The 144,179-nt window shown below is 45.1% G+C and overlaps 2 protein-coding genes and 1 non-coding gene across 6 annotated transcripts; 2 read left to right on the top strand and 1 right to left on the bottom strand.

The window, feature by feature from the left end:
* Window positions 1–30,626: 30,626 nt before the first annotated feature.
* LOC134610973 (uncharacterized) lies at window positions 30,627–71,454 on the top strand. Of its 2 annotated transcripts, XM_063454411.1 has the most exons (7): window positions 30,627–30,780; window positions 52,475–53,457; window positions 54,943–54,997; window positions 58,898–59,000; window positions 60,715–60,845; window positions 66,748–66,990; window positions 68,638–71,454. In XM_063454411.1, the coding sequence occupies exons 1-7, from the start codon at window positions 30,706–30,708 to the stop codon at window positions 69,337–69,339; spliced, it is 2,292 nt and encodes a 763-aa protein (XP_063310481.1). In that variant the 5' UTR covers window positions 30,627–30,705; the 3' UTR covers window positions 69,340–71,454. The 2 variants fall into 2 exon arrangements, with proteins under 2 accessions (XP_063310481.1, XP_063310482.1); XM_063454412.1 differs by lacking the exon at window positions 66,748–66,990.
* A 2,058-nt stretch (window positions 71,455–73,512) lies between these two features.
* CHFR (checkpoint with forkhead and ring finger domains) lies at window positions 73,513–142,044 on the bottom strand. 3 transcript variants are annotated; one of them, XM_063454415.1, is made up of 18 exons: window positions 141,971–142,044; window positions 127,767–127,899; window positions 123,938–124,037; window positions 120,106–120,215; window positions 119,732–119,791; window positions 113,653–113,817; window positions 111,338–111,517; window positions 110,584–110,734; window positions 93,997–94,151; window positions 93,212–93,374; window positions 92,155–92,303; window positions 89,546–89,665; window positions 87,531–87,614; window positions 86,734–86,804; window positions 81,006–81,093; window positions 78,994–79,101; window positions 75,639–75,711; window positions 73,513–75,091 (listed from the first exon to the last, which is right to left on the bottom strand). In XM_063454415.1, the coding sequence occupies exons 2-18, from the start codon at window positions 127,885–127,887 to the stop codon at window positions 75,049–75,051; spliced, it is 1,941 nt and encodes a 646-aa protein (XP_063310485.1). In that variant the 5' UTR covers window positions 127,888–127,899; window positions 141,971–142,044; the 3' UTR covers window positions 73,513–75,048. The 3 variants fall into 3 exon arrangements, with proteins under 3 accessions (XP_063310485.1, XP_063310483.1, XP_063310486.1); XM_063454413.1 differs by having other exon boundaries at window positions 111,338–111,524; window positions 113,654–113,817; XM_063454416.1 differs by having other exon boundaries at window positions 111,338–111,524; window positions 113,654–113,769.
* On the top strand, window positions 103,229–103,382 carry LOC134613208 (5.8S ribosomal RNA). The gene has a single exon (XR_010091228.1). It is a non-coding gene; the product is annotated as a 5.8S ribosomal RNA (ribosomal RNA).
* Window positions 142,045–144,179: the final 2,135 nt, after the last annotated feature.

Here is a 144,179-nt window from a genome sequence, read left to right as displayed (position 1 = left end):
TTGGCCACTATTAATCATGGAATGTGTTCTCATGTAAATTTATCAATTTTTGAAGACATCTTAAAAAGAGTGATGAGTGGAAGATACTTTTTGTCATTAGAAGTAGTTATATAGTGGGCCATCCTTGTTTCACAATATATTCATCTACAGAAAGACAATGTTGATGTTTTTCAAAAGGAAGTGAAAGAGTATGTACATGAGGGCCAATGTGACCTTTATCTGTCCGTAAGCCTTGGTCATACTTCTTAATGAGCTTCAAAGTAGAATTACCACCATGAAGAGGTAACATGGTGATCTTGAAGAGTGTGGATTGGTTCTCAAAGATTCTCATTTTATTACCGCTTCCATAATTGCAATCTTTCATTGAATTTTTTTTTATTTTCTTTAAAAAAAAAATTATTTATTTTTGTTGTGCATTGTTAAAACAAAACAGTGCCCAGCATAACATCGCAGCATGACATTGTAAATTATTGAAGTAATGATATTGTGAATAACTGCACAATTTTTAAAGTAAGGAATAAAGCAGAGTTGTGGAACAAATCAAGACAAAAGCTATAAGACAAGAGTAGCGTGTAAAACATATCTTGTCTATGCTTGAAAACCCCTAGGAGGCCCCCATCAGGACAGGAATTTAAGCCAGAGGAAAATAGAAACAATGGATTTGTGATTAAATGACATCAGTATAGGGTGCTTCAGGGCATTATGCCAGCAGTACGTGTACTTGGACTTCATTATATGAGCAGTCCATGCCCTGCCTTGGCCATGCGTAGACCCTCCGCGGACGTCCCAGCAGTAGGCCCAGAAGCCCACTCGTGCAAGGTGTGTGAGCATCGTGCGTCAGATGGGTAAGTCTCTTGTGGTCAGCGAGAGTTGAATAGTCCAGCTTGGTTCGGAAGGCATCGACTGTATCTTTGGCCCCACGGTATTTCTTGGTTGATGTCTGTGCTCCAGTCGGATATGTGCTGGATAGATGCCGCACTCTGGATGTATGGCCACATGTCTGGGATGCTCTGCATTGGTCCCATCCTCCAGTATGGGGGGGGGGGGGAGGGGAAGGGGTCCCAGGCTCTTCCCCAGCTGTGCCCCAAAGGACCTGAAATGGCCATTCCGGAGAAGTAGAACATTGCTGGATTTGTGGGGGAGCATGCAGCACCTGCCATTTTGTGAGTGCTGGAAACAGTTGTGCATTCAGCAGGTATGCCAAGCACCCTCAGCAGGATAAGGGAACCTTCAGAGGGTAAACCAGGATGATGGTCCAAATGGTGGGGGGAGGTACAGTGCCAGCGCGACTCAGCACAAAGGGTCCAGATTGCTGCAGAGAGGCAGGATAACAGGGCGGCAGCAGTCCACCCCACTCACCATCTGTGTAGCTTTCTGATGTCAAGTGAGGGATTAATCTGCTTTTGTAAGTCAAAAAAGTCTGAAAGTCATGGGAGCTTGTCTTCCATGCGACTAGTCAGCATGGCGTTCCGTCCCCGTCCACCTCTTCCATTGATTTTTTTTGACATTGCTAAGATAGTAGAGATCATAAAGGCACACAATTCATATCTCGATTCTGGATGTGTTTAATGCAGAGCTGGGTATCCAACAATTCTTTTCATCTGCATATCACAATCAAACCAAAGCGGCTGCTGGATTTGGTCATCACACTTTGGAGCAATAGTTAAAGGAACATTTTGTCAATAAGAAGCCCCATAGTCCATAATCCTTTAACAACTCCATACACTAAACTAGTTCAACTCAACAAAGTATTGCGGAAAATCTGTGGTTTAAAAAAGGCCTGGGTGGAAACGGAAATGTTGTCATTCCACTCCATTAAAATCTGCAATGTGGGATATATACAATGTGTACCCGGACATCTTTTTCTTCACCTTAATGAAGTCTTAGTCCATTTCCAAACAATTTGCTCCTAAGCTAGTCCCCGAACTCACATCTGGACTGTCTTCTACCCCCACTGCTCAGCCATCATAAGAGAGTGAAAAGGGAAGCGGTGGGAACTGGTGATGATCACAGACCATCACTGGCCTTCCACTGCAAGTAGCAGTACCATGTGGCAGACCTTGACGAAGATTAAGACAGTTGTGACAAAAATAGTCAATGGTTTTCTCATTCCTTGGAAAGGTAGACTTGTACAGCTGCTATGCAGTATGTTGGAGGGATAGGAATTGCAACCTAAGGGCTCAAGTAATTTTATGATCCTTAAAATAAGTATTTTTAAATTGGAGTAAATAGCACTTAGAGATTTTACAGTGTAGTTGTCCAATATTTCAAATATATGTTTTTGTGATTTATGAAAAAAATTATATTTAGGAATCAACACATCTTTACCCTGCAGCTAAGAGCCTCCATCTTAGCGATCTGTCAGTCATTGTTATAAGCTCTTTGCATCTGGAAGTCTGCATAGAGAAAGCCAACAGATAAAAGAGAAATTAAACAGTATTTGTCCTTCTTGTTTGCAATATGTGTCCTGGCTCATTTAGGATGGTCATGTCACTTGCTAAATATCACTTTAATATATATTTAGATTAAAATGAAGCATCACATGGTAAAAAAAGATTAACACGAGTTATAGGTGAATTTCAATGTTTTATTCAATGGTGTAACTTCCAGAAAATAGACATTTCCCCTTTATATACATCATTACAGCTTGATTAATACAAAATATTTATCCCACAAGTTACAGCAGTATTTCGTCACAGCAGTAACAGCAGTAACACATCTAAGAAGATATATCCACCTAGTCTGTTTAGAGTCATCGTGAGTGTAGGGGACAGCAGTAATCTGAATCACCTAAAACTAGTAATATGCCTTCTGAAGTGAGTCATAGATGACAACTTAGGTAATTATGTTGGCAAGACTCAAGAAATGTCTGCCGGGAGGCCTCGTGGCCTCAATAGGTAGCCTAGAGATGCCAGGGCTAGTTAAGCTAAGGCCCTTGCAGAATACAAAAATAATCTGTAGAATAAAGCTCAGTAATTGAAAGCATACAATTATGTTAATAATAATAAAGCAAGACAAGTGCTCAATAGGTATTAGCATGTGAGATGATGGTGAAGTATGATACCAGAGGTTACGTCCTGGACCCCTCACTTCATGCAGCCAGTTCCCTGCAGGGATTGAGAAAAGTCCCTCCATGGTAAATTTCAGGGTCTGTTAGTTCAAGCAATGTTGTCATTTAATTATAAGCGTTTGTGTCCGTGTATGGTATGCTTGGGCTGTATGGAAAGTCCAGGTGATCCTATTTAGCCGATGCCCTTGCGTGAGGCCGGTTCCAGCGGGTCCGTCGATGGTGCCGATGGGAGCTGTTTTTTTGTTTTTTTTATTCTTTATTTTGGTTATGCAGAAGGTAACAGACACTATCGCTCAGCCACAACGGCTATTGTCATCAGAGTAATAAACAGTTATTGACATTGGTATGGCTCTATGTACATTGCATATTTTATATTTTTGGTTACGAGTGGTAGGTAGTTAAACCAGTAGCTGGAAGTACTCGCCCTGGTTGAGTTTAGTGAGGTGTTGTCTATGTTAAATGCCTAGTGAGGTTCGAGGTAGTCAAGGCATGGGTTAAGCTGTTGTGTGAATGTGGTCCAGCCTATTCGTTGGTACAGGATATATGTGTAATGCATCCCGGGCAGTACATTCAAGTGTATAAATTGCGAGTGGCTATTTCCTTAAATAGGAAATGTGCTTTCGTGCTATGTATAGTATTGACGCCTGGCTATGGCGAATTAGTTCGCGGGGGCTCTAGTGGAAGCAAGTCAGGCGGGGGGAGAGGTTATGGTGGTTGACGGACCATCCGGTCAGTACGATGCGTTCAGCATAACTATTGTAACGAACATTTAAACTTAATTAAGGCGAAAACAACATTGTAAATTAACAGAGTGTCTCTGTAGGGTTGTCCTACGGCTGCTCAGTTCAAGTCGGTGCTGTCTCCGTCTGGTCCTGTTTAGATCCTCGCGGGACAAATGGGGTCACCCTATCTGGGTTCCATTGGTGAGTTGTAGGAGCTGTTCCCTGAACCATGTTGGGGTGTAGAGATTCTTTCGGCAGTCCCAGGATAGGTAGCAAGGCTGTTGCTTCTGTGAGATCACTCACTGTGTGTTGGACTTCTCCATGTTGGATCCCCAGAGTGCGGTTCTTTTGCCACTTATATTGTATGTCCTTTTGTCTCAGCAGTGTGGTAAAGGGCTTGAGCGATCTCTTCCAGGCCAGTGAGCCCCCAGTTAGATCTGCATAAAACGAGAGTTTCATTGCTTCAAATTTGTAAGGTGAGTATTGCCTGGTCGCTGCTACTACCGCTGCTTTATCTTTGTGTAGCTGGAACCGCAGGATAAGGTCTCGGGGTGCCGTGGTGGGTGCTTTAGCCGGCTTCGGGGCCTGGAAGAAACCATCTAGTTGGACCGCCTAAGCCTGCCGTGGTGGAAGCAGGGCTACTATTAGGCGTCTAAGTAGGTGCGGTATTTCGGTTACTGGAGTGTCCTCCGGGATGCCCCTGACTTTTAGATTGTTGGCCCACCGTGCATCCTCGAGTATCGCAAACCGGCGCTTGTTTACCGCTTTATTTTGCTGGAGTTCCTGTACCGCTTTCTGCAGTGCAGCTATTTGGGTAGAGTGTCATTGGTCGCTGTCTCCAGGGCTCCGATTCGGCCCGTGAGGCCGTGAATGTCGGCTCGGAGGGAGGCAATGTCCGACTGGAGAGTCTTCTGGAGGTCCGCAAGAAGAGACTTCAGAATCTCTGTTGTTACCGGTGAGGCATCGGTTCTCTGGGCCACCGGCTTTGGTATTTGCACCGGAGGTAGGTCTGCCGTCTCTTCTCCCGAGGAGAAATCGTTCGACAGCTCGGAGTAGGCATCTGGGTGGGCGGCCATTTTGGGCCCAGTTGCCCCTTGTGTCTGCCTTAGGAGTTCGGCGATGTTTGGGCCCTGTCGTGGTTTGTCCGGTCTGGGCTTTTTTGTTTTGCGGCCCATTGTGCTGCCCTGTCACCAACAGCCTCCAAAAGTGGGTAAAAAAGTGTTTAGGTGATTCCAAACGGGTAGTTTTGGGCCTGAAATTGCAGGAGCTCATATGCCATGCGACTGTTCAGCTCAGTTGCTAAGCTCAGCCCCCCGATGGGAGCTGTTTTCATGTGTCCCGGGGATGTGGCCTGCGGGAGATATTTGTGGGTGATTGCCTGCATGTAGGGAGCGTTTTCAGTGCTGTCGCTAATGCAAGGAGCCTATATAACAAAATGGGGGAACTAGAGGCAATAGCATACACTAAACAATACGATATAATAGACATAACAGAAACATGGCGTGATGAGACACATGACTGGGCAGTTAACTTAAATGGGTACACGTTATTTAGGAAGGATAGGAAAATCAAGAAGGGTGGTGGGGTATGTTTGTATGTCAACCATGAGTTAAAGTCAAATCTTAGGCATGTGGAGTGTGACGAGGAAAATGTGGAAGCTTTATTGGTAGATATCTGCTTGGGGCAAACAAAGGGAAATACGTTATTGGTTGGGATATGTTATAAACCACCAAATGTAAATATTAATGAGGAAGAACTGCTGTTAGAGCAAATTGGTAAAGCTGCAAATCGGGGTAACACGTTAATTATTGGAGATTTTAATTACCCGGACATAAATTGGGATAGAGAGACTAGTACTTCAGCAAAGGGAATCCGGTTTTTGAATGTGTTAAAGCGGCACTGTCATGCCGAACTTACCTTTCCTCAATCTCTTCCTCTTCTCCCCCTCTCTCAGGATCTGTTATTCTTTTCTTCCTGTCTTCTTTAGTTTTCTTTAAAATAATAAGACAAAGTAGGGACTCTTTGCCTTATGGAGGATTCCTCCGCTTGACCAGCTCTGACCAGCGGAGGAGCAAAGTGTGCTTCATTTCCGCTGGTCAGAGCAATTTTCCCATGATCCCTAGCTTTCCTCCCTGTTCCCACAATGCTTCCTGTCAGTGTTGCCGAACGTCCTGTCACTTAGACAGAACGCCGGCAAAACTGCCGAATTGCATCCTAACAGAATGAGAAGAGTTTCTCCATTGGTGTTAGGATGCAATTCGGTACTTTGATCGTATCAGAATTTCATTCTAATGAATGAAACTCCGATCCTATTCATTGCCGCGGCTGCATCTTGCAGCCGCTTAGTAGATAACTCCCTAATTCCCACGGTATCAGGGAGCTATCTACTAAAATGCTGAAAGACCTAAACTGGTCTTTCAGCCAACTTTACTAATACTAAGTAAAGATGACTTAGTATTAGTAAATAATATGCCCCTACTCGCTATACCGCGAGTAGGGGCATGTCTAGTAAGCAGTGAGCAGCCTGTGGCTGCTCACTGTAAAAAAAAAACAAAAAAAAAAACTATTGCCCCCACCCCTAAACGACGGGTGGGGTCCGTAAAGTAAAATAAGGGAGGGAGACCTATTGTCGTCCCCCCCGGCCCCCACCCCTGAGCGGTGGGTGGGGGCCATAATGGTAATAAAGGGGGGGGGACACCTACTGTCCTACCCCCCCCGGCCCCCACCCCTGAGCGGCGGGTGGGGGCCATAATGGTAGTAGGGGGGGGACCTACTGTCCTCCCCCCCCCGGCCCCCACCCCTGGGCGGCGGGTGGGGGCCATAATAGTAGTAGGGGGGGACCTACTGTCCTCCCCCCCGGCTCCCACCCCTGGGCGGCGGGTGGGGGCCATAATGGTAATAAAGGGGGGGGGACCTACTGTCCTCCCCCCCCCGCCCCCACCCCTGGGCGGCGGGTGGGGGCAATAATAGTAGTAGGGGGGGGACCTACTGTCCTCCCCCCCGGCCCCCACCCCTGGCCGGCGGGTGGGCGCCATAATGGTAATAAGAGGGGGGGGACCTACTGTCCTCCCCCCCCGGCCCCCACCTCTGGGCGGCGGGTGGGGGCCATCATAGTAATAAGGGGGGAGGACCTACTGCCCCCCCCGGCCCCCACCCCTGGGCGGCGGGTGGGGGCCATAATAGTAGTAGGGGGGGGACCTACTGTCCTCCCCCCCCAGCCCCCACCCCTGGGCGGCGGGTGGGGGCCATCATGGTAATAAGGGGGGGGGGACCTACCGTCCTCCCCCCCGGCCCCCACCCCTGGGCGGCGGGTGGGGGCCATAATAGTAATAAGGGGGGGGACCTACTGTCCTCCCCTCCCCCGGCCCCCACCCCTGGGCGGCGGGTGGGGTCTATAACGATAATGGGGGGGGACCTACTGTCCTCCCCCCCCCGCCCCCACCCCTGGGCGGCGGGTGGGGGCAATAATAGTAGTAGGGGGGGACCTACTGTCCTCCCCCCCGGCCCCCACCCCTGGCCGGCGGGTGGGCGCCATAATGGTAATAAGAGGGGGGGGACCTACTGTCCTCCCCCCCCCCGGCCCCCACCTATGGGCGGCGGGTGGGGGCCATCATAGTAATAAGGGGGTAGGACCTACTGCCCCCCCTGGCCCCCACCCCTGGGCGGCGGGTGGGGGCCATAATAGTAGTAGGGGGGGGACCTACTGTCCTCCCCCCCCAGCCCCCACCCCTGGGCGGCGGGTGGGGGCCATCATGGTAATAAGGGGGGGGGGGACCTACCGTCCTCCCCCCCGGCCCCCACCCCTGGGCGGCGGGTGGGGGCCATAATAGTAATAAGGGGGGGGACCTACTGTCCTCCCCTCCCCCGGCCCCCACCCCTGGGCGGCGGGTGGGGTCTATAACGATAATGGGGGGGGACCTACTGTCCTCCCCCCGCCCCCACCCCTGGGCGGTGGGTGGGGGCACTAAGTAAATTCCCCCCCCCCATCAAGGTGACTAGGGGTCCCCAAGCCCCTAGTCACCCACCCCCCACCCAAATAAAAAATGCCCCTACCTACCCCCCTCACCCTAAAAAATAGTGAGGGGGGAATAAAATTGCTAACTTGTAAAGTAAAATTAAACTTACCATTCGACGTCTTCTTTTTTCTAAAATCTTCATTTTTCAGCCCCAAAAAAGGCCAAATAAAAAACCATCATAGCCGTCGAACTAAAAATAAAATAAAAAACCCGAGCGCAAAAAAAAAAACCCCCGAAAAAGAAAAAACCTGAGCGCACAAAAAAAAATCCATCTTCACCCATGGAGGGCTCCGCGCAGACTGAGCTCCGCAGGGCGGGGAAGGCTTATAAAGCCTTGCCCCGCCCTGCAATTAGGCTAAGAACACTCTGATTGGTGGGTTTAAGCCAATCAGAGTGCTCTTTGTCATTTTACAAGCGTGGGAAAGTTCTTTGGAATTTTCCCACACTTGTAAAATGACACAGAGCACTGTGATTGGATGGCTTGAAATCCATCCAATCACAGTGCTCTGTGTCATTTTACAAGCGTGGGAAAGTTCTTTGGAATTTTCCCACGCTTGTAAAATGACACAGAGCACTGTGATTGGATGGATTTCAAACCATCCAATCACAGTGCTCTGTGTCATTTTACAAGCGTGGGAAAATTCCAAATAACTTTCCCACGCTTGTAAAATGACAAAGAGCACTCTGATTGGCTTAAACCCACCAATCAGAGTGTTCTTAGCCTAATTGCAGGGCGGGGCAAGGCTTTATAAGCCTTCCCCCGCCCTGCGGAGCTCAGTCTGCGCGGAGCCCTACATGGGTGAAGATGGATTATTTTTTTTGCGCTCGGGTTTTTTCTTTTTCGTTGGGTTTTTTTTTGCGCTCGGGTTTTTTATTTTATTTTTAGTTCGACGGCTATGATGGTTTTTTATTTGGCCTTTTTTGGGGCTGAAAAATGAAGATTTTAGAAAAAAGAAGACGTCGAATGGTAAGTTTAATTTTACTTTACAAGTTAGCAATTTTATTCCCCCCTCACTATTTTTTAGGGTGAGGGGGGTAGGTAGGGGCATTTTTATTTGGGTGGGGGGTGGGTGACTAGGGGCTTGGGCACCCCTAGTCACCTTGATGGGGGGGGGGTTTACTTAGTGCCCCCACCCGCCGCCCAGGGGTGGAAGCGGGGGGGAGGACAGTAGGTCCCCCCCCCATTACTATTATGGCCCCCACCCGCCGCCCAGGGGTGGGGGCCGGGGGGAGGACAGTAGGTCCCCCCCCCTATTACTATTATGGCCCCCACCCGCCGCCCAGGGGTGGGGGCCGGGGGGTGGAGGACAGTAGGTCCCCCCCCCCTTATTACTATTATGGCCCCCACCCGCCGGCCAGGGGTGGGGGCGGGGGGGGGGAGGACAGTAGGTCCCCCCCCTATTACTATTATGGCCCCCACCCGCTGTCCAGGGGTGGGGGCCGGGGGGTGGAGGACAGTAGGTCCCCCCCCCTCATTCCCATTATGGCCCCCACCCGCCGCCCAGGGGTGGGGGCCGGGGGGTGGAGGACAGTAGGTCCCCCCCCCCCTCATTCCCATTATGGCCCCCACCCGCCGCCCAGGGGTGGGGGCCTGGGGGGAGGACAGTAGGTCCCCCCCTATTACTATTATGGCCCCCACCCGCCGCCCAGGGGTGGGGGCCGGGGGGTGGAGGACAGTAGGTCCCCCCCCCTCATTCCCATTATGGCCCCTACCCGCCGCCCAGGGGTGGGGGCCTGGGGGGAGGACAGTAGGTCCCCCCCTATTACTATTATGGCCCCCACCCGCCGCCCAGGGGTGGGGGCCGGGGGGTGGAGGACAGTAGGTCCCCCCCCCCTTATTACTATTATGGCCCCCACCCGCCGGCCAGGGGTGGGGGCCGGGGGGGGGAGGACAGTAGGTCCCCCCCCTATTACTATTATGGCCCCCACCCGCCGTCCATGGGTGGGGGCCTGCGGGTGGAGGACAGTAGGTCCCCCCCCGCTCATTCCCATTATGGCCCCCACCCGCCGTCCAGGGGTGGGGGCCGGCGGGGGAGGACAGTAGGTCCCTCCCACCCCCCTTATTACCCTTTTTTTTTTACAGTGAGCAGCCACAGGCTGCTCACTGTTTAGTGGACATGCCCCTACTCGCGGTATAGCGAGTAGGGGCATTGGGGAGATTTAAATCTCCCTTATGCTATTATGGGGGTCATATTGACCCCCATAGAGTGAGGGGAGGACCTGGGGGGCTAATGAAGTGGTGGGGAGCACAGCTCCCTGCCGCTTCTGTCTTTACATATTGCAAGGAGGGAGCTGCACGCCGGTAGCTCCCTCCTTGTAATAAACCGATCGAACAAACGAACACTGATACACAGTGTTTGTTTGTTCGTTTGATTTTTTCTATTCATTCATTCGTCTGTCTGATGAATGAATGAATAGGTGAAATTCCCGTTCGCATGTCCAGGTGTTTCACTGATGACGTGTCCCACAGGGACTTCACCTACCCACACAAAGATGGCGGCGCCCTGAATATAGATCGGGGCAGAAAATAAAGAATAAAAAATAGGTAATGTGGGGGGCATAGGGGCATTTGGGGGTGACTAGGGGGTCGATTGGATGTAGTGGAGGCGGGAGGGGGGTTAAAAAAAAAACGGAATTAGGCATGACAGTGCCGCTTTAAATGACACCTTTATGTCACAACTGGTACAAGCACCAACTAGAAAGGATGCTTGTCTGGATCTCGTTATAACAAACAATGTTAATCTTTTAACCAACATTGAAGTAGGAGAGCATTTGGGAAATAGTGATCACAATATGGTCACTTTTGAAATAAACTCAAAAAAGCAAAAGCACGTGGGGTATATTAAAACGTATAATTTTAAAAAAGCCAATTTTAATAAGATTAGGGCAGCTCTACAGCATATCGACTGGCATAAACTCCTTAGTGATAAAAACACTGAGGATAAATGGAAACTATTCAAACACATATTAGAAAGGTACATTTCACAGTATGTACCATTGGGTAATAAATATAAAAGAAACAAATTAAAACCAATGTGGCTTAGTAGAGAAGTAAAACAAGAGATTAAAAATAAGAAAAGGGCTTTTAAAGCATTTAAATCGGACAAAACAGAGGCATCCTATATAAGATATAAGGAAGCCAATAATACTTGCAAAAAGGCAATTAAAGTGGCTAAATGAGAAAATGAGAAATTGATAGCCAAAGAATGCAAAACCAACCCCAAATTTTTTTTCAAGTACATTCATTCTAAAAAAACAAAAAATGAAAGTGTAGGTACACTGAAAACAGAGATGGGTCTGTTAGTCAATGAAGACCAGGAAAAGGCAGAAATTTTAAATAACTTTTTTTCTTCAGTATTTATTAATGAGGATTCTATGGCAAGAGATATGCAAATGATTGCTGCAACAAACTTGCAGATAACTTGTGATTGGATAACTCGAGACAAGGTGCTACAGCTATTAACCCCATAAGGACCGCTGACGGTTCAGGACCGTCAGCGGTAAAACGTGCGTTTGGACCGCTGACGGTCCTGAACCGTCATAACGGTCTTGGGCAACTTACCTGATCGCCGTCGGTCCCACGGCGGCGATCAGCTCTCCTCCCGGTCCAGGGGGGTTGCCTGTCTGCCCGGGCAGTCCCCCCTCAGCAGATCAGGACCCCACGGCCATGTGATCACTCGATCACATGACCGCAATAGGTGTCTGTGTATCTGCCTGCAGGGGGACTGTCTGTGCTGACAGGCAGTCTCCCTGCAAGTGAAAAATCAAAAATAAAGTTTAAAAAAAAAACAATCAGTGTAAAAAAAATATATAATATGTATATATATATGATATTTATACATGTATTATATCTATACATACCTATATATAATATATGTATATATATCATATATATAATGTCATACTAAGTGTATTTTTATATTTATATATACGTATATTAATATAAAAATACACTTATATTTAAATTACACACGTATATATACAATATATATAATAACTATATATATGGTATATATATTATTATAAAATACAAATAATATGTTAATAAAAATAAATAACAAAAAATAAAAATAATTTTTAATAATTAAAAAAAATTATATATATATGCAATTTTATTCTAACAGTATTTTGATATTGATATATATATATTTATATCAAAATACACTTAGAATGTAATGATATATATATCTATGTATAAATAAATAAATAAAAATAATACGAAATATACATATGTCCACATAAATAATTTCATAAATATACACGTAGACGTCAAATATATAAATATGTATATATATTAAAATTATACGTGCATATTTATGTAATATTTTTACCTAATTAAGTAATTTTAATGATTGCAATTCGAGGGACCTGCCTGCCAACCCAGGCCGAAAGTCCAGATAATTTAATTTGCTAGCACTGTGTTTAACCCTGTAACTTTCTATGACACCCTAAATCCTGTACATGGAGGTACTGTTTTACTCGGGAGACTTCGCTGAACACAAATATTAGTGTTTCAAAACAGTAAAACATATCACAGCGATGATATTGTCAGTGAAAGTGACGTTTTTTGCATTTTTCACACACAAACAGCTCTTTCACTGAGGATATTATTGCTGTGATATATTTTACTGTTCTGATACACTAATATTTCTGTTCAGCGAAGTCTCCTGAGTATAACAGTACCCCACATGTAGATGTTTTATAGTGTTTGTGAAAGTTACAGGGTCAAATATAAGGCTTGATTTTACTTTTTTTTTTTTATTGAAATTTGTCAGATTGGTTAGGTTGCCTTTGAGAGCGTATGGTAGCCAAGGAATGATAATTAGCCCCATGATGGCATACCATTTGCAAAAGAAGACAACCCAAGGTATTGCAAATGGGGTATGTTCAGCCTTTTTTAGTAGCCACCTAGTCACAAACACTGGCCAAAGTTAGCGTTTTTTTTTTTTTTGTTTGTTTTTTTCAATTCTTTATTTTTGACGTGCAAATACATAGTACAAGCAGGCGAGAGGTGCCCCAATAGCAGTCCTCAGGCTTTTCAACGTGGAACATGTGGGGTACATGAGTATCAAGCACATTTTTTATATTATCAGGCGGAAACAATTTGATTTAAACATAGAGTGGAGGTATATGAACGTTAGATCGTTGCAAAAGCCATGCTAGAAGCCACCCAATTGGTGCATTGATGTGTCATAAGTTTAACAAAAGGCTTTCCATTTTAGTATTATCAACATATTGGTCTAATCACAATGCTGTATCACACCCATTCGGTGGCATTAGATATTACTGCACATTTCAAACACTTATGCAAAAAGTGACATTGGTAGGTATCAACACAAACATAAATTCAGGTTATTAGAGTATATAACGAGCATTAGGAACTTTTAATGTTTAGGCATATGCATAACATAGCGTGACCTCTCTTCACTTAAACAAAAATTAAGATGCTGTGACAAGAGCTATGTAACCTTTGAGTAAAGAACCACTGGTGTACAAGTGTAACCTTACGTGAACATGTCAATGTATGGCAGGGGGTCATTATTCTTCATGGGGTTGCGAAAGAGATGGCTCTATGCTAGGGTCCCCTGCGTGTGCCGTTTGTAGCATGGTCGCGGGTTTAAGTGATGGGGAGCAGTGGCGTGTTCCTACGGGGCCCAGCGCCCCTTCCCGCCTTGGAGACTTCAGGTACCTGCGTTGCCGGATGGCCGCTTTGGAGGCTCTGGGTAAACGCCTGTACTGCCTGCGTCTCGCTGTTGGCCTGATCCAAGCGGCCACCATTAACTCTGCTTGGTGGTAGGTAGCACCTTGATTGTGCAGTGCCTCCCAGAATTTGTAGCATAGCCAGTCAAATGTCCTTTTAGGCGGTGCGGGCGGTTTATTAGGTGCCCGTGTTTCGTGGTATCTGCGCTGGGCAGCCATCTTGGAAGTGCCTTGGTGTCCTGTTTCCCCTGCGTATCGTGGGGTGGGCTCTCCTGTTTTTGGCTGAGGTCGGTGCTTCCAGTGGGGACCGGGATAACCCCCACCGGTCCATAGGGGGGGGGGGGGAGCAAGCTGTATTAGTGTCGCTTGAAAGCTCCGGCGCCGAGGGGAGCGGCCGCCTCCCCCCGGCTCCAGTCTCAGTAGGCCTCATGCCGATGTCCGCTTTCCCGGCTCCGACAGGTCCCAGGGTCGCAACCGTCGTTTCAGCGGTGCACCCCCGACGTGGGTGGTGCACCTTCCAGGGGCTTTGCGCCATGTAGTCTCCGCTTTTCCCCAATTGCGGCTCCGGCCACCGGGAGCTCGTGGCAGGCACGTCTACTCGGCTCTGTGTCCAGGCTCCGCCCCCCGTTTTTTGCATTTTTAACACACAAACAAATATAAATGCTAACTATGGCCAGTGTTTGTGACTAGGTGGCTACTAAAAAAGACTGGACATACCCCATTTTGAATACCCTGGGTTGTCTACTTTAAAAAAATATGTACATGTTAGGTGTGTTTCGGGCATTTATGACAGATAACGGTGTTACAATGTCACTATTAAAACATTTAAAATATATATATATTGAAACAGCAATTTCCTACTTGTATTTATAGGCCTATAACTTGCAAAAAAAAAAGCAATAAAGCATGTAAACACTGGTGTTTTTAAACTCGGGACAAAATTTTGAATCTATTTAGCAGTTTTTTTTCATTAGCTTTTGTAGATAAGTAAAAGATTTTTCAAGTAAAAGTCCAAAAACATGTTTTTTTTAAATTTTTCACCATATTTTCTTATTTTTTTTTTTAATACAATATATGACATAATACAAATAATGGTATGTAAAGAAAGCCCTTCTCGTCGTGAAAAAAACAATATATAACTTGAATGGGAACCGTAAATGAGAGAGCGGAAAATTACAGCTAAACACAAACACCACAAAAGTGTTAAAACTGCTCTGGTCGGGGGCGGGGTTTGGGAGCGAAACTGAACGGACGCCATCTCCATCGGCTCCCAACCTTGCGGCACATAACTCCTAAATATCCCGAATCTCAATACCCGCACAATCGATACTAGCACACCACGAGACCGGGGGCACCGTGCAGAACCGACCAATGCCTTTTTTCCAGCAAACTAGGACTGGAAAGGCGAAACGATACAACCGGGCCTACCTCAAGCCCGCGACCCAAGGCCTGGAGACTCTCCTCGACGGCATAGGGGCGTACTACCACCCAGCCAGGGAAGAGACAGCCATCCCACCAGACACAGACATCTCTGCAACCATGGGACGCCGCACGCAGAAACCGCAACAGGCAGCGGCGGCAGACCAGCCGAACATTGGGGAGATGTTACAGAGACAGGCTCTGTCCAAAATGGCCGCCACGGAGGCCTCCCCCGCTCAGCAGCAGAAAGCTCACTCACCAGAGACAAGAGCAGAGGACGCGCAAACAAACACATCCCCGGCCCATGGAGGCTCTGGGGACGGCACCTTTGCCACAAAACAAGACCTGCAACACTGGATGCAGGAGATACAATCCCTGCTGGCCGCGGACCTCGGAACCCTGAAAACGGAGGTACGTCAAACTACAGAGCGCATGAGTGCTGTGGAGGGAGAAATTCAAACATTGCACGGTGGCGTGTCGAACCTTACTGATACCCTGCAGTCTTTACAGTCAGCCCATCAGGCGCTGGCGATACAGGTGGCCACCCAAGAAGACCGCCTGCGCCGCAATCACATTAAACTCAGAGGAGTGCCGGTAACCATCTCCTCAGAGGAGCTCCCTCACTACACAAGAAGACTTCTGGCCACAATCTTGCCTCCAAACATGGCCCGGAAAATCACCCTGGAGGGCGCATTTCGCCTACCGGCCGGGAACAACACAGCCCCAGCGGAGGCCAGAGATATCATACTGCGATGCAACACCTCCCAAGACAAGGCATCAATAATGGCAGCAGTGAGAGGCAAAACCCCTTTACCATTTGAAGGATCCAACCTGCAATTATTTCAGGACTTGAGCAGATCAACTCTGCACTGGCGGAGATCGCTCCAACACCTAACAAGCCGTCTACGGACGGCGGGCATACAATATAGATGGGGACTGCCGAGGGTACTCTTGATCACCCACAACGGGACTACCCACAGAGCCACATCAGAGGTTGATGTCCTTGCACTCTCCACTCGCCTAGGACTTCCAGACACCACCCAGACACCTGCACAGACGGGGCTATCCAAAATGGGGGACCCAGCTACCGCAATACCGTTTGCCCCCCGCACCCCCCGCAAGGACTTAGCGACATGACTAGTGAAACCAACCACTCCGGACAAACTCCGGACAAACCGGACCCACTGTTATTGCATGCTGTTTTGTTATAATCTATTGTTTTTGTTTTTGTTAACGTTCATCGCTCAATGCCGTAGTCCGTACGCAGACACACCTCACGAGGCTAGGACTAACACCACGACCTGTTCCAGGGATAACCGCACAGATTCACATTAGATTCACACACTCTCTCTCCCCCCCCCCCCCCCCCCCCCCCCCGCTGCCCCCTAGGTTAGGGGCAATCACAACCCTAGCAGTAGCCGGGACCTAACACATGACCCCAACTCCCCCTCCAGAGGGCACAAAACGGAAGGCTAGTGCAAAACTGGAAATACACTACCTTGTACAAAAACACTGACACCACAATCTGCAATTGATTGCTCTTAATAACCCAGAGTACCACAAGCACACCACGTATAGGATGACACTATAATGTGGAGGGCCGTGAATCAAGGAGCGATCAAAAGCACTATTGTTGACAATTGTTATGTAACATGGGAAAAAAGAAAAACGTGTGCTGTTTCACCTGACATTACTGCGATGTACACACCATTGTAAAACGATATGCTTTACCTCCTGTAAAAGTCAATATAATGCGCAGCTTTCCACTGCACCAATAAAATAAAGAATTAAAAAAAAAAAAAACTGCTCTGGTCCTTAACATACAAACATCGCAAAAACAGGCCGGTCCTTAAGGGGTTAAAGAAAATTAATGTAAATAAAGCTCCGGGGCCTGACGGTATCCACCCACGAGTACTTAAATGGGGAAATAAGTGAACCTCTGCATTTAATTTTTCAAGATTCTTTTGTTTCAGGTATTGTACCGGAGGATTGGAGGAAGGCAGATGTTGTTCCTATATTTAAAAATGGTTCAAAATCCTTGCCTGGAAATTATAGACCTGTGAACTTAACTTCTGTGACTGGGAAATTATTTGAACGGCTATTAAGGGATAATATTCAGGAATTCATTGGGAAGAACTGTGTTGTTAGCAATAATCAGCATGGTTTTATGAAACATAGGTCATGTCAAACTAACCTAATTGCATTCTACGAAGAAGTAAGTAGAAGTATAGATCAGGGTGTTGCAGTGGATGTGATCTACTTGGATTTTGCCAAGGCATTTGATACGGTTCCTCACAATAGGTTAGTCTTCAAACTAAAAGAAATTGGTCTAGATGAATATTCTTGTTCTTGGGTAGAACATTGGCTTAAAGGACCACTCTAGTGCCAGGAAAGCATACTCGTTTTCCTGGCACTAGAGTGCCCTGAGGGTGCCCCCACCCTCAGGGACCCCCTCCCGCCCGGCTCTGGAAAGGGGAAAAGGGGTAAAACTTACCTTTTTCCAGCGCTGGGCGGGGAGCTATCCTCCTCCTCTCCGCCTCCGTTCCTCCCCGTCGGCTGAATGCGCACGCGCGGCAAGAGCTGCGCGCGCATTCAGCCGGTCACATAGGAAAGCATTCATAATGCTTTCCTATGGATGCTTGCGTGCTCTCACTGTGATTTTCACAGTGAGAATCACGCAAGCGCCTCTAGCGGCTGTCAGTGAGACAGCCGCTAGAGGCTTTGGGGGAAGGCTTAACTAATTGATAAACATAGCAGTTTCTCTGAAACTGCTATGTTTATAAAACAATTAGTTAACCCTAGCTGGACCTGGCACCCAGACCACTTCATTAAGCTGAAGTGGTCTGGGTGCCTAGAGTGGTCCTTTAAGGATAGAGTACAACGAGTTGTCATAAATGGTAAATTTTCAAGCTGGACAAAAGTGGTAAGTGGTGTCCCTCAGGGTTCTGTTTTGGGACCGCTTCTATTTAACATATTTATAAATGATCTTGAAATGGGCATTGAAAGCCATGTATCAGTGTTTGCAGATGACACAAAACTTTGTAAAGTAATAAAATGTGAGCAGGATATTGCCTTGCTGCAGAGGGATTTGGATAGATTGGGGGACTGGGCACTAAAATGGCAGATGAAATTTAACGTAGAAAAATGCAAAGTTATGCACTTCGGGGTTAAGAATGCACAAGCAATTTACACCCTAAATGGTAGTGAACTAGGGATAACCACACACGAGAAGGATTTGGGAATTGTTATAGACAATAAATTAGGTAGCAATATGCAATGTCAATCTGCCGTTGCTAAGGCCAGTAAGGTTTTGTCATGTATAAATAGGGGCATAAATTCTCGAGATGAAAATATAATTTTGCCTCTTACCAATCACTGGTAAGACCACACCTTGAATATGCTGTGCAATTTTGGGCACCTGTTCTAAAGAAAGATATCATGGCACTAGAAAAAGTGCAGAGACGAGCTACAAAATTGATAAAAGGAATGGAGCATTTTAGTTATGAAGAAAGGTTAAAAAATTTAAATCTCTAGTTTGGAAAAACGGCGCCTGAGAGGGGATATGATAACATTATACAAATATATTTGGGGCCAGTACAAACCATTATCTGGAAATCTATTCATAAACAGGGCTATACATAGGACACAAGGTCACACATTTAGGCTTGAAGAAAGGAGATTTCATCTAAGGCAAAGAAAAGGGTTTTTTTTACAGTTAGAGCAATAAGGATATGGAATTCTTTGCCTGAAGAGGTGGTTTTGTCAGAGTCTATACAGATGTTTAAACTGCAATTGGATAAATACTTGCAAAAACATAACATACAGGGTTATAATTTCTAATCAGTGGGGTAAAAGCTGCTTGATCCAAGGAGACATCTGACTGCTATTTTGGGGTCAAGAAGGAATTTTTTCCTAGTTTGTTGCAAAATTGGAAGCGCTTCAGACTGGGTTTTTTTGCCTTCTTTTGGATCAACAGCAAAAGCATATGTGAGGAAGGCTGAACTTGATGGACGCAAGTCTCTTTTCAGCTATGTAACTATGTAACTATGTAAAGATGTGCCCGTCTGTGGGAAGCTTTTCGCGCCCTCAGAGAGTATTGGGGTCTCCGTGGCTAGCCCGTTTTTTTCGTGGTCCCTTCGGCAGTGCACGCATGGTAACAATGGCGGACCCCGCCTCGTGTTTATCGCTTGGTGTTCATTTGATCCTGGGGTGCTCCCCTTGTTGATGTCTGCCCCTAAGAGGTGTGCTTCCCTGCTGTACCTGCATGCGATGGTCAGCTTTGCGTTCAAGCTTTCGCCAGAATCTCTGGAACAGGTCATCCAGGCGCTGTTCTAACGTTTTGTGTCGCTCTCCATGTCGTGGTCAGCTGCCGCCATCTTGTTTTTTTGTGGCTGTAGAGTTAGCTGTCCAGTGGGAAGAATCAGGTGAGTCGACTGAGCTCTTATTATTTCTTCGCTATAGGCATGCACAGTGCACATACCTTAATCGCTACTGTTAAGCTGTTTCAATAACCTATCACATGTAAACTATGTGGAATTTGACTTTTGCCTCTATATACTTGCCACAAGCATACAGTGAATATAACTCTCATCACACCCGTTAAGCTGTTAAAAATACCTAACTCACACTGCACTACTGACAGCGAGAGTAGCCTACACTCCACTACTGCATCACTCTGTAACTTCTTAAACATGTACTCGCACCTAGGAAGAACAGCAAAGTGCACAATCTCAATATTATGCTAACCCACTCCTGCTACAAGAATATTACTCACTAACATATTTAGCACAAACGACATTACACAGAATCTTTTCTGGCTGACCATACGAATGTTACCTGTTTAAAAAGAAAAATGTGCAATATAACCAAGTTATAACAATGTAAGCTTTAATATGCTTGTTGATGCTGTTATGGCACTGCAGGCTTGTATGTTAACCCCATTGCACGAAAAATAAAGAATATAAAAAACAAACAAAAAACAAACAAACAGTTTTTCTACCTACAGTGTGGGGGCACCAGGGTACTCCTAAAACCATAACCACTACAGAGAGCGTCACTTTGCAAGGATGCGGTAATAAAAATACCACTCTACTTCCATGTTATGCTTCAACAGCAAATTTTTACTACGATACTTTATGCAGATACACATGTTCATGGCTACCAAATAAGACACACGTAAAATGAAAGATGATTATGAGTTATACTAAGAGATGCCTTTTAATGAAAAATGTTTGAGAAAAAAATCAGAGGTAAAAAAAATCTGCACCTTTCTACCAGAAAAAAATTCTGGAAGAGGCATATTTATCTATTGTGATGTATTTGAAATGCTGTGAGCCTGTACTATAGCAATTATTATGAAGGTCATGTTTAACAGTTTAGTGGGAAAGAGAGCCAAATGTCTTGGGTGGTAAATTTTTTTTAAAGTTTTAAGCTTTCTGTAGTGGTTAGGGTACCAGGAGTGCCCTGCCCCTCTCCCTATTGTATATAGTCAATCCATTTGGATCAGAGAGCTGGAAGTTCCAAAGTAGTACAGGTGTGAGCTCATGGGTTAAGGGCATAAAGTAATTCGTCAGCATAGGAACCTCTGCCTCCCGGGCATTAGTATAGTAATGGAGGTCAGAAACGGTTTGTTTACTTATGGGGGGGAGGGGAGGATCTTGAACTGTTCCTTTAACTTGAGGAACTTGTACATGGTATCCACTGGTTTACTATTGGTCTAAGGGGCTTCAGATTTTCTTTGCATATAATGTTTATCATCCTCCACCTCACACACCATACTGTTGTGGAGGAGGGTGCTATTCATCAAACTCCCTCACCAGGTAAATGATGCAGCTGTGGACTCATGATTGCTGACCCATGTAAAACCTTACCATTGCCCAATAAATACACAAACAACTGTATAGTGGATAAGGACAATGACCACAGCTTTATTAAATTTTTGAACCAGCATTAACTTCCACCTGTTAGCTGATAAGGGTGATCATTCCACCAGACAGATATAAATTTCTGTTCCCAGAGTCCAAAGCAGCCTGCCTTCCGCCTTCAGCCCAAGCAGGCTGCGACTCCCCAATCCGAATTGGCACTTCCCTTAACATGTGCTGGCCAGGTATCCCGCCACCACAAAGCCGGCTTCCTTCACACTCCCTTGGCATCGCCTGCCGCTAGTGCCCTCTCAATCCCTACTTGCAACTCAACATTAAATATATCCAGCTCTGTAAGATTTAAGTGGACCCCATCGTTCTGCATCAAATTGGTGTTGTCCTTCTTAAAATCGACATGCCTGACAACTATACCCCCAAGTCATCGAACAAACCTAGCAATGGTCATGTTCAATTTGCCCCTACTGCACTCGAGCCCGTTAGCATACGGCAGCCTGGGAACCACCTCCGACCACACCACTGTAACCTCCTGAAACAACGCCATACAATGGGCAACATCACCTTTTATGTAATGAACCAAGTCAATTGTACCCCCCACGTGAATAACCAATATTACAGACCCGGAAATTAACCTGCTGAGAAACTGGCACTCTGGATACACTTGACTCCACGACAAACCCTGAACACCCCTCCACCAGACACGAGCTGTGTCATAGGAAAACCTCAAGTTGCGACCATAAGGGCGTTGCTCTGCCCGCCTTGCCGCCCAGTATGAGTGCTCTAATATCCATACGTATCGGGGAGGAGGACCTAAAAGGAACAAATAAGGAAACCGTGAAGAAACAGACATCAGATGAGGCTGAACATACAATTGAAACCATCCCGAATTCCACCTACCTAACCTCTGCACCGACGCCGAGGAATAACCCAATATGCTAGCCTGCCTGGCTGCCCCAATACGGAAGGAATGGGTCAAATAACCTGTAGGACTTCTACCACTAGCTACCAAGGAATCCTTCAACACCTTGGAAAATTTATACCACGTCAAAGGAGACCCGTCCCGATACACCAACAGAGACCTTCCACCCGCCGGGCAGATCTCCAAGAAGCGAAGAAACAAACGCACCGGGCAAAACTCCCCGCCCGCTATACCAAGCCGGACCCACGCACCCACTCCTGCTTGATCTGTCTTAGATTTGTGGATTCTTATATCCACAAACCCGTCCAACCATTGCACGTCGGCCAGCAGTAGCGGAGACTCCACCTGCCAGCTAGCAGCCACCAATTCCCCTATCCGCAAAGACCCAAAGAAACAAAACAAAAATGCCACCCCCGACAATAAAGCCTCATATTCCGAACTGCACACTCGCTGGAGCGACGCCAACAACTCCCACATCAACTGAACTGAAATTGGCCTCCGCTGATCTGGAACACTCCTACTGCGCCAACCCCTAAGCACTCTTTGAATACTAAACTCCCAGGTAAGGTCCCTCCAACCCAGGAATTGGAAAAAAAATGACAGCGCTGAAAGAGACTTCTCCGCCGTGGCACATGACCGCCCATCCTCCAGCAAACTATTCAAGAACAGAAGGGTTACTTCAAAGCGCCCCGTGTCTGATGCCAGGCTCCTGTTCCCATCCACAAAACCCAGCCATTTGGACCAAACTGCCCTGTATGCTTTCCACAAAGCCGCAGACAACGACTTTGACACCAAATTCATCAATCCTCCGAACCGAACTCTCATAAAGACTGTGGGCAAGGCTGCCCGTCCCGAACCACCTCCGGTGCGCCTCTTGGAAACAATGCCACTGGAACCAAGAAAGCGCATCAGCGATGACATTTAACACCCCGGGCACATGACATGCCCTAACCCACACATTTTACTGCAAACTCAACAGGACCAAGCGCAGCAGCAATGTCAACGAGGAACGATTAATCACATGGACAACTCTCATGTTTTCCGTGTGAAAACTAACTGTCCTATTCTGAAAGTCCTCACCCCACAAATCGAGATCCACCGCATTTGGGAAGAGTTCCAAAAATGTGAGATTTCGCATGAGATCCCTATCCTTCCAACCCTCCGGCCATGCACTGGCACACCATCGTCTCTTAAAGTATGCCCCAAAGATGAGGGATCTGGACACATCCATGTTGGCGATGGCCGACTTGGGGTCATAAGAAGCAGCCAGAGACTGTCATCTTATGTCCCAAAATCCAACCCGGGGCACATCGCCATCTTCTGCTTAAACTGCTTGTCATATTGGAACACGCCCTGCAGAGCTACTTGCACGAACCCTGTCACCAGCACCCCTCCCATCCCATGTGCCTCGCCAGGCAAACTGTCAAATAGCACCCTAAGCAAGCGCAGAACCTTATCCTGGGCACCCACTGCCTGGCACCCAAACTACTCCAAGCGCGTGCGTAGGCCAACTCACTGGACACAGGCAGACTGACAGGCACCGGGTTCTCAGGCTGGTCCTCCTGCTCCTCTTGCCCCTTCCAGTCTAGAAGTCTAATCCTCCGCTCTCCACAGCTGACCACGCCGTAGGCCGCCATCCTCTGCCTCCACTGGCTGACCACTGCTCAGACCGCCTCCTCCTCCCTCCCAGAGCAGACCGCTCAACCGGCCACTGTCCTCCACCGCTCAGGGAGCCCCTTCCAGGCCAGCCTCCCGGCTCCCTGGCTCTCCTGCCTGCTGTGCCCTGCTTAAAGATGGCGGGACCTGTGATGTTGGCACGTTCTGTTGCGCCGTCACATACGTGCCCCGCGTCCCATCTGCTGACATCCGTCTTCCTGTGTGACCGGCACGCACTGACGTCAGATCCGGAAGAGACGCTGGAATCCTCGAGTTCGCCATCCTGCTACCGCCATCTTGGGCCCGCCGACCCTCCAAGCCGCAGCCGTTGACCCATAGCTCGGACAGGGACTCCTCCATCCACGGCTCCGCCTCCTTCTCCACTGTCTCCTCTCTGTCTGACACCTCTCCACCGCACCGGACTGGGGAAAAGGTGTATAGGAGGTCTGGACCGCCTGGCTTCCTACCGCCATCATGTGTCTGGCTGACCTCCACCTCAGCTGGTCGCCTGCAAACCAGCCATCACCTCCGTCAAGGACCCAGTCCCATTTGCTGCCAGGTAGGCCTGCAGCATCGCAACCACCGCCTCACGAGACACCGCAGCTATAGCCAGGAAAGCGAAACAGCGAATCAACCGTGAGTAATCGATTAGTTCACTTTTCTTACTGATGTATTTTTTTTCCTTTAGGAAAGAGTCACTATCCAGGAAAAATATCTATATTTATATCACTAAGCTGCTACCTTTGAAGTGGTAAGTGTCCACCCCTAAACTTCCTTTTCATCTGTACCTTAACTTTTTGCAACATCGTCTCCCCATTGATCCAACCCCTTTCCTGGGCAGCAGTCATACTTCCCTTCCTTGGAGTCCAGGGAATCTCTTTCTGTTTGTAGGAATTTCTGCCTTTTTGTTTTTCCTTAGTGACTCGTAGTTCTCCTTGATGGAAGCTAGCCATGCTTTCCCCCTCCTCTCTTTGTCCCTATGCGTGCCAACGGACTGTGTGCACCAAGTTAATCCCTGTGACAATTGACGGTAAGCAACAAGTTAATTCCTGTGACAACTGACAGTGTGCACCTAGTTAATCCCTGTGACAACTGACGGTACGCAACAAGTTAATTCCTGTGACAATTGACGGTCAAATTAATCCCTGATCAAGCCGCCTCAACAGCAATTCTCCAGCCTCGCGCTAGTTATCAAGTTGCTTCCTGCCCATGCTTCAATTGCGCAGCACTTACTGGGATTAAGAGTATGCTGCTTAAAACTCTTGCAACTCATCTAAACAGTTAATCTGCATTGTCCTTCTTTACGTCTCATTTAGTGTTGTGTAGTTTTCTGCCCACGATTAGTGTGAGTTACTCCAGGTGAAAGCTAATTCCATTTTAATAACAGCAACTGAAATACAATAAAGTCCTTCCCTTAACCCCTACAGTACACTAACATAATTACCCTTTGCATTAAACCCCTACATTACATTACACATCACGTACCTTTATCCCATACGTTATGCTAACATGAACTCATTTGACCTTTTATGTGTTGCTGCTGTTCCTTTCTGTTCAGGCTCTTTGCAATTTGTGAGAGGATTACGTGCCCACTAACAGTCTCACTCACACTGCAAACAGCAAGGAGAGAAATGAGCAGTGACGGGCTGCACAGGCACAGTCACTACACTAACATTATTAACACCAAACGCACAGCAGTGCGCCGGGGCCTACTAACATGTTGCTGCACCACAATTAAGTAACTTGGATGGCACCATAGCAATTAATTAAAAAAACATTTTTAAAAAAAAACTCAGCTAGCAGCAACGGGCCACCAGTCCAACAATATTTTGTAAAGAAATGTCAATCCATTTCAAGGCAATAAACAGTTTTCTCACTATAAAACTGGAGACAAGGAATTGTTTAAGTGTCCATCTTTGATTATTTTTTCCCACTTTCTATTTTGTGTTTTTTTTATTTTTTTTATTTAGTTTCAACGTTATATAACATGACAAATCCAGAAGTCTACATTTTAAAGAACTAAAGAAAACAATATCTGCATAGAGTGCTACTATGTGGAATAGAAGGCAGAAAGGGTTAGAGGAATGTAGGATCCGTTTAGAAATTCCTTATAAAACAGCTTAAAGTTGTGACCTCAATATGGTGATCCTCTCTGATACTAATTAATGCTTTAGAACAGAGGTGCCCAAAAGTGTGACATCCAGCTGTATAACGACTCACTAGAGTTAATCATTGGGTAGACATCAAGACAGATTGAGTCCTGCAACAGCTGGGGTCTACTTTTTGGTCACCCCTACTTTTTTTAATAGCTGTGTCTGGTCCTCACTGATGAATACATTCTCAGTGGAAGATACTTACTGGCTTACTTACTGAAGTCCAAACCTAATCCAGATTAGGAAAATTCATTGAAAATCAACAGATATCCATCAGATTCAGTTTTCACATATTTTCAGGGACAACAAGAATTACACCCTGACAGATTTTTTTACTTAAAGGGACACTATAGTCACCTGAACAACTTTAGCTTAATGAAGCAGTTTTGGTGTTTAGAACATGCCCCTGCAGCCTCACTGCTCAATCCTCTGCCATTTAGGAGTTAAATCCCTTTGTTTATGAACCCTAGTCACACCTCCCTGCATGTGACTTGCACAGCCTTCCATAAACACTTCCTGTAAAGAGAGCCCTATTTAGGCTTTCTTTATTGCAAGTTCTGTTTAATTAAGATTTTCTTATCCCCTGCTATGTTAATAGCTTGCTAGACCCTGCAAGAGTCTCCTGTATGTGATTAAAGTTCAATTTAGAGATTGAGATACAATTATTTAAGGTAAATTACATCTGTTTGAAAGTGAAACCAGTTTTTTTTTCATGCAGGCTCTGTCAATCATAGCCAGGGGAGGTGTGGCTAGGGCTGCATAAACAGAAACAAAGGGATTTAACTCCTAAATGACAGTGAATTGAGCAGTGAAATTGCAGGGGAATGATATATACACTAAAACTGCTTTATTTAGCTAAAGTAATTTAGGTGACTATAGTGTTCCTTTAACTTTTTCACTTGGCAGTGAAAAGCTCAAGATTGACAGGGTTTAGCATTATTGTATGGAGATTCCTTTATAAGCTGATAAAAAGGTTGTAATGCAAGCGCGCACACACACACACACACACACACGCATGTCTCTGTATCTCTGTATGTCTCTGTATGTATGCATGTCTCTGTATGTGTGCACAGTGGTGGATCCTGGTTTTGTGCTGCCCCAGGCATGACAAAACTCAGGCACCCCTGCCCCCCCTCCCCCCACCCCACCCCACCCCACCTTCTAAATACACATACGCACTCACTGACAGACACATATACACTCAGTGTCAGACACACACTTTCACTGACAGACACACATACACTATCACTAACAGACACACACACTCATACACCCACAAACCAACAGACACACACATAGTAACACACTCCCTAACAGACACACACACTAACACACACTCACTAACAGACACACATACATTTACTAACAGACACACACACACACATGCTCACTAACAGAGACACACACACACACACACTCTACTATAAACAAGGCTACTATAATAACTTTAAGGCTCCTTACAATCTCACTGACTGGAATGGATGGGACATCACATCTTCCCAGTGATGCTGTATAGGAGAGAAATGGAAGCCACGAGGGCAACATGTATGGCTTGGGAAGATGTTTATATCTCTCAAACCACCCAGTGTTTTGCCAGGCCCTTACTGGAGTATTGGCTGTACCCCCTTGTGGAAAACCTGACCATCATCTTATTTACGAAGCCATGAATTAACAAGGGAATTGTAAATTGTAGGCCAGAACACCTAGAGTTTTATTTACTATACAGAGAATGGGGGTAAATTGAAAATGCAAGTTTAAATCACAAAGTAGTAGAATAATTTTTAAAATCAGCTATTGTGGTTTCAGTTTTACAGTTTGTTTTATGGTTTACCCCTATTCGCTGTTATGCAGTTATAATGCCCATTCCCTGGTGATACAGTTTGTGACAGGTTGGCATCTCACCTGGGTTCCCGCCAGACACAGAGTCTCCTCTGAGCCAGGTGACGTGCATCCGGCTTCTGCAGAGCTGCTGAATCCAGATGTCGACCCTGTCAATTATTCACTGGCTGAGAGTGTCAGCTGATCACTCTCATCCATACCCTCTGTGCATGGAATATGTGCAGAATTGACAATAGACAGGCCGGAACTCTTGTTCCAAGGCTAATGGCATATGAATGATGCCTCCAGGGGATTTTATTTGCTGTCTTACCCATGCAGGTTCCAGTGACTCACATCTTATTGTATGCGTAATTCTATTTTTTTTTCAGTATTATAGAAATAAAATCAAAGTACAGAATTTTTTTTTTAAATTACATTACATTAATACATGTATTGTATAACAATTATGACTAGAATGCATGGACAATATTTCACTCTCTATTAAGCACCAACAATACAGGTGCTCTTTGCTGCTTTTTAAATGTATGAAAAATAAGAGGGTTAACACATCTTTACACTTAAAGGAACACTCCAAACACCATAATGCATAAAGCCCGCTCTAGTGGTTATGGTGCCAGTAGTACTCTGGCACCCTCCTAGGGTAAGTAGTTGAATTATTTGTGAATGGATTAACTAATTGCCTGGGATGCTCCTCCTCTTATGACCCCAGAAGTTCTGCATTGAGGTAACCCTGGCGGTGCAGGGCTTAGCTCATTGGCTGAGATCACAATTTATTGTTCATTTTTATTTAACATTTTGTAATTCTCTCATTTATTGTTGAATTTACCCCTTTAAAATCTTGCAAAGGGGCGGGGCCTGACAGCCAAGATGGCAGGACGTGCTCCATGAGGGCTCTCATGCCAATGAGCACAAAAACGCTTAGCCTGACCAATCCAACCATGCTAGAAGCGCAGAATGCCCAAAACCCGATCCAGGGCCACACAGGGAACAGGATGATATCTGTCCCACATCGACACACAAAACGAGCACCCAAACTAGCCACGAGGCCTACACTGGAGCGGGGCCTGAGGCCTGGGGTAGGCGGCCGATCCCTCGACACGGGACCTGCTCATAAGACTCACTCGGATGCTGCCCCGCTACCCCCCCCCCCCCTCTGGACCGGTGGGGGATATCCCGGTCCTCGCTGGGGACGATTACCCCCACAATGCGGCACAACCAAGCGACCAAACCCGCAAATGCACGGGACTACAGGGGCCTACACAAGATGGCGGCACAAAACACCCGCATCAGACCACCCAAGCACACCTTAGAATTCTTTGACCAGCTCCGCACTAGCCTCTGGACATTGCTCCACACAAAGGGTCGGCACTTCAAGCTGGCGATGCAAAAGGCGGCGGCATAGATCCGCCCAGCTACCCAACGCCACCTGAGCAGAGGCCCACCCCGAGCCCCCAGAGCAGCCTCCAGACAGTGCCAACCTCGGAGTTCAAAACGGCGGGGAACGGCGAAGTGCCTCTCGGACTCCAGCATCCACCCGCACACATACCAGCTAGAGACCAAGCCTTCACGAACCACATACTGCTCAGCAACACCGGAATCCTCCAGCCAAAGAAGCACAACCTTGTGTTCATACACCCGAATAGACGGCCACAAGGCTTACCTTAAAGCAACACAGCTTCCAAGGGGCGAAGGACGCGGGCAGGGGGTCCCTCCGGGACATACAGGCGACGGACTCTTGCTGCTGCACCAACTCCGCAAGTACCCAAGACCCACCTGTCAAGCCTCCAGAGCTGGCATTGGCTGAATAGGATGACATGCACCGGAGTTGGACTATGCTCCTGCAGGCCCAATAACAGGAACAATACATGGTCCTACTGTTCAGGTCGTAACGAACGCTATGCCCTCCTGTATACTGTTGCCGAGACTAGCCACCACATTGTACATAGTTTGACCACTTTAGTGTACACCTGCTCGTTAGCCATGCTCCTCTTTTCGTTATGTTAGCATGCTATGGATACTTACACGGGTATATTAAGATTAATGGTATCCTATATCGGTTAAACCATGAACCCCACTCATTGGGCACACACCCAGACAACCAGCCTATAGTTACTAGCATGGTAAAACCTCTGTCTGCTTGCTGACCTATGAGTATACCCATTCTAGGGCCTGTTAAGCCTTAAGTATCGGCTTGCAAGTGTACCCCATACTGATGAATACCATTACTCAATCTTTCGGTACGGCACCTCTTGCAAAATCACTGCCGTTGCTTCATACATTTGTTTGCCTCAACCGCTCACACATTTTGTGTCTAGCTATTCTTCACTAACTGGGCAACCCAGGCCTGTTTAAATTTAAAAGTTTTGGTTTATTTTTAGTTTAAAAACTTGCTATCAGTGCCTTAAGCGCACACCTATACTCTTATAGGCTGGTCTCCAGGATACCTACAATACACTACTGCTAGCGTGTACCCAGCCTGTTCAACACAAGACACAAGCATGTCATACACTATTGCTAACAAGTACCCAGCCTGTTTACCACAAGACACAAGCTTGTCATACACTACTGCTGGCAAGCCCCCAGCCTGTCTACCACAAGACACTAGCTTGCACTTCATTACGGTTTCTCATTTAGACTAGAATACTTAATTGAACGCATCAGTTATATTACGCTTGTTAAAAAAAAAGAAAAAACGTGCAATTACTCATGCCACAGTCTAACCTGTCTACTTCTATGTACGCTGTTGTGGCGTTTGATTATGTCTTGTACTCACCTGCACAATAAAAATAAAGAATTAAAAAAAAAAAAAAATCTTGCAAAGTGCTGTGGAATATGTTGGCACTATATAAATGCCAATAATAACAATGATTAGGACAGAAAATGACAGTGGGATTTTGACCCCAAAATAGGGACTGTCCTTCCTAACTAGGGACACTTGGGAGGTATGCTCTTGGGGGATAAACTACTTATTCCATAAGAATAGATCCCTTATATAAGCATAAGAGGAGCCTCATTAGGATAGAAGAGGAGCCTTCAGCTGCTGGCAGACCCAATGAACAGTGTCATTTACTAAGGAGTAAAAAGCTCTCTGAATGCTATAGTTATAATATGCAAGTCAAGTGAAATATTGTTGTTCCCATTTGTGGCCAGCAGAGGGCGCCGCTGTTCTTGTCCCAACACAGCAGGTAATTGACCCATGTGGGGAGGGAATGAGATTGAGGAAGGTTGAGCCAAAGAGAGGGGTCCAGGGTGGGGAAGCCAGTATCTAACAGCTCTCCAAGCCTCACACCACCACTTAGCACTGTCCTTACACAACTGCAGTGGCTCCTGCTATGGGGACAGCTCCTGCACCATGGATCATTCTGACAGCAGTATTCCTATGGATGGCTGTACCTGTAGAAAGCAAGGTAATTGTGACCATATATCCAGGTTTTTTTTTTTTTTTTACCCCCCACAGTAATAGTTTCCTATAATGATTTATAATCACCAGACTTGTACAGAAAGGCTATGCATCTAAAGATGTTTAAAAAGTCGCTGGTGTTTCTACCATGTGTATAATTAAAAAAAAAAAAAAAAAAATTTTATATATATATATATATATATATATATATATTGTTTTAGGGTGACGTGCTTTCTTGGAGCAATCTGATCACACATCAAAGTTTTATAATAAAAGTAAATGCACAGATGAAATAAACTGGCTGCAAATTTAAGCTTCATTGAATGCAGTTTGCCCAAACCTGACTGTTTAACCCCTTGAATCCAAGGGGGTGAGCCCCCACCCCCTGGCACCCAGAAGGTTAACCCAATAACACACAGAGCCTCTCCCTGATTATCTGAAATCCTTGGGTGTGTTTTCCTTCTCTTGTTACTGGCTATTCTGTTCTAGTAGATCCCAGGTGTTCAGAATATCGCTAGCTTGATTTAACTTCAAACAGAATGAATTGTTTCCCTTAACAATAGGATGCAATGAGCTGGCTTGCTTGGTCTTGTGTCTGCACATTTATAGGACATGTTCTGATATTTAGATGTTAGTCAGTTCCTAATTAGAGTCTCTTAGAGCGGGTATACTGTGCTTGTACAACATTCTATTGGTTATGTGTTTTCCTCCACTGGCTGGAATGATGAGAGTTGTAGTCCAACAAGAAATGGACAGCTGCCTTTTACCACTACCTTTATTATTTTTTTGTTTTATTTTTTTCCTCTTCAATAAACTTTTTGGTTTTATCCATTTCTTGATAAACAAACATGACTAACAATCTGGAAATTATTTGTTTGCTTTACAAGAATTTTGTGTGTGTGTGTGTGTGTGTGTGTGTGTGTATATATATATATATATAGATCAATAATCTGTTACACATGTGCTATGGATAAAATCAAAATGTACTTGTCTATGCAAGACTTCACATATGGAATTAAATTTTTTCACTTGTGTACTACATTTTCTTATTCCTTATAAGTTAATGGACCAGCGGAAATTTCCAGCCTTGTGTCTACATTACACGCATATTTTCTGATCGTATGTGTACATGCAGCGAGAAGCCATGCTTTGGAACCAAAGAGAAGCCTTCCAGCCTGCTTACCAGTGACTGCTGCTCTTAACCAATTTCACGCCTACCTTAGCCAGTGAGGTGCACCCCCCTTTGGAATGCAGTCCAGTTATTTGAGGACACAGGGCTGCATTGATTCTGCAGTTTTGTTTCTGCTCAATCTAATTAAAAGTGCATTGCTTGGCTGGAGAGTGGAGGTAGCCGAAAGAAAATATATATAATTGCTCCCCAGTGAAAACTGTAAATTCAGCATTGTACCATTCTTTATAATTAGGGTGTAGTTTCATTTTATGTTTGTGTGGGTTTTATTTATTTCTTTTTAACTTTGCCTTTGTCCTCCTTTTGGGGATCAATGATAATCTCCTTTATATATTATTTTTCTTGATCGTTATTATATAAATCGTAACCCTTTGTAGTATTGGGCATGATTGATCATTTAAGGTTTACTGATGTTATTGTCCCGTTCAAAACAAAAACCAGCACCTATGATGGGAGTTTGTTGTAGGTTTCAAAGTAACTTCTGTGTGCCTTGTCCATGTTTAAAAATGCTCCTGTATAGTTATAACAGAATTTACAAAACTTTATTTATTTTTAAATAACAAGCCGAGAACAGCATGAATCTTAAAGTGGCACTGTCACTATTTGTGGACATTCCAGAATTCGCAAAGACCCCCGGCGGTGATATTGCTTCTGGGAGGCGTGCAGGTAAGGGTGAGTTCTGCCCATTGAGGCACAGAGGTGTTCTTTTCATTTGTTAGCTCTATAGAGCGCACCTGACTTTACCTCTCCTGGCTGTGTGTGCATTTTGGCTTTGATGTCTCAGTGAGCTGTAGTCTTATAATGAAAAGTTTGCTCGCTTGCGTTCTGACTACAGAGGCTTCTCAATGAAAAGCATCTGGTCAATCCACTGGCACAGACAGGGAAAAAAAATAGGAGGGCTTGCAACAGCTGCTGTTAAAAGCTTCACTCCTCGACCCGCACCCCCCACCCCACCCCAAAAAAAAACTAACAACCAAGCAAAAGTAAATACATGCATGTTTTGTTTGTGGACTTATATATCTAATTTTTTTCCCCCCTCCAGTGAAGTGTTCCTTTTTAAAATTAAAATAAATATATATGTAATAAAAGCTTATAGAGCAAAATTTGAGTTGGGGCATATCGGCTTAATTGTGAGCTGCCACTGGCGACTCAGTTACTCAAACAAGCAACTGGGTAAGCTATTGCAGCATTGGAATGGGGCCACTAAATTATCGTGGGTGAGACATGGCACTGCCCCCCATCCAGTGGGCATCATATTGAGGTTGTACATACTCTATAATAATATGTGGCGGAACTGAGGTGGGTGCAGATTGGATTTTTGCCAAGGGTGATACAAATCCTTACAGTGCTACAATTAGGGATAGTTTCATATCGCTACCACATAAAATAACTGAAAAAAAGTATATTCATCTAAACCTGCACAAAGATGCAGGTTGAAACCGATCAAAACAGTCTGTCTGGTCCATACCTTGTAGACATCTCTCAAATAGTCTTTCTAGTTCTACAGGCACCATATCTCTAGGCCAGTGGTTCCCAACCCAGTCTTCAAGTACCCACTAACAGTACAGGTGTTAGGGATTACCCAGTTGTGTGTTTTTAGAATTTTTTTTTATTTTTTAGCCACAACAGGGTAATGGACTGGTAGGAGGTACATGAAGACTGGGTAGGAAACCCTGCTCTAGGCAACTAGGATTTTACCATAGTCTCTCCTCCTATACTGCTCCTGAGTCTGTTGCTATCTTCAAATACTGCTGGTCCACAAGGCAAAGTGATGATCATACTGTATGTCACTATACACTGCATGAGGGAGCAGAGCAAAAAAAAAGCTCAAAGCTTACAGGATCCACTCCAGCTCTCCCAAAAGTAGGGAGGCTGGGTGGACGTAAAGTAAAATAAAAATAATTTTTTTGAGCGTATGAGAAAGAGAAAGTGTTTTACTCCCCTTTTTTCCATGCTTTTCCACTGCGCGTGCACTAATCCGCATCTCCTTGTAGAGATGTATTAAATCAATACATCTCTATGTGAAACGTTCACCGCCTCCATGCAGAGCATGAATGTAGGTGCTGCACACTGTGCAGCATTGGACTAGGAATCGCCACTAATGGCCATCTGAGTGACAGACACTAGGGGTGTTACTAGGCAGCAATGTAAACACTGCCTTTTCTTTGAAAAGGCAGTGTTTACATTGAAAAGCCTACAGGGACAGGCTATAGACACAATAACCACTTCATTAACCCCTTAAGGACCAAACTTCTGGAATAAAAGGGAATCATGACATGTCACACATGTCATGTGTCCTTAAGGGGTTAAAGGGACACTAGAGGAACCCAGGCCACTTCAGCTCATTGAAGTGGTCTAGGTGCACTGTCCCTGTCCCGTTAGCCCTGCAGTGTTGAACATTGCAGTTTTTGAGATGTCTGATCAAACGTGTTGTTTATGTTTTTTTAATTATTACTACTGCAGTTTCCTTCCCTTGTAATGCCCCTCTATTGCTGCTCAGGGTCAGTAAAATAAAGCATAACCAGATTCATCCTAGTTTGCCCAAATTCTGATTAAATCCTGTGAGAAGTTTTTTGAATCATCCTCATTAGCTGTCTGAGGGTGATTTACTCGTTTTTCCCACTGTATCCTTTTCAGGCAGTAAATATGCTGCTCTAAAAGACGTCTGCCTACTGGACAGAACTCCACTTCCCCTGATGCTGCCTCCATTTTGGGTCCATGCCTGCTGCATTGTTTAACCCTTTAAGGACACATGACATGTGTGACATGTCATGATTCCCTTTTATTCCAGAAGTTTGGTCCTTAAGGGGTTAAGCCAGCTGCTTCTGCAGCAATGTGTAGAGACAGTATCTGACAGCTCTTCCCCCAACTCCATGCTTCGAATACATCCTGCAGTCTCTGATAAGCCTTCCCTGTTTCCATGCATTGAGTTCATCCCTCCCTCGCTTTAGCCATTGCAGTCTCATCCAGGCAAGAATTGAAAGCACAGTTCCTTAGTCTGATACTCTGCATATATAAATTGAACTAAACTGCTTTAATATTGACCTCTAATAGTAATGTCTTATCTTTAGCACTGCAGTTCTTGCGGACTACATTTCCAATGAGACTCAGGCAGCCATTCATCTGGCTAATAGTGTTATTCACTAAAGTGAGGATTACCAGGAATTCAAAGTGAATTTCAACATGTAGGACAACATGGCCAATTTAGGGAAACAAAATCCCCATGTGAATTTTATCATTTTGGCCTTAAATTTGGAATTTTACTTTTACAATTCTCCCTTTAGTAAATAATCCTGTACATGTCTTGAGAAATATAATGTACTTGACATGGAGTGTTTATCAGTAAGGCATAAGCGTTATAAAGCATGAAATATATAGTTAAATAACAGAAACCAAAAACCTTATATATTTTTAGTATTGGCATATAAAAGGGGTAATATAGGCAGAGCAGGCCTGTGCATGGGTCCCAATGGGGCAACGGCCCCAAGAGGCACTTTGATAGGGGCGGCGGTGTGCCATCCCTGCAGTGCTGGAACTGCCGCTAGTACAGCTGCACCAGGGAAGGCATTGTGGGCCTATCGGGTAGTCTGTCTACTTAGGGCAAACCCGATAGGCAGGCAGATGTGATAAGGGGCTTGATTGGGCTTTAGTAGTATGACTGGCACCTTAAGTGTCCACAGCCAGTGCTTCCTCCCACCTTACAGACCATGCGGGCTGTGAACACGAATGAAGCACGGAGTGGGTCAGCAATTCAGGCAGCCTGGACAAGTTCAGACTTCCATAAACCTCAGCCAGTCCAGGAAGCCACCCTCCTGCACTCAAAATGTATTAAAGCAGTGGGGTGACTACAATTATGTAAATTGAGTCTTCTGTATGTGTCATTGTGGGTATCGGTCACTGTGTGTGTGCATATGTGTAAATATGCATAGATCCCAGCATTCATATTCAAACATCAACACTACACACAAACACATCCCTCCAAAAAAACACCAACACTACATGCAATCAAATACCAACATGATTTGCAAACACACCCTTGCCATCAGACACACCCACTACATACAAAAACACTGTGGCAATCAATCACCAACACTACATGCAAACAAACCCCTGCATTCGAGCACCAAACTTTACACATATACACTCCTTCATTCAAACACGAACACTTTATACAAACACACACCTGAATTCAGACGTACTTCCCATAAGTATGCCACTATTTTCAAGTGGCAACAGTACATACAAACACGACGGCAATCAAATGCCAACACTACACACAAATAGACCCCTACCTTCACATACACCATACACAAACATGCTTACATACAAATACTGCCAAATAAAACTTTTTTCTATGGGGGGAGGGCTTTTAACTTGTCTGATTGCAGAGCTTTTGATATTCCAGAGGTTAAGCTCTTGCATGGGTGTGGGTACTGCTGAGGAGTGCATTGATGTCTGCATGAAGACATCCAGCATAACCAAAAACTACCATAGAAAAAGCATTATACAAATCCTAATGCGAGTGCGTTAGCGGAGGAGGAGCGGAGGCTGAATGAGGGACTTCGGGATACTGAGGAACATCGGTAAGTGATAAAAGGATTCTTAACCCTTCAGCACCACTAAGTGTGGCACGAGTGAGGGGGGCACTGTATGAAGCTATAGTGCTAAGAAAACAACTTTGAAAAGCTTAAAGAGACTCTCTATAAGCAACAACAGCACTACAGCTTAAAGGGACTCTCCAGGCAGAGGATTTTAGTCACCTGGTTCCAGCGCCGGGTGCCTCGTGAAGCCGCGCCCCCTATTTTGTCAAAATGACGAAATAGGCGGGCTCGAGCAGGGAGCAATCAGACGCTTCCGTTTGGAAGCGTCATTGCTCCCTTGTGCACATGCGCGGCTTTGCCGCACATACTTCAGAGGGCGGCATTCATGCCGCCCTCTGAAGTCCTGATGCAGGCGACTAGTGAAGTATGCGTAGACTCATTCCCACAAACTAAACTCAACTAGTACAGATATGAGAATTAAAACACGCCTTAGCAGTGGAGCAGTCTCAGGGGCTGCGGGGTTACGTGTCTACGTGGTGGTTAACGGGCGGGTTGGAGGCCTCCTCCAGCCCCAGGCCTGTTTGGAGGATGGCATCTGTAGGCCACAGACTCGTTGGCTCCAGGAGGCTGAGTCTTCCCCTTGACGGGCGCATCGGAAGACCCGGGTGTTCAGCCGCCGCCAGCGGTGAGTGGTCTTCCTGCGGTGTGGTCCGTGCCGCCGAGGTAGTTTTCTCTGGACCCTCGGCCCGGGTAGGCGTGTGGTGTGGAGGTTCACTGCTGGTGTCTGAGCTTTGCCCGGGAGAGGCCTTTTCCGCCGTCCGTCCCCTGCACTCCTCCATTCTTCCGGTGCAGTATGTGGAGGGTGGCAACGTCACGCCTCCAGCTTTGCCCAGAACCGCTGAAAGATGTCATCAAGCCGTTGGAGTGTGTGCTCCGCTGTGGCATGTTGTTGTGCATGAGGCTGCGTGGATGTGAGCTCTGAGGAGGGATGCTTGTCCGCCATCTTGCCCCCGTTAGCCATGCTCATGTGTGCTGCTGCAGGGACGTGTCTTAATCCAGTGTGGACCGGGATGACCGGGGGGAGAGGGGGGACGGGTCCGAGGAGGTGGTGTCTTGTGGAGCTGTTCTGCGGAGCTCCGCAGGCAGGTAAGGCGGCGGCCGTCTGCCCCATCCGTAACTCCAGTAGGCTGCAGGCTTCAGTCGCACCAGCTCTCCCTAGAGCGTGTCAGGAACTTATTTAAAGTTTCGCCGGTGGCATCTGTAGCCTCCTCTGTCTCTGCTTGCTGCTCGTAGGTACCGTTTGCGTTGATTATTGGCTTTTAGGCAGCTTATGTTCAAATTTCTGGCAGGAGCTTGTCGAGTGTGTCATTGGTCTGTGACTTTGTGCTGCAGTCCCCCACAAGGTCCAGAGGGGAGCGCCCCTTGCATTGGGACATGCATATAAGGCCAGTTGTGGCTGCCATTAAATCATTCTCCAAAACTGTGTGTTGTCCTGTTATTGGAGGGAAAGAAGATTTACTCCTGTGTCTGTTTTTCTAGCTTGCAGGGGATTCAACGGGGAAAGTCCTTGTAAGGACTAGAGCTCCCAGGACTAAGTGGCGTCCAGTGCCTGGGGGTGTATAGCGCGAATTCCCCATTCGGCTTCAGGAAGGAGCGGTTCCAGAGCCCCAGTCAAGTCACGGCAACTATGGGCAGCAGTGCTGCGGTTTGTTCCCTGTTCCAGCTAGGATGCGGTCCTTTGGCGGAGGTACCCAGTAGGGGTACAGGGAGCTCCGCTACAGTAATGCTCATTGCAAAGGTTAGCTTTGAATGAGTCAACAAATAATTTTGCTGATAATATATGGTGCAGAGCGTTCCCCTAACACAGTAACTCTGCTTTGCACAGAGTGGTAGACAACTGCAATCCAATTAAAATATTATTATATATAAAAAAAATTCTGCAGCTACAAGACTAACCTGCACTCTCGCCTTGTCTAAGGGAGTAGACCAGTTCGTGACAAATTTGTTTGAAATCTAGGAGCCAGCTGAAAAAGTTAGGAGCCGGTCATTTTCAACGAAAATGCTATTCTTAAAGGGACACTATAGTCACAAGAACCACTACAGCGCTTGATGTAGTTGTTCTGGTGTCTATAACCTGTTCATGCAAGCTTTTTCAGTGTAAACACTGCTTAGTAACACCTCTAGTGACAGTCACTCAGACAGACACTAGGGTCCTGGGTCATTGCTGCATAGTTTGCAGCACCCACGTTCAGTGTCTCCAAGCCCTGCATGGAGGCGCTAAACGTTCCTCATAGAGATTCATTAATTCAATGCATCCCTATGAGGAGATGCGGATTGGCACATTTGCTGTGCATGCACAAAATCCTCCCATTGCTTTTCTAAGGGATCTCAGCCATTGAGGTGGTACCAGCCGTGATGAAAGTGGCATGGCGTGGGGAAAAAAGAGGAAAAATAAAAAAACACCTTCCTCATGCGATAGGAGGGGGCAGGTAACTAAACGCCCACACACTCTGACCAGTAGCGGATCCAAAGGGGGGGAGTGGCACTGGTATTGGTTTGTAGTGGGGTGATAGGGGGGGTAAGAGCTGTAGTAGGAGGGTTAAGGACTGTAAATGGAGTGTTAGGAAGGGAATAGTAAGGGAATAGAGGCTGTAGTACAGTCACACGCTCACTCACTCAGACAGGCTCACGCACGCGCTCAAGCACTCACTCACTCTGACAGGCTCATGCACAGACACACGCTCACACACACACTTTTTTTTTATTAGTCTTCTTACCTTTGGGAGAGCTGAGTGGGTCTTTCCCTAGGGTCCTGTAGTAATCTTCCTGCAGCTCCTCTCTGCTCCCTGCGCACTCTGTAGTGATGCCGGGGCCAGAGTGGCGTCATATTCTGGCTGCTGGCATCATTAAACAGTGCGAGGGAGCAAAAAGGAGCTGCAGTAAGATTACTGCTTCCTCATGCACCGCCTTCAAAGCTGGTGGCCACATTAAAGAGATGGCGAAATTTCTAGTCGCCATGGCAACCTGGCGCCTGGAGTAGGCTTTACATTTTTTTATTTTTTTTTTGCACATTTGAAATTTTTACAAGGCATTACAAAATTGAGGTCACTTGCAGGGGCGGACTGTAGCCTTAAGATTTACACAATCCATCTTTCTGTGAATATGCATGTCATTGAATAGAAATGTTAATGCATGAACCACATGGTGAGAAAAGGTTTTGTAATATTCTGCTGCTTACACATCTGTTTTTAAGAGATTTGATTGTGGGTGCAACTTGACATTTGCACAGACGTTATTCGGCAAGTGCTATAACCTTATACTTAAATAAGACACGGACACCGATAATTCTGTTGGAGTACGAAGTCCACAGCTTTATTAATTAATTATAATAAATTAACATAATTTAGGGTCATTGTCCAACTATACATTATGTTACTATACCCCCCACACAGTACCCCTGACAATGACCCTACCAATTGAACAATAAATAACAACCAAATAACATTTCACTTGAAACACACTGCCTACCAAAGAGGCCCCATATCATACGGTTAAATGTAGGGGTGTACCTCAGACACCCCTACACCCCCAGGTTTGTCGCCACCAAAGAGCTAGAACAAACCAGTCCTTAATTCCATCCGGCCTACACCTTGGCCTGTCCAGTTCAAACTTCACGCAAATTCAATTTTTCACTACGCCCTGTTCCGCCACAGCACATGGCTTGACCCCCTTAAGAGCATGTGCGACCCCCACCACACCTAAACAGGGCCTGTTCTATGCCCTCGTGAAAGCCTAGGTTTAACAAGTCATTCCCAACATCAGACAGATGGATACCATCCCTCCTAAAATACCCCGGCAACATACCCTCCAACTCCCTGTGACGCACCACTACGCCCCCTGAACATCTAATAAAAACTGCCATAATCTTGTTGACTTTACCCCTACATCGGGCTATTGCAGCTGGATCCCTGACGTGCCTCCATCTAAAGCGAGGCACCATCTCGGACCAAACTACAACCACGCCAGGGACCAGCTCCCACAGCCGATCTATATCCCTCTTCATCCTCCGAACTAGTTCTCTTTGGGGAATCCAACCGAAGTCGTCCCCCCCCCCCCACCATGAACCAATACCACATCTGGGACCGACCCCCCAGCCACTTTTCTAAATAATACACTGCAGAGACTCTGCCAACTAGCACCCCGAAACCCAAACCATGATAACGCCACCCGCTCCAAAGGAAAGCCCAGCTGTGATCCGCTTCTTTGAACTGCGGCTCTCTTCTCTGCCCAGTACACATACGAGTGGCCCATCAACCAAACCTCCAAACCTGAAAAGAAACAAAATTAATTGCAGAATAGAGACAACGTCCCCTTTTCCCGAAATCCTTCAAACCATTTAGTTACACCAACCTGTCCGTCCTCACGTACGAGCGGAAACGCATGGATTCCCACCTCCCGATCCATTTGATCCGCTCGTCCCCCAAACCTAAACGTGCTGCCTCCGTCGCCGCCCCTATGCGGAACGAGTGCGTCCCAAATTGCTTTGGCTCCAAACCCAGCCTCTGTAAACCCATACGAAAAACCCGTAGAAACTGAAAACGGGACAACGCCGAGCCATCGGCGTGCATGAAAAAGCAACCAGCTATCCTTGGACGAACGTTCAAGTGCCGCAAGCTACCGGGCATGCCCCTGAGCCCGGCAACTCATACAACACCACCGAACAGCCTTTGCCGAACACTACATATGTCCACATCCTCGAGCAGTAATCCGCCGCCCCCCAACCTGTTGGCACTCACCATCTCCCCGATGCGGAAAGCACCAAAAAACGCCCAGACAAACGCCCCCGAAAATAGTGCTACTTCGAAAGGAGAATCACACAGCCCAAGTTACGTCCCCAACAGCCCTCGTAAAACCGAGAACAACACCGGCCGTCTCGTGTCAACGCGCCTCTTTCCCCTCCGAAAACCCCTTATCGCCTGGCGTATTACAAAATTCTTAGTGATGTCTTCCCACCCGTTGAATTTAAACACAAACGCCAAGGCAGACATGTACCTATCCACCATGGCCAGTGAAGCCTGCCTTGCGAACAAGCGACACAGTAGCCATAAAAGCACATCCACCCGCTGACCCGGCAAAAATTCGCCCCCTACCTGTTGCACCATCTCTTCCCATTCCTTCCAAACCATAACGTAAGCCGACCAAGTGCTCGGCGCTAAAGAATTCTTTATATACTCCCCAAGCATGACGTCCCGAGCTGCCACACCTCGTCCGGGCAAGCCTGCCCCTGCTCCTGATAGTAAGGCGCCGCTTCCCGGAATCGTTCCCACTGAAAACGAGAGAGCGCATCAGCCACCACGTTCAACAAACCCGGGATGTGTTTAGCCCTAAATACCAAGTTGAAAGACCTGCAGAGAAGTACAAACCGCCGCAGCAAACTTAACACCGGGGGGGATGATGCAGACAAACTGTTGATCGCCTGCACCACCGCCATGTTATCCGAGTGGAACACTATTTGTCTGTTCGCTAACACCGGCCCCACAATCTCACCGCTACTACGACCGGGAACAATTCCAGAAACGCTAGATTTCTTATTAGCGGGCTTTCTTTCCACGCCTCAGGCCACGCCTCGGCACACCAATTTCCTGCCAGATAAGCCCCAAAACCTATGCTGCCGGAAGCGTCGGTATACAGCCCCACTGCTTCCGTCGCCGCCGCCGGTTCTCTGAAGAATACCCTCCCATTAAAGTCCTGTAAGAACCGGTCCCACACCAGTAAGTCAGCCTTCATATCCGCCGAAACCCTAATGTAGTGAGACGGCAGCCGCACCCTACTCGTTGCTCGCGCCAGTCGCCTACAAAAAAAAAACCTTCCCCATGGGTATAACCCGGCATGCGAAGTTAAGACTCCCCACCAACGATTGGAGTCCCGCAGTGTCACCTTTTTAGCCCTCCTTACTGTGTCTACCAGCTCCTTCAGACGCACTAATTTGTCCCCCGGTAACCGACATTCCCCCTTTTCGGAATCGATTTCTAAACCCAAAAAACTAAGGCACGTCGTGGGCCCCACTGTCTTGTCCTCTGCCAAGGGAACACCGAATGAGTGTGCAACCCACTGAAACACTTCCAATACTTGCCTACACCGGTCCGATTCCCGCGGGCCTACGCAGAGAAAGTCGTCAAGGTAGTGCACTACCGCGCCCCCTGCCGATTCCTTCAATACCACATATTCCAAAAAGGTACTAAACTTCTCAAAATAGGCGCACGATATCGAACAACCCATTGGTAAACACAGGTGCTCAAAAATTTCCCCATCGAAACAGCACCCGAGCAGGTGGTGGCAGTTCGGGTGTATCGGAAGCAGCCTGAAAGCTGCTTCCACATCTGCCTTTGCCATCAGCGCCCCACGCCCCATTCTCTGGACCAACTCGACCGCCTTGTCGAATGACGTGTAGGAGACGGAGCTGAGGGCCGCGTCGATGTCATAATTTACCGATGCCCCTTTCGGGTACGATAAATGATGTATCAACCTGAACTTTCCCGCCTCCTTCTTGGGGACCACACAGAGTGGGGATATCCGTAAATCAGCCAATGGCGGCGACAAGAACTGGCCCGCCATCCTCCCCAGTTGGACTTCCTTGCCAAGCTTATCCCGCACTACCCCTGGGTGTTCCCGAACTGACTTGAGATTACCACACATCGTACCCGGTCCCCTGACTACAAAGGGGATAAAAAATTATTTCCCGAAATCCCCGCCATAAAAACACCTGCATCCGCCCTATTGGCGTACTGCCTTAGCCAAGGCAACATCACGTCTACCTTCACCGGGGACACCCCCAGCTGTAGCCGCGGGGGCTGCTGCCCCCCCAGATCACCCTCCCCCGCCAATCTTACCTTTTTTGAAACATCGGCTGGCGCCGTGAGCCCCCCGCAGCCGGAACACTCGTGTCGGAACCTGCAAGTATTTCCCCATTTGCAATGTCCCTCGTTGTACATCCAGCAGAAGCCTTTCTTTTGCCCAGCCGACACGGCTCCCCCTGTGGCCGTGCCGGCTGCCACAGGAAAGGGCGCAGCCTTTCGCGCCATCATAAGGCGCATCCATAACGGCAGATCCATTTGGTCCCACCGCATGCTCGTATTCACTGCTAGACGTTGGCGAAACTGTTCGTCATACCTCCACCATGCTAAACCTCCGTAGGTTCGATACGCATCTCCTATCCCATCTAAGTAACAAAAAAGTTCGGAACAACGACCCAGAGTCTTTTCCCCTATAACGCTAGCCAGAATACAGAAAGCCCTCAACCAATTCCCGAAAGTCTTCGGTATCTTGCGATACCTCCGCCTTTTCTCATCCTCCTCTTTCTTGGCATCCTTTTTATCCTCCTCCTTCAAGTCCAAGAACTCCTTGAGGGGAAGGAGGGAAAATATCTCCACAAACTCACCTTTCCATATCCTGTCCTTCACCTCCGCTTTTAAATGGCATCCTAGGGGCCCCGCGAAGGACACGTGCACGTTTTGCCGCGCCGCATCTGGGATATCACCGCACCCTTCCTCTCGCTCCGTACCCCCTTCAGCCAACCCCGCCGACCCCGCTGCGACGCCTGACTCGCCTCCGCCTGACCCCGACGGTATCGCCCCCGCGAGCCCAGACGCCGTGTCCCGACTACCTTCCTGTGCCCACACCCGCCCGAATTGCGGAGACGACCCCTCCTTCCCAGACCATGACTCTAAAAATGTTTTTAAATCGCTTAATAACTGCTCAGAGTGTCGTTTGTGTGGGGACTCACTGCTCGAGCCCCTGGCCGCAGAGGCGCCGTCCTTCCGTCTACCTTTCCAGGCACCGGAGCGTCCTGTTGTCGCCGACTCCCATCCGCCTGGTCTCGCCTCGAGACCGTAGGTGTACTGCTCCGCGACCTGTAGGGAGAAGAAATCCTGGGTAGTCTGTTCAGAGCCGGACCTACCCGCCTTTCCACCCCACGTTCCTCCCAGCTATCCTTTGCAACGCTCCGCCTCGCAGTACGACTGTCCTCGCAATGCGCTCTCCTCATCTGTTCGTGGAATCTCCTCTCTGGTGAACCAGATGTGCTACGCTGCCTCCTCCTCTCTCTATCCCTGGAAATGGACCTCCTGCAACAGGACCTTGCTACGCTGCACCTGCTCCGCGCCGGGGTCCCCTCCCTGCTTGAACTCCCTGCTCTGCTCCTCGTGCAGCTGCGCCTGACGCTAGTACAGCGCCGCTCTTCCCTCCTCCTGCTCCATGGGTCCTCCATGTCTTGAAGCTGCCTCTGAGAGCAGCCGGAAGGGCCCTCTCGCCTACTGCTGACGCTCTTAACTACCTCAACTTGGGGGGCACTTTGTATCCCTCCTGCAGACGCTGTGCCTGGCCTCTCCTCAGCCGCCCTTCCTGCCAATGCTCCAGTATCCCTGTCCTGGCAACTTGCCGTGTGCCTAGACCCAGTCTCCTCTTGCGAAGTCTGTCTGCCCCTGCTGCTGTCTCCCCTTCCAGCCCCAGCCTGGGATGTTCCTGCGCTGGCCTCGCCGCCCCAGCCTCCCCCTGACGCCTGAGGGGCCGTTTTTTCTCCAGCCTCTTTATCACTTCCCTGCCCCACAGTAATGCCAATAGTGGCCGACTCACCGGGACGTGTAGACTTGGAGCTGCCGCTCACGTGGCCTCCCGCCGACCTGGCCGCCGGCCCGGCCGCATTACGAGATTCCTCTGCTCCATTTCCTCTGCCAGCCGCAGAACCGCGTGGCGTAGGTCGTCCTGACGTCGTGCGCTTCACGGCCGTCCTTGCCAGACCGCTGCCGCGCCCGCCGGGTCGAGCCGTGCGCCTGCCTGGCTCCACAGCCAGGACCTCTCCTGTACCAGCGGACACCTGGCATCCCGCTGAAAGGCTCCTCCGACGCCTCGCCGCGGGCCCCGCGCCCGGGCTCAACCGCTGGGGTGGCCTCGTCCTCCGCGCCGGTCGAGCAGGCACCGCGGGAGCAGGCCCGGCAGCACCCAACTGCTGATGCAGCCATTCCAGCCCTCTGTCCTTCACTGCCGCACGGACTACAGCAAGGATCTCTTCTAACGACGCCATGGACCTGCAGAAACGACAAAGAAAAAGAACCTCGCCGACCTGCAACAATTTACAGGTAAGAGAGGCTCTGGTTAAAATGGCCCCTACTCTAACATGGCTGCTCTTTATACTCCCTCTCTCCACCCCCAAGCTCCATTACCCTAACCCAGCCCCCAAACACTAGCACCTGCCCACTCCCTGGCTCTGTCAAGGCCCACTCCCCCACTGCGTTGTTCCATGGGCTTCATTCTGTGCTGCGGTGGGGCAGTTTAATAAATGAGCTTAAAAAAAATTAGTTACTTTTTTTTGATCACCTGCTTTATATAACTAGTGTAAAATATTACATGACGTGTTGCTGGTTGCAAATAGCTGTGAATGGTGTTTTTATTTAGTGGGTATTAAATGTACTAGTTGGAGAGTGTGCCATGCCAGCCTCTTTGGCTTGTTGATCCAATGATAAAATCGTTGAGCTACATGAGGTAAAGAAAGCGTTAGAGGTTAAAGTTCAGTGTACTTAATTAGGTCTTGAAGCATTTTACATTTTGTAGAGGTCCATGCACTGACATGTCCCTGTGTAATAAACTTTGACGTTTCCCACTGTTTAAGTGCATTGGTCATTTGGAAGAACAATTAATGCAGCCTAGTATAAAAAAGGATCATATAAACAAAAAATTAGACGGAATATCTTACATATAAACAGTAGAAATTCTGGTGGTGTGAGTATTATTCCTATAATAGGATAAAAAGCAAAGAAAACAAATAATGGTGCAGTATCGTTTGTACTGATGGGAGGATTTGTATTATTCCCAATATGATCCCAATAAATTTGCACTCACAAACAAGGAGCCAATCAATATCCGGCTCAGATCATCAGCTTTGTGGGGTATCAGAGGTCCCACTCCCTCCTTTGTGTGTGCAGAGTCTTCCTTCAGTTGCAATAACAGGCATGCAGTAGTAGTTAAAGTGCTTTATTCCATAAAGTGCACATAAGTGATAAAAGTAAATAAAAACCTTACAGTCTGTACTGGTTAGTCCTGGATAAAATGGCAATACGCGTTTCGCCTCTCTAGGAGGCTTCCTCAGTTGCTGGTTTAGTGTCCATGGGGTTGTCGTCCTTTTAAGTCCGTTTCTTAATTCGTGAGGTGTGTTACTTCCGGGTCGCGCCTATTTCTTACGCATTTCCGGTTTGCGTTCCACCATTGGAACGCATAGGGGAGTTATTCGCTGACTTCCTGTATGTCTGTCTACTGGAACGCATCTTTGCGTTCCACTCCGCCGTCGATCTCCATTCCGGATGAAACTTTCAATGTCCATTAAAGTTCTTTATATAGTCCCAATACTATTAAACTCCACACGTTTCTCAAATGAAAAAATAGAAGGAGAGGGGAGACAAAAAATAGATGGGGGTAGTCAAGGGTCGAAATGTACTGTTTTTAACGGTTAAGTTAACCATTCCCTAATATCATAATTTTGTATTTATGTGTCCAGTGGATGTATAAAGTGTTAAAAAGTGTTGTCAAATGTATACCATTTCATACCCTTATTCTTATCCTTTATGTATCAGTGGGAGAAAGGCTTACCAGTATTTCTCAAATATTGCCAAAATTACCCCAATTTTCAAATGGATAGGGGTATAAACATAATGATAGGAATATAAACATGGTCATAAATACAGAGTGGGTGAGCGAATGGTCGGATATTTGTATGTCTCGGTGAAAAATCAGAAAGGTATAAAATGGTAATGTTAAAAATACATAAGGTGCATGCTATGCAGGAGTGTCAATCATAATAAAATCACTAAGGCATCCCATATGTACAATATTAAATGTATAGACTAACAGTCGGATACTTTCTCCGAACAAGAATAAGTAAGGTGATGTATAGAAGCTATTAGTTAGCAGGCAGTATTACACCCATAATCAACAATAAAAAAAGGTATCTCAAAGTCGTGTTATGCACAAAATATAAACCATAAAGAGGTTGTATATAGAAAGATGGGCTTTTAAAATTTTTTATTATCTAAAATGGCAAACTTCAAAATCTAGGTTGAGGCCATGGGGGACTAATGTTTTAAAATTATAAATAAATCTCATCTCTTCTTTTCCTAATTGTTTTATATAGTCTCCTCCTCTCCAATCTTTCTTTACTTCTTTAATAGCACAAAAAAACAGGTTTTCTGGGTTTTGGTTGTGTGCCTGTTTAAAATGTAGCGGAACACTATGGGTCTCCATCCCATTTCTAATATTTCTTATGTGTTCCGCTATCCTAATTTTGAGAGGTCGAATTGTTCTCCCTACATATAATAAGTCGCAAGGGCATTTGAGGATGTATATGATGCCCTTCGTGTGGCACGTCAGATGGTCTGTTATCGTGTAGGGTCGTTTTATTATATTTTCTATGTTTGTAAGGTGTCTTTTGTGGCTATTGGTGGTTCTGCAAGGGAGGCACATTCCACATCCATAAAAACCCTTGAGGTCCTGTATCAGATGGTTTGTTTTTTTGGGGCTTAAGTGACTTTTAACTAAATAACTCTTAAAATTTCTGGCTCCCCTATATGTAATTCTTGGTCGTGAAGGTAAAATCTTATTTAAAATAGGGTCGTTCATAAGAAGGTGCCAATATTTTTTAATAGTCTTTTGGATATTTTAGTTTTGTCCATTGTAGTTACAAATAAATGGTATTTCATTCTTATTGAAGGCTTCCCTTTTAGGTTTATATTTTATTAGTTCACTCCTCGGTTTCTCTTTAACTTCTTCTATATCTCTTTCTAAGGCTAGTGTATCGTACCCTTTTTCCTGAAATTGTTGTTTTATATAATTGACTTGTTCTGTATAATCTGTAACCTTCTTGCAGTTCCGTCGTATTCTTAGGAACTGACTTTTTGGTGCGTTTGCAAGCCATGGGTGATGATGGCAGCTGTTTCTATCAATATACCCATTCGCATCTACAGGTTTGAAATGGTTCTTTGTAATTATACTCGAATCTTGGATGTTAATGTTAAGGTCTAGGAAATGGATCTCCTCCTCACTGTATGTGCTGGTTAAATGAATTCCCCAATCGTTAGAATTTAAATACTTAATAAAATCCTCTAGTTGGTCTCTGTTGCCTTTCCAAATAAAGAAAATATCGTCGATGAAACGACAAAAGGCATTGTGTGTTGTTTTTTTTTTTTTTTTTTAATTTGCTAATTGCCTAAGCATCATGTCCAAGTTAAAATGCTAGTTTTGCAGATGATTGGTGACCTCACTGTCTATTGTATCATCTCCTTAATATTAAATATTTTTTTTTTTTTTTATAGAGTGGTGTTTAACCCCTTACGGACACATGACGTGTGACATGTCATGATTCCCTTTTATTCCAGAAGTTTGGTCCTTAAGGGGTTAAGGATATTTCAGCTTGACACGGCAGATATAGAGTAAGATACTGTACTTTTTAAAAGGACACTATAAGCACTAAAACAACTTTAGCTTAATGAAGCAGTTTTGTTGTAGTCTCAATTCTCTGTCATTTAGGAGTTTAAAGGACCACTATAGGCACCCAGACCACTTCAGCTTAATGAAGTGGTCTGGGTATCAGGTCCAGTTAGGATTAACCCTTTCTTCTATAAACATAGCAGTTTCAGAGAAACTGCTATGTTTACTTTAGGGTTAATCCAGCCTCTAGTGGATGTCTCACTGACAGCCGCTAGAGGCGCTTCCGCGCTTCTCACTGTGATTTTCACAGTGAGAAGACGCCAGCGTACATAGGAAAGCATTCAGAATGCTTTCCTATGTACTGGCTGAATGCGCGCGCGGCTCATGCCGCGCATGCGCATTCAGCCGATGACGACAAGGAGGAGGAGAGTACCCCGCCCCGGCGCTGGAAAAAGAGGTAAATTTAACCCCTTCCACCTCCTAGAGCCCGGCGGGAGGGGGGCCCTGAGGGTCGGGGGGACCTAGATACCCTATAGTGCCAGGAAAACAAGTGTTTTCCTGCCACTATAGTGGTCCTTTAATCATGTTGCGTGTGCAGTCCTGATCTCACCTCTCCTGCATGCAGGGGCATAACTAGGAATCACAGGATAGTTGGCAGTATCAAGTGAAAGAATCAAACAAGCACTCCTTGCTACACCCAAGCAATTTACACGAGTGGGATGTGTAGTGACTGAGTGTGATTGTGTGTTGGTTGTCTGAATGTTAGTGTATATGGGGTTTTATTAATACATGCATGTGTGGATATACACATGTATACATATTACTATAAATCACATGAATTGAGCAAAACTTTTTTTTTTAAACATTTTTAATCATGTAAAGCACACAAACTCGTACACATAAACATTCTCTCTCACACACATTCATACAGTCATTTTATTTATTTTTTGTATTTTTCCGTCCACCCAGCCACCTCTCCCTGGGGTCTAGTGTGGGTGAGGCTGTTGTGATCTTTGTTATCTTACTGCAATTCTTTGTTGCATACAGTTTAGTAATGCTAAAGTAATGCTAAATGTCACATTCTGGCTCCTGGCATCACAATATATTTTGGCAGAGTAGGTAGCCATCTGACTTGTTAGGTGTGTGAAGGTCCCCCTCCAAGAGCCTTGGCTTTTCTGTGAGTGATGTGTATTACTGTGTCTGTCATTATGTACCTGTGCGTGTGCCTGAGAATCATTCTGTATAAATGTGTGTGTCTGGGAGCATATGTGCGTACAGTTTTTGCATGTTTTATGTCTGTCGTCAGCCCACACTACACACAGCGACAGATAGAACAGCTTCTGCCTTGCAGGCAGATGTAACCGCTTCTCCCACACCAACATAAACAATATAAAAACAATAAATAGAGGATTTTACCACAGGTTATTGATTGAATATACCTGTACAGCTTTTGTTTTGTATAAAAGGGAGTGCTTGTGGTCTTTGTGTTGTGTTTATGGTGAAGCTGTGTTTCATGTATGGGAAGTGGCTGTGTATGATGATGACTATTAAGTAACTGTGATAGGGTAAGTAGGGGGTTGAGTGTGGCAAGATGAGAAGTGGTAAATGTGTTAAGGGTTGCATTTACCAGGGTAAATGTTGCAGGGTGAGTGAGCGTAACATGGTTGGGGGTGGGTGAATGTAGGGGTGACAATGGGTGATGGTTGAGGGGGGAGTGACCGTATATCCGTAGGATATTTAAAACGGTAAAGTAATTCCTTTTTATTTATTATTTTTGATTACATTTGCTCCTGCTTACCGCCTGTGCAGGAAGGGAAGAATAATACATCACCTGGTGGTCTGGTAGACTCCATGGCTTGGTGGGCCCATGTCTGAGCACGGGCCTTGAGCAGTCGGTTTGGCCACCCAATAGCCAGTGATTTAATATATGAGAAAAAACCAACTCCAACCACCATGATTTATTTTGCTTTTTGAAGTGGTCATGATGGTAGGTGTCTGGATGTGCAGTGTTTCATCTTGAAACATGGCACATCCAGAGATATTTTTAATTGTGCGCCGGGGGCGAGTTGCACCCCTGGTATCGGACATTGGTAGCCCAGAACTTCGATCCAGATTGCCTTTCTGTGCATGTTTTATGTCTGTCGTCAGCCCACACTACACACAGCGACAGATAGAACAGCTTCTGCCTTGCAGGCAGATGTAACCGCTTCTCCCACACCAACATAAACAATATAAAAACAATAAATAGAGGATTTTACCACAGGTTATTGATTGAATATACCTGTAAAATATATTAAAAGAGACACCATAGAGTAGTACAGTTACAATAACTTATTCTTCTTAAACTCTATATAGTTTAATAAGAATAAGTTATTGTAACTGTACTACTCTATGGTATATTAACCTGTGGTTAAATTCTTTATATATTGAGTACGCTCACTGTTTTCATATTGTTTTATGTGTGTAATAGGAGTGTACACATTAGGTGATTGAAGCACCATATTTTATCCTGCACTAATCCCTATATTGATTTATGCTTCTCCCACACCAAATGAAGTCCTCCCTCCACTCTGTTTTTTTTTTTTTTTTAAATATCCCATTCTCCTTTCTTCTCTATTTACTCCCTCTCATCCTTCCTTTGCTGGCTCTGAGCGCACAAATGCACTCTGAGCCAGTAAAATGGTCCAATCAAAGGCTCCTCTTACATCAGAAGGGGGTGCGCAGAGCAGGGCCGGGAACTTTGCCATGCATTGATAAAGGTAAGTAAAAGCCTATTTTGGAACATTTTTCAGCATTTTTTTAAGTAAATTTTGTAAATAATGCCAATCGGGCATTAGCCTTTTTTAGAATTAAAAAAGGGTTGTAGTACACCTTTAAACATTGTTTTGAGATCCAGCAGGCTGAACTTGATGGATGTCTCTTTTCAGCTATGTAACTATGAAACATCAGCACACACTGTGATTCTTACTACATGTTCAAGTAAGTTCCAAACAAAAAGGTAAGATGCTGAAAAAACACATACAATTGGGCAATATTTGTAAACTAAAAGAAACACTGCTACCATAAATGGACTCACAAAATATGAGGAATTAAAGGTCAGCACTTTTCCTGCAAAATTTCCATCTGTAGAGAAGTGGAGAATTGATCTACACAAAGTCTGCCATACCCACATGAAAATTAAATAAAGCAGCGAAAGTCCAAACAATCAGAAACCTTTGCTTTGCATGGATAGACTTCCTCTGGCACGATTGATTGTAAAATATAGTTTTGTTGTTTTTTGGGGTTTTTTCTTGCACATTGACTCGAGCTGTCATTTTTTTTTTTTTTTTGTATGTTCCTCAGAGTCTAATTTTAAGTTGTCACTTTTTAAGCACTTGAATATAGCTTTTTGATTTCTGTTCTAATTTGTGAATATAAATATGTGTGTGTATGTGTGTGTGTATATATATATCTCTGTTCAATGGGATGTGGTCATTATTCACAGTTTATTTTTATTTTAGGTATATTACGTATGTGGAGCTGTCTTGGACTCTACAGAAAAGGGCCTCATTCTGTCCCCAGGTTTCCCTAATAACTACCTCTCTGGATTTCACTGTGTCTGGCAGTTTTTTATCCCTACGGGATCCCGCTTAGTGATAGAAACACTGGATTTTGATGTATATGGGAATGCAAGTGACGATGGCCTTCCACTTCTTGCTTCTTCTGGCTTCACCACACTTACTACAGATACAAAGGCCAGTAACGATGCGGTTTACACAGAGGCTTCTGTGGTGGATATCTCTGAAAGTGCAATACATCTGAAAACAACAGTACACGCTGCCTTCCCAAATGAAATTAACAAAGAAATAGTTATACCTAAAGAGAGGTGGGATAGAACTGATCAGGGAGAAAAACCAGTAAGAGCCTTCCAAAGTTTAACAGCGGAAAAAGCCAACCTTAATGAAGGAGCAGGTACATTACAGAAAGGAGACATTTTAACATCCTCAAAAAGTGATGGCAGTCTGGGAAAAGAATCCAACAAGCTCTTGGATATCCCAAATCCCTTCACTGGTAAAATGACGGAACACTTTGAAGGTTACTGGCAAGAGCAGAATAAGGGTGCAACTTCATCATCCATAGTGTTGGGTGATGGAAGTGACCAGACCACTTCTCCTCCACTTGTTGATGTCTGCCCTCACGACGTTCTGTACATCTCTGACCTTATCACTTTCTCCACGCAGTTTTGTGGCTCCAACACTCCACTAAATAAAGTTTTGGTCTTCGGATCAAATGTGGAGATGGTGGAAGTAATTATGGAACTAATAACCACCACTGACCGTGGCAGAGGTTTTGCAGTACTATTCAGCTACCAGAACCAGACCTCTGTGACGGCGATGGGCGTCATGGAGAGGCAGAGTAAAGAAGACATCATACTCTTGGCTGTGACATCTGCTACTATATCCTTTGCTTTGGTTCTGCTGCTTGTACTGTGCTTGTCTTATCGGTAAGAAAATGTGATCAACAGGAAAAGCGTTGTGTAGAGACACTGATTATGATAACCTAACATATTTATTTTCTTTTTCTTTTATTTATTTATTTTAATACAGAATAATATAAATTTGCTCTACTATTGCAAACTAAAGTTAGTTAAGGGAATAAAGAGCCATGGATTATGTTATGGAAAGTTGAACATCTCCAAATGTATGTTTTTAGGGCAAGGGTAGGCAACCTTTATCATTCCAGATGCTGTGAACTGTATGTCCCCCTTATGTTTTGCCAACATTCGGGCTATAAGAGCATCATGAGAGATACCGTCCACATCATCTAGAGTGCTTTAAGGGATTTATGCTTCATAGATTTCAGTAATTAAATTACTAAATAATTAGTCATGGTGAGTTGACAACCTAGCTGCAAAATTGAAGGGGTACACTTTGGGGGTTGCTGTAAATGTTCAATGTAAATCCCTAATTCTAGTAAATTAAATAATCTTTGATTTATGAAATGATTAGCAAACCCTGTTCGTATCAGTCTTCCATTGAAATTTGCTTTTTATCCAGTATGAGCCTGTGTTTGGTTTTTATTGCATGTGTCAATTGATGTTGATAGTTGAGCTCCGGTTAAGGCTTTTCCCCCTTCTTATTGTAGTAAAAAAATAGTTGTACAAAATCTCTAGCTTTTAGGGTAATTTGTTCTGCTATACATTCTTGGCCACCCAATAGCTATCCAATCACATGGAGGTGGAATGACGTCAGAAGCGTAGTGCATACCTGGGAAAACTAATTTGCTACAACGCTCCTTGTTTTTCGAACTTTTGAAACTTGGCTTCTGTTTTGTATACAATGGAGGATCAGCAATGACCACTAAGCGGGCACATTGATGGCACAGTTCTTATTTCCATGGAGTGGCATTTTTTGGCTCACCCCTTCATTGCTGTGAGTGAAAGGGTGACTTGTCATGTCGCCAGGGAGTCTAAGTGCACTGGGCCAATGTAAACTGGTTTGAAAGAATGTCCTATTTTATCCTCTCTGGGCACAAACAAAGGAAACCACAAGAAAACAAGTTCACATAGATTCCCTAACCTGTTGCCCCTCAACACATTCTTTTTCACAATGGTTCATGCAGCTTCTATCTGATTTTATGTTTAGTGTGTGCCTATTCTCTGTCAATTTAGCTTGCGGGACTTAATATTATTGGCAATTTCAAAATGACTCTGTGTCCTAAAATGCTTTATTCATAGAATGACTAATGCTGTGCTGTCGGACAAAAAAAAAAAGTAACCCCGATTCTATGGGATATAATAATTTTGTGTGGCTGGGGTTTGAAAGGGTTTACGAAAGCATTCCCCCCCCCCTCCCCCTTCTTTTAGTGAAATGCAACTCTCCTTGTTCTCATGTAGCCTGGGTTTCAGTACTTTTCTTATTTTCTAGATTAGTATTATTATGGAAACACTGTATTAATGTATGTTCCTACTTCTTCTTTGGTGATTCAGACAGAAGATGTGTCCCAAGAGAGATCACAGTATTGAACAAGTGACCCCACATCTGGTAAGTAAAAAATGTTGTATTTGTATATACTACAGTGTTAATACAGCCCAACATGTTCAACTATTGCAAATAAGTTTGGAAAAAGTTAAATATGACCATAGTGCGAGACAGCAAAAATGGTTGGTTTCGAGAATTGTTTTTGGCTTTTTCCTGTACTTTTAGATTGCCAGGTATAGAGGATCCTGCCCGGCTTACAATCTGTTTATATTGTATAGTCTTTTTTCTCAATTGTGCAGCGCTGCAGAATGTCAGCACTTTATAAATGGCAGTTGTAAATAAATATATTTCTCTACAAACATGATATGTCTTATAGTGCAATTACCAGATATTACCATTAACATGGTCTAAAGTCATGAATTTATTAAAGGACATAGAGGTGAATATTTCTTATGTCTTTAATCTCTCAGCTGCAAAGAAAGCGTTGGTGTAATAATCGAAAAATAACCAAACCCGGTTAGGGTTAACCTGATAACATATCAGCTAATAACATTGTTCATCACACATACCATCATGTAACCTTAAACCACTGTGATTTCAGATGATGCTTCCGAATGCAAAAATCAAATGGAATAGAAACCGTATAACAAAACAGTAAATCTTAAAAACAAAACAACCCAAAGGGCAATCGTGATCGTTGAAATGACGTACAAGTTGAGATCCGACTGGAAATAATCTTCACAAATGTGATGGGATGAGTCAAACTGAAATTAGAAGAGAATGTGAAATATTGTCAAGACCATAACTAGAGCTACAATCCAAATAATTGAAATACTTCAGTAAATACTCAATAAGTTATAATAATAAAAAGCTGACATCACATCAGAAAGTCAAACAAACAGTATTGGAATGCAGAACACTAATCAGTAATCAGCATAACCCAGGTAGTACCTGACAAATCCATATGGTATCTATGTGAAGAAAACATATAAAATGGGAGAAATCATCAACAATAATGAGTCAGGGAGGGTGAATATCAATAAAATCACGACTTTACGTCATGTTAATAGTAAAATCTGGTAATTTTATTAAGACACAGAGGCTCGTATTTGCTAGTTTGCAGCTCCGAAATAAGGAAAGTAGTAAAATGTGAAGTTGGTCTGAAGTAAACCTACCTGAACATGAATTCTCTAGACTGCCTCTTCACTGCCTTCAGCAGGTCTTAAAGTTGAAAACCCAGAGAAAAAGATTTGTGTTCATGAGGGGTATCATGGCCTTTCAGAGGTGTCAATCCCAGCAGATTTCATAATCCTTTTTACTTATTGTGCAAGAGTGATCGTAGATACTGGATGATGAGGCTTACGTAAAGCTACAAACATCCCGGGGCGAGAAATATTACAAAATGTTGCTGTTATTCTCAGAGGCAAGATACTGGACTAAATTGTAATTTGTATGGAAAACGCAGATAAAAACTGATTTCATAGACGTTTTCATCCTTTGAGAAATATCAAAGGAAAAGCCATCCGGTGTATAAGAGAGCGCAGTGAGGCACAATACCCAGACATCGGAAATACATGAAATTGCTATCAGTAAAGCGGCATAACCTATTTTGCAGATTATTTTTGTAGAGACAACGCTGTTATTCGGCTACAATTCAAATAAAGAATAATATTGACATCTCAAATAGATGAGTACCTAGGTTGTGGAGGGAGTGCAAATCCATTTACAAATAAAGAGTTGTTTTCACACCAGGGGAACCATCAAAACCACAATGACCAGCTGAGATCACTGAACGGTAGAGCTTTACTGTGGAATGGGTCGAACCAACATCAAAAAGTCAAGTGATGAAACGGATATATGTTAAAAAAGTTGAAACTGGATCCACATGTTTTTCCATTCACGAGTGAGTCCAAGAATTCCAGATTAGGATCGTAGTGTTCCTGGAGCCCGAGCTCCATCCAAAAGATCGAACATCACTTGAGGACCATCAGGCATGTACCCTAGTCCCCAGAGAGCAAGCAAGGCAAGAGACGGAAGTGGCCATGAAGTAGGAGAGGGTGAGGAGTGCCTCCTGGGTCCAAAAGAATATCTGGATGGGAATGGAATAAACTCAGCATGTCGACGGACATCTCCAGAAGCTTTGGTTGCAGTCCAGAATGATGTGATGAGAACCAGTGATGATCAATACCTCGTACCCTACTTCACCTATGAAGATATCTGCGAGAATGGAGGGAAGGCATCCTTTTTCATTGTTCCCTTCTTTGAGGGAAGAGGGCCATTGTTGTGGAAAAACAGCCACAGTGAGAGTATCTGGATCCAGTCTACAGCTGTAGAAGTGGGGAAGATGAGGGTTCAACCAAGACGCGAATAGGTCTATGTCTAATGGTCCCCATAGTGATAGGAGTGGAAAAAATACTGAAGGGTCCAGTCACCAATCGCTGGAATCCATCAGGTATCTGGAATTCCAATCCACCACCACATTGGACATCGCTGGAATGTATTCCACCTGTATTGATATGTTGCAATCCAGGCAGAATTGCCAAAACTCCTTATCCAGATCCACCAAGGCATGTGACTAATAATCCGTTTATGTACCTTAATGGAGGCCTCAAGTAGGCTACATAGAGCAAAAGACCCCGCCAGGGGCTCGAGACAAGCGATTTTCTCTTGAGGGGACCACTTCCACGCGCCCAAGTCGATCGCACTTACATCGGAGTCGACAACTGTGTATGGACTCAAAAAAAAAAAAAAAAAATCACATCCGTTCCAAGTCTCCATATGTTTTATCCACCAAGCAAGGTCCTCCTTGATGTCACAATCACGGTGAATAACATCAGAGTAAGACATGCCGAGTCACAAATTTCTGGTCTTGAGACATTGAAATGCCCGATAGTGAAGAGGACCTGGAAAGATGAATTGGATCGAAGCGGAAAATACACTGATCACCCTGGATAATTGCCCAATGGTTATGAGAGAGCGAGACAACAGTATTCTGGTTTCTCTTTTCAAGTACTTCATCTTGGCATCAAGTAAATTAAGAGAACCCATGATGGAGTTTGTCGAAGCCCAGATTCCATCAGTAGGGTGGGAACAAGTACGGACTTTTCCCAATTGATGATTTAAAAAAAAAAAAAAAAAAGTTTCTGGAGTAATATCACTGTACAGAAAATATGATGGTGGAACACGAGAGTCAAAATTGGTACTTAGCTGAGGGATCCGCTGCAATATAAGAGAAGTGGCTTAGGGTTACATGATGGGATATAGGATGAACCATGTTCTTGGCTCGTGTTATTTTTTTAATTTTTTTTTTTCTTCTTTATTTTGGGTGTGCGCAGAGTTAACAATTAGCCTTGGTGTGCCACAACAGCAACATCAGGTACAATTGGTAAACATTGGTAATACATGTCATGGCATTTATTGTGCAGGCACATTTTTAAATATGATTTCTTTTGTCGATTCAGCAAAATGTACATGTCATGAGAGGATATGCAGAGGAGAGACAAAGGAAGAGAACATGACTGGTGCAGCGATTATGTAAACAAGGTTATGTGTACAAGATTCTACAGTTAGGTTCATGCTAGGATGATTAACGCGGTGATTGTACTTCTCTCATGTCTGCCTAAACTGTGATTGAGTGGCTCATGTGTTATATGGTTAACCCTTTCTAGGTTTATTTACCTTTCTACAGTTGTGCATTAATTCCTTTCTTTTGCTGCTGAAGGATTAAAGAAAAGCAAATATTCACCTCCGTGTCTTTTAATAAAATAAAAATTATTATTATTGGTATTAATATAGCGCCAACTAATTCCGCAGCGCTTTACAATAAAAAGGAATTTAACAAATGAGACCATAACGAAGTGTAACCGGAACAATAGGTAGACGAGGACCCTGCTCAAACGAGCTTACAGTCTAGAGGAGCACTGATTAGTGAGTAAATTAAATTATTTATTTAATTGTTTCTAGAGTGGAGCTCAAAATGCAGCCTTGGATGTCAGTGAGCTACAGCAAGTAGTACCGGGAGAAGATCTGATTAGGGAACAGGAACCGGACAGTCGGGAGGAAAAAGGTATGGCATATATCGCGCCTACCCTAGATATGTACTGAAAGCTGTTAATATTTTTTTGTACAATTCTTTGTACAAAGTATAATGAATTGTGTGATTGTTATATAGAATGGGCCTTTACAGAAACACAAATGGGAATACCAAGTCCACTTTGACTAGTTCATCTTAACAGAATATTGTGATGCTAGGTTAAGTTTTTGGCTCTGAATTCTATTTATGATGTAGCACATATAAGCCTTTAAAGGACCACTATAGTGCCAGGAAAACAAACTCTGTTTCCTGGCACTATTGGGTCTTTAGGTCCCCCCCATTGCCGGGCTGAAGGGGTTAAACACTTACCTTTCTCCAGCGCCGGGCTCCCTCGGCGCTGGGGAACTCTCCTCCCTCTCCCAACGTCAGCTTTGATTGTGCATGCGCATCAAGAGCCGCGCGCGCAATCAGTCAATAGGAGAGCATTTCTCAATGCTTTCCTATGGACGTCAGTGTCTTCTCACTGTGATTTTTCACAGTGAGAATCGCAGAAGCGCCTCTAGCGGCTGTCAGTGAGACAGCCACTAGAGGCTGGATTAACCATATTGAAACATAGCAGTTTCCCTGAAACTGCTATGCTTACAGCTGCAGGGTTAACATTAGATGGACCTGGCACCCAGTCCACTTCATTGAGCTGAAGTGGTCTGGGTGCCTATAGTGATTCTTTAAGCATGATTCTTTAAGTTTGCAGCTTTCCAGTGCTTCTTAATGAAAAGGGATTGTCATTGAGCAGGTTGCAAGACAGGTCTGCACTAGCCCAGTACACCTGCCACTTCCGTTGAGCTAAAATGGAAGCAGAATAAAACCTCCCAGGCTGTCTGAATGACATTTCTGCCCCCAATTATAAAAGTTCAGGTTTCTATTAAAATCATCACATTTATAAACTGTTGGAAAAAAACTCCAGACTCATAAAGTACTTCAGCAAGATGCAAAGTTCTATATCTGCCACCCGGCGCCCACACTTTTACTTTGCTCTGCAATTTTCTTTTTTTTTTTTTCTTTTCTATCTTCTCTATGAGTTCCTTTTCTGTCGTTATTCACTTCTTTGAATGTTCTCCTACTTCTATCCTCTTTCTTTATTTTTCTCTGCTGATTTTATGTGTCTCTTCCCTATAGTTTCATCAGTCTAAGGGGCTTTGGCATTGTCTAAATAATTTCTTACCATAAATTCCAAGCCCATTCCCTCCGCTCTCTCTCCGCTGCTCCGGTGCGTTTATTGTTTTATTGAAGCAATTCCATACAACCTCCTGCGTTTGTCGGCTTTTGTGGAGTGGAATTCATGCTTCTCTGTGTCTAGGACTGGGGAGAGTGGTCTGTTTCTGCTTGTTCTGGCTTACGCACACTGTGTTACTATTGTGCTGTTATCCAGTCAGGGAACTCTCTCACTGATTATAATCTAAGATCTCTAACTAAATAATAGATCTTTCTATATATCTAAGATATCTGTCTGTCTATCATATCTATCTCTTGTGGGAATGCAATGAGCTGGTGTTTACATTGATTATTCGGTCACAGCATTCATTTATTGACAGGTCAGTGGAGATCTTATTACTTCTGTTGATCACCAGCAATCAAAGACCAAGTGAGGTGTGTCTCTGTTTTGGGCATACCTCTCTTTTCTGAATAAATCCAAGTCACATTGAGGTCAGTGGCAACCCTAGTGACCCCCCTGTCTCTTGTCTTGCAGCTGCAGACCTATCTAAACAAACTTTGCAGGAGGATCCCTCCTCTTCTATTGCCACTGTTACAAGTGATGATGTTTTTGTGATCTCAGACCGCAATAACCGAGAGAATTTCAGCTTTACCAACTACCCAAAGGTATGTACATATTGGATGGACAGAGGCTTTGTTTCCAATCCAGCAAAAAACAGACCATGTCCTGACAACGATGACTTCTTACTTTTGAGATCTCTGCTTGTTTTGTTACCTGCTTTCCTACATTTCACATGGGCCACATTGTTGTTTTGAAAGAACTAGGAGGAGTAATTGTTCCCAAAAAGGCCAACTACTACTGAAATCTATACCACCATGTCTTGACCTATTGAGCTACCGGTATGTTTGTAATTATACAAGACAATAAAAGACTTATTTGCACATACTCATTTAAAAAAAAATGTTTTTGCATAATACAAAAGTACACAGACACAAATGTGTGCAAGGATAATTCAAACAATAGATCTTAAGTAAGTGATCATCAACCAAGTAGAGGCTTATGTACACACTGGATCTAACATATATATATATATATACACACACACACACACACACACACACACACAGAGAATTTAAGCTAGAATCGAGATGAGTGTTCATCTAGATATGGCGTTCGATCGTGGCAATGGCCACTAGGGATTCTGAGTTGGGGCTGCGAGGTCCTCAAGACGAGGGCAGACAGTAGTACAAGGCATGTCTAAGCCCTGACAGTGAATACATCACCAAGGGAACCTGTTCTAGCTTTCCTTCTTCAAGGATTGAAATTAAAGCTATGTAGAGGACCACTACAGTCATGCTGACCACTGCATCTCTTGTCTGGGTGTAGTAGCCCTGTAGTTTTAATATTGCAATGTAAACATTGCAATTGTTCATACTTTCTTGTTGCTTTTTTGTACTTCATTTTTTCTGGTACACTTATATGAAAGTCAAAAGATGCACTTGGCATCTACCTTCTTTTAAGGGCATTTCCCATTGTCCGCGACTACTGTCCTGTATGACATTTTTGATCTGCTCTATTGCTTTTATTTTGTGGTTCCCAAGTGCTCCACCTTATTTTTTGTTATCCGTATCTGTTTTCTGGTGTATTGAGATAGGGGGTCTAGCACAAGTGATCTACAACCGCTTTTTGTAAAAAAATAAATCTTTATTTTTGTAGTGCTTAGAGTTACAAATCGCCACGACAGCAGATAGAAGCCGATGGAATAACAAAGAATAGACGGTTTCATGGTAATCATTGACAGCACAATTTTTTAAAAGGGAGCAGGCTAGGTATAGATGTCTATAACAGTAGTTTTATTCAAGCTGGTAGCTACGAATGGTAGGATAGACATTTTGAGTAACATCAAGAACGTATAATGGTAACATATGATATACAGGCTTAGGTAATACGCTATGGATCCAATGCGACATTTCCATTCTATTCAGTGATTCGTTGTATTGTAGGTTACATTACGTTAGTCTCGATTAGAGTCCTGCATAGCAAGTTGATCCCAGTGCCTATGCTTACGTTATTATAATGTCACCGCTTATGCTAAACAGGCTAGTCTGACCATCTATTGCTGCCTACCATGTTAAGTAATCACAAGAATGTTAAGATCAACGTTTGAGCTACATGTTAGGCAGATTCAATGTTAACATTTCTATATGAGCAGGTGTAGCAAATCCTGCGCTTATAATGCATGCCAGGCAGATGAAATGAGAAAAGAGTATCAAGGAACATGCTACGGCATGTTCTAAGGCAGGCAGGGTATTCTCTCAATGTGGTATGACACTGCCATTGAGAGTGAGTTAGTGACATTCGCTTACTGGGTATGTTGGTATGCTTGGGGATCCAGAGACATGCCACTGTCCAAAGATATGCTGAGCTCAATCATGTTGTATAACCACTTTAAACAGAATAGCACGGTAGAGGCAGACAAAATTATACTAATAAACACTTTAAATCATGTTACTAATGTCACAGAGCTTGCTTGCCCCAGGAGGTGTCCTCCAGGTTCTGTCAAGAGGGAAAGGGAGCATCAGGCCGGTGAAATCAGTTGAGGCAGGTTGCGCAGATTCCGGCCAGTCAGGCAACATGGGGTGATGTGACATCATGATGGTAACCTTTGCTCAGTTCTCTTTGTGGGAGCTGTGCGTGGTGATGTAGGGAGGTCATGGGCCCCATGGTGCTTGCCTCTGAGTCGGTCAGCCGATACCCGCTGCGGGCACCCCATCGAACTGCAGTTCATGAAGGGGTTTCAAGCTTCTGGGCGACTGTGTGGTCGTGTACGGTTGTTTAATCCCCTGAGTGGGAGTGCCCAGGTACGCTGTGGGATTTCGGCAGAGTTCCACACTGGGTTCCGTCTGCTTCTTTCTGTGTAGTTTCTTGTGCGTGGCTGAGGTGTGTGTGTGTGTGTGTGGTCTGTTCCGCCTTCCCCTTGGGGCCTTCCTCGCAGCTCGAGCCCCAGCTTGGTGCTCAGTGTGCGAGGGGTGTCGGTCAGGTGAGTGGCTGCTTGCGTGCAGTGAGGCTTGTTGGAGCGCCTGGCTTTCTAATTTTAGCCAAAAGGCATTGAAGATGGCCTCCAGCTTGTCCTGTAGCTCGGTCTGATGGCTGGGAAGGCGCATGGCTTCCGCCATGTTGGGTAAGTCGGCTGGCTTGCTCGGCATCACCTCTCCTTCTCTCTGTGTCAGAGTAGGTCCTTGATGGAGTACCTCTGCCATTTTGCTAGTAGAAGGTGAGGCAGGAGCGGCAAATCGTGTGCTCTGACGTTGGAAGTCGGCACAGCAGGGATCGGGATGACCCCCACCAGTCCGGAGGGAGGGGTATGGGGGGTAGAACGGGTCTCTGCTGCTACTCGGCCACCACTCCCAGCAGGGCCTGTACTAGTCCGCCGGTTACACAGGACCGAAGCTCCGCTATCGCGGGTTACAAGAATGATCCGATTGGTGCCCAAGGAGTTCGGGATTAACGTGGGTGATTTTGAGTCGCTGACACCTCGGTATCTGCAATATTTAACGGAATAGGGCAATTTAAATGAGGATCCCTATTCCCATGCTACTGCTTAGCATGGCATCCAAGCCCTGACCCCTCTACAGCAGCTTTTTATTGTATCTATTTGTGTGATATCCATATATTGGGGAGTGTGTGTGTGTGTGTGTGTATGTATATATATATATATATATATATATATATATATATATATAAACACTGTATATGCTGCTTGGCACTCCTCCAACGTATACAGCAATTTATATTTAGCCTGGGTGCAATCTCGCGTTGAATATATACAAAAAATGAAATATAGGGAGCACTCACAGGTCTCAAAATAGTCATGCAAATATTTTATTTTTTTTGGTCATCACAAAATTAGCTGTGCTTACAGAAAATCTACGTTTTGACCCATTCGATTCTTTATCAAGATCATGATTATTTTTGTCTATTTTTGCTTGCAATATATTGTTTGATTATATTGAGTTTATGCAGCTGTGTTTATGCATGTAGGGATAAAAATGTAAGAAGTGGATGGGATAAAGGGATGTCAAAGGTTTGAGAGGAATTAACGTCAGAGTTTGTTTACATTGGGTATTTAGTGTTCAAAGGATTAAAATTGTGAAAGGAGACCATATATATAGGTATAACTGGTGTTTAAAATTGTTTAGTGCAATAGGTGGGATAAGTTTAGTGTTGATTTTAATAGGAGTTAAACCGAGGATTAAAGGTACACTATAGTGTTAGGAATACAAACGTGTATTCCTGACACTTTAGTCTTGGTGTGGCTGTTTAGGTCCCCGGCCCACCTTGCTGCCTTTCGAAAAGGTGATTTTACCCACCTGTTCTTCCACTCAGCTTCCGTAGGAATGCATTGAGGGCTATTGCGCATGCAATTAGCACATTGCTGTGCCAATCAGCATCTCCTTATAGAGATGCATTGACTCAATGCATCTCCATGGAGAATGCTCAGGGCCTCAATGCAGAGCGTGGAGATGCTGAACACCAGTGTTACCCAATGTGCAGCACTGACACAGGAAGCACCTCTAGTTGTTGTCTAAGTGACTGTCACTAGAGGTGTTACTAGGCAGCAATATAAACACAAGATTTTGGAAGGGGTTACATTTAGGGTTAGGGAAAAGGTTTGTTTACTAAGCAAATATCCTCTCAAACGCTACCGGACTTTCCCTGCTATGTCTTCTGTAGTCCAGTCAGTCTCCTGTGATTCATTACAGGGATGCAGACATTGTTATACAGTTTGCTTCACTCAGTGCTGTTCCTGCTCCTCTTGCAAGGCACTTCCTGTGAAAGAGGTTATTAGTGTCCTGATGGGAAATGATCCCTTCCACTTCCTGTACAGCCACACACTGAAGGAGCTGGACAACACTTATTTTTACACTCTCTTGCATAGGAGGTTGACTGGATACAGAGGACACTGGCCAAGGCTTCTGATATTTAACTTTCCCTTTTAGAAAACTCGAGCTCCAAAAAGTCACATTACAAGTGCTGAAAACAGGCGCGTACCTCCCAACCTCTGGTGTCTGTGAAGCGGAACCCTGGTGGTAGTGGTAAAAAAAGGGATTGTGACACAATAAGCGTCACGGGCTCTGCCTATAGGGGAGGACCCGCCTGGGCAGGGAGCAGGTTTCTCTGTAGAATTGAAAGATTAGCCAGCCTGCCAATCATCTAGGCCAGCCCACTGGGGGTCAGACCCTGCCGTTAGAAATGGTTTTAGTGCTCTCTGCAGGTTGTTAGGGACCTGAACATAGAGCAAGTGCATCTAATGATACATTCACGCCATGCTTGCTGGGGACAGTTTCCTGATGTCGCCAAAAATGGGACACCAGTGAACTTAGCCAGAACCAAATTGCCTAATGGAAAATCTGGAGCAGACCGTAATACTTATCTCCAGTCTTTAATAAAGAAAATAAATAAAAAGTTTCTTTATCGTTCTGGTGACTTCTATTTACTGATAACTTGAGGATTTTCTATAGTAAATACTAAAATCTCGATTATAATTAGAAGATTCAATCCATATTTATTGTGTGTGTATAGAGAGAGCATTTTCAGCTCTGTGTTGCTTTTGTACATATGTAAAAAATGTTTGAATATGATTTATACAAAAAGTTGTTTTACTTTGTCATTTCTAATTGTACTGCTATTGTATAACGTGATCTTAAAATGGTAATTTGGATAAATTGTCTTCTGTAAAATTGTTTAGTAAGCAAATGTTTTGCTGAAGTTGTTGGTTAAGAGACGCAAAATGTATGTCCGTGGATTAATTGCTGCCACTGTGAGGAAACCACGTCTATTGTATAGCATTCCCTTAGTATTACTTACAATAAAATATAGTTTTATCTCATTTCAGTAAAGCCAGCAGATGATGAAAACCGGAAAACACAGGAATTAGTAGGGCAATTTCCCTTCATATTATCCAAATCCCACTAAATCAAAAGTAGCCATTATCGCATAGCTCCCACGCGTCTTAGCAGCACAGAGCATATGCTTCTTGTGAGGCAGTTCAGTTCATCAGAACAGCTGTCTGTGGATTATGGGAATTGTAGTTCAACAGCGGAAGAACAGCGATTATGTCGTCTTCTGTCTCAGAAAACCATCTGTACTTTGTTTAAAGACATCCACCCTGTGGGTTTTTAAATTTATTTATTTTAAAAGCTCTAGGACAACAGCTTAATAGGAGAAGCTTCCCAAGGATACTGTTTGTAAACTGCGGTGGTCTGCAGATGTTGCAATTACAATTGTGAGTTTTTACTGTTCAGAAAACCATACATGTAAGGTGAAGGAGGAGAAGACATTTTAGATTATAAGCTTAACTGTTAGAGACATCTGTCACACCCATGTGCTTGAACTTTTAATACCAGTTGGATCAAGGAAGATCCAGTTATATCCTTGTGCTCAGTGTTTGGAAATATTAATTCTTAATGGATTTATAAGAACAGACTTTTTATAATATTTAAAAACGTCAGGAATGATTATCAGTACTTATTAGGGTTTTGTGTTAAGACCTCTTTTACATTACAGCAATGCATTCTCAAGAGGAGTGTCACCAGCCCAGCCTCCGTATCAGACTGGCTGAACTGGGATTACACCAGCGTGGAGCTCGGTACAGATGACACGGGGAGTGAAAGTATGGAAGCGGATCCGGCCAGGCAAAGGACCTGGAGCATTCGGACCTTTAACAGTCTGCTGCCACCAATGCCACAACTGCAGGTGAAATGGAGCAACAGGTTATCCAGTGGTTCCTTCACCAAGCTTGTTGACAGTGTGAGTATATTGGAACAGTTAGTGGTTGGCTGGTTACGGAAGGGGAGAAGGTTTTGGTGGATAATTTAAAAAAAAAAAAAAAAATTAAGTTTTTATTGTATAATATTCCATTGGTACATACAATCACCAACAGGTTGGTGAGAAAACTAATGATTAGAAACAGGTGGGTTAGAAAGCAATTGGTTTTGCATCGATTAACAGATACTATCAACCATCGGTGAACATATTTATACAGTGTACAGTGTAGCATAAGGAAAAGCTGATCCCTAGCAACAATTGTTATGTTCCGGTTTAACTCTGCTTCGACTGAGACTTAAGGTGCCTAGATCATACATGAACATGTTGTTCCGTTAATTCCTTAGCATAACACCGATCTGACCACTGGACATTTCTCAACCGCTGCGACTCTGACAGGTGCAGACTACCCTTGGGAAACTGGGATATATAAGATAAATGTAAACCTGTTATCTCCCGCGCTCCTGAATGCCTTCCATAGGCCAGACTGGCCCAACACCTGATTAGAGTAAAAAAAGAAAACACCCAGTATACGTAATTAAATACAAACTGGAAAGATGAACCAGGATTAATAAAATAAGTATAGACCTGTAATAATAATAATAAGAAACATTACATAGCGTAATACAGTTACAATAAAATGAAGTGCGTGATGTTTAGATATTGCACTCACAAACATAAGGTGAAAGCAGGCTTCTCACCCCACCAGGGGTTAAAACGAATTGGAAAGCTGGTAGATTTCAATCCTCATAAATTCCTTAAGTGGATATTTTTGCATACTGCCCCATTTTTACCAGAATTTTAAAGCGGCACTGTCCTGCCGCACTTAACTTTCTGATATTGATTCTTCCCATTTCTTCCTATCTGATCTAGTTTTCTTTAAAACCCAAGACAAAGTAGGGACTACTTTTGTCTTATGAACTTCCTATGCTTGATCATCTTTGACCCAAGGAGGAGCTTAAGTCTGCTCCGTTTCCTGGGGTCAAAGAAATTTTCCCACATTACTCACCCTTTCCTCCTTGTTTTCGCGTTGCTTCATTTGCCGTTTGAATGTCCTGTCATTTAGACAGGACACCGGCAAAACTACAGAATTTTATCCCAACAGAATAAGTACAGTTTGTCCATTTGTGTTAGGACGAAATTTGTGCATTTTGTTCAGTTCAAAATTTCATTCAAATTAATAAAATTCCGATACGATTTGTGCTGTGGCTGCGTCTTGCAGCCGCTTAGTAAATAGTTCCCTAATATCGTAGAAATTAGGGAGCTATCTATTATAAGGCTGAAAGACCAAAATTGGTCTTTTAGCCAACTTTATTTTACCTAGTATTAGTAAATAAGGGATTTATCAGATTTCTTAGTTTAGTGATTAAACATTTACATATATCCCCAGACAGTATAATAACTATCTGTTGCCTTAAGCAACAGTTTGATTTAGATTATTTTTGTCCTGTTTGCAGACATTGATATCATATTGATTATATGACTGATTATGACCAAAACCAAATTCTTACAGTCAAGTCATATGTGACAAGCAAATATGATGTGCATGTTTAGTAATTTCTACACAAAGTAACTGGCTAATGGTATTCCTAAAAATAAAGTATGATTTAATATTGTGTATTTCTGTTACAGGGCTCTGCTGTACCACCCAAGATTTTGAGTCCTAGAAACCACAGACGAGCCTGTTCTGCTGTGCAAATAAAGGGCAGTTCCAGTCCTTTATATTCCGAGTCTTCAGATAGTAATGCTTCTTATCCCCTCACCCGCTCTGCGCAGCTCACCCGTAAGCTTCCACCCTGCAACCTAAAGAGGACCCGACCTTATTTTGGCTTTCTTAATGGCTCATCTGATAGTCCCCGATCTTCTGCTGTGAGGACAAGCAGCTCTAGGGAAAACCAGATGTGTCAAAATTCTGGCATGGAATTTGCGGGCACTGCCAAAAGTGCTATGTCCAATATACTTCGAGCCAAAGAGCTCTCTGTGGATGTGGAGAAACCAAAGGCTGTTTTTGTCATTTGTGAGGAGGCGGATGACCAACAGCCTCTAGTATTAGATGACCAGCTGAGCCCCAGCAGGGAAATGTTCTGTGTTAATGAGATCGGCTCCAGTAGCTGTAAGGAGGAGGTCCAACCAGTTGGACTCAGAAGTAATCATTCTGACTTAAATCCCTGGGTGAAGACACCAGAAGACTACCAGTATCCGTACACAAAGAAAATGCCTTTGTACAGCTTGGATGAGAATCAAAGTAATTTATGTGTGGCACGTAATTCCAGACATGATTCTGAACTGGATGGAAAATCTTTATTAGCCCAAATGGGGTTACCTACAGACTGAGTCTGCTTGGGAAACACACTCTGTTTAAATGCCACCCTGCAGTTTATTCCAAGGACTTGGCCTACCATATGGCAGCTGATTAGTACTCTTGAGAAAAAATACATTATTTTTAGCCAGCAACTAATTCTGCATTCACATAATCCCGCCTCTTGCTGAAAGCTTGGGGGGAAAAAGTGCCAAATATTTCATATAAAAGGTAAATCACAGAAAAGCCTTAACGTGCATATTTGCATATTTAGTGGAAATCCACAATCCCTTTCTATGACTTTCAGGTGGCAGTTGGTTAACGTGGAACAATGTCATGATAGACAGTTATGGAATCATTTTTCTTCTTAAACACTTCGAATGAGCAACAGAAGTCTTATCAAAGGTTGTACATGACGGTTTTATTTCTCTGCTCCATGATAATTTTCTTGCAACGGTTTAAGCAAACTGTGGGTTGAAGCACCATAACCATGAGCAGGGTGGCTTTGAAATTAATTTAATTTGGTTACAGCAAAAACGCACATCACAATGGTGTTTAGATTATTATTATTCACACAATTTTTCTTGGATTGGGATGAAGCCAGCTATCCTAGAGCTTTTTTTCCTACTTTTCTCTTTACACAGTATTGAGTATGATTATTAGAAGATAACTTGAATATATTGACACGAATCTGATCACTATGTTTAAGGTAACATCCTGATTAAAATTTACGTTTTGTTGTAGAATTTAAAGTAAGAATGTTCACACATTTCTTTCCCTCTTGTTTTATGAGTGTCTCTATTAAACGCACAAGTCACTAACTATCAAGCACAAAGGAGCTAAATATTCTATGACTTGGCATGTGCTAAAGGCTTACAACGTTTAGCTGTGTACTAAGGATTCAAATTTGTTTGGGACTCACTCTGTATTTCTTCTGTTAATTAATATTTTGTTTGTGTCACTACTTTGTATAAGCACTCATCACATCCTCTATAAATTCACTATTCATTTCTTGCTAAAAATCCAGAAAGTCCAAAGGGATCCTGTTTGCAATTGTTTTTGCCAAGTTCAATATAAAATTTAATTCCAAAGCCAACACTGACACCAGTCACTCTAATAGGAAAGGCAGGCTGACCTTAATGCATGAGACATTAGTCACTAAACACTTAAAACCAAACTTACAGAAGAGCCAAGTTAGCATTACAGCTGTCTTGGATACATTTTTCCAATTTGGGTATCCTGGCTTTAGTTTGCAATTTTAATAGAATGAATTTACAGTTTAGTGGTTACTGTATGAGTATGAAATGGCTTGATTTTCAATCAGATCTGTCACTCAGGAGGAAAGGACCGTACTAGACCCCTAAAGCACTTTTTTTAAACCTTCTAAAAAAAAAGTGCAGATTTCAAATGAAATCGGCACATTTTATAACTTAACCTTGTTACACCCCCTTGACTGTCAGACAACCGGTTCTGTTACTTCCTGGTTTGCTCAGTGGAGCTAAACTCAAGAGGCAGCAATTGCTCAGAGCACCTGCCTTGCAAAGACTTCAGACTAGATCTGCAAATTTTAGAAGCTGTTTTTAGATACACCCAATTAAAAAATGCATAATTACATACATGTTTTTATTGGAGGTATATCTACTAAAGTGACTCTTTTTGGAAGTGGAGAGTCCCTTTAATTTCATCATCAAAGCTGAAATGGACCTTTCTTCTAACATTAACATAATTGGAAACATTTTCCAGCTGCATGACATGCAAGCTTGACTCTTTCAGTCTATTTTGACATTGTTTAACGTAACCCACCAAGTACCATAACCACTACAGCGTGCTGTAATTGTTATGGTGCCAGGCGCACTCTACCAATGTAAAATGTCACACTGTTTCAGAAGGGATCAACATCTTCCCAGGGATCCACCGGGCAATTATCCTTTTGGAAAGCTGGAGGATCATGCTCAGGAGGTTCTGATAACTTAAGCTGTGCAGACAAAGATAGCTGATTGCTCCAAGCAAAAACGCCAAGTCTTGCATTGCCAGAGCTCTTCATCTGCCTCCGGGCCAGCAAGTGGAGGAGGTTGTAGGACCTGGAAGAGTTCAGCTAACAAGTGAAACAGTTTGAGTAATTACAGTGGTGGGGGAACCAGAGCACTTCTGCCGCCATAACTACAGTACGTTCCTTTAAAAAAGGTTTTGTTTTTTTTATTCAGTAAACAGCAGAGTTGTTTTTTCCCCCCACTTATTGGGGATTGTCAATTAAATCAGGTGTAGGCATTCCAGATGTTGTGGACTAAATCTCCTGTAATGCTCTTAGTCATGCTGGCAAAGCAGCAAGGGAGATGTAGTAGTCCACATATGGATTGCTGCAGATTGTCTACATGTTTTAGAGCCAGTTGTGGCCTAATATTTGCAGTTTTCTAGTGAATTTGACAATTATCGCTTAATACAACTTTTGGCTGTGTTCTGAAAACTACATAGATGCTTCTTGTGTCCGATGGCAATGAATATGTAAACCTTCACTGTACCAAAAATAAATAAATATATAAATTAGACTGTATATAACAAGTCTATTGTAAGTGCCTTGCTTCAATGTCAGGGTTTTAAAGAATGACATTTGTATGTCAATTTCTCTTATGTTTAGATTACTGGCCTTCCCAATAAATATAAACCTACCTTTAATCCAACACCAGGAGCTATTTTTTGCTGTAGCCTGCTCTCTTTCTCCTCGTGACTTTTCTCCAAAGGATGGTTTACATTAAAGGGATCCTATAGTGCCAGGAAAACAAAGCATTTTCCCTGACACTAAAGGTTTAAAAGGTGCCCCTGTCCCTCGCACCCTCCCTTAAGCCACTTACCTGAATCCAGCGTCGGCGCTGGGTCAGGCGTTGCCCACGCTCATCCCTTGCAGACATCGGCTAGCGGGGAAGACCTAATGCGCACGTGTGCCCATTGGCCGTGCTCGCATTAGCATTTTCCCGTAGGAAAGCATTATTCAATATTTCCTATGAAGAAAATCTGATGCTGTAGGTCCTTCATGCATAGCGTGAGGACATCCAGCGTCTGATAACGGACCAAAGGTCCATTTTGATTCTGGAAGCGTCCCTAGTGGCTGTATTGCAGCACTAAGTGCAACAGGGACACAGCACCCAGATAACTGCAATGAGTGGTCTGGATGCCTACAGTGTCCCTTTTAAGGAGCTTTGGGGACAGTAATAGCTCAATGCTTCAGAGACATTGGATGCATCCCACAGACACCAAATAGATTGAATAATTTAAAGGGACACCATAGTGACCAGAACAACTACAGCTTAATGTAGATCTTCTGTTGAGTATAGTAGCTCCCTTCAAGTATTTTTATGCAAAGAGGCAGTGTTTACATTGCCCCTAAGGACACCTCCAACTGGCCACTCCTCAGATGGCCACTGGAGGGGGGCCCAGCCGTTCAGCGCCCCCACACTCTGCATCTGGTCGCTGAATTTTCCTCAGAGATGCATTATTTCGATGCATCTCTATGAGGAGGTGCTGATTGGCCCCTCCCCCTTGCCGATTTGGATTGGCGAAAAATCGGCAATGTTGATGTCACCACGGGGGCGGGGCTAGCGCCAGCAGACCCATTGAGAGCTGGAAATAAGGTGATTTTTTTTTTTTTACCCATTCTGAGGGGGCAAGCCACCTAAATGAGGGGTTTACATTATAGGGTCATGAATACATGTTTGTGTTCCTGACCCTATAGTGATCCTAATCTATTTATATTAGACTGTTTAACAGAAACTAGTAGGCATAAAAACTGCAAAATGTAAACCGTGCCTTTTCTCAGCAACAGCACTGTTGTCATTTGCAAGGCTATAAAAGCTGCACCTATGCACCAAAATCTCTTTATTAAGAGAAATTTGATTTAGTGCCTTGTGCATCCCATTAATATTAACCAGTTGTCCAGGATAATGGACATTTATATATTCATTTTTACTCTCTAGACTAAACGAATATATGTTGTATCTTACCTTGCCCATATGGAGTGTAGAAAGTGGAAGAAAGCTGCATTAACCTAAATATATGCATTATAAAAAAAACCTTTCTGTACAACGCACATCTTGTTGCTGCAAACCAGATTCACTTCATCATGCACTAATGGAGAAGTGTAAATGAGCTACAACTATATGAAATTATATATTTTTTTTTTATTAAAAAAAATCTTTCTAAATGTATATTGTAATAAAAATGAAATCTGAATTCTGGATGCCCATTGTTTGGATACATATGCTGTCAAGTCATCATACAAAAGAAATCTATTTTTTCCACACGCCACATTTTCATTACAGGTACAAAAGAATGGAAGAAGAATAATACACTGTAACATGGGAGCTGACAGCTGTTTCTACACTATCTGTCAAACTAGGACAACATGAGAATACAATGGTTAACAGAATGGAATGATTACCAATCTTATCTGACCCTGTAGTAATATATCTGACTGCTTCACATTTTTAATCACTGGTTTATCAAGATTGCTAAGAACAATAGGTAAAGTGTTAACTTTGTGTGCCCATCATCCCCAAAAGAAATACAAATTGCAAAATATAAGGCAAGATTGGACACTTGAATTTTACCATCAAGCCCCCCAGCTAAAAAAGTGGCTGTCCTGAGCGATTTTACAATTCAGACTTCTGTATATTTCCTCTTGTGATGTGTTCGTGTTCACATGCCCATGTGCATGCTTTGTTTTTTTGTTTAAATAAGCATTTGTGTAGCACATCATTGACAGTAGTGTCCATTTCTCTTTACATACGTTTGTAGTTGTAAATGCTAAATTAACACTGGCAAATTACACTTTTAGTACACTGTAAAACATGTGACACAAGCTTGCTCTAAACAAAAACAGGACCAACCATCAGGAATAGTTTTGGTGAAGAATGTATTTATTTGTTTATAGAGAATTCAGGTTAGGTAGCAGGAGTATAAAACATTTACTCTGCCTTTTTTTTTCTGTCTTGCATCATACTTCACTGTTATTCCTTTGGCCTCCAGGATGTGTTTTGGAAACAACCGGAGGAGAGAAGAACAGACAAAAAAAAAAAACAGCCAATGCCTTCCAAGCATAGAAATATTCCTAGGAGAAAATACGATGTGCAGGATATGCCAGGATTCAATTAGATCCGCATACAAATGTTAATCACTTCCCGATTTTACTGTTTACTACAAAGATTTCAAATCAATATGCACAGGCCGCCTCTGCTACTTGAAGGGATGTAAATTGCCCTGAACAGAAGGCGTGCTAGATCACAGGAATTTGGAGTGCAGACAAATGTTTACAGAGTTTTTTTTTTTTAAATAACCAACACAACTGTTAATAAGAAAGAACAAAATGTCATATACAACAGTATATACAGGTTCCCCCTCATCATTATAAACCTCAAATTATACCAGATACAACTAGCATTGCTTAGGAAAACTGCAAAAAAAAAAAAAAGGCAGTATGAATCATTATTGCCCCCTCATCTGTGTAACATACAAATATCCCATAAACACATCCCAATTATAAGCATATGCTCCACATCTGTCATGTAGTATAAGAATTACGACAGATAACCCTATGGACAGGAAGCTGTAAAGTACTCAGAGGTCACATACACTGCACGGAGCAGGTTATCACTTCTTTTAGTGACTCTTGAGTAGTCCCTTTTGAATGTTCCATATAGTTAGTTTGGATCCCAAGCACCAAACACCCAGGAAGGTGTGAGCAATGGAAAGAGTCAATTCTTAAAGCGTGTCTGCTCACAGATATGATTGAATTTCCTGAAGAAAAAAAAATAGTAATATCAAACAAAGTCAACACATACACTCGGTACAGAACTAACACCCTTTAGAGATAATTTTGTACAAAGTAGACATCATATGCAGGAATCTACATGTCTCATGATTCTCTATATTCCTCTAACAGAGCCTTAGAGGAGAAGAGATTTAAAAAAAAAAAATGTTGTTGCTCATATTTAAATAAATATTTTACTCTAGTATTTAGAGCAGAGTTCTCAAACTCTGGCCCCCAGATGTTGCTGAACTACTGGGATATTCTTTAAACATTTACCGTACTTTTTTCTTTGAACCAGTGATTTCTGTTTAAGTGAAAATCAAATTGCAAAAAATTTGTAGGAAATGCTTTTACTTGAAAAATTCTCCAACGCCATTATCATCACAACATACACATTTTCTTTAAACTCAGCTCATTTTACAAAACTCTGGAGAATACAAATCTGGAGTGAATAGATTACTATATACTGATTTATTGTTTGAGTTTGCTGCATGTACTCTCTCTGTGGCTATGATTTAGGAATACAGGACTTACATGGCATGGTGGGCTTTGACCTGAGTTCTACAGTTCCGTCCCCAGTAGCAATTTGGCCGTGATGTCACAGATACTAAGGGAGAAAAAGAAAAAAAAAAAAAAACATACTTTAGAAGATTATTGTGAAGAAATACAAGTGAATATAATAGAATATGTTGTCAGAAGCTGGAAAAAAAAAGCCATAGGAGGGTGAGGCAGGGAATAATTTAATTGGGAGAGAGAGGAGGGGAATATGACTTGGAAGGATGGTAGTAGAAACGGATACTTTGGAAGGAGTGGAGGAGAAAAGCATACTTTGGAAGGGGTGGAGGGGAAAAGGATACATTGGAAGGAGTGCAGGAGAAAAGGAAAGACTTATGAGACTTATTGTAAAGTCTAAAATCATTGTATTCCTATACACTGAAAACAAACTTCTCAGATGCAATTTAAAAACTAGGAAAACACTGAGAATGCAGTTCTCAAAAGATAAATATTAATTTCTGTCTCTAGGGCCAGTGCAGGGGAAAATGATTCAGTTCATTTTACTTGTGGGCTCCATCTTGTTGGTATAGTTTATCAAGTTGTTTCTGTCTTCTCAGTTAGGCCTTAAAAAGTAAAAGGTTACATTCCTCGGAATTCTGAAAACTGAACCGTATATTAACTCCATAAGTTCATCTTCATAACCCTCAACTCCTATTGTATCCGTTAGTGAAATTTGTATTGTCTTTTAGATGTATTGTATCTTTGTATTTTTACTTGTACCAGCTGTACCCATGGACACAGTGTGCTGGAACATGTTGATGCTTTAAAAAAAAAAAAAAAAGAAAAGTATAACACACCCCGCCCCATCCCCCCCCCCCCATGGCCTTGAGTTCTTCATCCAACACCTTAGTCATGCAGGATGACTCCTGCATGCTGGCACCAAATGGGTCAAACTCAAACAGAAAAGCTTGTAGCCCTGTCAGGCCATTTATCTATGAGAAGGACACTCCAATATAACACCACCACCTGGGGATGACACTGTCCCAGCTAGCTAGGCAATAGCAGACGAACATCAGGTGTAAAGGGTGCGGCCAGTACGGAGCACACTGCTCCTTCTAAATCTGAGTTGACCAGGCTTGAAGGGAATGCCCACATCTACAGTCAATATTATCCTCAAGTCCTGCTGTGATGGGAAAGGGGGGGAACCAGCAGATGGAAAAAAGACACTGGAAGCTGCAAATCCAATCCTACATGTAAGCGGTCCAGTTATATGGGTCATTGGATGTCGACCCCATACATGACCACATTATTTGGTAACACCCTGCACCAGGGTGGTAACACCCTGCACGCACCATACTATGACAGAAGCCGATGATCGCACCAAAGACCTTAGGCGTGAGACCCGAATCCAGCAAGTGCTCGACACTCAAAGGACGGCAACCCCGTTCAAAGCGCTGAAGGTACCGGGGGAAACCTCCACACACTATGAGGCTACTGCTGCACTTGCTGGCCCACCACTATACCTCCCATGGCGAGGCTCGTCAATGTTGGTGACTGGCATTGGTTGACCTGGGTTTCCAAACCCGTAGCCACCACACCGGACTATCCTATGCTATATAAGCGCTAGAAACTGTGCCTGGAACATAACTTTGAACTAATATATATAGTTATACCTGCAATCGTAACCCCAGACAAACATAGCATGTACACTTCAGATGTGCCTAACCTAATAATCACTACGTGTTCCACACTCCTAGACTACAGCATGCAACTCACTAATACATACACGCTAGTAATGAGTACTGTTATCCTGTTAACTTTATTTTTATTCTTGCTTAACCTTATATGTACATTTTCATGCACGTGCCATGCTCTCCTCCTATGTCTCTTCTTTAACCATCGCTCCATGACACGTGCATTATGCTGCCATATTCCAAACTAACGAGAAACTAAACTACTGTTCCAGAAATCATATAAATACAAAAAATTTGCCCGTATATCATATGCCATAACATGTAATACCAATGTTCACCTATTCTACCGGACGTCGCTGTTGTGGCACAATCCGGCTGTTTGTTCATCCTGTGCACAACCAAAATAAAGAATAAAAAAAAAAAAACATAGTTGAACCAAGATTTCCACTCTTGAAAAGACTGTTAAGGCTATTAAGCAACTGAAGAGTGGCAAGGTAGCAGAAATCAATGGAATTCTGCCTTTAGTCTGGAAGTATGGGGGCCCAGCATTACACACTAAACTTCATGATTTCTTTGTCTGCTGCTGTGAACAAGGCAAAATTTCACAGGACCTCTTTCAGGGGATAACACTGCCGTCTGTTGCAGGAAAGATCCTTGCAAGTATACTTTTGAACAGACTGGTACCCACCATTGCAGAAGAACTCTTTTCAGAGAGCCAATACGCCTTAAGAGCTAGAAGGAGCACCAACAACATGGTATTTGTTCTGAGAAAGCTCCAAGAGAAAGGTCAGGAACATAACTAGGAATCGTAATGTTATTTGACTTAACCAAAGATTTCGACAAAGTGAGCATAAAAGGTATGTGGCAAATCTTGGAACGTCTAGGATGTCTCCCTTAGTTCCTTAATATGATCATTCAGCTACACAAAAATCAATGTGGCCAATTCAGACACCGCAAAGACCTCTCAAAACCCTTTCCAATAGGTTATGGTGTAAAACAAGCTTGTGTTTTTCCACCAACTCTCTACACAATCCTTTGGAGCTTCAAGTTTCAAAGGACCACTGTAAGCCTTGAGGAAGAGGACGGTGTATACATCTGTTACCGTACTGATGGTTGATCAAAGGATATAAAATTATTTTTTTTTAAATTAATTTAGGTAATTCATTTTGTTAAGTGGATGGGAGGGGGGGGGGGGGGGGGGACAAAGAGAGACGAGGAGAGAGAGTGAGCGTGTGTGTGTGTTGAGGGGAGGAGTAGTTTTCCATTTACTGTTCGTTGGACATTGTTTCATTTGTAACAATTTAAAACCAAAACAAATTAGGTTTACCATTTTCTAAAACTATTTTTTATATCAAGCATAATACTTTTATACACGTTGTATTTCATGCTCATAATGTAACAAAATGACTCAATTTGTTTAAAAAAAAAAATGCAGAGCACAGTACTCTATCTGGGAAGAAAAAAAAAAGAATAATTTTTTCTCTGGCTTCACAAATCTTGGAAATGTTGCATATCTTAATAGGAGTCTGTACAAGCTTTGTAGAAGACAAAATAAATTACATGAATTTGTATGCATGAAAGTACATCTTTCAAGACAGCTATGTGATATGAAAAAGTCTCGTGCCAGAAGGCTTTGTATCTTGTCATTTAATACACAAAAAATAAAAAATAAGTTTTGGGCATATCCAGGTGATGGGTACCTGGTAAGTCGGCAGCTGGTATGTTTTGCCTGTATTGGTAGGTAAGGTCTCTGAAGTTCCGCAGGCCACAGAAGTAACAAAGCACTGTGGTTCCATTTATCCTATAGTCTGTGGGGCAGAAACAGTGACAGTTGAGAATAACAAAAGAACTGGAATGTAACATGCTGACAAGGTCAGATGCGGATGGAAATTGGGAAAAATAAATAAATAAAACACTATAAAAACAAAGATGATTACATAATAAGAACAAACAAAAAGCTACTGGGTTTCTAACTCTGCAAAAGAAAGGCTGCCCTAGAATGATTTTTAATTTTATAATTGGCCTCTGATAGTAAGTTTAACCCACAGCGAGGGCAAGTTTAACAATTGGCCTCTGTTAATAGGTTTAACCCACAGCGAGGGCATGACCCAAGGGTTATATAGTGTATTACACATTACAAGTGTGTTGATCCACACTCATAGGGAATCCCAAAAAATACATCAGGAAGAGATCATTGAAAAAATGCACATTTATTGAAGTAAAAAAAGAAAATACACGTGGCAAGACACTAAAACAGCAGTCCTCGTGTATGCTATATTGGTCCAAGCATGTGAAAAATAATTTTAAAAAAAGGTTGCGAGTGAACAAAGTATAAAAAGTCCAAAACCTGTGCGTAGGACTACCTGCAGCTGATGTACAGGGGGGAGACCACCAAAGAAGCCGACCCTAACGAAAGATTAAAGAAGCCCTGGACGCGTTTCGCTCCACTCCGGGTGCTCTCTCAACATGTCCTAGTATCTTGCCATATGCATTTTTTCCTATGATTTCTTCCGGATGTATTTTTCGGGATTCCCTATGAGTGTGGATCAACAAACTTGTAATGTGTAATACACTATATAACCCTTGGGTCATGCCCTCGCTGCAGGTTAAACTTACTAACAGAGGCCAATTGTTAAACTTGCCCTCGCCGTGGGTTAAACTTCCTATCAGAGGCCAATTATAAAATCAAAAAATCATTCTACATATTAAAATAAGTCCAAGCATATTTTATGTATAGTACTGTAGCTTTATGGATCCACAGGGCTAAAATTTCTGGCACTGAACATCTTAATACTTAATAAAAAAAAATAATCCAATTTAAGGAGCCTTGCTCACAGAAGTTGAGTTTGACGGTAATTGCCAATTGGCCCCATTAATCTGCCAGTTCTATCCATTAATGCACAAGAACTAATTAAACAGATTAAAACAGATTAATGATTACGGAAAGGAACATATCGCCAGGGGTCCTACAAGCCTTTCTTTTAAAACCATATCTTCTTTAATACAAAATCCAGGAAGCCACGTCATGTTTACTAATAAGAAATTACAGAATGCCATCACATACTGAATAAATCGGGGAAACACTGCACATGATTTGCACGGATGATTTATTTAGAGATGGATATCTTTAACGTTTTAGAAAATTATATTATTGACAAACAACATAACGATGCCGGTTTTGGAATTCATAAAAAGGCAAAACAAAACAGTGCAGAGAAGCAAAATCTATTTCTTGATGAAACCTAATAAAAGTAACAATAAAAAATGTAAAATATGTATGATTTTAAGTTTGCGGATCTCTCATAATTTTGTCCTATATCTCGGCCATAGTTTAATGTGCAGCCCATTCCCTTAATTTTTTTATATGTGTTTTTGATATTTAAAAAAACAAAAAAAAAACATACCAAATGCAAAGAATATATTAATTTGTTTTCACAATGTAGTCATAGAAATTATCAACATCACATTTGACAAATAAAATACCCACATTACATGCCAATGCAAACATCCCCTTTTTATTTTTTATTAACATCTTACTTTAAAGTCGCTGGACTAAACAGGGTTACACAGACATTCCATGAAGATTTACTCGGCGACTGTTCTATTGTCTTTGCACCTGCCCCATCTAGTGGATGCATGTATGCATTACAATAAGCACAATGTTAAAATCCTGCTCTACCGAGAGAAAAATACAATAGATGGAAAGATTTACCTGGAAGCATGAAAACTCCTCTCTGAACAGCTGCCAGACTTTCATTCAGTAAGTCTCTCCATGTTAGGCCTCTGGATGCCAGGTAATTCTGAACCAAAAAAAAATATAAATATATATATATATATATATACAAACACACACATATATATATATATATAAAAAACTGTTTTACAGGAAGATTTTAAACATAGATAGACAATTTTATTGGAGGTATCAATCTAAAAAAAAACACTGTAATCAATAGATTTTATTAAACTGGCAACGGTGTTCTGGTTAAGACATTTTTAATGCTCTTTTATTGTGAAAAAACCCACAATTCTCATCCCAGCTGGGGTTTATGGAATATAGAGTTCAGCAATCAAAATTTAAATCATAAAAGACATGCATGATATCACTCAGAAAGTGAAGAGAAAGCTACAAACAAATTCTGAGAACCTTTGTGGGCACAATTTACAAAATCTTGTATAGTCAGATGAAATAAATATGCTCTGTAAAAACAGATAATGGTGGGTAGACATGTAGCTGACATTCCTTTTTTTGCTTGAAAATCATTTTAGCTATGCGTAACTGGATGAAGGAACGCTGGGACAGGACAGTCTTACTGTACTTAAGAGGAGAGCTAAAATAAAAAAAATTAAATTAAAAAAGGTGTGTTTATGTGATATTGCAGTCACACACACGCATATCTATCAATCATTACCCTGTTTCTAGTGTTCTGACAACTGCTTCCATTGTAACTGAATTCACAAATATACGATTTACAAATATTAAATGGACACTCCACTATACAAATTCCAATTAAATTTAAAAAGTGATGGTTTATTAGATATACCCAAATGAAAATTTGCATGCATTTAATTATTAATTTTTTATTAGGGGTATATATAAAAACAGCTTGCAAAACCTGCAGTTTTCTTGTCTGCTGCCTTTGAAAGCCCTCCCCTTCTTACACCACCAAGTCTTTCTGTGGTTGTCCAATCACAGACTTCCCAATGCAGCTCAAGTCTTTGAAAGGCAGGTGCTCTGAGCAACTACCTGACTCCTGAGTTTAGTCCCATTGAGCTAACCAAACCAGGAAGTAATGGGGCCTGTTGTCTGCTTGGAAGCCAGTGGGTTGTAACAGGTTCATTTATAAAAGTATCAAATGCAAAAGGGTAATAAGCGCTCTCTTCTCAAGGGTGAGCAGCAGTTCACCAACAAGGTGTTCCCTCTACCTTGTGATAAATGGACAGATAAAATAGAAAGGTGAACAGCGCTAGAGATCAGAAATTGTACATACGTTTAGTAGAAATACTGGCCAGCGGAGTAACTTAAAAAAAAGGAGAAACAAAGATACAAATAATGGTACAGTATGTATGAACGATATAATTCCACAAGAACAAATGGGTTATATTCACACTCACACTTTGAGGAGCTATATCAGCTCGGTGTTAAGAGCTTGGACGGAATAATCCCCGTCTATGGATTTCTTGAGGTTCCAGATCGTTGGTGAGTTTATAGGTGTAAGTATTCGTTATATGAAAAACAAGAGTAAAATACGCCACATGGTCTAGTACGTAAATATAAAATATTGTAGTAAGAGTAGATGATCCTACTTACATATACTAGAGCAACGACCTGCTCTAGTTTGGAGAATTTCAGGTGGAATAATCCCCACCTCGGGATATAGTGGACCCAGGTATAGCAGCAAAGCAGTATTAAATAGGAAGGAGGACAAAAAAAAAAAAATGACTGGATAGTTTAAAAATTATATATACTTTAATACAATAAGTAAAAAGTGAATAATACACTATAAAACCAGTCCTGTATAAAAGTCCAAAATTCTTCCTCACTTGACGCGTTTCGCCGAAGCTTTCTCAAAAGTGAATGCTTGCTGCTTGGGGTCCTTGAGATTATATACCTTCTCTGATGATGAAAATCGATTCTGCTGTGCATATTTCCTCATTTCCTGTTTTCAGCAAGATAGCATAGACAGGAAGTTCTCCGGACGCCATCTTGGATGTGGGCAATTTGTGGGAAAGTTCAAAAATAGGAATCAAAGGTATACAATAACATAATAACATATTGGATCAGCTAGAAACTTGAATAATTACAGATATGGGCACACATAGGGTATATGATAGTGGAAATCGATTCTATTATGTGTATTTCCTCATTTCCGGTTTCCAGCAAGATAGCATAGACAGGAAGTTCTCCGGACGCCATCTTGGATGTGGGCAATTTGTGGGAAAATTCAAAAATAGAGATCAGAGGTATACCATAATATAATAACATATCGGATCAGCTAATAACTTAAACAATTACAGAAATGGATACACATAGAGCATATAGGTGATATAAAATATATAATAATAAATTACTTAATAGTGTCATAAACAAAACTATTCCGGCCGCCATTTGGGATGTGGGCTAATGACAGAAATTGAGCTCAAAGGATGCCATATCGGAAAAGGGCATACTTTAAATGGAAAGGGGACATGCATATACAGCTAGGGGTAATATAAATAGTATAAAAACACAGAAGTCTCTGCATGAAAAGGGTGTAACACCCTTTTCATGCAGAGACTTCTGTGTTTTTATACTATTTATATTACCCCTAGCTGTATATGCATGTCCCCTTTCCATTTAAAGTATGCCCTTTTCCGATATGGCATCCTTTGAGCTCAATTTCTGTCATTAGCCCACATCCCAAATGGCGGCCGGAATAGTTTTGTTTATGACACTATTAAGTAATTTATTATTATATATTTTATATCACCTATATGCTCTATGTGTATCCATTTCTGTAATTGTTTAAGTTATTAGCTGATCCGATATGTTATTATATTATGGTATACCTCTGATCTCTATTTTTGAATTTTCCCACAAATTGCCCACATCCAAGATGGCGTCCGGAGAACTTCCTGTCTATGCTATCTTGCTGGAAACCGGAAATGAGGAAATACACATAATAGAATCGATTTCCACTATCATATACCCTATGTGTGCCCATATCTGTAATTATTCAAGTTTCTAGCTGATCCAATATGTTATTATGTTATTGTATACCTTTGATTCCTATTTTTGAACTTTCCCACAAATTGCCCACATCCAAGATGGCGTCCGGAGAACTTCCTGTCTATGCTATCTTGCTGAAAACAGGAAATGAGGAAATATGCACAGCAGAATCGATTTTCATCATCAGAGAAGGTATATAATCTCAAGGACCCCAAGTAGCAAGCATTCACTTTTGAGAAAGCTTCGGCGAAACGCGTCAAGTGAGGAAGAATTTTGGACTTTTATACAGGACTGGTTTTATAGTGTATTATTCACTTTTTACTTATTGTATTAAAGTATATATAATTTTTAAACTATCCAGTCATTTTTTTTTTTTGTCCTCCTTCCTATTTAATACTGCTTTGCTGCTATACCTGGGTCCACTATATCCCGAGGTGGGGATTATTCCACCTGAAATTCTCCAAACTAGAGCAGGTCGTTGCTCTAGTATATGTAAGTAGGATCATCTACTCTTACTACAATATTTTATATTTACGTACTAGACCATGTGGCGTATTTTACTCTTGTTTTTCATATAACGAATACTTACACCTATAAACTCACCAACGATCTGGAACCTCAAGAAATCCATAGACGGGGATTATTCCGTCCAAGCTCTTAACACCGAGCTGATATAGCTCCTCAAAGTGTGAGTGTGAATATAACCCATTTGTTCTTGTGGAATTATATCGTTCATACATACTGTACCATTATTTGTATCTTTGTTTCTCCTTTTTTTTTTTTTAAGTTACTCCGCTGGCCAGTATTTCTACTAAACGTATGTACAATTTCTGATCTCTAGCGCTGTTCACCTTTCTATTTTATCTGTTCATTTATAAAAGTGTCAATTTCTGTTGAAATGTGTGCTTTTTGATTTTTTTTTTTTTTTTAAAAGGACATACGCTTTACATATCAAGCTTTCCAGCAAGCAAAAATGTTTTAGGGATCTGGAGGATCGCTTTAAATGCACAAATGAAATGATCCATTTACATGGTATATTTCTCTACTAGTAAAAGCAGCTCAAGAGGAGCACACACTGCTTTGTTAGATCATGAATACAGTGTTTTGGATATATGTGCAGAGAGCATCAATATCTGGATACGTAATGCATTTAACAATCAGGACTGATATGTGAATCTATTTTTAGTTCTTTTTCTTTACTTGTTTACACTGGATGTGTACAATACTTGTTGCGGTAGCTATCCATATAGGGTAGTAAAACAAAGCCCTTCCTGCTCTTTAAAATAACAATATAGATAAAATATATAGATGTGGCAGGTAGGCTTACACCTAATGGCCATTTGAGTGAAACAAAAAAAAAATACTATTTATCTAAATATGCATAGGGATTTGGGGTAGTGTGCAGGAAACGCTTTTCTTTGGTTTTTATTGTATGTATTGGAACTGTGGTCATTGCTGCCACCCAGGAGTAGTGAGAGTCTGAGCACAGGACTTATTTTTGTGTATTTATATATAAATATAAAACACACTGCTCAAATTCTAGGTTTTGTTTTGGTTCAAAATTTGGACAATTGCCTCTGTTTTTAACTCCTTAACCATGATGGAATGAATCCGTCATGGATTCCCTACCCTTAGGGATCCATGATTAAATAGTTCTGTCATGCGGTATTTTAGCAAAGGTAAACATTAAACAGAAACTTATTCCTTCATTCCTGCTGACAAGTCAACCTACTGGATGACAGGGTGAAACGCAAACATTTCAAAATCAGAGCGGTGCAGGAATCTGTGCCGCTGAAAGAATTACTATACTTCATCAGGTGCCTAGTGGCTGCACTATTACCAACAAGACAAGCCAAAACTTTCCTATTTGATGGAGTTTACAGAATAGCTAAATCCCCACAAGCACCTAACGCAGCTCCGCGAGACATCATATTGCGGTGCCAATCGATGTCAGACAAATTGGGGCTCCTGGCAGCGCTACAAGGGAAGACTCCTTTCGAGTTCCAAGAATGCTGACTCTCCTTTGTTCAGAACTTAAGCAGGGCCACACTAATATGTAAAAAAAAAAAAATATGCATCCACTCACTAAACCCCTCCAAGCAGCAGGCATTGCCTACAGGTGGTCGACCCAAGGGACCCTCTGGGTTACCAAAGACGGCAAGCACTACAAGGCCACAGACCCCACAGAGGGCCCAGCACTAATGGCGCCACTGGGACTTCCTGACCTAGAGACTACCTCGACGACGCAACCATACCACCAACCTCGGAACATGGATACAGCACTGGTTGGCGCACCCAGTACGCACAGAGGCACCAAGACCTGACGCACACGGCCTACACTAAGTTCACTTGTCTATTTTGTTATGCAAACGTTTGTTCGATTATCTACTTTTAGTTCATTCCTATGTTGCAACAACTAAGTAACAATCCACAAGCAAAGAAAGGGGCCTATTGGGGTTACACCACCCAGCTCCCCCCTTTTGTTCTTTCAAAAACTAAATATGTGTTGGTGAAATAAGTGAGAAATAGGGAAATTGTGAGCATACAAAGCAAATATTGCTTGTGCCTTTAAGTACAAAACAAGCAATTTGAAGTTACTTCCTTAAAGGGTTAAGCTACAATTGCTTAAAAAACAAAAAAAAAAAAACAACTTTTCATGTTTACAAATGTCAGCAATTTGATAACAAGATCAGTAGATCATAAATGTAATAAAAAGGGCTAGATGTCTTACCTTTAGAATGTCTGACTCATAGTTGTTATTGTTTAACACAGAATCCAAACATTTTTCTCCAAGATTTAATTCTGTGGAAGAAAAGTGAACAGCCCAAATGTGTTATAACAACAACATACAGCAAAATGTTTAACCTGCAAATAGCAAATCAGATTATAAAATGATGATATTGGACTATGCTATTTCAGGTAATGTAAAATGGGATGCTCCTGTTAACTGCTGCAACTTTGTCACTTTTACAGCACTGCCCAGAGTGAGACAGAATGAAAGCAGAAAGAAACTCACTTGAAAATGCACGTAAGGCATGTTCTAGTGATGCTTATGTTTCCTGGGACTCCCAAAGTTTTCCAGTGCCACATCACTCTAATGGCTATCACATGAGTCCGAATTCTTGGGTGCAGAGAGACAGCAGGTTATTGCCATGATGCCTCACTCGTGAGTCATCCAGCCGTACTCTGGCTAAAGCACAAGTGGCACGGCCCATGGGTCTGGGTTTTTAAAGAACTGTTATACCGAGTATGTCTACTGTCACAAAGTCACTATAACAGCAAAAGAAGGAACCTCCCCCCCCCAAAAAAAACTAAGAACACATCACTGCTGCAATACTGATTCAGAGAAAACACTTTCTTCCATTTGACTTTTCCTGTTAGTATGGATCGATGACATTAAATGTCGGTAAATAAATAGAACAGGATGCAATGCAACAACAGCCAAGAAAAACAAAAATCAAAAACACACACGACTATTAAAAAAAACATACAAAAAAAGCAGTTACAGTTAAAACACCAGCACCTTACCACAGAATGGAGCAAGGCAGCCGAAACAGCCCATCCTGCTACATCCCCAGTACATGTGACAGAAAGACTGCAAACACACAGAGCCTGTGGAATGATGGAAATAAACTTTAGGATAATGTGTCAAAGGAAATCAATGGTAGCAAGTGGTAAAAACAAAATATGAAAGCAAATACCTGTCACAAACTCATCAGATAACAAGAATAGAAAGCTAAGACCCCAGAGAAAATTTAATTACTTGGTTTAAATTAAAAATGCATATAAACACATTATAATATTCACATGAGATATTTCAATAGGCAGATCACGATATAAAATCCAGTAGTTTTTACATGCATTAAAAGCTGTAATCTCAAGTCAGCCTCAGGACATACACACAACCCTAAAATGGCAAAGCCGTTAATAACAAATAAATAAAACCAGCAAAAACAAACCAAAGTTAAAGCTAAACGGGAAATACTGCCATCAGGTTCAAGAGACATTCACAAACAACTCTACTTGTTTGTGGGTTACTATGGCATTTGCAGATCCTCTCAACGGCACATATTAAAAATTGTTATAAAGTCAAAATTTTGTTCCAAATATAAAGTTAAAAGTTAACTTTTTGTTGTAGTAGTTCGTTTAACTGATTTATTGGCATGAAGTATAGAGGAAAGCAAATGCAAACAACTTTGCAACAAAATCTGACAGGTCTTTTTTTCAATGTACCTGTAATTTTTTTTAATTTAGTTTTTATTGATCACAGTTAGACGAGGTTACGCAATCACACTTCTTATGTAGGTTGAGCCACAATGAACGGTTGTAAATCATTAAAACACAGATAGGTAAGCCAGGTTTTCTTATTGTGACAGTATAAAATCTGTAATTATTACCTATTTTTTTAATTATATAAAACAAGCAAATTAAAGTGAAGGAAATGGTGAGGAGAGAATCCACTTAAGAAAATAACTATTAACCTGGGCTGGTTACATAGTTTAGAGCTGGAAGGTCTTTTACATCACACTACTCTTGCACGCAAGACATATAGGAGTCCATTTGTCATTTCCTTTAACGCCCATGAGGAAACAATACTATTTACTTGTTGTGGTGGAGCCTCTCCATCTCTCTCCCGGTGATCTGTTATCGTGGAGGAATTTGAAAGCATAGGCGTTAGCAGCACTATATTACGCGCTGCTTCTCCTGGATACATTATTTGCCCTCCCAAGGCACAGGCTCTTTTCTACTACGTAAAGGAGGCCAGGTGGGCGCAGTCAGGTTCATTTTAAGACAGGCCCCAAATCATATTTCAATTGGTGGATTATTCTCCTGCTTCATCCCTGAGACACGGCACTGAAATTTTAAAGAGAAACTATAGGCCCCCAGGCCCCTTTAGCTCATTGAAGGGGTCTGGGTCACTGTTCAAATTAGTCATTGCAGTTTTAGAGAAAATGCAATTATTACCTCGCAGGACTAAGAATGCCTCTACTGGCTATCAATAAGACAAGCAATAGAGGCACTTCCTGGATCCTAACAGACTTTTGGTTTCTTAATGCTGGACGTCTTCACGCTCTACATGAGGACATCCAGCGTCAGAGAAACCACAATAGGAGAGCATTCAAGCATTGTTTTCCTATGGGGAAGGCCTAATGCGATCGCAGTGCATGCGCATTAGGTCCCCCCATCGGATTGGCACTAGAAGAAGCAGATCGCTGACCCAAAGGGCAAGGGAGATCGTCAGTGGAATCAAAAAAGTTAAATAAAGTTTTTTTTTACTTTTTATGTCCCATGGAGGGGTGGGGGTGGGGGGGCAGAGGGCACTATAGTATGTAGAATTTGGGGAATACGTTTTTTATTCAGAGGTGACTGTTACTTCTAACTAATTATTGTTATCACACTTTTCTAACTGTATGATGCAAAGACTACTTTGTAATCAAGAAATGTCAATGCTGCATTTTTTTTATGTAGTCTGACACAGAATTAATTGAAAGTATATGTATTAATCTCTAGGTTTAAAAATTTATCAGAAAGTAAATTCTTACACTGTTGGGGAGCTACGTGAGGGTTCTGGTCACGCTCTGCCCTTCGGTCTGGCATTGGCTGGAAGCAGCAGGTGCAGATAACATGGGTTCCTCGGGAACTACATACATATTCTTGAGTAGCTGAAAATATTGAACAAAAAGTAAGTGAAGAATTATGCTTTTTGTGAGGCAAGGAACCACTGAAAGGGTTAAAAAAAATCTAATAAATTAAGAAGGTTTACTTATGAACTGAGGCTATTTGTACCTTAAGAAACAAATAAGGAGAATTATGCCAATGCAAAAATAGCTAGTTTTTCACTATTATATTATCTAAAATAATGGCAGAACAATTACATACTGTAATTATACATAAACTTATAATATAAATACACACACTAATATTTAATATATTAGATAACTATGCACACACCTGAGTATACACGTATTTGTGTCAAAACACACACACACACAGTCCATTCTCCTCCCCAGTTACCCATCTTAGCATTCTTCCATGTCTCTTTCCTTAGAGACTCATTAGCTCATTCTACTCTCCGTGCTTGATATTCTCCCCATTTCACTTTCTTAATGCCATTTCAGATCACTTTCTATTAGCACCTTTCCAACCCCCACTCCCAATTTAGCATGCTCCCCAACACCCAATTCCGGCCCCCTACTTCATGTTCTCTGTCACCAGTGTCCCTTAGAACCATCCCTTGTATCTCATAGGACAATTAGTGCCCTTAAACATGACAGGACGCACACTACCCTCTAAAATTGCAGGTGTGTGGCACAAATATGCAGGAAGAAAGGCTGCCACAGTGTGTCAGCCAAAGTTCCACCAACTTCCTGACAGTTCTAGCAAACATTGTTGGCAGTCAGCTCACTGCATCATTCCTGTGTTGCGGTGAGGCTGACAGCAGCCAAAGTGAACTGTGTAACTTGTCTCCCTGCTGGGTAAGGGAATCCAAGAAAGTAGCCTTGTTCTTCACCTGTTACAGATTTCTACACAGTCAAAGGAGCAGTTTGCTTCTCAGGCTCCCGACAGTATATTACTAAGGAGCACCATTACAGAAAGAGGTCAAGTGGGAAGGAGAATGGGATAATATGCAAATGTCACAGATCTAGATGTTGCACAGAATTTATGATGCTCTGCAGCCATCTCTACAAAAGGGCCCAAACACCAACATCCCCTTTGTTGCGTCCCCTTACTAAATCCTATTTTTAGGATTCCTAGTCATAATGGGGCTTTGTGCAGGCACTGGGTGCAGAAACTTGTTGCTTCTATGCTGGGATGGAGAGTGGGGCCATGTTAGGGCAATGTGGGATCCAATGAGGGCCAGTGAGAGTGATTTGGAGGCAAATAGTGCCAGGGGTGGTATAGTGTGGAAACAAAGAATACAAAAGAGGCAAAGGAGGTAGGAGGGTTCCAAAAATACAGTTGATTGCTTAGTGCATTCTTATGGGGTACATCACAATACTTGCTTGTCAAATGGAGTGCACAAATGAAATAGATGGAATCTGGGACTGAAATTTACACAACGGGTGGAAAAGGACCTGGAGTTCAAAATCTTGCTACTAACCAGGCGTAAAGTTTACTCTCCACTGCAGCATGTCAGTTTTAGTTTTTTTTTTTTTAAACCCAGAATGTCTATGTCAGTCAAGGTAACTACGCCCTACCCCTGCTGTTATTCTCTCTCTGATAGGCAATGTTTTAAGCACTCTCCCACCATATCTCCAGTGCCCTAGTACTTTACCAACCCTATAATAGCAACAATACTCTATTTCTCTCTACCTTACTAGTGTCACAAAAAAAAAACTCTCACTATAGAGCTTGTAGTGTAACTTTGAATAAGCATAAACGGCAGACAGAGTTCACAAGATGAATAGACCGGTAGTGGGTTAATGAAATAGAAAATCAGAAGGTTAATAAGATGCAGAGGGCTAATAGGCTGGCATGGTGGAACGAGAGCTAAAAAGATGGCAAAAAGAAAACAAAAACATTACAAAGAAACAGAAAAGCATTATGGTCAGAAAACAAACCAAATGAGTGTTAAAGTGTTAAAGTAGAGTAAAGTGACAAGCTAGGTTGTAACCTTCACTGATGCACTTATTTATCAGACGGGTATAAAGGAATAAACTGCTTATTTATCCTGTATGTGTACAGCTAGTTTTATCTCTCCCTGTTAATGTGGCTTAAAGGAAGATATCTATTTGCAGATCTCCCTTGCGATGACTCTTCCAATCATGACCCGTGCTGCCTATTTCCTGAGAAGTTTGCATCCATGTCAGATTGAGTGGGGGAGGTAGCTAGCCTTTGATTGTTAAATCCTGATGTGTCTCACACCATACATGGAAAGCGCTGCCTATGTCACTGTGGAGTTAGCATAGCAGGCGTGGAACTAGAGCAAGAGAAAGATCCTCAAGGAACCTTATGTGATATGCCCTATAAAGGTTAACATAGTAATGCTGAGTTATAAAGCACAGGATGGCTACAAATCATGGGTGTTACAGTTAGACAGTAGCATTAAAGCTCTAGGCTGACTACCTCAGAATGATAATTCTTTACTCATAAAATAAAACTGCAACTGGAGAGTCGACATAATGTGCGTTATTACAATAATTTAAGTAACCTGCAGGAAAATTAGCAGAAGTAGATGGGGCATCTCCCAGATTTTGTGATGCTTCAGTTCCAACAGGTGGTAGGTAAGGTGGTGGTGGCTGCTGCTGCATGCCGTGCCGGGCATATCCTGGGCATTGCCTGCACACTGTGTATGGCTGGCTGAAAAAATAAATAGAAAACAATCAAATTGGGATTTAGATAAATTCAGGGACTGGACAAATAGCAGATGAGATTCAATATAGATGAGTGCAAAGTCAAGCAATTTGGATTACGGAACCCAAAAGTAACTTATGCATCAAATGGGGTTGAGTTAGGTAAAACAGTAGATGAAAAGGACCTAAGAACAATTATAATTGTGACTCTTTATGAATCAATGGCAAGACCCTACATTAAATATGCGGTACAATTTTGGGAACAAGTTTTAAAGGATGAATTGCAGAACTAGAAAAAGTGAAGTGGGGAGGCTACAGAATTAATAAAGGAGACAAAAAAACATTAGTTATATAAGAAAGGGTAGAAAACCACTGTTGTTTTCTTTAGAATAATAGGCAACACAGAGGAGATATGATAGCACTATACAAATATATGCTGGATCAGTAAAAACAGCTATATGCTAACCTGTTCATTAGCAGTAATATACAACAGAGTCTATAATATTTTTGGAGTGTGTGTATATATGAATATATTTAAGAATGAAATTAAAACAGGTTGTTGATCCAAGAAGAAATCTGATTGCCATTACATTGTAAAAATTATTTCCACTTTTTTTGTGGCAGAATTGGAGATTGGCTAAAAATCTATATTTTTGGATTAACAGCATAAAAAGATGTGTTTTAAAGACTGAACCCAACGCATTTTGTCAACTTTTGATAACTATGCAACTTTGCCAGAGCCTGGTGCTTGAAACTGTGTGAGGCTTACAAAGCCGCAGGCTGATAATTATTATTGTTGTTCAATTGTGTCTTAATAATGTCTAAAACTGCTGAAAAATGAAGTTCTATCTATACAGCCAAATACTGGATAGTGGAAATAACGGAGCCACATGACATACAGTAGCAGTGTCAAACCTTATATCTGAAGATTCACTGTCCACATCTGAAAGTTCCAATAGGTCTTCTGAACTACCCTCTTCATCTGAGAAAGACCGACGTACTTTGGGCTGCAACATGTCCTGTGTGATCTTATTCCGAGCATCCATGCTGCGTCTGTCTTCCTCACTACGGCACTTATCTGTGCATTGCGGAAAGAAAATAAACAGTCTTAATTGGATGAACATCAAAGCAGCAAAACTTATTGCGGTAAACAGGCCATTGACAAAGTGCAATAAGGAAGGATTATCTTTATTCCTGCCAAGTTACAGAAAAAGGAATGACTGTCATTATTTTGGAATGTAAAATAAAACTTAAACCAATACCATTATCTGGCCAGGTGATATAATTTGTTTCCCTTTCTTCTCTAGAATCCTTTAAAAATGTTAAGCATGGGAATTAAACCATCAAAAAAACCAAAAAACAATACCATAATTTATATATTTTAGTGCTACATATAGAACCATTAATCTCCTGGCTCACAACCTACAAACCACCCAGTCTCCATTAGGCAAACATTATTCTGAATAAAACCAGACGTAGGAAACCATATTATTAAAAAAAACAAACAAAAAAAACAAGTCAGTGTATACGAGTTCACCGACATCAGCTAGAAGCTTTAGCTACTAAAAGAGCATTACAAAAATCCTATACCATTCACTGAGAATATGAACGTGCAAATAGGTTATGGCACTTGTTGAAAGGAGGTACTAATTGTCAACCTTTTCGAAATTGAACTTTCCTTACAACTGGAAGCGACTTGCCTGGGTGCTGGAGCAGATAAGCTTCCACCAGATTGTTCAGTATGTGGTTTTTGCAGATGCGCTCAACTGGGCAGCGGCATGTTGGACACAGGGAGGAACGTTCCATCCAGCCGGAGTAGCACGCAGCACAGAACGTGTGCATACAGGGCTGCAAGCTGAGGAAGAAAAGGTTACAATATTTTAAATACTAAACTAATATAATGTATGCGTTTATTCACTAAAGTAAAACGTGTAGTAAATACAATAGCAAACTTTAAAACAAATGTACAAAGTGCAGATTCAGGAAAATTCTTCATCTCCGCTATTGTAATAGGTATGCTATTTTAGCCTACATTTTGTAAATTGCTTTATCATCAATCCGTTTTCCTGGCACTGCAGGATTCCTCTCCCTCCCACCCCCCAATCCCCAGTTGCTGAAGGGGTGAAAACCCCTTCAGTGACTTACCTGAGGACGCGACATGTCCCATGTCGCTGCCTGCTCCTCCCCCGCCGCTCCACCTTCTGCCTACGTTGGCCGGTGGGCGAGACTGATCCCGCCCACCGGCCGAGGAGACCTAATGCGCATGCACGGCAGTGCCGCGCATGTGCATTAGCGCACCCCATAGGAAAGCATTGAAAGCGATTTTCAATGCTTTCCTATGGGGAATTGAGCGACGCTGGAGGTCCTCACGCAGCGACGCTCTAGCACAGAAAACCTGTGCTATAGAGCAGGAAGTTCTCTCTAGTGGCTGTCTAATAGACAGCCACTAGGGGAGGACTTAACCCTGCAAGGTAATTATTGCAGTTTAAAAAAAACTGCAATAATTACACTTGCAGGGTTAAGGGTAGTGGGAGTTGGCACCCAGACCACTCCAATGGGCAGAAATTGTCTGGGTGCCTACAGTGTCCCTTTAATGGGAACTCCTCCTTCTCTTGTCTTCTATAATAGGAAAAGAGCACATATGGTGCAATAACGTAGGTCTTATATATTCTAATAAATAATAAAGATAGGGTACTTTCAAACCCAGAGCCATCCAAATTGGCTCTGATCCAAAAGTATATGTGGTTAAGGATCACACTCCTTCTTTCAATATAGCAGGAAAATGCCAATAGTATATATAAAAAAAATATATCAACTTTATTATTATCAATAAAAGTATAAGCCTATACGGCGAAACGCGTTCCTGGAGAAACAGACTTTGGATTACCGGATTTTGATGCCTATATAGTGTTGTTTCATATATATATATATATATATATATTTTTTTATTGATTATAAAGTTGATATATTTTTTATATATACTATTGGCATTTTCCTGCTATATTGAAAGAAGGAGTGTCCTTAACCACATATACTTTTGGATCAGAGCCGACTTGGATGGCTCTGGGTTTGTAAGTACCCTATCTTACTTATTTATTAGAATATATAAGACCTACGTTATTGCACCATATGTGCTCTTTTCCTATTATAGAAGACAAGAGAAGGAGGAGTTCCCATTAAAGAAGGGAGAGGGTCGCCTTTACGGACGCCAAGGTCGCTACTATTGAGCGATTACCCTTTAGCTCTAAAAATTGTGAGTGGGAATTCTCCCCTTTTCCCTTTTTTATTTTTTCTTGGCTATAGTCCAGACTATGTTTTGGTTTTTGTGTTTATGTTTTATAGGAACTACATAATAACCATTGTGATCAGATTTAAAAGAATACTTAAAGGTATATATATCTGTATCCCTATTTTCAAATCACTTCTTATCCTTTTACAATATATAGCGCTTCACCTACATACTGGTTCAATACATGCATTTCTATTCTTTACTCACTATTGGTAGAGACCATAGCCTCTCCCTCTTGCTGCACACGGTAGAGGGACACTATAGTGACCAGACCAATTACAGCTTATCATTAGGTGGCTACTCTGTGTTATGAAGTCTATAAGCAAAGCTGACCAGTATAGAGAAGTGCAGCAGTAAGACTTTCAATCACTGATAGACCTATAGACCTTATCCTGTGACTCTTTATACTAAGGTTACCTATGGGATTCTTAGATACTTTTACATGTTCTAAGGGAGTGTACCACTGAGGGTTATGATTGTATTTGGAACTCTATATAGCATACTTCTACCCCAGGTTTCATTACCTTTAGTAACCATTCTGGTTACAAGCAACATAATTTGTTAAGTCTCCCTTTTGTGCTTGGGGGTTGCTTCCTAGCAACATACCATTTTTTGCTGTCCCCATAGCTTGGAGTTACACTTTTTTTCTTATTTTGTTGGTGTCTAGTATGTTTAATATTATTATGACTTTTTAACAGTATTAGTTCACACTGAGATATCCTACCCGGGCACCCGGGACTTTGTTGTCCTAGGGTACCCTCATTTTTTCTTTTTTTGTCAGTTCTGGTGAGTATAGCCTGTCTCTGCAGGCATTTGCATGTAAACACTGCATTTTCAGAAATGCCAATGTACACTTCCAGTGGCAGTCATTCAGATGGCTACTAGAGGTGCTTCCTGGATCAGTGCTCCACACTTTGTATGGAGATGCTGAACATTCCTTATAGAGATGCATTGATTCAATGCATCTCTATGACAATATTTTGATTGGCCAGGTTGGTGTTTGGCTCGCCCCAACCTTGCCTCCTTGGCTGGCATCATAATTGACAATATCAGCCAATCCCATGCTTTCCCACAGGAAAGCATTGGATTGACTGGAATTGGATTGACCGGAATTGGATTGACCGAAATCGTCAATTCTGATGATGTCAGCCAAGGAGGCAGGGCCAGTGACAACAGACCCATGCGGCGCTGGAATAACAGTAAATTTTATGCTTATTTAAAAGGGGGTAAAAACTGGGTATGGCCACCTTTGGATTCCTGACCCTATATTGTCCCTTTAATGCTTCCACATTTGCCCAGAGCAGAAAAAGAGCTCTGCAGACCAGCATCAGGGGACAAATCGTAAGTGGTAAACCATTTAATATTTAAGGTGACACTATAGTCACCAAAACAACGTCAGCTTAATGAAGCAGTTTTGGTTTATAGATCATGCCCCTGTAGTGTCTCACTGCTCAATTCACTGCCATTTAGGACTTAAATCACTATGTTTATGCAGCCCTAGTCACACCTCCATTCAAGTAACTTCCTCAACACTTAGTGAGATCTAATGTTTACAGTTCCTTTACTGCAAATTCTGTTTAATTTAGAATTTCTAATCTCCTGCTCTGTTACTAGCTTGCTACAGCCTCCTGTGTGTCATTGAAGTTAAACTTACAGAGCAGGAGATACATTGCAAATGAAACCATTTAATTAACGCAAGCCGTATGAGTTACAGTAAGCGGAGGTGTGGCTAGGGCTGCATGGACATGAGCCTATATGGCAGATAACGGAGCAGTGAGACTAAACTAGGGATGCACAGAAATGAAAATTCTGGTCTGAAACCGAAAATTCAAGCTGCCCTTGGACGAAAACTAATTTTTTCCCCAAATGATTTTAAAATCGTTTTTTTTCCTATAATTTTATTAATATTAGACTTTTTATCACACAGTTTGGGAGGTGTTGACTGGTGACAGAGTGACCGGTGGAGGGAGAGATGGACGAGGTGACTGGTAAGAATGAGTGAGGGAGGGAGTGGGTGACCGAGTGAGGGAGGGAGTGGGTGACCGAGTGAGGGAGGGAGTGGGTGACCGAGTGAGGGAGGGAGTGGGTGACCGAGTGAGGGAGGGAGTGGGTGACCGAGTGAGGGAGGGAGTGGGTGACCGAGTGAGGGAGGGAGTGGGTGACCGAGTGAGGGAGGGAGTGGGTGACCGAGTGAGGGAGGGAGTGGGTGACCGAGTGAGGGAGGGAGTGGGTGACCGAGTGAGGGAGGGAGTGGGTGACCGAGTGAGGGAGGGAGTGGGTGACCGAGTGAGGGAGGGAGTGGGTGACCGAGTGAGGGAGGGAGTGGGTGACCGAGTGAGGGAGGGAGTGGGTGACCGAGTGAGGGAGGGAGTGGGTGACCGAGTGAGGGAGGGAGTGGGTGACCGAGTGAGGGAGGGAGTGGGTGACCGAGTGAGGGAGGGAGTGGGTGACCGAGTGAGGGAGGGAGTGGGTGACCGAGTGAGGGAGGGAGTGGGTGACCGAGTGAGGGAGGGAGTGGGTGACCGAGTGAGGGAGGGAGTGGGTGACCGAGTGAGGGAGGGAGTGGGTGACCGAGTGAGGGAGGGAGTGGGTGACCGAGTGAGGGAGGGAGTGGGTGACCGAGTGAGGGAGGGAGTGGGTGACCGAGTGAGGGAGGGAGTGGGTGACCGAGTGAGGGAGGGAGTGGGTGACCGAGTGAGGGAGGGAGTGGGTGACCGAGTGAGGGAGGGAGTGGGTGACCGAGTGAGGGAGGGAGTGGGTGACCGAGTGAGGGAGGGAGTGGGTGACCGAGTGAGGGAGGGAGTGGGTGACCGAGTGAGGGAGGGAGTGGGTGACCGAGTGAGGGAGGGAGTGGGTGACCGAGTGAGGGAGGGAGTGGGTGACCGAGTGAGGGAGGGAGTGGGTGACCGAGTGAGGGAGGGAGTGGGTGACCGAGTGAGGGAGGGAGTGGGTGACCGAGTGAGGGAGGGAGTGGGTGACCGAGTGAGGGAGGGAGTGGGTGACCGAGTGAGGGAGGGAGTGGGTGACCGAGTGAGGGAGGGAGTGGGTGACCGAGTGAGGGAGGGAGTGGGTGACCGAGTGAGGGAGGGAGTGGGTGACCGAGTGAGGGAGGGAGTGGGTGACCGAGTGAGGGAGGGAGTGGGTGACCGAGTGAGGGAGGGAGTGGGTGACCGAGTGAGGGAGGGAGTGGGTGACCGAGTGAGGGAGGGAGTGGGTGACCGAGTGAGGGAGGGAGTGGGTGACCGAGTGAGGGAGGGAGTGGGTGACCGAGTGAGGGAGGGAGTGGGTGACCGAGTGAGGGAGGGAGTGGGTGACCGAGTGAGGGAGGGAGTGGGTGACCGAGTGAGGGAGGGAGTGGGTGACCGAGTGAGGGAGGGAGTGGGTGACCGAGTGAGGGAGGGAGTGGGTGACCGAGTGAGGGAGGGAGTGGGTGACCGAGTGAGGGAGGGAGTGGGTGACCGAGTGAGGGAGGGAGTGGGTGACCGAGTGAGGGAGGGAGTGGGTGACCGAGTGAGGGAGGGAGTGGGTGACCGAGTGAGGGAGGGAGTGGGTGACCGAGTGAGGGAGGGAGTGGGTGACCGAGTGAGGGAGGGAGTGGGTGACCGAGTGAGGGAGGGAGTGGGTGACCGAGTGAGGGAGGGAGTGGGTGACCGAGTGAGGGAGGGAGTGGGTGACCGAGTGAGGGAGGGAGTGGGTGACCGAGTGAGGGAGGGAGTGGGTGACCGAGTGAGGGAGGGAGTGGGTGACCGAGTGAGGGAGGGAGTGGGTGACCGAGTGAGGGAGGGAGTGGGTGACCGAGTGAGGGAGGGAGTGGGTGACCGAGTGAGGGAGGGAGTGGGTGACCGAGTGAGGGAGGGAGTGGGTGACCGAGTGAGGGAGGGAGTGGGTGACCGAGTGAGGGAGGGAGTGGGTGACCGAGTGAGGGAGGGAGTGGGTGACCGAGTGAGGGAGGGAGTGGGTGACCGAGTGAGGGAGGGAGTGGGTGACCGAGTGAGGGAGGGAGTGGGTGACCGAGTGAGGGAGGGAGTGGGTGACCGAGTGAGGGAGGGAGTGGGTGACCGAGTGAGGGAGGGAGTGGGTGACCGAGTGAGGGAGGGAGTGGGTGACCGAGTGAGGGAGGGAGTGGGTGACCGAGTGAGGGAGGGAGTGGGTGACCGAGTGAGGGAGGGAGTGGGTGACCGAGTGAGGGAGGGAGTGGGTGACCGAGTGAGGGAGGGAGTGGGTGACCGAGTGAGGGAGGGAGTGGGTGACCGAGTGAGGGAGGGAGTGGGTGACCGAGTGAGGGAGGGAGTGGGTGACCGAGTGAGGGAGGGAGTGGGTGACCGAGTGAGGGAGGGAGTGGGTGACCGAGTGAGGGAGGGAGTGGGTGACCGAGTGAGGGAGGGAGTGGGTGACCGAGTGAGGGAGGGAGTGGGTGACCGAGTGAGGGAGGGAGTGGGTGACCGAGTGAGGGAGGGAGTGGGTGACCGAGTGAGGGAGGGAGTGGGTGACCGAGTGAGGGAGGGAGTGGGTGACCGAGTGAGGGAGGGAGTGGGTGACCGAGTGAGGGAGGGAGTGGGTGACCGAGTGAGGGAGGGAGTGGGTGACCGAGTGAGGGAGGGAGTGGGTGACCGAGTGAGGGAGGGAGTGGGTGACCGAGTGAGGGAGGGAGTGGGTGACCGAGTGAGGGAGGGAGTGGGTGACCGAGTGAGGGAGGGAGTGGGTGACCGAGTGAGGGAGGGAGTGGGTGACCGAGTGAGGGAGGGAGTGGGTGACCGAGTGAGGGAGGGAGTGGGTGACCGAGTGAGGGAGGGAGTGGGTGACCGAGTGAGGGAGGGAGTGGGTGACCGAGTGAGGGAGGGAGTGGGTGACCGAGTGAGGGAGGGAGTGGGTGACCGAGTGAGGGAGGGAGTGGGTGACCGAGTGAGGGAGGGAGTGGGTGACCGAGTGAGGGAGGGAGTGGGTGACCGAGTGAGGGAGGGAGTGGGTGACCGAGTGAGGGAGGGAGTGGGTGACCGAGTGAGGGAGGGAGTGGGTGACCGAGTGAGGGAGGGAGTGGGTGACCGAGTGAGGGAGGGAGTGGGTGACCGAGTGAGGGAGGGAGTGGGTGACCGAGTGAGGGAGGGAGTGGGTGACCGAGTGAGGGAGGGAGTGGGTGACCGAGTGAGGGAGGGAGTGGGTGACCGAGTGAGGGAGGGAGTGGGTGACCGAGTGAGGGAGGGAGTGGGTGACCGAGTGAGGGAGGGAGTGGGTGACCGAGTGAGGGAGGGAGTGGGTGACCGAGTGAGGGAGGGAGTGGGTGACCGAGTGAGGGAGGGAGTGGGTGACCGAGTGAGGGAGGGAGTGGGTGACCGAGTGAGGGAGGGAGTGGGTGACCGAGTGAGGGAGGGAGTGGGTGACCGAGTGAGGGAGGGAGTGGGTGACCGAGTGAGGGAGGGAGTGGGTGACCGAGTGAGGGAGGGAGTGGGTGACCGAGTGAGGGAGGGAGTGGGTGACCGAGTGAGGGAGGGAGTGGGTGACCGAGTGAGGGAGGGAGTGGGTGACCGAGTGAGGGAGGGAGTGGGTGACCGAGTGAGGGAGGGAGTGGGTGACCGAGTGAGGGAGGGAGTGGGTGACCGAGTGAGGGAGGGAGTGGGTGACCGAGTGAGGGAGGGAGTGGGTGACCGAGTGAGGGAGGGAGTGGGTGACCGAGTGAGGGAGGGAGTGGGTGACCGAGTGAGGGAGGGAGTGGGTGACCGAGTGAGGGAGGGAGTGGGTGACCGAGTGAGGGAGGGAGTGGGTGACCGAGTGAGGGAGGGAGTGGGTGACCGAGTGAGGGAGGGAGTGGGTGACCGAGTGAGGGAGGGAGTGGGTGACCGAGTGAGGGAGGGAGTGGGTGACCGAGTGAGGGAGGGAGTGGGTGACCGAGTGAGGGAGGGAGTGGGTGACCGAGTGAGGGAGGGAGTGGGTGACCGAGTGAGGGAGGGAGTGGGTGACCGAGTGAGGGAGGGAGTGGGTGACCGAGTGAGGGAGGGAGTGGGTGACCGAGTGAGGGAGGGAGTGGGTGACCGAGTGAGGGAGGGAGTGGGTGACCGAGTGAGGGAGGGAGTGGGTGACCGAGTGAGGGAGGGAGTGGGTGACCGAGTGAGGGAGGGAGTGGGTGACCGAGTGAGGGAGGGAGTGGGTGACCGAGTGAGGGAGGGAGTGGGTGACCGAGGGAGGGAGGGAGGGAGTGGGTGACCGAGTGAGGGAGGGAGGGAGTGGGTGACCGAGTGAGGGAGGGAGGGAGTGGGTGACCGAGGGAGGGAGGGAGGGAGTGGGTGACCGAGGGAGGGAGGGAGGGAGTGGGTGACCGAGGGAGGGAGGGAGGGAGTGGGTGACCGAGGGAGGGAGGGAGGGAGTGGGTGACCGAGGGAGGGAGGGAGGGAGTGGGTGACCGAGGGAGGGAGGGAGGGAGGGAGTGGGTGACCGAGGGAGGGAGGGAGGGAGGGAGTGGGTGACCGAGGGAGGGAGGGAGGGAGGGAGTGGGTGACCGAGGGAGGGAGGGAGGGAGTGGGTGACCGAGGGAGGGAGGGAGGGAGTGGGTGACCGAGGGAGGGAGGGAGGGAGTGGGTGACCGAGGGAGGGAGGGAGGGAGTGGGTGACCGAGGGAGGGAGGGAGGGAGTGGGTGACCGAGGGAGGGAGGGAGGGAGGGAGTGGGTGACCGAGGGAGGGAGGGAGGGAGGGAGTGGGTGACCGAGTGAGGGAGGGAGGGAGTGGGTGACCGAGTGAGGGAGGGAGGGAGTGGGTGACCGAGTGAGGGAGGGAGGGAGTGGGTGACCGAGTGAGGGAGGGAGGGAGTGGGTGACCGAGTGAGGGAGGGAGGGAGTGGGTGACCGAGTGAGGGAGGGAGGGAGTGGGTGACCGAGGGAGGGAGGGAGGGAGTGGGTGACCGAGTGAGGGAGGGAGGGAGTGGGTGACCGAGGGAGGGAGGGAGGGAGGGAGTGGGTGACCGAGGGAGGGAGGGAGGGAGGGAGTGGGTGACCGAGTGAGGGAGGGAGGGAGTGGGTGACCGAGTGAGGGAGGGAGGGAGTGGGTGACCGAGTGAGGGAGGGAGGGAGTGGGTGACCGAGTGAGGGAGGGAGTGGGTGACCGAGTGAGGGAGGGAGTGGGTGACCGAGTGAGGGAGGGAGTGGGTGACCGAGTGAGGGAGGGAGTGGGTGACCGAGTGAGGGAGGGAGTGGGTGACCGAGTGAGGGAGGGAGTGGGTGACCGAGTGAGGGAGGGAGTGGGTGACCGAGTGAGGGAGGGAGGGAGTGGGTGACCGAGTGAGGGAGGGAGGGAGTGGGTGACCGAGTGAGGGAGGGAGGGAGTGGGTGACCGAGTGAGGGAGGGAGGGAGTGGGTGACCGAGTGAGGGAGGGAGGGAGTGGGTGACCGAGTGAGGGAGGGAGGGAGTGGGTGACCGAGTGAGGGAGGGAGGGAGTGGGTGACCGAGTGAGGGAGGGAGGGAGTGGGTGACCGAGTGAGGGAGGGAGGGAGGGAGGGAGTGGGTGACCGAGTGAGGGAGGGAGTGGGTGACCGAGTGAGGGAGGGAGTGGGTGACCGAGTGAGGGAGGGAGTGGGTGACCGAGTGAGGGAGGGAGTGGGTGACCGAGTGAGGGAGGGAGTGGGTGACCGAGTGAGGGAGGGAGTGGGTCGCTCGCGACTCTTAGCGGTGGATCACTCGGCTCGTGCGTCGATGAAGAACGCAGCTAGCTGCGAGAATTAGTGTGAATTGCAGGACACATTGATCATCGACACTTCGAACGCACCTTGCGGCCCCGGGTTCCTCCCGGGGCTACGCCTGTCTGAGGGTCGCTCCTCCGTGACCGAGGGAGTGGGTGACAGAGTGACCGAGGGAGTGGGTGACAGAGTGACCGAGGGAGTGGGTGACAGAGTGACCGAGGGAGTGGGTGACAGAGTGACCGAGGGAGTGGGTGACAGAGTGACCGAGGGAGTGGGTGACAGAGTGACCGAGGGAGTGGGTGACAGAGTGACCGAGGGAGTGGGTGACAGAGTGACCGAGGGAGTGGGTGACAGAGTGACCGAGGGAGTGGGTGACAGAGTGACCGAGGGAGTGGGTGACAGAGTGACCGAGGGAGTGGGTGACAGAGTGACCGAGGGAGTGGGTGACAGAGTGACCGAGGGAGTGGGTGACAGAGTGACCGAGGGAGTGGGTGACAGAGTGACCGAGGGAGTGGGTGACAGAGGGACCGAGGGAGTGGGTGACAGAGGGACCGAGGGAGTGGGTGACAGAGGGACCGAGGGAGTGGGTGACAGAGGGACCGAGGGAGTGGGTGACAGAGGGACCGAGGGAGTGGGTGACAGAGGGACCGAGGGAGTGGGTGACAGAGGGACCGAGGGAGTGGGTGACAGAGGGACCGAGGGAGTGGGTGACAGAGGGACCGAGGGAGTGGGTGACAGAGGGACCGAGGGAGTGGGTGACAGAGGGACCGAGGGAGTGGGTGACAGAGGGACCGAGGGAGTGGGTGACAGAGGGACCGAGGGAGTGGGTGACAGAGGGACCGAGGGAGTGGGTGACAGAGGGACCGAGGGAGTGGGTGACAGAGGGACCGAGGGAGTGGGTGACAGAGGGACCGAGGGAGTGGGTGACAGAGGGACCGAGGGAGTGGGTGACAGAGGGACCGAGGGAGTGGGTGACAGAGGGACCGAGGGAGTGGGTGACAGAGGGACCGAGGGAGTGGGTGACAGAGGGACCGAGGGAGTGGGTGACAGAGGGACCGAGGGAGTGGGTGACAGAGGGACCGAGGGAGTGGGTGACAGAGGGACCGAGGGAGTGGGTGACAGAGGGACCGAGGGAGTGGGTGACAGAGGGACCGAGGGAGTGGGTGACAGAGGGACCGAGGGAGTGGGTGACAGAGGGACCGAGGGAGTGGGTGACAGAGGGACCGAGGGAGTGGGTGACAGAGGGACCGAGGGAGTGGGTGACAGAGGGACCGAGGGAGTGGGTGACAGAGGGACCGAGGGAGTGGGTGACAGAGGGACCGAGGGAGTGGGTGACAGAGGGACCGAGGGAGTGGGTGACAGAGGGACCGAGGGAGTGGGTGACAGAGGGACCGAGGGAGTGGGTGACAGAGGGACCGAGGGAGTGGGTGACAGAGGGACCGAGGGAGTGGGTGACAGAGGGACCGAGGGAGTGGGTGACAGAGGGACCGAGGGAGTGGGTGACAGAGGGACCGAGGGAGTGGGTGACAGAGGGACCGAGGGAGTGGGTGACAGAGGGACCGAGGGAGTGGGTGACAGAGGGACCGAGGGAGTGGGTGACAGAGGGACCGAGGGAGTGGGTGACAGAGGGACCGAGGGAGTGGGTGACAGAGGGACCGAGGGAGTGGGTGACAGAGGGACCGAGGGAGTGGGTGACAGAGGGACCGAGGGAGTGGGTGACAGAGGGACCGAGGGAGTGGGTGACAGAGGGACCGAGGGAGTGGGTGACAGAGGGACCGAGGGAGTGGGTGACAGAGGGACCGAGGGAGTGGGTGACAGAGGGACCGAGGGAGTGGGTGACAGAGGGACCGAGGGAGTGGGTGACAGAGGGACCGAGGGAGTGGGTGACAGAGGGACCGAGGGAGTGGGTGACAGAGGGACCGAGGGAGTGGGTGACAGAGGGACCGAGGGAGTGGGTGACAGAGGGACCGAGGGAGTGGGTGACAGAGGGACCGAGGGAGTGGGTGACAGAGGGACCGAGGGAGTGGGTGACAGAGGGACCGAGGGAGTGGGTGACAGAGGGACCGAGGGAGTGGGTGACAGAGGGACCGAGGGAGTGGGTGACAGAGGGACCGAGGGAGTGGGTGACAGAGGGACCGAGGGAGTGGGTGACAGAGGGACCGAGGGAGTGGGTGACAGAGGGACCGAGGGAGTGGGTGACAGAGGGACCGAGGGAGTGGGTGACAGAGGGACCGAGGGAGTGGGTGACAGAGGGACCGAGGGAGTGGGTGACACCGAGGGACCGAGGGAGTGGGTGACACCGAGGGACCGAGGGAGTGGGTGACACCGAGGGACCGAGGGAGTGGGTGACACCGAGGGAGTGGGTGACAGAGGGACCGAGGGAGTGGGTGACAGAGGGACCGAGGGAGTGGGTGACAGAGGGACCGAGGGAGTGGGTGACAGAGGGACCGAGGGAGTGGGTGACAGAGGGACCGAGGGAGTGGGTGACAGAGGGACCGAGGGAGTGGGTGACAGAGGGACCGAGGGAGTGGGTGACAGAGGGACCGAGGGAGTGGGTGACAGAGGGACCGAGGGAGTGGGTGACAGAGGGACCGGGGGAGTGGGTGACAGAGGGACCGGGGGAGTGGGTGACAGAGGGACCGGGGGAGTGGGTGACAGAGGGACCGGGGGAGTGGGTGACAGAGGGACCGGGGGAGTGGGTGACAGAGGGACCGGGGGAGTGGGTGACAGAGGGACCGGGGGAGTGGGTGACAGAGGGACCGGGGGAGTGGGTGACAGAGGGACCGGGGGAGTGGGTGACAGAGGGACCGGGGGAGTGGGTGACAGAGGGACCGGGGGAGTGGGTGACAGAGGGACCGGGGGAGTGGGTGACAGAGGGACCGAGGGAGTGGGTGACAGAGGGACCGAGGGAGTGGGTGACAGAGGGACCGAGGGAGTGGGTGACAGAGGGACCGAGGGAGTGGGTGACAGAGGGACCGAGGGAGTGGGTGACAGAGGGACCGAGGGAGTGGGTGACAGAGGGACCGAGGGAGTGGGTGACAGAGGGACCGAGGGAGTGGGTGACAGAGGGACCGAGGGAGTGGGTGACAGAGGGACCGAGGGAGTGGGTGACAGAGGGACCGAGGGAGTGGGTGACAGAGGGACCGAGGGAGTGGGTGACAGAGGGACCGAGGGAGTGGGTGACAGAGGGACCGAGGGAGTGGGTGACAGAGGGACCGAGGGAGTGGGTGACAGAGGGACCGAGGGACCGAGTGACAGAGGGACCGAGGGACCGAGTGACAGAGGGACCGAGGGACCGAGTGACAGAGGGACCGAGGGACAGAGTGACAGAGGGACCGAGGGAGTGAGTGACAGAGGGACCGAGGGAGTGGGTGACAGAGGGACCGAGGGAGTGGGTGACAGAGGGACCGAGGGAGTGGGTGACAGAGGGACCGAGGGAGTGGGTGACAGAGGGACCGAGGGAGTGGGTGACAGAGGGACCGAGGGAGTGGGTGACAGAGGGACCGAGGGAGTGGGTGACAGAGGGACCGAGGGAGTGGGTGACAGAGGGACCGAGGGAGTGGGTGACAGAGGGACCGAGGGAGTGGGTGACAGAGGGACCGAGGGAGTGGGTGACAGAGGGACCGAGGGAGTGGGTGACAGAGGGACCGAGGGAGTGGGTGACAGAGGGACCGAGGGACCGAGGGAGTGGGTGACAGAGGGACCGAGGGACCGAGGGAGTGGGTGACAGAGGGACCGAGGGACCGAGGGACCGGGTGACAGAGGGACCGAGGGACCGAGGGAGTGGGTGACAGAGGGACCGAGGGACCGAGGGAGTGGGTGACAGAGGGACCGAGGGACCGAGGGAGTGGGTGACAGAGGGACCGAGGGACCGAGGGAGTGGGTGACAGAGGGACCGAGGGACCGAGGGAGTGGGTGACAGAGGGACCGAGGGAGTGGGTGACAGAGGGACCGAGGGACCGAGGGAGGGGACCGAGGGAGTGGGTGACAGAGGGAGTGGGTGACAGAGGGAGTGGGTGACAGAGGGAGTGGGTGACAGAGGGAGTGGGTGACAGAGGGAGCGGGTGACAGAGGGACCGGGTGACAGAGGGACCGGGTGACAGAGGGACCGGGTGACAGAGGGACCGGGTGACAGAGGGACCGGGTGACAGAGGGACCGGGTGACAGAGGGACCGGGTGACAGAGGGACCGGGTGACAGAGGGACCGGGTGACAGAGGGACCGGGTGACAGAGGGACCGGGTGACAGAGGGACCGGGTGACAGAGGGACCGGGTGACAGAGGGACCGGGTGACAGAGGGACCGGGTGACAGAGGGACCGGGTGACAGAGGGACCGGGTGACAGAGGGACCGGGTGACAGAGGGACCGGGTGACAGAGGGACCGGGTGACAGAGGGACCGGGTGACAGAGGGACCGGGTGACAGAGGGACCGGGTGACAGAGGGACCGGGTGACAGAGGGACCGGGTGACAGAGGGACCGGGTGACAGAGGGACCGGGTGACAGAGGGACCGGGTGACAGAGGGACCGGGTGACAGAGGGACCGGGTGACAGAGGGACCGGGTGACAGAGGGACCGGGTGACAGAGGGACCGGGTGACAGAGGGACCGGGTGACAGAGGGACCGGGTGACAGAGGGACCGGGTGACAGAGGGACCGGGTGACAGAGGGACCGGGTGACAGAGGGACCGGGTGACAGAGGGACCGGGTGACAGAGGGACCGGGTGACAGAGGGACCGGGTGACAGAGGGACCGGGTGACAGAGGGACCGGGTGACAGAGGGACCGGGTGACAGAGGGACCGGGTGACAGAGGGACCGGGTGACAGAGGGACCGGGTGACAGAGGGACCGGGTGACAGAGGGACCGGGTGACAGAGGGACCGGGTGACAGAGGGACCGGGTGACAGAGGGACCGGGTGACAGAGGGACCGGGTGACAGAGGGACCGGGTGACAGAGGGACCGGGTGACAGAGGGACCGGGTGACAGAGGGACCGGGTGACAGAGGGACCGGGTGACAGAGGGACCGGGTGACAGAGGGACCGGGTGACAGAGGGACCGGGTGACAGAGGGACCGGGTGACAGAGGGACCGGGTGACAGAGGGACCGGGTGACAGAGGGACCGGGTGACAGAGGGACCGGGTGACAGAGGGACCGGGTGACAGAGGGACCGGGTGACAGAGGGACCGGGTGACAGAGGGACCGGGTGACAGAGGGACCGGGTGACAGAGGGACCGGGTGACAGAGGGACCGGGTGACAGAGGGACCGGGTGACAGAGGGACCGGGTGACAGAGGGACCGGGTGACAGAGGGACCGGGTGACAGAGGGACCGGGTGACAGAGGGACCGGGTGACAGAGGGACCGGGTGACAGAGGGACCGGGTGACAGAGGGACCGGGTGACAGAGGGACCGGGTGACAGAGGGACCGGGTGACAGAGGGACCGGGTGACAGAGGGACCGGGTGACAGAGGGACCGGGTGACAGAGGGACCGGGTGACAGAGGGACCGGGTGACAGAGGGACCGGGTGACAGAGGGACCGGGTGACAGAGGGACCGGGTGACAGAGGGACCGGGTGACAGAGGGACCGGGTGACAGAGGGACCGGGTGACAGAGGGACCGGGTGACAGAGGGACCGGGTGACAGAGGGACCGGGTGACAGAGGGACCGGGTGACAGAGGGACCGGGTGACAGAGGGACCGGGTGACAGAGGGACTGGGTGACAGAGGGACTGGGTGACAGAGGGACTGGGTGACAGAGGGACTGGGTGACAGAGGGACTGGGTGACAGAGGGACTGGGTGACAGAGGGACTGGGTGACAGAGGGACTGGGTGACAGAGGGACTGGGTGACAGAGGGACTGGGTGACAGTGACTGGAGGAATGGGTGACAGTGACTGAGGGAGTGGGTGACAGTGTCTGAGGGAGTGGGTGACAGTGACTGAGGGAGTGGGTGACAGTGACTGAGGGAGTGGGTGACAGTGACTGAGGGAGTGGGTGACAGTGACTGAGGGAGTGGGTGACAGAGTGACTGAGGGAGGGGGTGACAAAGTGACTGAGGGAGGGGGTGACAAAGTGACTGAAGGAGGGGGTGATTGGTGAGAATGACTGAGGGAGGGGGTAACTGGTGACAGAGTGAGGGTGTTAGAAATACCATAACTTCTATCTATCTCCATTACTGACAATGAAGGAGGTGCTCAGTTCCATGAAGTAGCTGAATACAATAATGTGGATTTTAACATTTAATTTTCACAGCCATTACAAACACATCTCTGTTAAATTAAGAATACTACAGGGTAGCATTTTTCCTGTGCGGCTCACCCTCTGTGTAGCGATGATATGTGTCCAAGAAAAATGGTGGATTTTGCAATCCTAAAGCTAGCCCCTGCTTCCTCCCTCCTGGTCTAGAATGCCAGTTGAGGAAGTGTGGGCCTCTGCATAACATGGAAGATTCCATTATCAAAAAAGGGGTGTTTTGTGGTTTCTTGTGGTTCTCCTCCACCCCCCCATTTGCCACACACATTGCTGGTAGAAGGAGCCACCCGGTGGGCGGGTCTGAGAGCCAAGTCCCTGTACCCTGCTCCCCGCCGGTACCATAGACCCCCCTCCGCCGCCAGACACGGATGGTGAATCCTAGGAGTGACATCTAATGGTTTCCCTCCCCCTTGGGATTCCCTGTGACAGGTACCATCCGAAGGTCCTCCCTGTCCTTCATGCCGCCAGGACCGGTCTCCGCGTGCAGCCCAAACTGGGGACACCAGGCACAACACGCTCGCTGCTCACCAGCACAGGAGCTTCCACGCCCAGGATCTGTGTCATGGGGGCTGTCAGCGATGTTAATGCTGAGGCTATCAGTGAGGCAGTGCCAGGTTGGGGGGCTGTCAAAAGGAATTGTGCATCCCTGGTGTTTTTCAGCAGGTTTGACAGATTTTTGGCCGACATGGGATAGGCCCATTTTTTTTTTTCCAGTGCATCTCTAATCTAAACTGATTCTTTAAGCTAAAGTTATTTTAGGGACTACCTTGTCCCTTAAAAGGTAAATAGTGCCTGAAACTCATTCACCATAACATAATATCAATGAAGTTGTTATGTTGCCTGGAGTATCCCTTTAACTAAAATATTGACTTACAAGCAAGAATAAAAGTTGTATAGCAAAGATGGCTAGGTTTAACATGCAATTTGTAAAACTTATATGAATGGTTTTAATGGGAATGCCCATGGCCTCACTCACTGCAACCTACAGATTAACCTACAGACGTTCTAAGTACTTAATGTTACATAGAAAGTTCTATGTCAGATTACTGCCACATCCTATTTTGCACAACTGGAAAGATTGCTTTACCTGACACAGTCATGCAGCAACTCCTGACAGATAATACAGGTCAATGTCTCTTCCATCTTGTCCGGTTTCACTGTTGCAGCCTTTGGATCTTCAGGAGAACCTTTTGAACAGCTGGAAGATGCAGGAGCCTGACTGACTGACAAATCCTCCTCTGGAGGAAATCAAATGAACAGATCTGAGATCCCCTATCCCAACAGAAGAGGACCAGACATAATTACAAATAGAAGTAAAGAATCCGGTTAATGTGTTCATAGAAAGTCTACAAGGACATTATTTTCTAAAATATCCAAAGTATCTGGTGATATATTATGTTACTTTATATATGACTACGCAACTTTCATTTTACAATGTAAATCTTAATTCTATTAAACAAATTACAGATTAAATTAATGATTATTACATAAGATTCTGGTTAATTACAAATTAAATTAATGATTATAATGTATATCATTGTAGTTTTTGTAATAAATAAAACAGAATGACACCAACATATTATACAGTTATAGTATAGGCTAGTGCCAAAGCCATTTTAAACCGAACATGTTCTACATATGGCCCAAAAGTATTGGCCCAAAAGTAACCTGTGGTCCGTCCTGTCTGGAGAAATTTCCATCTCCGCCATTTTTCCAGGTCTGATATTTTGGCTTTAAATGTGTGATGCCCTTGTCAATTCTCAGATAAGTGAAGAATCCCATTAAATATGTCCATATGCTAAGCGTTAAAGATAATAATTCGCCAGATTCAAAGCACTAACCTGTCTTGAGCTTCTTTCTTGGAGGTGGAAGATTTTCTTGTTCTGCTCTTTGCTTTACAGTTTGAGGAAGAGGGATTACAGTCATTTCACAAGCATCTTTTGTTGAAGTGTGTCCACCAACTCTAACTTCAGACTGCTGGCCATGTTTATGTTCAACCACAGTCCCTGCACATTGAATCCCTGGAGCGGTTAGAGAATGGATGCACCAATTTAAAATCATCAAGAAACAAGTTCAATAAACAATCATTTGTAAAATCAGTATTAGTCAGTCATATTTATGATCTTTGCAAGTTTTTTTTATTTAATTTTTTTTAATTTTTTATATTTTGCAGTGCAATGAAAAAACAAACATGCTTTAGGTGACATTTCCACATGAGTAGACATAGCATGAGTAGTTGCAGACATAACAAATGGTATGTCAAGATTTTCACACTTTTTAGTATTAAAATACAATCTAAACAGAGCATATTTTATATTAAGTAGTCAAGCTAAAGAGATACAGTGCTAGTGCTTGAACATAGAGGATTAACAAGCTATTGTTTGAAGCATAAGCACTTGTTGCTTAACCCCTTAAGGACACATGACATGTGTGGCATGTCATGATTCCCTTTAATCCCAGAAGTTTGGTCCTTAAGGGGTTAAAGGACCACTACAGTGCCAGGAAAACACACTTGTTTTCCTGGCACTATAGTGCCATGAGGGTGCCCCCACCCTCAGGGTCCCCCTCCCGCCGGGCTTTGGTGTAAGGAAGGGGTTAAAAGTACCTCTTTCTCCAGCGCCGGGCGGGGAGCTCTCCGCCTACGATCCTCCCTTTCGGCTGAATGCGCATGCGCGGCAAGAGCTGCGCGCGCATTCAGCCGGTCTCATAGGAAAGCATTTACAATGCTTTTCTATGGACGCTTGCGTGCTCTCACTGTGATTTTCACAGTGAGAATCACGCAAGCGCCTCTAGCGGCTGTCAGTGAGACAGCCACTAGAGGATTTGGAGGCTGAATTAACCGTAATATAAACATTGCAGTTTCTCTGAAACTGCTATGTTTATAAAAAAAAAAAAAAAAAAAGGGTTAATCCTAGAGGGACCTGGCACCCAGACCACTTCATTAAGCTGAAGTGGTCTGGGTGCCTAGAGTGGTCCTTTAAACTAGGTTTGATTCAGGGCACTGTGCCCATGAGTAGTATTACGATAATGCAGTTAAAGGGAAACTCCAGTGCCAGAAAAACGATCCGTTTTTCTGGCACTGGAGGGTCCCTCTCCCTCCCACCCACCAATCCCCGGTTACTGAAGGGGTGAAAACCCCTTCAGTCACTTACCTGGGACAGCGGCGATTTCCCTCGCCGATGTCTCCGCCTCCGCGACGCTCCTCCTAATGATTACGTCGGCCGGTGGGCGAGACTAATCGCGCTCACCGGCCGAGGAGACCTAATGCGCATGCGCAGAAATGCCGCGCATGCGCATTACGTCTCCCCATAGGAAAGCATTGAAAAATCATTACAATGCTTTCCTATGGGGTTTTGAGCGACGCTGGAGGTCCTCACACAGCGATGGGTGTGCTAGAACCCAGGAAGTGACCTCTAGTGGCTGTCTAATAGACAGCCACTAGAGGTGGAGTTAACCCTGCAATGTAAATATTGCAGTTTATGAAAAACTGCAATAATTACACTTGCAGGGTTAAGGGTAGTGGGAGTTGGCACCCAGACCACTCCAATGAGCAGAAGTAGTCTGGGTGCCTGGAGTGTCCCTTTAAGAGGTAGAAAAAGACCACTGGATTCGCATCAGACCGTCACAGCTCCTTCAAGTAAATTATGCGACTCGAGAATGTATAACAAAAAGGCTTAAACAGTATTCAAACCGTAACTAGCATATCTGATCAAGCTAGGGACAGCAGGATTTGCTATATAATGTTATATAATGGTGTCAGCCGGCCATGAGAAAGTCTCAGAAATGGGGACTCCAGAAAGGCTTCAGCCAAGTGTGCTCATCGGGTCGGGTTCTGCATTGTTTTTAGGCGATTTAGCCACAATTTCCGGTTTGGAGAACTGGAGCTACAAGAAAGTGCGTCCGGCCATGTTGAGTGTCTGGCCCTACCCCCCATGATCTTTGCTAGTTGTAACATTAACCAAAAGAAAAAGATGCATCATCAACTGCTGGAAGAAATATATATATAGCCAGGAAATGGAGAGAAAATGCACAACACAAAACCTAGCTAAAGTGCACAATACATAAAATGTTATAGACAAACCAAGAGGCTAGAAGTGATAACCCAGCTATTTAATCCATCCATAGCCAAGCTTCTGCACAGAGTATCTTCACCCACCTGCTGAAGATGGCTGAACCTGCATAGTGGAAGCTGGCTCACTGGCAGAGGTAGTGGCTGTACTAAAGAGGTTGGATGTGGAAGTGGAAGGCTGAGGTTCATCATAAGACAGAGTATCTTGAAGAGATGATAAAGTATGAGTTTCATCCAATTCCTCTGAGGTATCTAAAGAAAGAATATGATGTCAGCAAAACCAAAGCACACAAACTATACTCTTAAGTAGATATTGTTGATGCATAAATAAAGAGACATTGAGCATCATCATGAATAATGACAAACATGACATTTTAAAGAGTTAGACTAGATGGCTGAAGTAGTTCAGTTTTAAGCCACCTTTTATTTAAAAAAAAATTTAAATCATTTTTAGAATCTTTAACCACTTAACCATATCACGGTATATACCGTCATACTTTAACTCCCGTTGACAGCATAAAAAGACATGAAGCAAAGTAAAGTACCAGCATGGAGTTAAATCCCTGCCTGTACCAAGGATTCCCAAGTATCTTTTAATACTTGAGGCCCCAGACTGACATTAGAGCTATGTGCAGCGCAGCTCGTAGCCCTTTGAATTAAATACTTTAAGTACTGTGTGAGCTAGGAAATCCCTCTGCTGGTGTGATTACTGACATCAGCACAGTGAACCCTCACTAAAGTGGGATTAGGTGATGTTCTAGGATTATGGGTTGGATTATAGATAAGATTATGGGTAGATATAAGTGTTTGATTAAGGAATGCATGTTGGGAATCATTGTAATCTAGAATAGTAGTAGAATACAAATATGTAAGGTGGCGGGGTTATAGATTTAACATTTAACATGTGAATTTTCCCAAAATAAAAAAAAGTATGTGGAAAAAAAAAATCCACAAGGAATTAGGTTTGTGATAAAAAATGACCAAATGAAAAGTGTCCAAATGGACTTGGTTACATAGGCTGGAGGATGTACTTGAAAGAAGAATTACAAAAAAAAATGTACTAGCAGCCAAAATTTCTCCCAGCACTATAATTATTAAACATTGGGAAGGAAGAGTTATTATGCGTGTTACTGTAATAATTGGCTCTATGAAGTTAAAACAAATGCTCTATGAAGTTAAAACAAATGCTCTATGAAGTGAAAACAAATGCACTTACTCACTACTACATTGACACAAGAAAGATTGTTTAAAAAACAAAAAAAAAACCTTAATATAACCACTTTAGAGCAAAGTGGTGGCATATAACTGAATTATTTCAGCTCTATAAATGCTCTATGAAGTGAAAACAAATGCACTTACTCACTACTACATTGACACAAGAAAGATTGTTTAAAAAACACAAAAAAAAAAACTTTAACCCCTTAAGGACCAAACTTCTGGAATAAAAGGTAATCATGACATGTCACACACGTCATGTGTCCTTAAGGGGTTAAAGCGGCACTGTCATGCCAAATTACGTTTTTTTTTAACCCCCCTCCCGCCTCAACTACATCCAATCGACCCCCTAGTCATCCCCAAATGCCCCTATGCCCCCCACATTACCTATTTTTTATTCTTTATTTTCTGCCCCGATCTATATTCAGGGCGCCGCCATCTTTGTGTGGGTAGGTGAAGTCCCTGTGGGACACGTCATCTGCCCACACTAGATAGCCCTGAGATTCCCGCACATGCCCAGTGAAACATCTGGACATGCGAACGGGAATTTCACCTATTCATTCATTCATCAGACAGACGAATGAATGAATAGAAAAAAATCAGACGAACAAACTAACACTGTGTATCAGTGTTCGTTTGTTTGTTCGGTTTATTACAAGGAGGGAGCTACCGGCGTGCAGCTCCCTCCTTGCAATATGTAAAGACAGAAGCGGCAGGGAGCAGTGCTCCCCACCACTTCATAAGCCCCCCAGGTCCCTTCCTCACTCTATGGGGGTCAATATGACCCCCATAATAGCACAAGGGAGATTAAAATCTCCCCAATGCCCCTACTCGCTATATCGCGAGTAGGGGCATGTCCACTAAACAGTGAGCAGCCTGTGGCTGCTCACTGTAAAAAAAAAAAAGGGTAATAAGGGGGGGACGGGGGGCCTACTGTCCTCCCCCGCCGGCCCCCACCCCTGGACGGCGGGTGGGGGCCATAATGGGAATGAGGGGGGACCTACTGTCCTCCCCTCAGGCCCCCACCCCTGGGCGGCGGGTGGGGGCCATAATAGTAATAAAGGGGGGGGGGGGACCTACTGTCCTCCACCCCCCGGCCCCCACCCCTGGGCGGCGGGTGGGGGCCATAATAGTAATAAGGGGGGGGGGGGGATCTACTGTCCTCCCCCCCCCCGGCCCCCACCCCTGGGCGGCGGGTGGGGGCCATAACGATAATGGGGGGGGGACCTACTGTCCTCCCCCCGCCCCCACCCCTGGGCGGCGGGTGGGGTCCATAATAGTAATAGGGGGGGGGGCCTACTGTCCTCCACCCCCCGGCCCCCACCCCTGGGCGGCGGGTGGGGGCCATAATAGTAATAGGGGGGGGGACCTACTGTCCTCCCCCCCCCGGCCCCCACCCCTGGGCGGCGGGTGGGGGCCATAATAGTAATAAGGGGGGGGGGGACCTACTGTCCTCCAGCCCCCGGCCCCCACCCCTGGGCGGCGGGTGGGGGCCCTAATGGAAAAAAGGGGGGGGACCTACTGTCCTCCCCCCCGGCCCCCACCCCTGGGCGGCGGGTGGGGGCCATAATAGTAATAAGGGGGGGGGGGGATCTACTGTGTCCCCCCCCCCCCCCGGGCGGCGGGTGGGGGCCATAACGATAATGGGGGGGGGGACCTACTGTCCTCCCCCCGCCCCCACCCCTGGGCGGCGGGTGGGGGCACTAAGTAAATTCCCCCCCCCCCCCCCATCAAGGTGACTAGGGGTGCCCAAGCCCCTAGTCACCCACCCCCCACCCAAATAAAAAATGCCCCTACCTACCCCCCTCACCCTAAAAAATAGTGAGGGGGGAATAAAATTGCTAACCTGTAAAGTAAAATTAAACTTACCATTCGACGTCTTCGTTTTTCTAAAATCTTCATTTTTCAGCCCCAAAAAAGGCCAAATAAAAAACCATCATAGCCGTCGAACTAAAAATAAAATAAAAAACCCGAGCGCAAAAAAAAAAACCCGACGAAAAAGAAAAAACCCGAGCGCACAAAAAAATAATCCATCTTCACCCATGGAGGGCTCCGCGCAGACTGAGCTCCGCAGGGCGGGGCAAGGCTTATAAAGCCTTGCCCCGCCCTGCAATTAGCCTAAGAACACTCTGATTGGTGGGTTTAAGCCAATCAGAGTGCTCTTTGTCATTTTACAAGCGTGGGAAAGTTCTTTGGAATTTTCCCACGCTTGTAAAATGACACAGAGCACTGTGATTGGATGGCTTGAAATCCATCCAATCACAGTGCTCTGTGTCATTTTACAAGCGTGGGAAAATTCCAAAGAACTTTCCCACGCTTGTAAAATGACACAGAGCACTGTGATTGGATGGATTTCAAGCCATCCAATCACAGTGCTCTGTGACATTTTACAAGCGTGGGAAAATTCCAAAGAACTTTCCCACGCTTGTAAAATGACAAAGAGCACTCTGATTGGCTTAAACCCACCAATCAGAGTGTTCTTAGGCTAATTGCAGGGCGGGGCAAGGCTTTATAAGCCTTGCCCCGCCCTGCGGAGCTCAGTCTGCGCGGAGCCCTCCATGGGTGAAGATGGATTATTTTTTTGTGCGCTCGGGTTTTTTCTTTTTCGTCGGGTTTTTTCTTTGCGCTCGGGTTTTTTATTTTATTTTTAGTTCGACGGCTATGATGGTTTTTTATTTGGCCTTTTTTGGGGCTGAAAAATGAAGATTTTAGAAAAACGAAGACGTCGAATGGTAAGTTTAATTTTACTTTACAGGTTAGCAATTTTATTCCCCCCTCACTATTTTTTAGGGTGAGGGGGGTAGGTAGGGGCATTTTTTATTTGGGTGGGGGGTGGGTGACTAGGGGCTTGGGCACCCCTAGTCACCTTGATGGGGGGGGGGGGGGGGGAATTTACTTAGTGCCCCCACCCGCCGCTCAGGGGTGGGGGCGGGGGGGGGCAGTAGGTCTCCCCCCCCTTATTACTATGATGGCCCCCACCCGCCGCCCAGGGGTGGGGGCCGGGGGGGGAGGACAGTAGGTCCCCCCCCCTCTTATTACTATGATGGCCCCCACCCTTCGCCCAGGGGTGGGGGCCGGGGGGGGAGGACAGTAGGTCCCCCCCCCTCTTATTACCATTATGGTCCCCACCCGCCGGCCAGGGGTGGGGGCCGGGGGGGGAGGACAGTAGGTCCCCCCCCTTACTACTATTATGGCCCCCACCCGCCGCCCAGGGGTGGGGGCCTGGGGGGGGAGGACAGTAGGTCCCCCCCCCCCCTATTACTATTATGGCCCACACCCGCCGGCCAGGGGTGGGGGCCGGGGGGGAGGACAGTAGGTCCCCCCCCCTACTACTATTATGGCCCCCACCCGCCGCCCAGGGGTGGGGGCCGGGGGGGGGAGGACAGTAGGTCCCCCCCCTCTTATTACCATTATGGCCCCCACCCGCCGCCCAGGGGTGGGGGCCGGGGGGGAGGACAGTAGGTTCCCCCCCCCTACTACTATTATGGCCCCCACCCGCCGCCCAGGGGTGGGGGCCGGGGGGAGGACAGTAGGTCCCCCCCCCTCATTATCTTTATGGCCCCCACCCACCGCTCAGGGGTGGGGGCCGGGGGGGGGGGGACAATAGGTCTCCCTCCCTTATTTTACTTTACGGCCCCCACCCGTCATTTAGGGGTGGGGGGCAATATTTTTTTTATTTTTCTTCTACAGTGAGCAGCCACAGGCTGCTCACTGCTTACTAGACATGCCCCTACTCGCGGTATAGCGAGTAGGGGCATATTATTTACTAATACCAAGTCATTTTTACTTGGTGTTAGTAAATTTGGCTGAAAGACCAATTTAGGTCTTTCAGCCTTTTAGTAGATAGCTCCCTGATACCGTGGGAATTAGGGAGTTATCTACTAAGCGGCTGCAAGATGCAGCCACAGCAATGAATAGGATCGGAGTTTCATTCATTTGAATGAAATTCCGATCCGAACAAAGTACCGAATTGCATCCTAACACCAATGGAGAAACAGTGCTCATTCTGTTAGGATGCAATTCGGCAGTTTTGCCGGCGTTCTGTCTAAGTGACAGGACTTTCGGCAATACTGACAGGAAGCATTGTGGGAACAGGGAGGAAAGCTAGGGATCATGGGAAAATTGCTCTGACCAGCGGAAATGAAGCACACTTTGCTCCTCCGCTGGTCAGAGCTGGTCAAGCGGAGGAATCCTCCATAAGACAGAGTCCCTACTTTGTCTTATGATTTTAAAGAAAACTAAAGAAGAATGGAAGAAAAGAATAACAGATCCCGAGAGAGGGGGAGAAGAGGAAGAGATTGAGGAAAGGTAAGTTCGGCATGACAGTGCCGCTTTAATATAACCACTTTAGAGCAAAGTAGTGGCATATAACTGAATTATTTCAGCCATCTAGCCTATATCTCTTAAATTTTTTTATTATTATTATGATCATTAAATGGAGATGGACATATGTAGACCAAGCTAAGATCACTTTGCTTAGATATCCCATTAGTTTGATTTTTTTGTTTTCCATTTGGTAATTATCTATCTTGAAAGAAAAGAAATCAGCACTTAAAGGAAAACAGAGAATGACCTGAACATTCAAAAAAAAACAACCAATTACCTCTTCCAAGAGATGTGTGCTGATTTCCAACTTGAGCCCCCCCCCCCACCCCCCTCAACCCATTTTAATTTGATTACTATAGTTTTGACATGAAAAAGAATATAAAATTAAAAAGGCACTTCCTGTCACCATACGTAATGTCTAAATTCATAAAGCTCGCTGTAGAATATAAGATGATGGTAATAAGGAAATCTACAGCCCAAACACAGCCGTGTTTACAGATTGCTAAGAGCAGAGTGTATGCTAAATAACACATTTTACAATGTTATTATTATTATGTGCTTCAACAGAGATATTTTACCACTTGCACAAACACTGGTAAGTTAAAGCAAAGAACTTTTGACTTACCTTCTTTCGATTGCATACTGTCTTGTGCTTGATTCAATGATTTATACAGATATGCTACATCTGAAAAAACAAATGTGTTATTATTTACTACTTCAAACACCAACAACAAGATTATAGCAATGCCATATAGTTTTAAAGGGACAGTTTATTCCAAATAAACAAAAAATATATATAACTGTGGACAGTTAAAGGACCACTCCAAGCACAGCTCAGTGTAGTGATTGTGGTGCCAGGGGTGCCCCAACTAGTAAGGGGAACACTATAGTGTTAGGAATACAGTATTGTTTTCCTTGAATGGAAAAAATAAATAATTCCAATTCAAGTTTTAATGATGTGGGATTTTTTTGTGTTTGTTTTAAAAGAGACTGACTCACTTTGTTCTGGCTCATTTTTCCTATAAACAAGATAGATCACATCACCATTCTTCAATGGATAGGATTGTTTCTTTACCACTTTCAGTCTGTTAATCACTGTGCCATTTGTGCTGCAAAGTAAAAGAATGTTTTAAATGAAAAAATGTGTCTTAATAGAACACAAGTATGACTTGAGCAATGCAGACTGTATAATAAAAACATAGGCTCAACAACCCAAGCTAATAAGACTATGTCTGTCAAACTACCGTGTTTTCCTAACAAAATAGCTTTAGACCAAACATGTTGCTTTTAAATGGACTCTCTAGTCTCATAAAGCACTTCAGCTTTCTAAAGTGTTTCGATGATTAACTGCACACACCATAAAAGTGCCAATTTGAAGAGAACCCAGCAATTTTATAAATCCCCTTAGTAATTCCCTCGGCTATCAAGCAACAGCCAGGAGGATGTCCTGCCTCACTTCAACGGTAGTTCAGTGTGGAGGTGAGAGCTTCTCATAGAAAATCATTGGTTTCATAGCATCTCTGAGAACCACAGCTGGCTAGATGGCAGTGATGGCCGTGTATGTGGTGTGTACCCCAACGCTTCTCTATGCCATCAGTAATACTGACTTCACTATTTGATCCCCTGCTGATTTTGAACGTTTGCCCACTGACAAAGAAATGATCAGTCTATCATTTTAATGGTAGGTGTATTTTAACAGTGGAAGACAGAATAACAAAACAAAAACAAACAAAAACATTCAAAAAAAGGCATGTCAAAAAAGTTGATTTGCATGTAAATGAGTGAAATAAGTATTTGACCCCTTCAACTTAGTACTTGGTGGCAAACCCCTTGTTGGCAATCACGTCAGACGTTTCTTGTAGTTGGCCACCAGGTTTGCACACATCTCAGGAGGGATTTTAATTCACTCCTATCTGCAGATCCTCTCCAAGTCATTAAGGTTTCGAGGCTGACGTTTGGCAACTCGAACCTTCAGCTCCCTCCACAGATTTTCTATGGGATTAAGGTCTGGAGACTGGCTAGGGCACTCCAGGACCTTAATGTGCTTATTCTTGAGCCACTCCTTTGTTGCCTTGGCTGTGTGTTTTGGGTCATTGTCATGCTGGAATACCCATCCACAACCTGAGGGAAGGAGGTTCACACCCAAGATTTGACAGTACATGGCCTTGTCCATCGTCCCTTTAATGCGGTGCAGTTGTCCTGTCCCCTTACCAGAAAAACACCCCCAAAGCATAATGTTTCCACCTCCATGTTTGACGGTTGGGATGGTGTTTTTGGAGTCATAGGCAGCATTCCACCTCCTCCAAACAAGGCGAACTGAGTTGATGCCAGAGCTTGATTTTGGTCTCATCTGACCACAACACTTTCAACCAGTTCTCCTCTGAACCATTCAGATGTTCATTGGCAAACTTCAGGCAGGTCTGTACATGTGTTTTCTTGAGCAGGGCAACCTTGCAGGCGCTGCAGGATTTCAGTGTATTACCAATTGTTTTCTTGGTGACTGTGGTCCCAGCTGTCTTGAGATCATTAACAAGATCCTCCCGTGTAGTTCTGGGATGATTCCTCACCGTTCTAATGATCATTGAAACTCCACGAGGGGAGATCTTGCATGGAGCACCAGACCGAGGGAGACTGACAGTTATTTAATGTTTCTTCATTTTGTGAATAATCGCACAAACTGCTGTCACATTCTCACCAAGCTGCTTGTCGATGGTTTTGTAGCCCATTCCAGCCTTGTGTAGGTCTACAATCTTGTCCCTGACATCCTTAGACAGCTCTTTAGTCTTGATCATGGTAGAGAGTTTGGAATCTAATTGATTGATGGCTTCTGTGGACAGGTGTCTTTTATACAGGTAACGAGCTGAGATTAGGAGCATTCCCTTTAAGAGAGTGCTCCTAATCTCAGCTCGTTACCTGTATAAAAGACACCTGGGAGTCAGAAATCTTGCTGATTGACAGGGGTCAAATACTTATTTCACTCATTGACATGCAAATCAATTTATAACTTTTTTGACATGCATTTTTCTAGATTATTTTTTGTTATTCTGTCTCTCACTGTTAAAATACACGTACCATTCAAACATGGCTACAAACCACACTCCCACCAATCCAGAGGGTCATATCCAATATTAAAGAGGTATACCTGATGGATAGCTTGACCGCCCGACTAAAAGGGACCATGTACAGCTTCGACAAACTTTGGGACCCATGGCAGACTAGTGATCTCTCAAATGGAGGGACGATTTAGGACATCAGAATAGCGCACGGGCCAATTAGGACCAGGGGAGGCCATAGACACCCCCAGAGGACTCCATACACTACCAAAAAAAAACAAAAAAAAAACGACTTGACGTATAACCTACACCCTCCCCCCCTCCCCTCTCTCCTGTTCTATCTTTCCTTCACCTTACAACAACATCAGCTAGATTAGGCTAAATGATGAAGGCACCAACCGCTACCACATGGTGTACGGACAGATAATAAAAACAGTGCATCCTATTAAAAGAAGGGGTTGAACACAGGGATTACCCAAGGACACGGGTCCCTTGCTACGAACCACACCCCTACTACACCTTTATAAGAGAATACAATACAAAAGACAAAAGGAGCTATCAGTACATAAGCTAAGTTTATGTTATAGTGAAGTTTAATTACATAAATCCTTGACATGTTGTGTTTTTGTACTAATATACATATACCTGTGTTCCAAGATTTTGTATAATGATGGGCTTTTGCACAAGCCAAAAATTATATTGTTTTGCATGGTATTTATTGGCGTATAACACGCACTTTTTCTCCCTGAAAATAGGGGGCAAATGATGTGTGCGTGTTATACGCCGATATACATATTTTTCGCTCCATAAGACGCACTTTTCTTTCCCCTCAAAAGTGAGGGGAAATGTCTGTGCGTCTTATGGAGCGAATGTGAAGGTTTACTTACCTGTCCTGAAGCGTGGGCCGGTGTTCAGCGCGCACGCGGTACTGGAACTTCAATTTCAGGTTCCGGTTTCCGGCGGGACTGAAAGGAAGTGCGCACTCAGTGTGCACACTTACTTTCAGTCCCGCCGGAAACCGGAATCTGAAATTTAAGTTCCTGTACCGCGGTGCGCGCTGTGAAGCCGGCCCACGCTTCAAGACAGGTAAGTAATTATGGGACAAGGGGAGGGAAAGTGCACTATGGGACAAGGGGGGGGGGGCGGAGAACACTATGGGATGAGGGGGGGAACACTATGGGAGGGGGTGGAAAATACTATGGGAGGGGGGGAGAATACAATGGAATGGGGGGGGGGAACACTATGGAAAGGGGGGGGAACACTATGGGATGAGGGTGGGGGAACACTGAGAGGGGTGGAGAATACTATGAGAGGGGGAGAAATTTCCTTCTTAAAATGAGGTGCGTGTTATACACCGGGGCGTGTTATGCGCCAATAAATACGGTACACGTACCACTAAAATTATAGACTGATCATTTCTTTGTCAGTGGGCAAACGTTTACAATCAGCAGGAGATCAAATACTTTTTTCCCCTCACTGTATATACACATATATGCTTTGGTTAACGGATTTATCTCTTGTGCATATGATGAGGGAACCCCTTGTTGGTGAATTGCTGCTAGCTTTTGTCTGATATTGAGCCCTTATTCACATCTGTTATAATCCAATGTTTATAATCCAACATGTGCAAAGTCATATTATGTTACACAAGCCAGACTGTCAAGAGTGCTTGAAGAGGGTTCCATGGTTCGTTAAACACTGGTATACCATATACATACTATTTTTATGGTTATATAACCCATCACAGGTAGAAAGGCTTAATGGTTTCTAGTAGTTACCTGGTGTCTTCTAAAGAAACATGTCCAGATTCTTCATCCACTGTAATTTTGCAATGTTCCCCTGAAACCAGCTTGTTACCAGGGAAGGACAGGTCACAGGCTAAAAAGAGCAAAGAAATACAGTCATCAAGATACCAGATTCAACTCAGATCTGACAGCTAAGTCCTATTAAGTTTTATTAACAACTTCCTAGCAATTAAGAAAAAAAGTTAGACATTTTAATCTCCCTCTCAGGCCCGCTAGCACTTTGCTGACAGCCGGCAGGGAGGGAGGGAGAGAGGACCCAGGGGAGCTCTAACCTGTAGCCCTGCCGGGTTCTCCTCTCATGAGTTCGGAGTGTTGCCGTGGTTACCACGGCAACGCTCCGAATCTCACGAGAACTAACTCTAGCAACTCCTGAGGCTACTAGAGTTCACTGTAACCACCAGGGATTGCAGGAAATGTCCCCTCTCCGAGGTAAGCATCCTTTTTATTTTTAATAAAAAAAAAAAGTATATATTTATTAATTTGCCCTCATACCCCCACACCACACAATAGCTCCCCCATACACACACACACACTGAAACCCTCATGCACAAACTGCCCCCCCCCCACACACACACACAAACACAAACTACATCCTTCAAAATCACAATGCACCCCTGTACACACACTGCATCTCTCACACACGCACTCACTGCACCACACACACACTACAGCCCCTATCCCGGCAGACCCCAGGTAAGTTGTCAAACTGTTCTTAAACAGTTTGACTACTTACCCTGGGAGAGCACTACTGGCTCCATAACCATTACAACGTAATGTAGTGGTTAGTGAGCCTGGATTGTTTCTTTAAATAATCTACCAGTGCCACTCCCAAGATTAGGGGCCCAGTATATGCCACAGCACTGTATATATATATATATATACACAACCTAGAAATTTTTTTGACTTGGGGTTCCTTGGAAAAATATTGAAATATTAAGGGCGCCTTGAACCTAAAATGTTTTGGAACCACTGGGTTAAAGTAAAAAGCAAACATAACATATCATGCTATCACTAAAGCCCAGATGCATTGTTTTGCAGGAAAGTTCCACAATTAGGTGTTGTTGTTTAAGACGTACTAGAGGGGCAGTAAAGGCCCAGCCCCATTTGCGGACTCCAGCACATGTTGTACATGTTTCTCTGTGGCCAGCAGTAATAGGGTGCCACTTTACAGTGTATGAAGGTTGCAATTAAACCACTACGTCACCAAGAGGAAGCAAAGAGGACATTTTCATCTAGCATATATGTCTTTTTTTATGCTTTACTCTGCATACAATACAAGATTTTTGGCAAGTGAATCAAATGCTAATTTACGGACCCTCTATGGCAGGCTTCCCCAAACTCTGGCCCTCCAGATGTTGATACAACTCCCATGATTCTCAGCCTATTTCATTCATAGAATCATGGGAATTGTAGTTCAGCAACATCTGGAGGGCCGGAGTTTGGGGAAGCCTGCTCTATGGAATCTCCCTTTTTTTTTTTTTTTAACAGGGAACTGTAGTTAAACTGTTGTGCTTAACAGTTATATAAAGTGTTTTCATTGTACATCAAAATATAATACAACAAATACTAAGACAAATCTTAATTAGACCTTCTGTCAATGGGTGAAGAAAAAAGGTTTGCAGGCCTAACTGCCAACAAGATGATGATTTTAATTTTATTTTAAATTCAAGCACCTAATTTCACTCACAAAAAAACCCTGTAGTTTCAATTCTTTACATTTTTATTAATATTTATTTTTGCCAATGTTTTTTTTTTTTTAATTTACGTAATTTAATTTTTTATTGAAGGCATGAAAGATAGTACATGCCATTGAAAAATATGTATGCAGTAGATCAATATATCACATGGAACACATAAGACAGTGCATACAGAGTGACATTGCCTCTCTATTTTTTAAAAACTGTCGAATAAAACAACTCAAAGGGTCAGGCTAAGAGAAAATAAACTGGTACTGGTAAGATTAACCTGCCTGCTATAAGGGAGTGTTGAAGATGCACTGAAAAATATTACACTTTTAGTGGCACCAGCTCCACTACCTATTGGCAATTGGCATGATAATTTGAATTAACGATAGCTGGGTTGCCAGATTTAGAAAGAAAGATAAATGCCATTGGATAACAAAGGTAGCCACAGCAGGTACGTTAAAGAAACAGATTAATAAAACAAACACTGCTGTAGGAAGGGCGCTTGGCCTACACAGCCGATGCCTGCGGCAGGACAGACACTGCCATCAGGAACCTGAAGTCCAGCCAATCCTATGAATCTCCCTCCTGCATGATGCTCCCCTGAAGCCAGCTGCGCTTAGTGTGCATGCCAGGTACTAAAAACTTTCCAGACACAAGCCCTCAGCGGTGTCAAGTGGGAAATATATGGTCAGGTGAGCGGCAGGAGGGAATCCAAACTGAACCTTTGCGGTGGTGTCTGCTTGAGACCGATCAACAATAATGTTTTGTGAATAGACCATTTTGCCATGTCTAGACCTAAAGACACATTTGGGCTAATCTGACCCTAGATGAAATATTGATCTTCAGATTAAGTAGTTTAGCCTAGATTTGTATGCATAGTCGATCAAAAGCTTGGATTCCCGGATCCACAGAGTAGGCCAGCTGAGTGTCGGCATAAGGTGTAGCAGGCCCCAATGTGGCGGCCATCTTGAAGAATAGGCCTATTCGATCTGTTAATGGTTGCAGAAGTCTCTCAGAACAGGCAACAAGAGTTTACTATTGTGGGGAGCACTATAACCCCGACCGCTTTACCCAAGGAGCTCCTCCATTTCCGACTATATCATTCAGCTGTCAGACCCGCCCCCAGCCCCTTTTCTATCCTATATTAAGATGATAAAACAATGTAGAATGTTATATTTGTTTAAAACAATATAATTGATGATATTATAAAAATGCCCAGTCTTGTTATAATGAATACAATGTTATGGATTTTTTTCATTTATTTTTTTTATGAGCAATTCAGAAATCTGAATGGTTGTATTAAAGTATATTTATAAGGAGGCTGTCAATTTATTACACAACGATTCTTAATCAAATATTAGTATTTTACAGTACTCCGTTACATCAGTTTGGCTTTTTAGTATAATAAACATGCACAGCACAACTGCAAACATCACAAATCACACAGGCATCAACGACAAAGGCAAACAGTGGTGGGGGGGAATTCTTATGGAGAACCCTATTATTTGTAAATTAAACAGAACACATACTTGGGAGTTTATGAAACTAAATGTATTATAAAGCTTCCTACTAAATTTGAAATATCGGTTTCATATAATATGCCAATTTGATTAAAATACTCTGCACAGCAGAATATTTGTTTACGCGTGCCATCTCTTCAGTAGGGAAAGAAAAGTAAAACACTTACGTATATTTTATCTGAATTCCCCACAGCAAAAAAACAAAACAAAAAAAACGAAATAAAGGGTGATGAATTTTAAACCGAAATGCAAATTTCAGGACAAAAGAGTTGATGTGGGAAAATTCTAAGACTCTGCTACAGGGAAAATTCTCAGACTCTGCTTGAGTATTTAGCATTAATTGTGTAATATGGTTTTCAATTCACTGTTTAGTGAATAACTCCCACTTGTCATAACACTTTAGTATTAAAATTCCACAGAAAGTGATTTCAGAACAAGGTCAAGCCCTCAATCTGTGCAAAGATTAAGAATAAACCCAGTAGGGTTTACAAAACCCAAATACTAAAGTAGAGGTTAAAGGAGGAGGAAAAAGAGGCTCTCGTGTATTATGATACTTTATTTCTACTAATGTCTAGGAACCGCAAGGTGATGACTTACCTTTTTTCCTCCCAATTGTCCATTCCTTCTTGCAGAGAAGGAGCTCAGATGAAGACTCTGAGCCAGCTGCTGGGAGCCGAGACAGCTTTCCCCAAGGCTTTCTCTCCCCCAAGCCTTCCATCTTAATTCACTTCTGAAACAAGCAGTAGAGAACAACAATGAGTTGGGGGGCAGGGAGGCCTAAACTTATACATCAGGGAGACTCAAGTGCTCCCCTCCCCACTAACCAGACAGAACAGTAGCTGCTAAGAATGAAGTGAAAGACATTATTCTACCACTTTCCTCAAGAGGTAGTGGGTAAAGGATTCAACCATTAACCCCTTAAACTCCTCATGATGTTGAAAGACAAGTGTAAAAATGGACATAGATTTGACTGCAGCGAAGCAGATTCATCCTTACAATGAAGTGAGCGCTTTTTATTTACTGCAGAGCATAGAGTATTGCAATCAAGGCTGGAAGGTGGTGTCATTAAACAAAGCATAGCATGTTATTAACGGAGCACTCCTACAACAAAGCAATATAAAGATACAAATATGCACATGCAATATAACACCTTTTTAATAAATAAACAAACATCATTGGAATAAAATGGATTGAAACAATTCATCTGAAATATGGAATGATATGTAGCATACATTTATAATTTGGATCCCTTTGTACAGTGCTGCAGAATGTTTGAACCTTGCAAACGATAACATTCCAACATGCAGAGAAAACCAAATGCTTTTGCCTGTACTGCTAAAGGAACAAGCATCAGAAAGACTCCCACTTCGAGCTGCATAAGCAAACTGGTAGGGAATTTGCAGAGAAAGACATTAAAATATATATATTTTTTCTCTCCTCATATTGTTCTCAGGGATTTCACATTTTGAGTCATACAGTGGGGGTTGTAAGCAGCTGTCTGCAAATGTGGAAGCCTGATTGGGTAATGAGGTGCCATGGAATTTGAGAATGGTACAGACTGCATGAGGGCGGTGTTAGATTAGCTGGGGGAGGACTCCTGCCTTGCAAATGTGGAGAAGTTACAGGATGGACACAGTTTACTTAATAAGAAAATGGGAGGGGGAAGGGACATGGCTGGAGGAATTTTCATTTCTAGTTACAAGAATACAAAGGGCGGATGCATAATCCGCTAATAACAGTTATCTGTTTGTTGGGTGGGGAGAGACCTCTCATCATTTAGAGTTAAGTATGAACATCATTGATAGAATACACAGGCGGAGCAGGAGGACTGTGTTAATCAGAGGAAGGAGGCAGTGAATGAGAGCAGGAGATAATTATTGACAAATTAGAATGACAATGAATTTTGAAGGAAAAGTATGCATGCAAAAGATGCAAAAATTATCGAGAAGCAAGAGGGGGAAAAAATAATGAATACCAAAGAAAAAAAAAGACAAATTGAAAGACAAAGAAGGTAGTTTCACAGACAAAGAAGACAAGAGTAGGAGATGGACAGAAGCATAAAAATGACTGGTGTAGAATAGGATGGATAAAGAACTATCGATGGCAAATAAAAAGTATAGCAAGAAGAATGAATGTAAAACAGAACAAAAGAGCTACATAATTCATGAGAAAATACAAAATAAATAATGTAAAGAGAAAAGTGTAAAGTTAAAGGGAAACTACAGGCACCACAGCCACTCCCCCACATTGAAAATGTTATGGTGCCTGTAATCGCCTGGCGCTGTCCCCGTTTCATTGTTAAACGGTTTTCAATTGGTTTAAGAGCGACTCAGGATCCCAAATCATACCAGTGAGAGCCTCAGAGCACTCAGGTGACAAGGACACAGACACCATAACCATTTCAATAAGTCAAAGTGGATATGGAAAAGCAGTAAATGTCTCATGTGGGAGGAATGAAAGGCAAAGATAAGCAGTGATAGGACAAATAAGATAAGCAAACTATGAGTGTGTGGGTTTTTATCACACCTGAGGTTTCTAGGTGGATACTATATAATGACAAAGCCTGTATAAGCTGGTAATTTTGGCGATACAGTAGATGGTAGGTATAGAAGGTGGATTTGCAGAGGGGTAGTTGGAGAGCATTAATGATAAAGCTGAAGGCGAGATATAGAAGAAATTTGCCTCATAAATCAAAATGTAATGTTTAAATGTATATTATAGGGGACTTAAGTAATGCGGCGTGTAAACAAGAGTATTTTAATTTAAATTATTGTTATTTGTTGTTTTTTTTTTTTTTTTAACTACGAAATCTTTTTTTCGCCAACTAGTAGGAGCAAAATACAAATATATATATTTGTATAGTAAAAGACCATAAAAATCCAGTTTTCCCCAGGAAGGCTCAATGGTTCCAAAGCATCACAAAATACCAACTTCCCTATGCCAAAACACCAATTATGTTAAATAGGGGAGGGGGGAGAAGGGGGGGTTGAACTGGTGACAACAACAAGGAAAAAAATATGTGATAAGTAAACTGTAGCATCTTTTCTGTTGTATAGCAGCAGGACACAAATGGGATGAAACAAGCAGTTGCCAAAATGTCTATTCTGTAGTATCTGGTGAACGTATCAAATGATGATCACATGGCCACTCTGCAGTATCCAATGGTGCACAAGCTCTTAAAGATTTGAAAATTGTTTGAGTAGAATGAGATCTAGACAGGAGGGATTTTTGCCCACCGATTTACAGCATAACTGAATTGCCTTTATTATTCACCTTGACAAAGTCACTTTTGAGGCTTGTTTTCTTGCCTCTGAAATGGAGAAATAGAGGATTTGGATCTTCAGCTGTTTGATGTAATGGCTAAATACACATCTAGAATTGACATCCACTCAATGTAACTGAACTTCTTGTTCTGGGTGTGCCCCCAAGTCTCTATTTCTGTGTAAATTTGGAATCCAGACTAGATTCCCATTGGCCTGAGTATCGCACCCAGTTTACTATAGGTGCCCCTTTGGATATTACCACAGGAAAACAGGAGTCTCTTGAAACAGTTTTAACTGTAGTTAGCACGTTAATCTCCAATGTTAAAATTAGTGTAGGACCAACTTATATTGGGTATTGTGACGAACTAGTGGGTTTTTGCAAAAAGTAGGTATAATTAGTTTTTGATTCTGCATTACATCTTTTAACACCTTGGACAAAAGGAAGGGTTCAAACACAGATACTGAGTCTGTAGCTCTCTAATTCTTTTGGCTGACAATATAGCTACCAAAAATGCTTCATATGACAGTATCAGAAGCAAACACTCCTCCAGTGGTTCAAATAGTCACACGCAAGAATTTAGGACTAGATAAGAGATCCCACAAAGAAATTAGACCAATCCCCTCTATCATGCACAAATATTACTATTGCCATTTATATAGCACCAACAGATTCCGTAGCGGTTTACAATATTATAAGATTTAACTATAAATAGGACAATTACAAGAAAACTTACAGGAAGGATAGGTTGAAGAGGACCCTGTTCAAACAAGCTTACAGTCTATAGGAGGTGGGGTATAAAACACAATAGGACAGGAAATATCAATCAAATAAGGTGGGAGTGAAGCAGAGTGCTGCCTTTTATGAGAGAGCAAGAGACAATGTGACAGGCCTGGGAGTCCATAAGCTTTCCTAAAGAGATGGGTTTTAAGGCACTTCTTACACGATTGAAGACTAGGGGAGAGTCTGATGGCGGTAGGCAGGCTATTCCATAGAAGGGGAGCCACCCGCGAGAAGTCCTGCAAGCATGAGTTGGCTGTATGGGTGCAAGGAGCGGACAGGAGAAGGTCACGGGCAGAGCAGAGAGACCGAGAAGGGTATAGATATGGGTTAGCACTTTGAACTGACTCCTATATGATACAGGAAGCCAATGTAAGGACTGAGAGAGGAGTGAGAGGACCGACTAGAGGAAATTAGGAAAGACACCCCTGACTAGGAAAATCAGTTTGGCGACATAGAAACATAGAATGTGATGGCAGATAAGAACCACTCGGCCCATCTAGTCTGCCCAGTTTTCTAAATACTTTCTTTAGTTCCTGGCCGCCGCCCGCCACTCCAGTCAGAGTTGGAAGAAAGGCAAGCAGTGACACGTTACAGGACGGCAGGGGAGAGGTCTGGGGAGGAGAGATATCTCAGAGTGTCATCAGGGTACAGGTGGTAGTGGAATCCAAATTAGGTATTATGCTTGCCAAAAGAGGCAGTATAAAGAGTAAATAGAAGGGGACCAAGGACAGAGCCTTGGGGGACTCCAACTGAGACAGGACAAAGGGAGGAGGTATTATTAGAAAAAAAAAAAGACACTGAATGAGCATTGGGAGAGATAAGAGGAACACCACGAGAGGACAGAGTCACAGAGACCGAGTGATTGAAGAGTTTGAAGAAGGAAAGCATGATCAACAGTGTCAAAGGCAGCAGAGAGGTCAAGAAGAATTAGTATGGAGTAGTGGACTTTGGATTTAGCTGCAATTAGATAGTTAGTAACTTTGATAAGAGCAGTCTCTGTAGAGTGGAGGGGGCGGAATCCAGATTTAAGAGGGTCAAGGAGAGAATTGGAATTGAGGAAGTGAGACATACGGGTAAAGACAAGTCTTTCACGAAGCTTTGAGGAAAAAGGGAGCAGGGATATGGGAGGATAGTTAGAGGGGGAGGACGGGTAGAGAGATGTTTTTTTCAGCATAGGTACTACAGTGGCATGTTTAAGGTCATCGGGGACAATACCAGAAGAGAGAGCGCAGTTGAGGACGTGTGTTAAGGAAGGCACAAGAAAAGGGGAGAGAGATCTGATAAGGTGAGATGGGACAGGATCAAGTGGTGGGGCGAGAGGAAAGGAGAAGCACAGCCACCTCTTGTTCAGTAGCTTGATTAAACAGAACTTGCAATAAAGAAAGCCTAAATAGGGCTCTCTTTACAGGAAGTGTTTATGGAAGGCTGTGCAAGTCACATGCAGGGAGGTGTGACTAGGGTTCATAAACAAAGGGATTTAACTCCTAAATGGCAGAGGATTGAGCAGTGAGGTTGCAGGGGCATGTTCTATACACCAAAACTGCTTCATTAAGCTAAAGTTGTTCAGGTGACTTTAATACAAAGTTCTCATTATTTAAGTTGCTCCTTTTCTCTGTATGCTTTCTCTAAGACTACAAAGTACATAGGACAGAGATAAAAGTAATGACTGATGTAGAACCACAATGAAGGTGCTCAGTTCTAAAATTATATTTTATTTTTCAGAACTCACCAATTTATATTAGTTATAAGGTACCAAGAATAAAAATACAGATAAATGACAATTACCCTTTAATAGGTTGGTAGCTCTCGGTAAGATCTAGAAGAGGGTTTAAGCACTAACTAAAATTTAACTCTCCTTTTATCCATCTCTAATCTTACTTGCCCTAAATCTGCAACCTCACTCTACAACTCCACTCTCTCCTCTCAACTAGACATCATGGCACCTCCTACATCTTAACGCAGCAAGCGTTCCCAATTACAACCCTGGCACACCAAGCTGACTGATATCTCCAAAAATGTTCCAGAACTGCTGAACACTGTTGGAGAAAGTCTCACTCTACACCGGACTTCCTCCACTATAAATTAATACTGCGCTCCTACACTCTGGCTCTTTCCTCTGCAAAAGTAAATTACTTCAATACTGTCATAACCACACTCTCCCACAAACCCAAACGATTATTTCACACTTTTAATACTCTCCTTCACCCTGTTGCTTCCCCTCCTCCAACCACCTTGTCCACCACAAACTTTGCAACTCACTTCACTGAGATTTCTACAATCAGGAAAGAAATCTAAACTCTCTCCCTCCCCTTCCAATACATCACCCAACCCCACTCCCTCCGCTGTTTTATGCTCATTCACACCGACTACAATGGAAAAGGTTTCTGCTCTGCTCTGGTCCTCCTGCCCCACCCCCTGTTTCCTCAATCCTATTCCTTCATATCTCATCCGCACTGTCTCCCTCTCTTGCTCTCACTAAAATTTTCAATCTCTCCCTTTCCTCCGGCAAATTTATCTCACCCTTCAAGCATGCAACCATAACGCAGATTCTGAAAAAGCCCAACCTTGACCCCAACTCCCCATCCAACTACCGTCCTATCTCGCTACTCCCACTTGCCTCCAAGATCTTTGAGATAGTTGTGTATTCGAGATTGACAGACTTCCTCGAGTCCAACTCTCTGCTTGACCCGCTTCAGTCTGGATTCCGTGCTCGTCACTCTGTTGAAACAGCTGTGACCAAAGTATCCAACGATTTAATCGCTGCTAAATCTTGCGGCCATTACTCTATCCCAATTCTCCTTGATCTTTCTGCTGCCTTTGACACGGTTGTTCATCAACAGCTTCTTCTCATTCTCCGTAATCTCTATCTATGGGATACTGTTCTCTCCTGGTACTCCTCCTACCTCTCCCAACGCCTTTTCAATGTTCCTTTCTCTGGCTCTGCCTCTTCTTCCAACCCCTCTCTGTTGGCGTTCCCCAAGGTTCTGTCTTTGGTCCCCTACTGTTCTCTATCTATACTGCCTCCCTTGGTAAACTCATCAGCTCCTTTGGCTTCCATTATCAATGTAGGTGGCAGAGAGACCTATTAAAAATGGGTACAGTGGCCCTGTCCTTTTAACCCTGTGATGTAAAACATTGTCATGGTGACAGCCACAAGAGGCAATTCCGCTGCACTGACACTAACAAACTTGTTCATGTGAGGCTGAAGCCCATAGGAAAGAACTTAAAACAATTATTTCCTATGGGGAAGCTTGAAATTGGACAGGGATGGGTGGGTAGAATAAGGGACAGGGAAGGGAGATGAACACTAAATATTCTTGAAAATATAAAATAATCTGACTGGCATGTATATTTCGTACATTTACCACTTAATAAATAAAAGATTTCAAAATTAAATAATAAACCTGTTCAGTTAACCCCTTCAGGACGGAGTCAATAGTACACGTTCTGATCAAAACAAAACGTAAACAAAAACTGGAATTTGCGCTATATGTCTGTTCACCCGTAGTTCCCCTCTTTCATATTAAATGCACCCACACTTATTATATATCATTTTGTTCAGGAGAAACAGGGCTTTCATTTCATATAAAATATTTGTATTTGAAACAATTTATTATGAATAAAATTAAAAAAAACTGTGAGAAATTTGATTTTTTTTTTTAAATTTGTAGTTCCGCCTCACATTTTAGCTGTAAATGTCATAATACTGTTAGGTTTTACGGCAACAAAATGCACATATTTGTAATCAGCGATGTCTCACGAGTACAACAGTACCCCCCATTAACAGGTTTTATGGTGTTTTGGAAAGTTACAGGGTCAAATATAGAACGTTCCATTTTCAAATTGAAATTTGCCAGATTAGTAATGTTACCTTTGAGACGGTGTGGTAGCCCAGGAATGAGAATTACCCCCATAATGGCATACCATTTGAAAAAGTAGACAACCCAAGGTATTGAACGTGGGGTATGTTTAGTTTTTTTTAGTAGCCACTTAGTCACAAACACTGGCCAAAGTTAGCGTTCATATTTGTTTTTGTGTGAAAAAAGCAAAAAACTAATATTTGCCCAGTGTTTGTGACTAAGTGGCTACTAAAAATGACTGGACATACCCCATTTGCAATACCTTGGGTTGTCTACTTTTGCAAATGGTATGCCATCATCGGGGTAATTCTTATTCCTGGGCTACCATACGGTCTCAAAGGCAACATAACTAATCTGGCAAATTTCAATGTCAAAAAAATGAAATGCAAGCCTTATATGTGACTCTCTAACTTTCCAAAACACCATAAAACCTGTACATGTGGGGTACTGTTATTCTCGGGAGATTTCACTAAACACAAATATTAGTGTTTTAAAACAGTAAAACATATTACAACAATAATATAGTCCATAAAAGTGCCGTTTGTTTGTAAAAAATGCAAAAAACGTCACTTTTACTTAAAATATCATCGTTGTAATACAATTTACCAGTTTTAAACACTAATATTTGAGTTCAGCGAAGTCTCCCGAGTAAAACAGTACCCCCTATGTACAGGTTTTATGGTGTCTTGGAGAGTTACAGGGTCTAATATAGTGCATGCGAATTAAATTCTCTGCACTTTCTCCCTGTGTTGTCAGGCATGTCAATCAAATTTTAATTAATCAAATGACATAATTATGTTAAAAAATTACTTAAATATACACGTAGAATTTTAATATATATGCATTTATAGGTATATAAATTCTACGTGTATACTAATGTAATCTTTTATGTAATTATATGTATTTATCTCTCTATATATATTTGCGGTTATTTGTATTTTATATATAGATAGATATATATAGAATGTCATTCTAAGTGTATTCTGTTTCCAATATATATATATTAATAACAAAATACAGTTAGAATGAAATTACATATGAATATATAATTTATTTTATATTTTGTTTCAATATTTTATTTATTATTGTAATTATGCGTATATATATATAATATATATATGTAGATCTATTATATATATAATATATATACATATTATATATATGTAACGTCATTCTAAGTGTATTTTAATATTAATATATATACTAATATTAATATTAAAATACATTACGTATGACGTTACATATATATAATATGTATATATATTATATATATAATATATATACATATTATATATATATAAAAAGGCATTTAATTTATTTTATAACATTTTTATATTTATTTTTTTACACTACCTACCAGCAGGGGGACTGTCTAATATTTTAAACAGTCCCCCTGCTGGCAGATCCATAGCCAGCTATAGGGGGCCATGTGATCGCTCTTTGAGAGCGATCACATGGCCCCCGGGGGCCTCATTTGCCGGAGGGGGGCTGCCTGGGCTCTCAGACAGCCCCCCAGAAGAGGATCGCGGCGGAGGTGAGTACACCTCTGCTCCTGGGGCTGCAAGCCGTTACGGCGTTCTATGCTGCCGCAACGGCTTTAAAGCCCTTTAAAGCCGCGACGGCATAGAACGCCGTAACGGCGTTAAGGGGTTAACAGTAGATTTGAGGAGAAATGGTTTCTTTTTTCAAAATGGTAAATGATACACAAATCTACCTGTCCTTTCCTGATCTCTCTCCGCCCATCTTGAATTGTGTCTCTGACTGCCTCTCTGCGATTTCCAACTGGATGGCTGCCCACTTCCTTAAACTCAACCTTTCCAAAACAGAACTCAAGTGTTGCTACTCCTGTGTCTGTCTACCTCCAAGTCAACGATGTCACCAACACCTCTACTTCGCAGACTCACTGCCTAGGTGTTCTTTTACTCCGGCCTCTCCTTCACCCCTCATGTCCAGTCAATCGCAAAATCCTGCCGCTTCCATCTCAAAAACATCCGCCCTTATTTAACACCAGACGCAGCTAAGGTGCTGGTCCATGCCGTTGTTCTTTCTTGCCTTGACTACTGCAATCTCCTTCTCAGTGGTCTTACGTGTTCACAGATTGCACCGCTGAAATCTATAATGAATGCAGCGGCAAGGCTCATTTTCCTATCCGCCCGCACCTCCCCCCTCTGTCAGTCCCTACATTGGCTGCCAGTTAGATACAGGGCTCAAGGTTCTGGTGCCTACATAATGCTGCTCCAACCTACCTATCCTCTCTAATACACAAATATGTCCCGTCGAGGCCCCTGCACTCTGCCGAAGACCTACGCCTATCCTCTGTCCGTACTCCCACGTCTGATGCTCGTCTCCAAGACTTCTCCAGGGCTGCACCTTTTCTGTGGAACTCCCTTCCCTTCTCAGTTAGACTTTCACCCAGTCTCCACTCCTTCAAAAAAATCTTTGAAAACAAACTTCTACGGGAAAGCATATCATTTAAACCCACCACAATTTATCTTGTGTAACTGTCAAAAATAACCTATTAAGTTCTCAGTGAATACTTTTCTAGTAACCTATTACCCCTACTTATACCCTTTGTTTTTACTATACCCCACTCCCTCTAGCACGTAAGCTGATTGAGCAGGGCCCTCAGCCCCTCTGTTCCTGTGCGTCCATTTGTCTGGTTACAATTACGTGTCTGTTAGTCCACCCATTGTACAGCGCTACGGAATTTGCTGGCGCTATATAAATAATAAAATAATAATAAGAGAGATCATTGACTGGTGACAATGAAGACTAGTAGTACAGTTAACAGCTCAGAGGAGCTCGCAGTGAAGGAGCACACTGATTGGTCACATAAAAGATAAGTGGAGACTAAATATCCACCAATGATTCATATTAAAGCAGTGCTCGGCGGGGGGGCGGAGCCTGACAGCTAAGGCAGCCAGATGTGCTCTGCAAGAGCTCCTGCAACAGGGCCTAAAAAACGAGACTAATACCCGGGTTGCCCATCAACCAGACCGCAGGGCGCACTCACCTTATTGACGGGCCGACGGTGCACCGGTGGATACCCGCTGGATGCCTGTCCGACCCCGGAACGTCCTGCTAGCGACTTGCGGCCTGCACAAGCCTGAGCTTGGGGAGACGGCCGCTCCCCAGGCACCTTGGACAACTCGAGCAGACCCGGGAATACAACTATCCCTCCCCCCCCCCCCCCCTCTGGACCGGCGGGGGTCATCCCGGTATCCACTGGCTGACGCCTACACCAACCCTAAGCGATTGCCGCCTCACAAAGCCTGCACGAGGCCGGGTCACCTAAAATGGCGGCCATGCATAAGCCCCAGCAAACATGCCTGCATCAGCCCATGGAGGCTAGAGAAGGGGCCGCCGAACATGTGCTGGAGCGCTTGGACGCGATCTTTGCCAGCTTCTGGGCCAAGTTGGAAGCTCGTCTTGCGGAGCCACCCCATCGATCTCCTGAGGGAGAACAACCCAGAAAGCTACACTATGAGCCGGCGGGAAGCCCAGCAGCTACCGGGGGTCAGCCTGTAAAACAAAGCGGTAAGAAAAAACACCCCCCCGCACGACCATCAACAGGAGAAAGTACAAGAAGCCACAACACTGGGCAACGCATTGCCGTCCAAACCACCAGCGAGGACATCCCCACCCACCTCGACCGCAGAGCTCCAGACTTCCCCAGCAAGTATGGCACAAATCAGAGACAGTCCCCTTAAACCGTAGGGTGTGTAAGCCCAACAGCACTCGGAGATCACATCTCATTCTGCCCAGACACCGCACACGGAAAGAACAGGAGGGGGACGCAGAGACTGGTACCGGGCGACAACGCTTTACATGGCCTATATGCGGCATAGGCTGAACACCACAAGCGGACTCATAAATGACCTAATGCAACCAGGGTATCAGCCAGATATATCCCTCACCAGCGTGATTGTAGATTGCCTTTATTTTCTTTATTATTTCTTTAGTATTATTATGTTTATTGCCTCTGCTAGTTGCTATGACTTGTTCTATTAATACCCAGTGTCAGGTCTTTACAACCTAACTTGAATAGCATGTTTACTATGCATAAACCCGCGACCTCTTAATTTGAACAGCATGTTTAATACGTATACACTCGTGACCTCTTAATTTGCACAGCATGTTTTCTATGTGTAAACTCGTGACCTCTTCATTTGAATAGCATGTTTAATACGTATACACTCGTGACCTCTTAATTTGCATAGCATGTTTTCTACGTGTAAACTCGTGACCTCTTAATTTGAATAGCATGTTTAATACATATACACTCGTGACCTCTTAATTTGCAAAGCATGTTTTCTATGTGTAAACTCGTGACCTCTTAATTTGAATAACATGTTTACTAAATTTAGACTCGTGACCTCTTAACTTGAATAGCATGTTTACTATATATATATAAACTCGCGACCTATCCTCTGGTAACTAAATATATATATAAAATTGTGCATTGTTCCTATGTACCCCGTTGTAACCTATGTTTCGAATTATGCAAGTGGACTGCCTTTGGGGCACCGCGTGCTTGTATGTTCTCTCATTATGCACTGCAAAAATAAATATTTACAAAAAAAAAAAAGCAGTGCTCGGCAAATCACAGGCTGGGATTTGTCAGCCCGTTCCGTTCTCCTCCTGTCTCTTGATCTCTGCATGCAGGGAGGAAGTGAAAGCTGGGGAATGGAGATGACATGATATCTAGTACAGAGTAGAGGGTGGAGTTGTAGAGGGAGATTGAAGAGCTAGGGCAGGTGATGTTTGAAATGGGTAAAAAGAGTGATTGGATGCTGTAGGTGAAGAAAGTGGGAGGTTTATACGAGATTGATATACCAAGGGTGGTGTGATATGGGTACGGGGTAGGGGTCAACAGATTTTTTTTTTTTAGAGCCGATACAGATCATTTGTGAACTTTCAGGCCGATAGCCAATAACTTACCGATATTTTTTACATTTCACATTTTAAGAAAATAAACCATTTCGCCACAAATCTACTGTTAACTGAACAGGTTTATTATTTCTTTATTTTTGCTAATCTTTTTTTATTTATTAATTAAGTGGTAAGTGCACAAAATATACATGCCAGTCAGATTATTTTATATTTTCAAGAATATTTAGTGTTCATCTCCCTTCCCTGTCCCTGTGTACCTCTTCCCACCCATCCCTGTCCAATTTCAAGCTTCCCCATAGGAAATAATTGTTTTAAGTTCTTTCCTATGGGCTTCAGCCTCACATGAACGAGTTTTAGTTAGTGTCAGTGCAACGGAATTGCCTTTGTGGCTGTCACCATGACAATGTTAGGGTTTAAAGGACAGGGCCACTGTACCCATTTTTAATAGGTCTCTCTGCCACCTTCATTGACAGGGGGCAGAAAGACTTATTTTTAGAAAGTTCCCTACCTCTCCACTTTTGCCAGCACAATGTATTGACAGAATCAAATGCTTTTTTTAAAAGCGCAACTGTAACAGGTACCCTTTAATTTTTCTCTGACATCACACACAGGAAGGAGATCTTTAGCACACTATTGGCTGATTAGGGAGATGACTAATAGGTAACACAAGACAAAGTAAAACAACAGCTCAAACACACTGGAGTAAGATATGGCAAAATTACCAACCACTCACAGTAAAAGACAGATAGGGTGGGTGCAGTATAAATGGGTTAGTATACAGGGAATGCAGACACATGGATGGGGCACTGATAACAGCACCAGGAACTGGCAATACAATAAAGACAGGAACATGTCAGCCTCCCCGGGGACACTGGGGGAAATGTCTGCCCACAGTGGGGCTAAGGGAACCACAACACGGCGTGACAGATGGGGAGAAGTATCAGCACATTCAATCTATGTCTGTGTTTACACCGGGCCTGTAAGCAGGAGATGGGACTGCTTCCGTAAAACGGAGGACACGGGGCTAGTGTGGGGACAGTGTGTTAATATGGAGGACACTGGGCTAGTATGGGGACCGTGTGTTAATATGGAGGACGGGGGGCTAGTGTGGGGACAGTGTGTTACTATGGAGGACGGGGGGCTAGTGTGGGGACAGTGTGTTACTATGGAGGACGGGGGGCTAGTGTGGGGACAGTGTGTTAACACGGAGGACGGGGGGCTAGTGTGGGGACAGTGTGTTAACATGGAGGACGGGGGGCTAGTGTGGGGACAGTGTGTTAACATGGAGGACGGGGGGCTAGTGTGGAGACAGTGTGTTAACATGGAGGACGGGGGGCTAGTGTGGGGACAGTGTGTTAATATGGAGGACACTGGGCTAGTGTGGGGACAGTGTGTTAATATGGAGGACACTGGGCTAGTGTGGGGACAGTGTGTTAATATGGAGGACACTGGGCTAGTGTGGGGACAGTGTGTTAATATGGAGGACAGGGGGCTAGTGTGGGGACAGTGTGTTAATATGGAGGACAGGGGGCTAGTGTGGGGACAGTGTGTTAATATGGAGGACAGGGGGCTAGTGTGGGGACAGTGTGTTAATATGGAGGACACTGGGCTAGTGTGGGGACAGTGTGTTACTATGGAGGACACTGGGCTAGTGTGGGGACAGTGTGTTAATATGGAGGACGGGGGGCTAGTGTGGGGTCAGTGTGTTAACATGGAGGACGGGGGGCTAGTGTGGAGACAGTGTGTTAACATGGAGGACGGGGGGCTAGTGTGGGGACAGTGTGTTAATATAAAGGACACTGGGCTAGTGTGGGGACAGTGTGTTAATATGGAGGACACGGGGCTAGTATGGCGGATATTGGGCTAATGGTAGCCCGGGACTCTTGCCGTGATGGTCATTGTGTATTATGGGTCTCTGGGTGCCAGTGCTATATGAGACTAGTCCTAGGCTCCCTGTCTCTCAGCCATGGCCGAGCCCCCGCCCGCCCCGGGTGTCACGGTTACCGGTTCCGTATTCTTCCTCCGCCGTCTCCCTGTTACAGCGCCACCCAGGCGACATCAGCTGATCTGAGGGCGGGGCTACCGCGGACGTGGCGTCTCCCATGGAAACCCCCTACGAGCTGGACTAGAACGTCAAGAAAGGCACGTGAGGAGAGCGAGCCGCCATCTTTGTTCTGGGCATATTCCCAACTAATGACACCTAGTGGGAGAACAGAAACGTTCTCACCTCGCTTCCCTAGTGGGGTAGGTGGTCAGCTGTTTAACCCCTTAAGGACCAAACTTCTGGAATAAAAGGGAATCATGACATGTCACACATGTCATGTGTCCTTAAGGGGTTAAAGGCATTTATTGCATGAGCCACCTGATAGGCAGTAATCATAACAATTAATAACTAGTGACATTTACTAGTGCAAACCACACAGCTCTTGACAGTGATATAAATATTAGCTCTAGGATTTACTTCCTGATTTTTAACAATGTCTCTTCCAGTCTGGTACAGTGGTTTCTCTGGTGCTGACTCTAGGAACAATATATAGATAGGCAGCACTAACAATTCCCGCTAGTGACAAATCCATAGCCTACAAATGTATCTGGGTTATTTAAACACCGCCAGTGTTTGTAGAAGGTGCTGTTAATCTTCCTTTTGTGAAACACTGAGACGGACACTGTAGGTACCAGAACAACTCAAGCTGTAACTAACGTTTTGCTGAGAAAAGTCAGTGTTTACATTGCTGCCATGGACCAGACGTTCAGCGTCTCCACCTTCTGCATTGGAGATGCTGAACTTTCGTCATAGAGATGCATTGATTCAAGGCATCTCTATGAGGAGCAGGCCCGGACTGGCCATCGGGCATACCGGGCAAATGCCCGGTGGGCCGCGATGGCCGTGGGGCAGAGGCCGGCAGGGGAGATCACAGGATCTCCCCTGCCAGCCCCTGCAGGGCCAGCGCTATCAGTGTGCCGGCCCTGCATAGTGCCTCCATGGGGGGCCGGTGGGGAGATCAAAGATCTCCCTCACCGGCCCAGAGACACTAAGATGTGGCCGCCGGCGTGGGAGGGAGGAGAGGACCGGCGGAGCTCTAGCCAGCAGCTCCGCCGGGTCCTCTCGCGAGGTCTGAGCGTTGCCGCGGTTACCGCGGCAACGCTCAGATCTCGCGAGAGTGAACTAGCCTAGAGTTCACTCTCATCACTGGACCACCAGGGAAGGAAGCATGGCAGAACAGCACCCCCCCAAGGCAGCACGGCACCCCCCCCCATGGCAGCACGGCACCCCCCCCCCCCCCCCCCGCCCCCGCCCCCAGGCTAAAGGCAAGAAGGGAGGGGAGGGGAATATAACTTTTTTTTAAATTTTTTTTTTTAAATAAAAACATATTTAAATTTAAATAAATACATTCACACTCACACACACAGCACCCTCAGACACACACACCACCCTCACACACACCACCCAGACACACACATCACCCTCACACACAGCACCCCCAGACACACACAGCACCCCCAGACACACACAGCACCCCCAGACACACACAGCACCCCCAGACACACACAGCACCCCCAGACACACACAGCACCCAGACACACACAGCACCCAGACACACACAGCACCCCAACACACAGCACCCAGACACACACAGCACCCAGACACACACAGCACCCTCAGACACACACATCACCCTCACCCACAGCACCCAGACACACACAGCACCCTCACACACAGCACCCAGACACACACAGCACCCCCAGACACACACAGCACCCCCAGACACACACAGCACCCCCAGACACACACAGCACCCTCAGACACACACAGCACCCTCAGACACACACAGCACCCTCAGACACACACAGCACCCTCACACACAGCACCCAGACACACACAGCACCCTCACACTCAGCACCCAGACACACAGCGCACAGTCACTCACACACACACCCTCAGACAGACAGCACACACATATATACACACACATATATATATATATATATATATATATATATATATATACACACACACACATATATATATATATACACACACACACATATATATATATACACACACATATATATATACACACACACATATATATATACACACACACATATATATATACACACACACATATATATATACACACACATATATATATATATACACACACATATATATATATATACACACACATATATATATATATACACACACATA

The sequence above is a fragment of the Pelobates fuscus genome, chromosome 5, assembly GCF_036172605.1.
Source record: "Pelobates fuscus isolate aPelFus1 chromosome 5, aPelFus1.pri, whole genome shotgun sequence".
NCBI lineage: Eukaryota > Metazoa > Chordata > Amphibia > Anura > Pelobatidae > Pelobates > Pelobates fuscus.
Note: the sequence above shows the minus strand (reverse complement) of the source record. Positions and strands in the feature narration are given on the sequence as shown.

Excerpts from the sequence above, each read along its gene's own strand:
- CHFR (XM_063454413.1), bottom strand. The coding sequence starts at position 127,887 with ATGGAAGGCTTGGGGGAGAGAAAGCCTTGGGGAAAGCTGTCTCGGCTC. Across the intron at positions 89,666-92,154 it reads TTCTGCTAATTTTCCTGCAG|CTACTCAAGAATATGTATGT; the intron begins GTTACTTAAATT and ends CAATATTTTCAG. Across the intron at positions 81,094-86,733 it reads ATGAGTCAGACATTCTAAAG|AATTACCTGGCATCCAGAGG; the intron begins GTAAGACATCTA and ends TTTTTGGTTCAG.
- LOC134610973 (XM_063454411.1), top strand. The coding sequence starts at position 30,706 with ATGGGGACAGCTCCTGCACCATGGATCATTCTGACAGCAGTATTCCTA. Across the intron at positions 54,998-58,897 it reads AACAAGTGACCCCACATCTG|AGTGGAGCTCAAAATGCAGC; the intron begins GTAAGTAAAAAA and ends AATTGTTTCTAG. Across the intron at positions 66,991-68,637 it reads TCACCAAGCTTGTTGACAGT|GGCTCTGCTGTACCACCCAA; the intron begins GTGAGTATATTG and ends TTTCTGTTACAG.